This window comes from Mus musculus, chromosome 3 (assembly GCF_000001635.26).
Source record: "Mus musculus strain C57BL/6J chromosome 3, GRCm38.p6 C57BL/6J".
In the NCBI taxonomy this organism is placed as follows: Eukaryota; Metazoa; Chordata; class Mammalia; order Rodentia; family Muridae; genus Mus; species Mus musculus.
In genome coordinates, this window is record NC_000069.6 from 96,791,748 (window position 1) to 96,913,340 (window position 121,593).

Consider the following 121,593-nt stretch of genomic DNA (forward strand, 5'->3'; position numbering starts at 1 on the left):
CGTGTAAACATGTGCACATGCATGCATGCACGCAATTTAAATACTTTAAAGAAAATGAAAAATGTGTTCTCATGTCCTCTCGTGCTATGCCTTCATAGGGGTGTTTATTTGGATGATGTGACCTGTTTATTATGGTTAGACTACAAAATACAGTCTGAAAATACACAGTGGCTTTGGGTTGGGAGGAGAATGTGGGTAAATGAGAATTCTGTTACGATTATTTGATCATTCACCTGGATTAAACTGCACTGAAGTTGTAGTTTTTGAGTAAAATATTATCAGTTATCTCAGAAAAGATTTTGTTAGCTCAGGAAAGTCCATCTTCTCACTGTGACCTGAGATGTCAAGACGGACAGTTGTGTTTTCAGTTACAATCGAAAGAGCCAGAAGTAGAAATTAATTTTACACAATATGGAAACAAAGTAGTAAGCAGGGATCTCTCTTTCTGATGCACGGTGTAACACACAGACCATGTTACTTTAGTCTCTAAGCGGGCAGGTGGCTGTTTTGCTGTTTCCCAGGCTTGACCTACTCAAATTTTAATGTTCTGTAACAGGAGGCACCTCAGACTTCCAGGTTATTTTATGCTAAGGAATTGGCATACTTCAGGCAGACAGAACCAGTTGGATCATGTAGAAAGAGACCTGAAATGAGACACTGGCCTGTGCATTGGTGATGGCTAAGCAGCCCCAGGCTCTTCAGTGTGAAATCTAGGAGAACCCTGAGTGTAGTTCTAGTCCCAAGGGGAGCTGATGGTTTAGTTCCAACCCAACAGACAAGAAAGACAGGTATCCAACTTAGACATTTGGGTAACAGGAGCTAAGGCACCCCAGACTTGAGAGAGAACAGCCTTTGTGCTCAATTCATGCCCTCATTTGTTTGGGCTTCAGAGTAATGCTGCTTTCAGCCAACTGAAAGTGTTAATTTCATTTTAAAACGCCTTCTCATAGGCCCTATGAATAATGTTTGAGTATCTGAGCCTCCTGCAACCTATCCAAATTGCCACATAAACTTGACCACAAGGAGGGAACATAGTGACATGATTTTCATGCCACGTGAGCAGAGCTTAATTTTTGGTAAATAAGTGTCTAGGTTGGCTTAGAGACTGCAGTGGGATGGCATATAGTATGTGCTTAACTTCTCTTTACCTTGGCACAGTTTAACCTGGAAGTAAGAGATGTTGCCCATTGTAGGAGAGAATGGCAGAAACATTTTTATATTCTTTGGTCTAACACCAGAATGTGATCTGGGGCTAAAAGCTTATTTTTATAATGCTTTCCCTTAAATTTGGAATAGTTTAGATATGGTGCCTGTGTCAGCATCTTAGTTTCGTGCCTGTTGCTGTGATGGCAAAAATAAACTTAGCAGAGGGAAGGTCTGTTTGCCCTGTGCATTCCAGGTTCAGTCATGGTTGTGGGGAAGTCGCATGCTTAGTTGAGCAGAGGGAGGATGTAAACATGTATGTCTACCTGCCCAGTTCACTCCACCACACTTCATCCTTACAGTTCAGGGCCCAGCCCACGAAATGTGCCGTTCCTGGCCAGGGTGGCTCTTCTCACCTCAGTTCACATTCCTTACAGGACTGTCCACAGGCCAACTTGATCTAGGCAATCCCTCATTGAGATTCTCTTCTCAGATGATTCTTGGCTGTGAAAAGTTGACAGTTCAGAATGAAGTGTCATGAGACCTTTATATTAATATTAATGCCCTACCCTATGAGGGCAGAGCTCAGGAGATTTTCCTACTCCAATTTTGCTTGCTGTATATGGATAGAAATGAATGCTTCTGTATTTGTACAGATATAGCCATTCTTATCTGCTAATCTGAATCAGTTATTTGTACATTCAGAGTATGATAGACTTGAGAGCAGGGAGCTTTGCTACCTTTCCAGGGATTAAGTGCCCTTCACATTTTCCAGACAGCATAGTCAAATCCATTTTTATATTGATTAGTGTTTTATTGCCTTGATAAATTGCAATGCCCAAGGCAACATATAAAAGCAAGCATTTAATTTGGAGCTCATGGTTCCAGAGAGTTAATGTCCATCATGGTGGGGGTCATGGCAGCAAGGAGCAGATACGGCACTCGAGCAGCAGCTGAGAGCTTATATCCTTGTTCACAAATGGGAGGGAGAGAGCTAGCTGCAAACAGCTGGACTTTTGACATGTCAAAGCCCATTGTTAGTGACACTCCTTCAACAAGGCCATACTTCTAATCCTTCCTGAAAGTGCGACCAACCGAGGACCAAGCATTCAAATTTATGAGCCTATGAGGGGTGTTCTCATTCAAAAAACATTTGGCACATGGAATTGGGGAGAAATGAACACATGGACTTATCTTCCACATCTTTAAAGTATGAGGACTGAGTTGCTGTAAGGAAAGAAAGGGAATGATATGGTTTTTACAATTAAGTTTTCCAAGAGTTCCTATTTCCAATTCTGTGAAATGTTGAGAAGCCTGAAGACTCCAGGATGACCATGCCTCTGTTGTGATATGTAACTCTTTGACCCTTTGTAGTGGGTTGACCTGATGCTGTTTGTTTGTGTGTATGTGTGTGTGTGTATGTATGTATGTATGTATGTATGTATGTATGTATGTATGTATGTGTATATATGTATATATATACATATTTTTTTTCTTCCAAGACAGGGTTTCTCTGTGTAGCCCTGGCTGTCCTGGAACTCACTCTGTAGACCAGGCTGGCCTCAAACTCAGAAATCTGCTTGCCTCTATCTAGGCACATAGCTTATAATTAAAATGAGCTTATTAGGGTTGAAAATTCCAACAACAACCCTTTACTTACAATATGGTTTAATTTATCAGAAAAAGTAGCTCCTGGGCTGGAGAGATGACTTAGTGACTAAAACGTCATATGGTCTGGCACCTATGTAATCATGGCATTTTTAAATATATTTTAAAAATATATTCTATATTTTTAAGCATGCACACACACACACACAGAACCACCACCAGCAACAACAGAAAACAGGGATCAGCAATCATTAGTTTTTAATATTTCTCAATATCAATTGTCTCAATTCCCCAATAAAAAGACACAGACTGCCGGGCGTGGTGGCGCACGCCTTTAATCCCAGCACTTGGGAGGCAGAGGCAGGTGGATTTCTGAGTTCGAGGCCAGCTTGATCTACAGAGTGAGTTCCAGGACAGAGAAACCCTGTCTCGGGGGAAAAAAAAAAAAGACACAGACTAACAGAAAGAATTTGAAAATTCCATCCTGCTGCTGCATCCAAGAAACATACTTCATCATCAAAGATAGGCATTACCTTAGGGTAAAAGGTTAAAAGAAATATTCCAAGCAAATGGACCTAAGAAGCAAGCTGGTATAGCCAATTTAATATCTTAACAAAATAGAATTCTAAACAAAGCTAATCAAAAGAAGAAGGGTCCGACATACTTATCAAAGAAAAAATCCACCAAGGTGACATTTCAGTTCTTAACATCTATGTCCCAAACACAAGGGAACCCAAAGTTTATAAAAGAAATGCTACTACAGCTTAAATCACTTAATGACCCTCACACACTTGATAGTGGGAGACTTCAATACCTGACTCTCACCAATGGACAGTGTGGTGGTTTGAATGTACTTGGTCCATAGCAAGTAGCACTATTAGGAGGTATGGCCTTGTTGGAATCAGTATGGCCTTGTTGGAGGGAGTGTGTCATTGTGTAGGTGGACTTCTGGGCTCAAGCTCTGCCCAATGTGGAAGAGATCCTGGCTGTCTGCAGAAGATAGTCTTCTTCTGACTGCCTTTATATCAAGATATAGAACTCTCAGCTCCTTCTCCAGTTCCATGTCTGCTTGGATGCTGCCATGCTTCCTACCATGATAATGGACTGAATCTCTGAACCTGACTTAAACCAGCCCCACTTAAATGTTTGCCTTTATGAGTTACACTGATCATGCTGTCCTCCAGAGCCATGGAACCCCAACTAAGACAGGCCATCCAGACAAACACGGAACAGAGAAATATAACAGACATTATAAACCAAATTCACCTAACATATCTATAGAACTTTTCTTTCTTTTTTTTTTTTCTTCGAGACAGGGTTTCTCTGTGTAGCCCTGGCTGTCCTGGAACTCACTCTGTAGACCAGGCTGGTCTCGAACTCAGAAATCCACCTGCCTCTGCCTCCTGAGTGCTGGGATTAAAGGCGTGCGCCACTACGCCCGGCTCTATAGAACATTTCACCCAAAGACAAAAGAATATACCTTCTTCTCTGCACCTCATGAACTTTCTCCAGAACTGACCACATCCTCAGACACAAAAATAAGTCTATAAAGATAAAGAACTTTGAAACAACGCCCTGCATCCTGCCAGACCACCATGCATTAAAGCTAGATATCAACAGGAAAAAAGCAAAAAACAAGTTTACAAACTTATGGAAACTGAGCAACTCTACTGGATGAAAAAGAATGGGTCAAGACAGAAATAAAGAAAATACTTTCTAGAATTCAATGAAAATGAATACACAACATACCCAAACTTACCACAATGAAAGTGATGTTAAGAGGAAAGTTTATAGCATTAAATGCATACATAAAAAAATTGAAGCAATCTCATACTAGCATCATATCTGAAAGCTCTAGAACAACAACAAAAAAAGTAAGCACAAACTGAGGGCTGAGATCAATAAAAGAACAAAGAATCAGTGAAACAAAAAGTTGGTTCTTTGACAAATTGATAAAATCACAGATGAAAAAAACGGGGGCTATAACAACAGATAGAGGAAATCCAGAGAATCATAAAGACATACTTTAAAAACCTGTAGTCCAGCCGGGCGTGGTGGCGCACGCCTTTAATCCTAGCACTTGGGAGGCAGAGGCAGGCGGATTTCTGAGTTCGAGGCCAGCCTGGTCTACAAAGTGAGTTCCAGGACAGCCAGGCTATACAGAGAAACCCTGTCTCGAAAAAAACCAAAAAAAAAAAAAAAAAAAAAAACCTGTAGTCCATCAAATTGGAAAATCTAAAAGAAAAGGATAATTTTCTTAATAGATACCACTAACCAAAGTTAAATCAAAATCAGATAAGCAATTTAAACAGACCTATAACTCCTAAGGAAATAGAAGCAGTCATTAAAAGTTTCCCAACTAAAAAAAGCCCACGGCCAGATGGGTTTAGTGCAGAATTCTACCAAGCTCCCAAAGAAGAGTTAATCAAATACTCAAGTTATCCTATAAAGTAGGAACAGAAGGAACAGTGCCCAGTTCATTTTATGAGGCTACAGTTAGCCTGATACCTGAACCATAGACTCAACAAAGAAAAGGAACTTCAGACCAATTCCTTTATAAACATAGATTAAAAAACCAACCAAACAAACAAAAAACCCCCTCAATATAATAGTTGCAAACTGAATCTAAGAATACATTAAAAAGATCATCTGCAGTGATCAAGTAGGCTTCATTCCAGAGATGCGGGGATGATTCAACATCTATAAATCAGTAAATTTATACAAACTGAAAGAAAAAAAACTCATAATTAGATGTAGAAAAAGCCTTTGACAAAATTCCAGTCCAGCACCCCTTCATGATAAAAGTCCTGGGGAAGCCCAGCATGGACGTGTATGCCTTTAATCCCAGCACTCAGGAAGCAGAAGCAGGAAGGTCTCTGGGTTCACTTAGAAGTGAGGGATGCTATAGAATTGGTTGCTAAAGCTGATGGACAAGCCCGACATCAGTGGAGGAAAACAGATTTTGGAAGAGGCGGTGTTTGTGTTCAATAGATACTTGAACATTAACGGTTTTCCCTCAGTGGTAGAGAAATGGGAAGGTAAAAGTGCTTGTGATGTCTTGGTTGCCACCCTGATTACAGCTGGAAGGAACTAAAACCCACACTGGGTGTGCCTGGGTTACACCTTCCAGGTTGATATGAGCTCCACCTTCCCGTGGCAGCCTGTGTAAGAACTTGGAAGAAGGAAGCTGGCTCTTTGTCGGCTTGCCCTTGCTCTTGCTGGAAAGTCCTCACTTCAGTGGCACAGAAGCCTGCTTCTTCAGGATTCCAGCGTGTACTGAAGACAGCCGAGACCTCCTGCCTCATGGACTGAACAACTAGTGGATTCTTGGTAAACATTGTTGGATTAGCTGGCTGTAGCCTGTAAGCCACTCTAATAAATAATATGTATACTACATTAATATCCATATGAGTTATATACTGTTTATGTGAATAGATAAATACGCATTAATATACATATATGAGTATGTATAGAGGATCAGCTCTGCTCCTCTAGAAAATTCTGACTAATACAGTGCAGTTTGTGAGATGACTAGAGATGTGAAATTCAGATGCTCACATTTGAATGTCCTAAGGCCTGCATAGGGAGTTGGGGAAAGATTTAACGGAGTGGTGTCGTTCCTGTGGGAGGAAATTCTGGCTGGCACTAATGCCCCTGACTGGGCACACAGACTGGGCACCTCAGGGTTGCCCCACAGGTTTGTAATGGCAATGAGAGCATTGTGCATGAGCAGGCATGTGCGGCTTTCACCGGAGCTAGGAAACACCGGGGGACTTGGTTCTTTCTTACCTGTCCCAGATGAAAGGAACATAGGCATTAAAGTTTAGTTTTTGGTGTTTTTTTTTTTAACATGTCAATTTTGTTTTGCTGATCAATTAGGTGGTCCACAGAAATGAAGTCTTTGTTGTAGCTCTTTTTAAATTATTATTTTCACTAAGAGCCTCAGGTCTGTCATGGCTGGGTGCTTGTGGTGCTCGCTCTCCCTAACCAGGAGCATAGTTCTTAAGACTGCAGATGCACTAGAGATCCTCCCACAAGAAGAGAAATAGCTATGTGTCTAGCAACTTTTGATGAGTGAATAACAAAAAGCTGCTGTGACTTCTATATGTATTTAAATCAGTTTGTCTTTATCAGATATATCCAGCTACACACACACACATACACTAATTATATATATATATATGTATATATATATATATATGCACAGAACCTACATATATATGTAACTGGTTATAACTATATACATATGACACACACATATATAACATATGTAAAATATTTATTTGAACAGAAGGAAATGGGTTTGTAGGTTCTTTGTAATAGCTCAGTGGCTTCACAAATTGTGAATTATTCATATAGATTTTGGGCTTCATACACGAAAGTTCACGGGCTTATTTAAAATTGAAATTGATTGTATCAACACATTTTAAACCCAAGACAGTATTTCCCATTTCTGCTTAACTGAATCTTGAAATGAGCATTAGAAACAAGATTGTTTTAGACCTTTGCTTTATGGTTGCTTATTTATTCTGCTTAGTTCAGTGCCTGTGAATGTCTTGTTAAACGAGCAGAGATCATATGTCTTGTGTGTAGATTTGTGTGTGCACTTCAGTTAATACAATATGCTATATGGAACCTTCCCTGTATTTGGATGTGGTGTTGAGATGACTGTGGTCTGAGTAATTCCAGAAGATTCTCTGAAGAGTAAAAGGCAAATGACTTCTCTGTTCATGTGAGCTTAACATTTACTTAAAGTTACAAACGGGTAGAAAAGATTATAGAGGATGTAATATAGTGGAGAAAGTTTCGGAGACTTTGGAGTCAAAATTCAGATATCTCTTTTGGTTCCGAATATAGGGTCTTATTTGATTCTTAGAAAAACACTGTGGGTGACGTCTCCTTTACACTGATGTAACTGCAGTTCCAGGGGATCTGATGCCCTTGTCTGGGCACCAGGTATTCATGTGGTGCACACATGTGCAGGCATACACTCAACACATAAAATAAAAGTAAGTTTCACTTACCTAAAGATATTTTTGTTTTCCTTGCAAGCCAGTCACTACACCTGATTCTCTTGCTCTCTTTCTTCCCCATATTTGCTCATTTTATATTTTTTACAGTATTAAATAAACAGTTCTTTTTAAGAATGGCATTTTCCTTTTTAAAGATTTATTTAGTGTGTGTGTGTGTGTCGGGGGATGCGAGTGAGTGCGTGAGTGCAGATGCATGTGCTCATAGAGGCCTGAAGAGGGTGTTGGGTTTCCTCTTGTTCTCTACCTACTCCTTTGAGTAGGGTCTCACATTTTTCTCCACTACACTGGAAGCTAGCGAGCCCCAGCAATCCTGTCTCTGGCCCTTTGAAGCTGAGGCTTATGGGAACTGTTGGCTTGTTACATGGGTGCTGAGATGCAAACACCAGTGTTATGACTGCACGCTCCCTCTAAGCCATCTCTTCAGCTCCTTTCCTCTTATCTTTTAAAAACGTGCTTATTTGGGGCTGGCGAGACAGCTCAGCAGCTGAAAGCACTTGCACAAGCCAGGACGCCTAAGTTTGATCTCCAGACCCCATGGTAGAAGAGAGCTAACTCCCAAGAGTTTCCTCTGACCTCCGTGTGTGTGCAGTGCTCTCACAAATGCCTCATGCACACACATACAATTAAAACTTGCTTATTTTATTGTGTGGAGGGGAAACATTATTCTGTGGTATAAAACATACCTGGCATTCAAGGACTATACATCAGCAACATTTGCAAAACGTTTTCTTTATTGGCACCGAGGTGGGAGAAGCCAACCTCGCTCTGGCAGTCAGGAAGGAGATCCAGAGGTATACCAACTGTTCTGCTAGATTCTTGGGATTTTTTTGTTGCCTGGGGTGGAGGCACGGCACCCAGTGGAGATCAGAGGACAGCCTGTGGGAGTCAGTTCTCTCCCTCCACCATGTGGGTGCACGGGTTGGACCTGCAATGTGGCAGGCAAACACCTTTACCCTTGACCGTCTGGCCGGCCCCAGTGTTCAGAGTATATCCGTTTTATGGACCCGGCTTCTCTGCGCATTGTCAGATTTACCTCGCTGTACCTTCCTCTGAAGTCTTTTTTTCTCTCTGTCACAAGGTATATAGAGCTGTAGAAAGAAAATAAAAGGTTGTGTTATTACCTCACAACTTAGGCTAGCTGTGAAAGAACACCTGATGTGAGAAGACTCACGTGTCCTGAGATGTGTGTTTTGTAGGATTTCATGACTGGAGGGGGGATGGGGGAAATATATGAACATAATATATGTGTTGCATGGGAGGAGCAGAGGGAGGCACAGGGCTCCAGGAAACTCCATCTTTTTCCTCACATGGAAGGAAGCATTATAAGTTGGACTTCATGATATTGCTACGGTCCAGGAAAATATGTGTGTCTTTTTCTGCTGAACACTGCCTCTTCCATAATTCTACTAAGCCCGAGTTTCAGAGAGATGAAGAAAAGGAAAAACTAGACATGGCTGTTGACAGCTGCAGTCCCAGTGCTTGTAGGTCAGTGTAGGCTGCACTGGGAGACCATGTCTCAGTTTCTCTCACACACAGCTTCATGACATAAGAAGTATGATTCAGCTTTGGGGTGTTTGTTTGTTTTTGTTTTGTATGTTTAAAACTTCTTGAATACAGGAGAAAACAAATAATGAAATTTAAGGTTTTGTTCTTGACTAGCAAAGGGAACCATGAGCAGAGACTTTGATGTTCTAGGATGGGTTTGGAGTCAAAGGTAGTGGTGATAGTGCAAGGCTGGACTCAGTTTCCCCTTTGAGTTTGTACTGTGCCTAAAGAAATAACATTAACAAGAATATAGCTTATCCTGCTAAGGAAACCTATATTCAGTGAACTGTGAATAAAGGGTCAGACCACTTGATCCCCAGAGCCCCTGTGTGAAAGCTGTCCCAGTTTTAGCATGTCCTCGCCGTGGGTGGCAGGCTCTCCCCGTCTACACTTGCTTATGATTGTCTCTGGTCCTGTTTCTGGGTATATGAGGAGGCAGTGTGCAAGTGCAGAAGGCTGTAGTGGGGATAGAAGTGCTTTTCTTGTTATGGGGCGCTATGTCCAGTTCCAAGGATCTCTACTAGGTCTGTGAGGGGTGAGCTTCATTCTCCATTAAATAATAGGGATATTTGCTTGGAGGTGTTGTCTGAGGTTAGATTCACCAATCCATCATACAGTTTACAAGAGAGATCTTTGCATGTGTAGAGCTCACATTATGGTATCATTCAAACTAGTAGTGATTACTTTGAGCAAAGCTTAATTAATTCCAAGGACAGGTGAAACTTGCATCAGTTACTTGTTATTCAAAAGCCTAGTGACAAATTATTAAATGTCTCAATCTTTTAATACTCAGTAAGGCCATCAGCTTTGGGGAGGAGCTGTGCTGGAACCCATCTGAGACAGCCCCATCTCCTGCTTTGTTCTTCTTTGTGTAATAACTAGAAGTATGTTGCTTGAACTTGCAGTACTGTGTTCAGTGAGAGAGTGGAGGTAGCTGTGTTTACTGTCTCCCACAGGCCTCTCCTAAAAGGTCTGACCTCTTACCCAGTGGAAAGTCCTATCCATCTGTCTCCATGTAGATACAGAACTATGAGGACTTTAATACCGTAAAACCAGTGTCACCCACATACTGGTTAGCATGCTTGGGGAACATTTTTCCCTGCCTTAGAGCTTCCTTTCTGAACTTTCCCTCCTAGGAAATAGTTAAGCTGACAATGCTACAGACTCAGCTTGGAGAGCTGAAATCTCTTCTGGACATACCTTGAAGGGCCACCAGGCTGGTGACCAACATCCCCCAAGCCTTTACTTGCAGGAAGCCTGAACTGAGAGTGCCGTTGATATGGCTGAAGTCAGGGTGTGACCTTTGTCTCTGTCTTATCTCTGTGTGGTTCCCTGTTCCAGGTTAAAAAGAGAATCAAGGATCAAAAGAGGGTTCCAGAAGGCATATCTTCCTTTTGTAGCATTTCCTGAGTAACCTCAAAGAAGGCCAGGCAGCTTAATTTATTTTACTTTCTGAACAAATATTTTTGATATCTGTGAGCTATGATATTTATAGTTAAATGTAGTAAATTAACACAGAATCTAGCATTCACCAGAGACAGAGATGCAAGTAGGCCTCCAGGAGCTCTAGAGTTTTGACAGAAAGGTAAAACAGATTACCCTGGACTTTGGGAACTTCATTATAAACAGTCTTCTGGAATGGATCAAGTCATTTAGTATAAGTTAAAATCTCAGGTGCGGGCTGGTGAGATGGCTCAGGGATTAAGAGCACCGACTGCTCTTCCAAAGGTCCTGAGTTCAAATCCCAGCAACCACATGGTGGCTCACAACCATCTGTAACGAAATTGGATGCCTCTTCTGGAGTGTCTAAGACAGCTACAGTGTACTTACATATAATAAATAAATAAATATTTAAAAAAATCTCAGGTGCTGGAGTAGAGCTGGGACTTCTGTCATCGTCTCTCTGTGTGAGCGTTGAGTATGAGTTGTCACAGGACAACAATCATACCCCCTGAGAGTCTGTAGGGAGTAACACAAACACAAGCCCTGGCACACGCTGAGTGCCCAGTACACGGTGGGCATTGTTTTAAATATCACCTGTTGCCTATCTGCTCCCACTTTCCAGAAGGAACCTTATTTCCACAGTTGATGCTTAAGTAGCCTGAGAGGCTATAGACATTCCTTGTTAAGGAAAAGTCAGCTCAAGCAGAAACACTCGGGCTGTATTAGGATCCTGTGAACACTAGGTTTTAAGGAGCAAGGACTGTTGCACCTGATTCTGCTGTGCAGCACTTGGCACTGTGCTCAGGATGCACAGTAAGGATTCATTCAATGATTGAAGAGGGGGCAGGGGAATGGCTACTCTTGCAGTTTAACTAGAGCAGAGTAGCCGCATGAATACAGTGAGATTGCCTAGAACAATGGCTTACTGATAACTACAATGAGATTGCCTAGAACAGTGGCTCTCACCCTTACTAATGCCATGGCTCTTTAATACAGTCCCGCATGTTGTGGTGACCCCCCTAACCGTAGTTATTTTGTTCCTACTTATAACTAATTTTGCTACTGTTATGAGTCATAATGTAAATGTCTGAAATGCAGTTCACAGATTGAGGACCACTGTCCTCGAGCCTCATACTAGGCTAACTTGATTGGGCATTGTAGACACTGAGAAGCCATTAATTCTTTGAGTGCCAACACAGCATATACAAGCTGACCTTCTAGATATGTCTGCTGGCAACCTAGAATGGATTGGGATAGTACTTAGAGTTGGTGGCCCATTTATTAAACAGTAAGTCTCGTAGAAAGGGGTAATCTCAAGGATCTCACTTGTTAAAGTCTAGAGAAAGACTTCAGTTGTGATTCAAGAGACTTGGAGAACATATTTGGAAAGAAAAGAATAAATGTAGGAAAAACTTGTAGTAACTTACTTGTGTAAAATGAGGAACCGGGAGTTTGACAGAAAGTCATGGACAGATGTAAGTCTCAGGAAGACAAGTTTGAGGAGATGCTGGAGCTGCCCAGAATTGGTTCAGCATTAGTGGGGTGCTTGGTTAAAACACATGAAGTAGAGCTTGAGAAGGTGATTTGTGGGTTACTTGCAAAGTGCAGGTTTAAGTCAGGGTAGATGCCATCTTGAGAGAGGGTAGAAAAGGCAGAATCAGTGAGGCCTTAGGTTTGATAGGTGGGAGGAGGAAATAAAGTCAGGACAGGAGAGTAATTAAACAAGTCAGAGAACACTCATGGAACCCAAGAGGGAGGATTTCAGTGGAATAAAGAGTAGCCTGCTGAGTACCAGGTAATATAGGCAGGCAGCAACAAGCAAGCAAGCAAGGAAGAAAATATAGGTCAATCTGGAGTGAAATGGGGCATTTGAATGATTAGTAACCATAGACGAGAATGGGAATGTTTACTAAAAGGCTTTTCCTCTCAGATTTTTATTTACTGTATGTAGAGAGCAGAAATAATATTTATTTGTTTACTGATGTGATCTAGCTATATATAGTCCAGGCCCCAAATTTATGATCAGTCTTGGTTTCCTGAATGCTGAGAACATAGATGTGTGCCACCATGCTGGGTTGATGGCTTCTTTAAAATTTTCATATGAGACTAGTATATGGTTTAGTGGTAAAGTACTGGCTTAGCATGCTCTAGGTCCTGGGTTCAATCTGTGGCATTGAGAAAAGTTCATACAGACAGCAAGCTTTTTTAAAGCCACTGTATAATCTGACAGTGCCTCTCTTCTCACATGTTGGTTGGTAGTTTGGCTGGGTATAGAATTATAGGTAGAGGATACGCCCCCCCCCCGAATTTTTGAAGGTTTGCTGTCACATGGGCCCTTTATAAAGCTTGACTAGGGTTGTTACACTTATTGTATTGTTGTGGTAATGAAGCACATGATATTGTTCTATTGAGGTGGCATGCCCACTATGAAGGACATAGTCAGTGCTATCTTGGTGAGCTCAAGACCCAGAGTGACAGTTCAGGATCCTGTCAACTTTCTGACTTCTGATTCTAGAAAACTGAACTCATGGGGACAATCCACACCTTTGCTTTATTTTTGCTTTTTAATCCGGTAGTTTGAGTGGATTCCTGTTTCTTAGAGCTGAATGCTTCTTTGGGCAATCACTCATTTCAAACCCATCTCTGTCTATTTGAGGAAATACAGCTTCATCTCTGGGAGAAGTCCAGAGTAAGCATCAAAAGGCCTAGGTTTTAGACCTGTATTTTTACTAGCCCAGTCAATGAGTGCCATTAAATAATTTTCTCCACCTCCTAGTGACTCAGTCTTATAATGAGAATGAAAGGCATTCTATAAAGACGTAATTACCTTTGTATATACACTTTGTAGAAAGGTGTAAGATAAGGTATATCTGCCAATTGGGGTGTCAGCAGAGGACTGGGCAATAGGAAGGATTCTCAAGGGAACTGCTATCTAGGACCTCAGATAGCTACTTGAAAGTCCCACTGTCTGCCCTGCTCACTGCTCCTCTGATGGCATTAGGGATATTAGGGACTCACCTGTGACTAGAACGGAGAGAAAGTGGCCATGAATGTAGATTTCTGGTTTCTGGCTTCTGGCACAGCACTGGTAGGTCCCACTGTCTGATGGTGTAGCTTGTTCTATGGTGAACACCAACTGAGATGACTTTTCAGTGATGCCATCTGTCTCAGGATCCCTTTTAACCCTAAGCTGTTCTAAGTTGGTCTCAGGGGAACAGTTCCAAGGATTGTCTTTGCACCAGAAGAGTATTAGCCCCTCAGCTTCGTCTTTCTTGTGCCACAAAGTACAGGTGAGGTCCAGTCGCCCTCCTTTCTGGGATGCTGAGCTGGTGACATGAATACATCCTGGAACGGAATGCAGAAGTTACCTGTGGGAGGTCAGGGATCCTCAAGCCCACTTAGCTGGTCCCCGTCACTAGGATACAGTCTGACACTGGCAGATGCGAAACACAACTTTCTTTGCTTCTATGACAGTAAGGACACTGCCTGCCTCTTCTCCTGGGAAGTGAGAGTTAAGGGACCAGGTATGTACCGGTGGGGCCATGACAAATAAAACACGAGCACCATCTCAGTCATTTTTCAATGGCTGTGACAAAACACCATGATCAAGGCAACTTAGAGAAGAAAGTGCTTTTTCTGGGAGGGTTAGAGTCCATGATGTCAGAGCAGAAGCATGGTGGCATGAGCAGCTGAGAACTCACATCTCAAAGTGTGAGCAGGAGACAGCACAGTGAGAGTGGACAGAAGATTTTGATCCCTCAAGCCTGCACCCAGTGACACATCTCCAACAGAGTCATATGGCTCAATCCTTCCCAAGCAGCCACTACTGGGGAACAAGGATTCAATGCCCAAGATTTACTAGGACATTGCATTCACACCATCACAGCTCTGCTCTCAAATATGCAGCCCAGAGTAGAATTGGCAAAGTACTGCACTTTGTTCTATGGTGAACACTGAGATTTCAAGTCATGGTTCCTTGATAGAGGTGGAGGCAGAAGCAGTGTCCCAGGCCTGGAGGTGGTTGGGCGGGTGGGTGGGTAGGGGGAAGCCCTACACAGTGGGGAGAATGTGTTTGCCAGACCAAGGTTTGTTCCTGTGTGAACGGATGCAAACAGGTGCTCTGGAATGGCTTCCTACTTCAAGGAGAAAAACTGGTTGTACATCAGAAAGTCAAGATGGGAGAGAGAAGGGATGGGGGTAAGGGGGCAACGTTAGTGTTAGACTACTTCCTGTTAGACTACTTCCTGTTAGACTACTTCTTGTTGATTAGGGCTGTTGAGATCCTTGGGGCAAGTTTGCTCTTCCCGGGCAGGATATCTAATTTCTTCTTGTTTCTTCTTTGCACACTAATACTACTACTTAATAAACTGTGGTCATCAGGCAACAACCCACTCCATCTCTCGAGGCTCTAGCATTTATGTACCCTCTGTAAAGTCCCAGAATTCCAAATGTCACACAATCACAGAAACTATCTGCAGCTGGAAAAATCATGCCCTTGCTTGAGCATGAGGCAAATCATAGTCAGCTGCTGCAGACAGTCCGAAGCAGCCTCGTGTTCCACACCTGGGATTTAAATGAAAGCATATTCTTGTAATATTTTTTTTATTTTTATTTTTTTGTTTTTCGACACAGGGTTTCTCTGGGTAGCCTTGGCTGTCCTGGAACTCACTCTGTAGACCAGGTTGGCCTCAAACTTAGGAACTCGCCTGCCTCTGTCTCCAGAATGCTGGGATTAAAGGCATGCACCACCACGCCCGGCTTATATTCTTGTAATATTTCTGTGTTTTTCAAAGAAGCCAAAATTCTCACTACAGGAAGGCTGTATTGGAATCTACAGGAAGTAAGGACAGAAAAGAAATGGCGTGAGCGGGGGATGATGCTCCAGGAAGGTGGAACAGGGATCAGACATGACAGGAGAGGTCCTCAAGCAGCTTTTCAAGCCAAAGATCAGAAGCAGTAAAGAGTTGCCTTGGTCATGGTGTCTGTTCACAGCAGAAAAACCCTAACTGAGACAACAATAGGTTTCCAAAGATAGATTTGAAAACATACACATTCTCAGAAAATTTATATTCTAATTATTTTGTCCAGGAGTCAGATGTTTTTATTTCCCATTCACGTTGTCAGAGTTGGCACAGATTGTAGAGGAAGGAGTCAGTCATGGGAGTGCCCCAGTCTCTGCCCATAAAAGCTTAAACCCCTCCTACACCAAGGTCAAAAACAGGTTGGTTGTGAGGAGCACTGCCTGGATGACTCCAAGCTCTGTCCTTACACCATGACAGATACACACCAAAGACTATATATTCTTAAAGATTTCTCAGGAAGCTGGCCTGCCTGCCTGCCTGCCTTCCTTCTTTCCTTCCTTCCTTCCTTCCTTCCTTCCTTCCTTCCTTCCTTCCTTCCTTCCTTCCTTCCTCCCTCCCTCCCTCCCTCCCTCCCTCCCTGCCTCCCTGCCTGCCTGCCTTCCTTCCTTCCTTCCTTCCTTCCTTCCTTCCTTCCTTCCTTCCTTCCTTTTTTTGAAGTTTACAGGCCCCATGACCTGAAGGCACAGATGGGTCTAACTCTCTTCTCTCACAGGCTGTACTTCCCAGACACTGTAGAGTGTCAGGGTAAGGCAGGCAGAGAGTGCAGCATTCCTGACACACTGAGCTTATTTAAATGTAGATCTGTGAGACCCTCAAGGCTCCAGGGTAGCTCCTGCCCCCAGACATCTCTAGTGGCTGCAATTGCCATTTCCAGCCCATCAAGACAGGTGAATGGCCAGGCCCCGCCCTACAGGGAAAAAAAAAAAGCCCACAATCAGGCTACAAAATCCCACCAATCCCTGAGCTTGCCCCAAGATCAGGCCACAGAATCCCACCAATGTCGGGGCACCCTGGAAAGCTCCCCCTCTCCCAAGAAACCCTACATGAAGCCTGCCTCCTGCTTAGTTCTTTGCTGCTTCTTTCTCCAGCAGAGGGACACCATAAACTCTCCCAACGAAACTCTTGTGTGAGGTGTGTTGTGTGGTGTGACTTTGTGAAATGCCTTGGCTCCCGACTGCCAGGGTACCTTCCCCCTCACAACTGTAACACTTACAAATCTTATCTATAACCACAAAATTAAACAATTACTATCAAATTATACCGTTACTATAATCTAGAGAGCTTAGGGGTTCCTTCACATGTCTGGAAGAATCAGGGATCTTCACAGATAAATGAAAACATGCGTGGGGAACATCCTTCCCCTGAGCCCAGGGTTCTCCATGGCTCTCTGCCCCGGGATCTGTCCTCACCACCATGTTGGAAGTTCACAATTGCCAGCAGGATGGCCAGGGCACAGCAGCTTTGGCCAGGGGCCATCAGGATTCTTTGCATGCTGTTGTCAGCCCCAGGAATTTCACGGAAATGTTGACTTTGCTGGTCTGTGGCTGCACACTCCTGAAAAGCACAGGAGAAACTCATTAGGTGAAGGCTTCCAGGCCTCTGTGGCCAGCTCCCTGTTTTAGGTACTTGTTGGGTTTGCTCAAAGTGTGGTGGAGATGAAGAGAACTTCAGGGTAAAGCTGAAGGGAGACATAGAAAAAGATCTAGCAAAGCAGAAGTGGAGAGAAGAATCAGGGGCTGGGGGCTGGGCAGAGAGACTTTGCCTATTTTTCCTGGGCTCCTTTGGTGAATAGCCCGTGTTATATACATATGTGTGTATATATGTGTGTATATACATACATTTATGCATATATATATATATATATATATATGAATACGCATGTAAATACATGTGGCAAAGTATAATATGTAGAAAGGAGAACAGGAAAACAATTAGGGGAAGGACTGAATTCAGGTGAAGGGCACTTGTATCATGAAAGAAGATATGAAGCTAATTTTGTTCTAGTTTCAACTCTATAGTGGATATCTCGGTGATTCCTAAGAACTAAAAACCATATTGGATAGTGAAGGAGTAAAATCTGACATGCAGTCTCACAGCTTCAGAATGGCTGTCCTGGCTGTATAGAAGTTTACTGCGATAAATAGACTTTGAGTTGGGCTAGTTTTAGTGTGTGATTTTTTTTTCCTATTTGCAAAGTCTTTACGATGAAGTTTTAATTTAAAAAAGTTGCTTAGTTTCCGATTTTGTTTCCATAAGGTTTCCCTCAGGCTGAGCTTATTCTCTCCTAATATTTATATTACTGTTATTTATATTTTTATATTCTAGTCTCTGTTATGCAAAATTATGTCCACACTTTAAAAAGCATTCAAACAAAAGAAACAAAACAACAGGACACCGATTTGATACATTTGATCCATTCATAGAAGAGGATATTACTCAGGCATGTGCCTTATACCAACATTTCAGTCAGTGAGAGGCTGCCTGTGTATCAGTGGTACCAAGAGATTTTAATGAAATGGGGACAGAAATGAGTGACTGGAGGGATAAGAGGAAAAAAAACAGAGGAAAGGAAAATGGGGGAAAAAGGAAAGAGAAAAATAGGGCAAAGGAGAAGAAAATATCAGAACTCCAAGAAAACCCAAGGGAAGGGGTCCAAAGCCTTTGCAGACCTTAGCAAGCTTGGAAAAAGAGGACAAGCTTACAGAAGAGTGTGTACAGGTCCTCACTGGTAGCACACACGAATCCCAGTGCTCTGGAGGCAGAGGCCGGCCTGGTCTACAGAGTGAGTTCTGAGACACCCAGCACTACACTGAAAAACTCTGACTCAGAAAACCTGTTTGCCTTTTACCTCAGTTTACCCAACTGTGATTACAGGGATGGCCCTCCAAACTGGCAAGTTTATGTTTTAAACTAAATTTAAAAATTAAGAAGGCTGTTAAGTAAAAATGTTATAGTGAGTGAAGTAAGGTTTTTTTTTGGGGGGGGGGGGGCGTTGCTGAAGATCCAGCCCGGATTTGGAGCACAGTGTAGGTGGAGTGGCTGCTGTGCAGAGTTCAGCAGAGCTCAGCCATTCCCCAGCCTCTTTCCATTCCCCATTCACTCAGTCATCGGAAGAGATTCCCAGTCCCGCAGGCTCCGCCACATGAAGTGCTTTATCCAGGTGTTCCATTTCTACGGTTGGACCATAGACTGTCTACATTCATAACTGCTTACTGCTGTGTTACTGTTGCCCGAAGTATTCTGCATAGTAAAAAGCTGTGCCAGGGAGCAAAAGATTGTACCATGTGGCCACGGTAGGCACAGGCTATGCCATTTGGGTTTCTATGCCTATATTCTATGATTGTGCAGCCATGAAATCATCTAGTGATGCATCTCTTCATGCAGCAGCACCATTAGTGATGCACAGTATGAATTATCATGAAAACTTCCCACGGTTCTACGATGTGGCAAATGCTAGTGCCACACACTTGGACTTTTCCATACGAAGCATGAGCCAAATCACCTCTATTATTTATTCAAAACCTGAACTGTGTTAGTTTTATAAGGGCTTAAATTGTGACTAGCATAAGTTAGCATGTCAAAAAAGGGCACATGTGTAGGTTATACATATAAAATAAGCACCTTTTTACTGCACGCTGTAGCTAGATACATAAATACTTGCTGTTGTGTTACAGTTGCCTGCAGTATTTAATATGGTAACATGCTGTACAGCTGTGTAAGTGGTACCATATGGCCAAGGTATGCAGAGCCTATGCCGTCTGAGTTTGTACACATACACTCTATGCTTTTAAGAACCTTCTGTAGGTTTATATATAAATTATATACATTTTAAATTATATATTTATAAATGTATATTTAAATACATCTAGTCCATAACTTCTTGAATAGGTGTACTCAGGGTTTGTGGTCACTTGTTCACTGGTGTGACACAGTAGCTTCCTGGAGCAACTTCAGGGAGGAAAGGTCTTGGCTATGGCTTCAGAGGGAGTCAGTCTATTCTGGCAGGGAAGGCTTGGGAGGGTGGCTCTGAGATAGAGGAAGCTTGTAGCTCAGGCTTAGTCACATGGCAGCAAGCAGGACACAGAGAACTAGGCCAGAAGAGGCTCGTAGGCTCCCCATATCTCAAGCTTCTGAAACCTCCTACAGCAGCACGTGAACTGGGGACCAAGTACTTAATAGACGCTGTTGGTATATGTCACAGACCTAAGCTTCAACATTTGAAGAAGTCTTTCTGTCAAACCACTGCAACACACATATTCTAAGCAAACTCAAAAATGTAAAACTTGATAGTGTGTTTAGTCAAGAGGGCAAGTATCAGACACTTGGTATCGGAAGTCCAAATTCTGTTTTAGTACAATTAGCTGTCAAAAACAATCAAGGTACATCTTAAAAACTAGTTTCTGGGGCACCATCACATTTTTTAGGCTTCTGTGGCAGATCCGAGGTAAAACCCTTGAAAAGTGAAAACAGGTGACTAGCACATGTCAGGTACATGGGGACAGACAGGTCATCAAAACAAGAGTTTGTGTGCCTGAAAAACCTCCTCTTAGAGCACCAGTTCTTAACCTGCGGGTCGCGACCCACAGTCATCTCAGATATTCTGCGTATCAGATATTTACATTACAATTCATAACCCTTACAAAATTACAGTTTTGAAGTAGCAACAAAATAATCTAATGAGAGCGGGGTGTGGTGGTGCATGCCTTTAATTCCAGCACTCGGGAGGCAGAGGCAGGCAGATTTCTGAGTTTGAGGCCAGCCTGGTCTACAAAGTGAGTTCCAGGACAGCCAGGGCTATACAGAGAAACCCTGTCTCGAACTCTGTCCCCCAAATCTATTGATTGGGCTCACCGCAACATGAGGAACTGTATTTAAAGGGTCGCAGCATTAGGGAGGTTGAGAACCGCTGCTCAAGAGTCAGGTTAGATTTGAAACCTGCCTTGTTAATTACTAGTTGTCCAATGTTGGAAAAGTTTCTTAATCTCTATGAAAACAAGTTTATTGATGGATAAAATGATGGTAGGGGGTTAATATGGCAGCTTAGATAGTGTGCGCTTGGCGTAGCACAGCTGCTCAATAAAATGCTAGTCGTTATCATTATTCTGGCTGCACAGCTGGCTGCAGTTCACATCCACACCCATGGTTGTATTTAGTTCTTATAAAACTCTGAGCATCATTAATCACGTGTTCTGTGCAGACCTCTCGGAGAAGTCGCGTGACTCGCTTAAAGTTGCAGAGAGTGGGTGGAGAAGCCAGACTCCTAACCGTTTGGAGGAACCCTTTGGTTCCTCTTACAGCCACCTCTCTTCTCTCAGACACTAAAGAACAGAATTGAGGATGCAGGTTACAGAGGGTTAGAAAGGGAGAAATTCAGGCCCGGGGGACTACTGGGATAAGGACTCTCTTGGCAGAAATCACCTTGATGCCAGGAGCAAGCACCTTATGTGTAGCAGACGGGCAGTGCCCGGAGTTCTATCCGCTAGAGGGCGCTGTCTCTTTAGAAGCTAGGGTTGAGTGCCGGCGCCCGCGGTGTCTTACCAGGGTCTGTGACTCCAGTTTGAGAGCACCCACCACTGTCCTAAGCCTTCTTGCTGGCTTAACCATGGTCAGTATGAACACCAGGCTAACGTGTGGTGCGTGTGTGTATAGGCAAAACATTCATAACATATGAAATTAAAAAAAAAAAAAAAGAGCCTAAAATCACTAAAGCAAAAGGTATAGGATAAGCAAGGAAACAAATTCTATAAAGACAGAGTTACAGAATATACAAGAGAAGAATATCTATCTTTAGGATCTAGTGTCCATCCTATATCTATCAGAATTTCTCCTTTTAAATTTCAATATTTTATTTTGCGGGTAGGGCTGTTTTGCCTGCATGCATGTCTGTGATCACTTGTGTGCCTGGTGCCTGTGGAGACCAGAAGAGGGCATCGGATCCCCTGGAACTGGAGTTCTAGAGGTTTTGAGCCTCCACGTGGGTGTTCTCTGCAGGAACAACCCCTGTCTAGTTTAATGAAGTGGCGACAGCTATGACAGCTGCCGGCAGCTTTGACGATAACCCATGCTTTCTACCAGTGGCAGAGTCTACCGTGGAAGCAATTGGCCGCTCCCTAGTCGAGACTGACACAGGCGGAGATGCGTTTTATCCCCAGATTCACAAATCCCATTTGCGAGCTGAACTTGCAGAGGGTCACACATCCCCTTGGTTAACAACCACCTCTGATTCACAGGCAGAAGGTGTGTTCCCCCCCCCCTCCCCCAAGGAAGTGGCCGGGACTGAACTTAGGGAGAATTGTCCATTTCTTATAAACCCAGGAATGAATTGGCTGGCTTCCTCTGCCCAAATCATGCCGTGGCTAAAGGCTGCCCTTGCTCTGTCGTCTCCAGTGTGTGACCTCTGGGACATGAACACCCTTCAGAGACGCTCCATGAAGGTAGTTCACAGCCCAGGCTGGGCCTGAGGGCTTTAGCGCAGGCTTGGCAACCTTTGGTTGCTTTCTTGCAGTGATCTTTATCTCCTTGATATTTATGAAAAGGGATGACTCTCACCTACTGTCTTCTCACGAACACAGAACTAAAGAGAGCAGCCTGTAGGACTCAGCACAGCATGTGTGAGCTAAGCTGCCCAGGCTTAACTCTAAAGTGCTCTCTGAGACTTTGAGACTTCCCTCTTAGGAATGTGGTGTGGCCCTCTGCCATTTAAGGCGTGTCTGAACCAGCCAAGGACCTGAAGCCCATGAGAAGGATGAGCATACCAACCATCTGACATGAGTAGTCTCTCTCTGTCTGTCTCTATGCCCCCCCTTCTAGATCTCCCCCCCCCCAGCCCCCACCATCCAGGGGTTTCTCTGCTGTGTAGCCCTGGCTGTCCTGGAACTCCCTCTGTAGAGCAGGCTAGCCTCAAACTCCACTTGCCTCTGCTTCCTGAGTGCTGGGATTAAAGGCGTGTGCCACCAGCTTCTGCCTTAGTTTTGCCTTTGAGAAGCAAGCTTCTCACTGGCTTAACTGAGAGCTTGCCCTGTGTGAACAGTTCTGCTAAGCATTCCATCTCTCCTCCCAGAGCCCAGGTTCCCAGCAGGCCTCTTTACCTCAGGACAGATGTTCTTCCTTGCTCTCAAGCTGGGGGCTCACGCTGAGTGTGTTCTGGGTTCCCACACGGGGCCTTTTGCTCTTGTTAAAAACCCTATCTCCCCACTTCCGTCACAGCTCGGCCTTTCACCATTGATCTTTGAAAAACCACAGAATGGGTTTTTAGCAGCGAGGGGGTCTTCCTGTCTTTCTTTCCCCCGCCCCTGTAGTTTTTACTCTCTCCTGTTGCTCCATCACACCCCCTGACTTCTCTCTCTCTTTTGAAATGCACTAAGGTTCAAAGAAGACTGAGAAAAAATGACTCCTTAAAATAGATTTCTTTACCTTTGGAAATGAAGGCGTGAGAAGGAGGACACTGGTAACAGAATGACCAGAAGACATGCTCTCGGGGATAAAGGTGCTGCATCTTTTCCGTGAATACCTTTTGATTTGAAGTAGGGCTTTGTTAAGTTAATTCATCCCAAAAAGGCTTTTATCTTTTAGTCTTAAGATGTCAGTCTGAAACTATGGTGGGCAAGGAATGGCTATTTGGGGGGCACTAAAAATAGACCAGACCTGTAGCCCTAGGACTGGAGGAAGATCAGAAGTTTAAGGCCAGTCTAGGCTAGAGACTCTGCCTCACAACAACAACAATAACAACAACAACAAGACATCATAGTTGGCCTGGTGTTAGATTCATTCCTATGGCTAATCAGCCCACACTCGCCTGAAGTCTCACAGCCACCAAGAGCATGTCTCTGAGAGCTGGTTGTAGCCTTTACCCAGAGGATGCGATGTTCAGAGCACAACCCATCTGTTATAATGTTGATTCTGGGCTCCCTGCTGCTACAGGGAGACAGTCACCTTACAGAAGACCCTATCTGTGAGTCAGCAAACACACTCCCTGACATCATGCTAACGCACCCACTCACCTGTATAATGGGTACACTTCAATTAGAGTAGCCCTCCCCCACACGTCTTCCACAACCTGGGAGTTACACATCCCTTCCCTGGAATTTCCTTCTCTAGCCCGACCACAGGCTCATGCTATGGAATCTTCCTCCACTGAGACTCATAGAAAAAGAGACTCACTCTGCCTCCCCGGCCTGAGCTTCCATTAGAGGCCTGCCAGGCTCTCTGTCTATCCGTGATGCTGAGGACTAAACTCTCCTCACACCCCAGACTATGCTGGTCTTTGCCTGTTTGTATGTCCAAGGCATTAAAAACTCACCGAATCAACTTCTTAACCAAAAGGACAGTCTGCCTCACTGTGCCCCGTGACACATACACGCGGCCCTGCTCAGCCATCGCAGCTTCAAAGCTTTGGGTGGACAAAGCAGTTGCTGCTCTTCTGTTTGCAGCAGCTCCTACTGTACTGGGTCTGCCAGAAATGAGACGCTGTTTCTTCAGTTGACTATCAGACCATTGAGAGAATGGAGTCAAAGAAGTAGAAATGTCCCCAAGAGTCTTCTGCCGGGAGAAGGAAAAGTCTGCGGCCTGAGGTGGGGATTTGTCCCTCAGCAAGATTCTCTAAAAACCCGTGAGGTCTCTTGATGGGATGAGAGCAAAGCCCAGACAAAGATGGACAGAACCACACCCTGATGGGGACTGCTCAGCTGTGCATATCTTTGGCCTTCTATTTAGATTATATTTCTAAAGGTTTATTTATTTTGTGTATATGTATAGTTTTTGTTCTTGTGTTTGTGCTTGTGTCTGGTGCCCACTGCAGGCCAGAAGAAAGCATAAAGATTCCCTGAAACTGGAGTTATATATCTTCAGGAGTTACCTGGGGATTCTATAAGAAAGCAAGTGCTTTTTAACCATGGAGCTTCAGTCTCTGAGCCCTCCTTAAAACCTAGTGAGTTCCAGGACAGCCAGGGCTATACAGAGAAACCCTGTCTCGAAAAACCAAAACCAAACCAACCAAACAAACAAAAATACCTAGCTCTCACTTCAGGACCCCAAAGATGGACTTGAAAGGCTTACTTGATCTCTTTGTCCTTCATCCCAATGTGGCCACATTGAATAAAACTGTATTTTTTTAAATTTAACTATTAATTTGGCTGTTTTAACTGGCTTCTTGAGGGTGCAGCTGTGACCCTAAGTTTGGTAACACTATTGTTATGATACTTGCAGTTTCCTTCCTTCCTTCCCTCCTCCCCCTCTTCCCCCCCCCCCCAATTTTAAAAACAGGATCTCAGTGTGCAGCCTTGGCTGGCCTTGAACTCACAGAGACCCACCCGCCTCACCCTCCTGAGAACTGAGATTAATGGCGTGCACCATCACTGACTCCTTATCCTGTCATATCTTTGCTTCAATCCCTCCAGTGGTGCATTGCTCGCGACCCCAAAAACTACTCATCCGTTTTTCTTTTTTTTTAATTAAATTTTTTCTTCAAACAATATATTTTGATCATCATGTTTCCTCCTCACTCCTAGATTCTCCCCCACCTCGCTACCTGCATATTTTTTGTTCTCTCTCAAAAAACAATCAAAATAAGAAAGAATGAGAAAACAAACTGAATGAGAAACAAACCCCCCACAGAATGAAAATTAAACAAGCAAAAGTCTAATAAGATAAAAAACAAACAAACAAACCAAGCAAAGAAGTCAACCAAAATGCCACTGGCTCTGATTTGCGTTGGCTAGCTTCTCCTGGGCATGGGGCCAGCCCTGAAGATGGTTGACGTACCCAGTAAGACTCCATTAGAGAAAACTGATTTTCCCTTTGCTGGTGGGTATCAACTGCAGATAGTTCTTGTTAGGGGTGGGACTTGTGTCCACTCTCCCCCTCTCAGTGCTGGGACCTTCTCTTGCTTGAATCTGTGCAGGTCTTGTGTGCACTGCCACATTCTTATTGTGTCTGGAATACACTGTTTTCTTGGTGTCATCTGTCTCCTCTGGCTCTCACAACCTTTCTGCCTCCTCTTCTGCATAGCTCCCTGAGTCCTGAGCAGAGGGGTTTGATGAAGACATCACATTTAGGACTGACTGCTCCAAAGTCTCTCACTCTCTGCACTCTGCCCAGCTGTGAATCTCTGTGTTAAGCCCCGCCTATAGCAAAAAGTAGCTTCTCTGATGTAAGGCACAGATCCATGGGGCTAACAGTAGCCTGCAGGAGTCATGGCGGATCCTTGAGTCTAACAGTAGCCTGCAGGAGTCAGGGTATTGCTAAGTTCCTTTAGCAGAACAGCAGTAGCAGTAGGTTCTCTCTGAGGTCCCAGGATCCGGGCCACGTCTCATGGCATGGTTCTAAGGCCATTTTTTAAAAAAGGGGGTTGGCTACTCCCATGACATTTGTGCCACTATTGCCCCAGTACACCCTGCCCGTAGGTCACTGTTGGAGGTTGCAGATTTTACAGCTGGGCGCTGTTGCTAATTTCCTTTCCCTCCAGTAGTGTGCACGTTTCTTCTCAGTGCCTTGAGTGCTGCCCAGTAAGGGGTGAAGCTTCTAGCTAGACTCCAGCTTGACTTCTCCATGATCAGACTGTGGAGAACAACTGGTGGCCTTGGCAATAGCCTGTGATGTTTGGGGCTTTCCATGTGGCCCTTTGGCCAACAACTCAGCAACACGTAACCTATTCCTACTGTTGGAGGTTTTCCTTGGTGGCATAAGATGTCTGGTTGTGGCATTCTTTCCTCTGTTTATTGGTGACTGCAGTAAGATTCTTCTCATATGTCCTTTTAGGACACATCTACGGTAGTAGATTTCCCCATGGCTTTTCAAACGGTCTTCTCCATATTCCATCCTTAGTCCCACCTATCCCTCACCCTATTTAATTCTCTCATTCTAGTTTCCCCTTGTCTCACCATAGGCTTTGTTCTATTTCCTCTTCCTTGGGAGATTCTCTCCTCCTCTCTGGTCCCTTCCTAACCTCTGGTTATTCAGCACATATTAAAGACTTAAAAGCTAACATCTACACATAAGAGAAAACTTAACAATATTTGTCCTCTTTGGTCTGGGTTACTTCAATCAGGATTATTTTTCCAGTTCCATCTATCTTCAAATTTCATTTTTTCTAACAGCTGAATAATAGCCATTGTGTAAATGTACTACATTTTCAGTGTGTATTCATCAGCTGATAGGTGTTAGGCTGTTTGCCATTTCTGAGAACTCTGAGTAGAGAAGCTGTAACTGGGATGGGCAAGTGCCTCTATACTCACCTGACATCATTATTGAAAACCCCTTCCTCAAATTGCCTTCAGATCTCCCTTAGATTTCTGAACACAGGTCCAAATTTAGCTCATGGGTCAAGGGTCAAGTGTCATGGGTTGTACTGGCTAGTTTTCAACTTGACACAGGCTGGAGTTATCACAGAGAAAGGGGCTTCAGTTGGGGAAGTGCCTCTATGAACTCCAGCTCTGGGGCATTTTCTCAATTAGTGATCAAGGCGGGGAGGGTCCATTGTGGGTGGTACCATCTCTGGACTGGTAGTCTTGGTTCTATAAGAGAGCAAGCCAGGGGAAGCAGGCCAGTAAGTAACACCCCTCCATGGCTTCTGCATCAGCTCCTGCTTTCTGACCTGCTTAAGTTCCAGTCCTGACATCCTTTGGTGATGAACAGCCATGTGGAAGTGTAAGCCAAATAAACCCTTTCCTCCCCAACTTGCTTCTTGGTCATGATGTTTGTGCAGGAATAGAAACCCTGACTAAGACATGGGTCAAGGGTTATAGGTCATGTCTGTGCTTGGTGACCCCAAGTTCAAGGGTCAGACGGTCTGGGTTTATGTCCTGCCTCTTCCACTTTACTGTATGATGTGGGGCAGGTCATCCAGGTTCTCTGAATTTTCTTCACCTTTAAAATGGGGATAGTCATCGATATTTAGATAAATTGAGGCATAGCACATGGAACAGTGAGCCTGGGCCTCCACAGGCTAAGTCCTCTGGGTATTGGTTATCATGATTACTTTATTTCATTGTCTATTTTGGAATCTTTCAAATCCCTGAAGAAAGTTAATTCACCTCAGCCTAGACATTTTAGCACACGCCTGTTATCCTAGCACCAGGGTGCTAAGATAGATTCAGGAGGAGCTTCGGTAGAAGGGAGACAAACCAGAACAAACAGAGTAAGAACTTACTTATTCTCTCTGATGGTTTTCCTTTGGAGGTTAAATATCTCTAGTTCTTTAGATTATTTCATTTTCTTTCTTTCTTTCTTTCTTTCTTTCTTTCTTTCTTTCTTTTCTTTCTTTCTTTCTTTCTTTCTTTCTTTCTTTCTTTCTTTCTTCCTTCCTTCCTGTCTGTCTGTCTGTCTGTCTTTCTTTCTTTCTTTCTTTCTTTCTTTCTTTCTTTCTTTCTTTCTTTCTTTCTTTCTTCCTTCCTTCCTTCCTTCCTTCCTTTCTTCCTTCCTTCCTTCCTTCCTTCCTTCCTTTCTTCCTTCCTTCCTTTCTTTTTTTCAGTGCTGGGGACTGAACCTTGGGTTTCATGCATGCTAGGAGAGTATTTACCATTGAGTCACATGTACACCCAATAGCATGATTTCAGTGTCTCCTCTCCCCTGTGGACAAGGTCCAGCCTACCCTGCTCCCTTATTAATTGCAGGAGCTCAGTCTGCCTCCTGTCTTCTTTGGTCACCGATCCCAAGGATTCCAGAGTTAATCTCCGAACTTCATTGGGCCACAGCAGACTTGCAGACAGTGAAGGTGCTAGAGCCTACCCAGCCTGCATGTCCAGAGTAAATGCTGCTGTTGGGCCTTGTTTGCCTTTGTAGCTCCATTGCCTGACTCCGTGAGACTCTCGGTGTGTATTTGTGAGGAGTTGGCCTGATTAGGGATCCCACCGATTTGTGCCAAACAGTCCTGGTAAATGAGGAAGCATGTGGGCCTAGACTGGACAGAGGGGGCAGAAGTTTCATTTCCTGGCTTCTGGGGACTGTTAGGAGACTGGCTTTTTCCCTAGAGAAGGGTGACCTGCTATTCCAGCACAGCCCATAGCTTTCTGGAAGGAACCCAGTCCTGGGGCCAGAGGGCACTTACACCAAAGCACTGTGGGTGGTTTATCCTCTCCCAACCCCTGTCTCTGTTGGCCTTTAATCCAGAGTCCTTGGTAATATAAGACAAGAAGGGAGCCAGGGCTGTGTTAATTGTGGAGGCTGGCACCCTCAGGGGTGTGAGTAACAGGCTGACAGAGCAGGCCTTGAGAAGACAGTCTCAGCCTCGGTACTAAACAGTTCACCAAGGATTTTGACTTCTACGTCTGTCCTTTTAAGCTAGAAGGCAGAGCATCTGCCCAGTCCTGTGGTGGCCTAAGCAGTCTGTGCTTTCCTCCTGGACCACAGAGGGCACCACACCCTGTCCCAGTTAGGCCTCCCACCGAAGAGAGACCAGGCATGAGGAGACTGCTGGCTCAGCAGCTCAGCCACTGTCCCCTGCTCCACACACTCAAGGTCACTTGAGTTTCTCCATTCAGCCTGGTGGCAAAAATGACCACAGCCAAAGCTCTGCCTGACCAGTAGACTCTGCAGCCCTCACTCTTACAAAGTCAGATTCTGCAACAAGGATAGAGATGCACTTTCTCCAGTGCAGGGCCACACTGTTTCCTCATACCAAAGTGAGAGCATGTAAGAGCATCCACCCACGACTGCTTGTTGCAAATCCACTGTAGTCCTCTCTCAGGTGTCTTCCAAACTCTGACCTTGAAGAAGTTGGGGAAACTGGCATGCTTTGTGGATCCACCTGTTCTCCACCTTCTCACAAACCCAGAGTCCCAAGCCTTCGAGATGCAGAATGCCTGAATTTGGGTTTTATTATCTTGTGGCATTTCTAGTGTGATCATGTGAAAGGAAAGTTATTATTCAAGCTAGGGCATAATTTTAATTTTTTAAAACCTTATTTTTAATGTTGGTTCTTAAACGCTTTAATCTCCCTTTTAGCCCACCACACACCAGAGATAGTGGAAAAGAAAGGATACAGGGGAAGTGGACCTGTTTAGAAAGGTTCTTTGGAGCAACTCCCATCTGTTTTGTCATCAGTTTAGTTCACAGGAGTCAGCAGCAGCAGCTCGATCCACTCACATACACTTCATGGATCCACCAGCAGTCCTGTTCAGTAGAGTCAGGATCGCAAACACAGTCCAGCAGCGGTGGCACTACCTAGCAGAGACATCTAGGCCTCTGCTTTGGCATAAGTCAACAGGAGGGACCAGGGAGGAGTGCCAGGAGAAGTTCCCAGCTGTGCCTCTCTCAGCAAAGTGAGGATCACTAAAAGCGTACAGCTAGCTAGCTCTGTAAGTAATCTCAGCCTCCATCACTGTCAAGTCCTTTTGATATTCCCTTCAAACATCACCAGCTGACACTACTCTGTCAATCAGCCAGAGTCCGAAGAAGCAGCAGGAAACTGCAGCACCCCACCAGAAGCTTTTTGGTGCATTTCTCTCTGTGGAGTCCTGACAAATGCAGCTCAACTACACAATGTAAGGTAGACCAAGACACACTTATCGTTAGTGAAGAATCCTTTATCATGTGTCCTTTCATGTGCTTGTTTTAGCAGAACATCCTCTCTCCTATGTCTGCTTTAGTCAAATGTTCCTTCACGAGTCTGCCTTAGTCTTTTACCTGTGCCTACTTCAAGAAAACACTCCTTCAAGTGTTGTCCCAACACCATCCAACACAACTGACTCTCCGAAGAATCCTAAGTTTCCACTTCACAAGGGTACACTGTGAGGGTGAGGCAGAACCCCCTGCAGCTGGTACAGAGGCTGCACCCCACCCTCCTCACATGCTATGCAAGTGTTTGCCGTACTGCTCAACTGTACTCCCAGCACTTTGATCAACTGATTAGAAACAAGGTTTCCCTATGTTGGCCAGGTTTGCCTTAACCAGGCTACCTCTGATCTGGAAATCCTGCCTCCAGTTCCTGAGTAGCAGAGGCTCCAGGGGTGGGTCATCACATTCTACTCTGGCATGTTGGGATTCTAAGCCCACAAAAAGGGAGCAGGCTCAGTTAGTTCTCCGCAATGCCAGGGGTGCTTGGGTCCTTCCTGGAGGCCGTACTCTGAGGGAAGACATCTTTGAAGTCATGGCACAGGTGGGTTACTTGTTCCTGTTCTTTCTCAAAGACCCTTTGCCTGTGTGTGGACTGCTCCCAGTCTCTGCACTTTTCTCGCTGTCCTCTTGATCCCTAGGCTATCCCTTTACAGCAGTGGTTATCAGCCTGTGTGTCATGACCCCTTTGAGTGTCAAATGACCCTTTCACAGGGGTCACCTAAGACCATCAGAAAACACAAACATTTACAATTCACAACAGAAACAAAATTACAGCTGTGAAGTAGCAACAACAATAATTTTGTGGTTAGGGGGTCACCACACACGAGGAGATGTATTAAAAGGTCGCTGCAGCATCAGGAAGGTTGGGACACTTTCTGGGCTCTTGGGAAGCTGGCTCTTTAAGATGCAATCCAGGACACTCATATTCCAGGGCACTCTGCATCCCTCAGAAAAGTAAGCAGAGTTCCTTAAAACCCACACTCCCGAAGTGTGACATTGCTACATTCAGGAGCCTAGAATACAGCTATACTCTTGCTCTCTACCATAATTTACCTGTGGTGGAAGCAGATTGTGTATTCTGACCTATCATTTGGAAAAAGGAGAGGGAATGTTTAAGTTAGGGTTTGATTGCTGTGAAGAGACACCAAGACCACAAGTCAACTCAGGAGAAAATATTTAATTGGGGTGACTTATAGTTTTAGAGGTTTAGCTCATTATTGTCAGGATGGGCAAACTTGGCAGCATGCAGGCAGACATGGCGCCGGAGAAGGAGCTACACCTTGATCCACAGGTAGTAGAAAGAGACTGTCACATTGGCCAGACTTGAGCTTATAAGACCTCAAAGCTCTTCCCAACAGTGACACTCTTCCTTCAACAAGGCCACACTTCCTAATAGTGCCACTCCCTATGGGCCCAGCATTCAAGCACAGGAGTCTATGGAGGCCAATTGTATTTAAACGACCATAGGGAATGACTATGCAAATATTCTTCATGGGCCTGAAGAGATGGCTCATCAACTCAGAGCACTGGTGGCTCTTCTAGAAGATCAGTGTTTGACTTTGAGCACCCACATGGTGGCTAACAACTGTCTATCCTCCAGTCCCGAGGGATCCAACCTTATCGTCTGACTTCTGGGAGCACCGCACAGACATGCATGCTGGTAAAACACCCACTGTATAAAATAAAAATAAAGAAAAAACCTTTTCTAGCCAACTCACAAATTGTCGCAACGTGTAGCACACCTGGGGCCCCCAGTCCTCCACTGGCCTGAAAGCCATTTGCTATAAGAACAAGAAAATTCTGATCATCAGCCACATGGGGGGGGGCTCAGTGTATACTACTGCAAAGAGGGGTGGCATTGTTCCACGAGCATTGTCCCACAAGCCACCCATCTGCTCGCACAGCTGTAAAACATTTATCTCAGTCCTGCATCTGGACCCTGGCCTAATAAATTCCTCCAAAGGTATGCAGTCCACATGGGTGGCTTCTCTAGATGGTGGCTGAGGGCAGTTACACAAAGAGGCAAAGGGAAGCAATCATAAAAGTTAGGTCAGGACAGCAACAGAGGACAGCAAGAGCTGAAATGTCAGGGCTGGAGTAAGTTAATGAGCTACTAACAATGCAAAGTCATGTGGGACAATGAAATGTTGAAGTTGAAATACGAATTGGGGGCTCTCAGGTCTCCCACAGCCAAGCTGACTTGTATCGTGGAAAGAGCATGGGATGCAGAAACAAAAGCACCCGCCATCAGCCACCAACCTCTGCCATGAACTTGAGAGATACCGTTGGAAAAGCCGCTTCATCTCTCTGAGTCTTTTGTGTCATAGTCAGGAAAAAACAAAACAAAACTGAGGCATCAAAACGTGAGTAGAAGGAATGGCTTTTTTAAAATGGGGGAGGGACCCAAGTAGATGGTTTTGTACAGCAGGTGTGTAAACGGCTAGTAAATATCCAATAAAAATCATATGAAAAAGTACTGCTTATCAGCCTTGATCATTAGGGAAATATGAATGCGATGTTACACTCATTAGGATAATGGCTGTTAAAATAGTAAACAAACAAAACAAACCAAGGTGTGTATGAGGATGTAGAGAAACTGGAACCTTTGTGGGCCACTGGTGAAAGAGCAAACCAGTGTGGTCATTATGGAATACAGCATGGCGTGGTATGGTGGCTCAGTGGGAGAACATGTGTGAGTCCTACAGCAGGACCCATAGAGGAGGGGACGAAAACTGACTCCCACACATGCTCACACACACATAAATACGTGCAAAAAATAATTAAAAGAAAACAGTATAATGGTTCTTTTAAAAGTTAATTATATGATCCGGTTATCCCACTTCTGGGCATGTACCCAAGAAAATGAACCGGGGCCAGTGATGGCTCAGCAGGTAAAGTTCGTGTAGCCACGGCTGAGGAGCTGAGCTGGCTGCATTGGACTCACTGACGGAGGAGAGACTGACCCCCAAGTGTTGTCCTCCGAGTGCATGGGCTGGCCCACATATGCGCACAACGAAGTAAAGCTGAGTAAATGCAATAATAGCTTTCCGAGGATGAGAATCAGGGCTGAGACAGATACCCGGAAGCAAGCTGCTCGCCGCTGAATGGGCGAGGAAAATTTGGTCCAGCCTTGACACTTCTACAAGAATGACATTAAATTACAAAAGGTCAGAGATACCCTATTCGGCTTCGAGGAGGAACCTAGAGCGGCCACAGATAAAGACAAAGACATATGTGGAGGGCTAGGGCAAGAGCAATGGGACCCGCAATGGGAGCTGGTGCTCAGAGGCACAGAGCTTCCATTTGGGGGAGAGAACTGCACCGTGGGAATGATTAGTGACCATGGCTGCCCAGCGGTGTGGAAGCACAGGATGACCCTGAACCGTGCACTCAAAGAGCATTGCATTTTGTATTATATTATTTAAAAAAATTAAAAATTGAGCTCAGGAAGTCAAAGGACCTTCTTACAGCACTCCTGTATGCCATGCACTCGCCACTGGGTCGCCAGCATAGGTCCTCTCCACGTTAAATGAAGCAACGCAGTGTCCTGATTGCCCCCCCCCCTCGCCCCCTGCGTGGCCACAGGAAGCCTGGGGAGCGGGCCTCTTACTCCAGTGCACTCATCTATAACACTTACAGCTTATTGGCTGCGACTGGAGAGAACCCTCAGAGGTTAAGAACTTGCACTATTCACCAGGCGTGGTGGTCTCAGAGGCAGGGGGTTTTCTGAGTCCCAGGCTAGCCTGATGAGAGAGAGAGAGACAGACAGAGACAGAGAATTTTGCAGGCTAAGTATACAAATCAGGTGGCTCACGACTCCCTATAATTCCAGCCCCAGGGGATCCATTGTTTGTTTCTGGCCCCTGAAACATCTTTACTCATAAACACAAACCTACACACACACACACACACACACACACACACACACACACATAGTTAAAAGTAACAAAATAAATCTTGGAAAAGAAAAAAACCTTGCCAGGCATAATGGCCCAAACCTTTTATTTTCTAGTGCCTTTGGCAACTGTCTTTCCTTTTCTTTTTTTTTTTAAACATTCTTTTTTATTGGATATTTTATTTATTTACATTTCAAATGTTATCTCCTTTCCCAATTTCCCCTCCAGAAATCCCCTATCCCATCCCTACTCCCCCTGCTTCTACGAGGGTGCTCCCCCATGACACAAACCCTTAATCTCAGCCCTCAGAAGGCAGAGGCAGGTAGATCGCTGAGTTCAAGGCCAACCTGTTCTGCACAGTGAGTTCTAGGACAGCTAAGATATACAGAAAGACCCTGTCTCAAAAAAAAACAAACAACCCCTGACTCCCAACTTCTTTCCTAACTTCATGGTCACCTACATATTCAGACAAGATAAGTAGCTAGACAGTCAGCCCCCAGGAAACGACCAAACACAGCGGGGAGCCTAAATGGCAGCCACATCCTGTAAATCACTGTAACCCCTGGACAGGCAGCCTGTAACACTCGGCGCTATATACAGACACTATCTAAATGGGCTTTCATAATAGTACTAAATATTAATATTAAAATGAACACAAAGCACACATATCGACACGGCTGAATCTCACAATTATTTGAAAGAAATAAAACACACCTTTTTTTTTTTTTGTAATGAATAAAGCCTAGCGTTTTTTGACTATGTTTTAGGTCACGAATTAACTCTCTGTAGTATATTTAGATTGGTTTTAGAGCTTACCCCATTGGCTCATTTGCCTATCTGGTCCCAAAGTCATCCGTAGTAAATGCTACCAGTGTATGGTTTTGATATCCAGACGTAGAAGAATTTAAAAACAATTTCACATCTGTGTGCGTGTGCACGCACGCGTGTGCACACAGGTGTGTGTCTGCTGTGGCAAGGGCGTGGAGGTCAGAGGGCTCGGCGGTGTTGGCGATGTTGGTTCTCTCCTCCCACCCTTTTCTGGGCGTCGGGAATTGAACTCAGGTTGTCAGGCTTGAATGGCAGCTGCTTTTGCTCGCTGAGCCTTCTGTCCGTTGGCCCCATCCTCATGCTCTATTTTAAAAACTAGCTCATCCAGGTCCTACTACAAATGAGGGAAATCTCACTGGAAATACCTATCTGTCCATCTGTCTGTCTGTCATCTATTGGGGAGAATTGACATCTTTACATTACTCATGGACTTTCAGCTCAATGATATTCTATAGTTTTCTAAGTATGCCAGCCTATCAGCGGCTCCAGCTTCTGAAGGGGCTGAGCAGAGTCAGGGCATCGGGGCTCAGGCAAGCTGCTGCCGACCTGCGAGGTTTCACCTGCCCACCATAGTGACCTGCACAACTAAACTATTACCAACTTCTGTGTGGGCCACAGTGAGGAAAGTACCAGGACATGGCAGAATTTCGCTGGCTGTTTCTGACAGTTGTATAGGATGCTGTGTCATCTCAGGCAGAGAGCCATCCAGTGCCCCAGCACCCCGAGGCCCCAACTCACTACCTTTACTTCTAGCTTGTTTATTTTCATACATGTTGGTATACTGTGTCCTTAGAAGAGCAGCTGAAGTGACCCTGGGGAGACCTAACCCCTGAGAACTGAGGCCCTGAGGTCACAGAGTCAGTGTGAGGGGATAAACCAGCCTTACTGGCAGGATTAATTTAGTGTTTCATTCACAGATCCCTGAAACATTAGTACGTGGTAGTTTTATATTCCAGGCATTTGAGACAAGGTGACAAAAATAAAAATCTTAGGAGCTGGAGAGACGGCTCAACAGTTAACAGTACTGACTGCTCTTCCAGAGGTCCCAGGTTTGATTCCCAGTGCCCACATGTCTGTAACTCCAGCTCCAGGGGACCTGGCGCCCTCTTCAGGACTCCCTGGGCACCATGTATGCATGTGGTACACACACACACACACACACACACACACACACACACACACAGGCAAAACACCCAGGCACATAAAAAAAAAAATTTAAAAGAAAACACAAACCCCTGTCCTTGAGGACTTAGTATTCTGGTAGGAGAGATAAAGGAGTCAGATGACACGCGAATGTGTTGGAACATGGTGAGTTCGTGGACAAAATGGATCATGGATAAAGGGATGGAGAAGGCAATGAGAAAATGTTCATTTTGGCCCAGATTCTGGGAAGAAAAAAATAAATTTCTCTAGCAAATCCCTAGTCACAGATTAACCTTGGACGACGGGTGGAGAGTGGAGGTGCTGGGGCTGGGGCATAGCTGTTGTGGATTCTCTCCTTAATGGAAATACCAAGTCAGGTAATTAACACAGACTGTAGGTTGTTAAGCATTTCTTTACCTTTCCAGGGTGTAGTCGGGCGCTGCCTGACCAAATAAAGCCTCGAACTTGAACAAACCGACCATCAAAAAGAAACCAGAAATGACATATTTAGGATTCAATGTCGAATCTTTTTGATGCCTAAGCCAGGGCTGGGCTGTGGCAGGCATGAGGGCATTAGCCTGGCATCGTAAGGCCTTCAGTTTCATGGCCAGCACCTTTTAGAAGCAAAACCACCCAATACGCCGTGCTACATCCCGTGCTCACACTTCATCTGCAGGACTCTACAGACAAGCCAGAGCTTACACTGCGCACTCCCAAGGGCAGGCTTCGTGCTCACCTTAAAACCCAGCACATTTAGGCTCATCACATCTCCGTGTTGGAAGTGGCCCAGAAAATCCCAACTCTGTCTCCCTAACAAAGGAGAACGGCTCATTATCGGCCCCTGTTCACAACTCCTGGCAAAGGAGAACACAGAAAGCGATTCCTGACAGCAGGAGGCCTTATCAAAGCTGTAAACGACTGATCTAAGACAGGGGCGGAGTTGGAGGCTGGCTCTCCCGTCCTCCTGGTCAAGTGATCCTGGGGAGGATTATTAAGCAGAGGATCTAAGCTTTCTTATTTCAAAGATGAAAACCATGTCACACGAAAAGGGCTAAAGAAAGGGATGATCCTATTAGACCTATATAATCAGTAGAGTATACCCTATAGGCTCCACATTAATCAGATCAGACTTAATTATAGGCACGATATTAACTTTTTATATTGTCATATAAAATGTTATAGTGTGTGTGTGTGTGGCACCCTGTGTCCCAGCCATAATGCTGTAAGAAAGATAATCAGCCCAGATCAAACATTGGAAACTGGAAGGGTCAGTTTCAACTCAGGTGTTCTGATCCTAAACCTAGAGCATCCCAGTCTACCCCCATGGCTTTGCAAGTTATATTAGAGGTTCAGAGAATATAGCCTAGAGACAGAAGGCAGCAGGAGATGATGAAGTGGCCCTGATGTCAATTTAAACTTCTTACCCACTGGCTTAGCTCACACCTGGGTTGAGGGCAAAGTCAAGACTCAGGGAAGACAAATGGCCAGCTCTTCATGAGTGGAGAAAAGACGAGGCCATCCAGCCCACAGCCTGGGGCCTGCCTGGTCTCACTGTTCTAAGATGTCTCCTGCTCTGAATTAGGAATGTGGGCTGAGAATCCAGGTGAGGATGGTTTGTGTGGGTGTGGTTGATAGAGATCAGCTGCTGCGGTGGCTGAGGCTAGCGGCCTGTTCAGCAACGCCAGGCCACGGGGGAACAGCTACTGCCCAGCTGCCTTCTTGAGAGACAGAGTGTGTGAAGAGGAAGACAGGTATCAATAGTTAGAGAACAGAGGCAGCCATCGGGAGAGGGGAGGGAGCCAGAAAGAAGCAAGGAGGCCCCTGAGTGAGCTAGGAGAGCTCTCCCCACAGTGGAGGTAGGACCCAGAAACAGGGCCTTTGCCTTCTCTGGGGCTTTGGCCTCTTGGTAGCTTTCCGGGTAGGAGTTGTAGTGTCTTGCTCTCAGGACAGCCTGAGTGTGGAAGATGGCTGGTGATTAGCCCCTACCTTGACCCTGGGCTAGGGACAGTGAGGTTCCTACTGGAATTGGGGATTGGTTGGGTGTGACCCAGTCTTCTGTTTATTAGATAGAACTGGAGAGGCCGAGGCACCCCCTCCCCACCTTTCTCTACTACCCTTCCCATTGTTAGGCTGGGGTGGGGGCGGGGCTTGATTTTACTGAGGCCTCTTGAGCATTTCAAGCTTAGGACCCTGCCAGCTGGCCGGGAGCAGGACAGAGGTCACTTGAACTCAGACCACACGTCCCTGTTAAATACATCAGCTTTTAAATCAATCTTTGTCCAAAGTCCAGTGAGTTCCAAGACTAGTAGTGTTCACAGCGGGGAGAATTTCCAGTGCGGAGCGGATCCTTCGCCACAGGTAAGAAGAGCGGTCTGCGACCTGCTGCCTGGGCTGGGGCCACTTATCCCTTCTCTTTTTGCTGGCAAGTGGCTGTGGGGGGGTTGAGGCCTCTGTGGTGGCAGGAGCACAGGTTAAGTGGGGGTGAGGATGGCCTTCCAGGGGTGTCACAGTTCTTTTTACTGGAGATGTGCAGGCTCTACTTCATGAAGGCATTGGTGGGCTGCTCGCTTCCCAGGGGTGTCGTATATATACGATGGGGTGGAAGAGGTGGGGGTGCTGTATGGAGATGCACAGCCAAGGGACAGAGACCACAGAAGTCCCAGGCCACGGGGAATTTTCTTCTGAGACTTTACTATCCAAGCATTTAGGGTATAAGGGAAGACTCTTCCAAAGGCAGCCAGCCCTTAAAACATACAGCCGAATCTAACTTCTACCGGTGCCTCTTCTGTTTCCCAAGACAGTGTTAGCCACGAGGAAAGCCACGGATTGCTGGGTTGACTGGGTGCAAATTCAAGTCTTCTAGTCTCCCTTTGGGAGAATCTCTCAATCTCTATCTTGTGTGAACCTGAAATGCCTTGAATTCTCCCAGATGCTTCTGTGTGTAGGCAAGCTTGGAAGGAACTCATTTCTCGTCATTGGGGCCTTTCCCTAAGGGTCCATCGGTTCTGGAGACTCCTGGGCTGGGTATGAAGACTCTCAGGTGGCCTTGGTGTAGAAGGCACCATCCTGTATCCGTAAGTCACAGGGCCCTTGCTGCCTCAGGTCACCATTGTCTAGTCACATAGAACCACAAGTTCTTTCATGTACAGACAACTCAGGGACGTTGAAGCTGTGGGTTATGGCCAAGCAAATTGTTCTCATCTTTGACTCTGGTAAGGTCTCTGCATATGGACTTGTTGATACTATCTTGTGTTCCTAGGCAGCTAGGGAGAGGGTACAGGTCTGGGAAACCAATGCCTAAGGAAGGTCTTGGTTCACTTATTAGATCTATGCCTCATCTCAATTTTGTTATACGTTGAAGGAAAGCCAAACACCATTTCCCAAAGGTTGTTCTAGAAATAGAATTATACATGTGAGTGTGTTTGAGGAGACTGAAAGTACAAATCTAAGCTGCTCACTCTTCAAATGATTAAATCCAAATGTGGCCTAGGGTAGCGGGAGGTGGCACCCATACATTTAGGAGACCCTGTGCTAGTCTTTTGGTGTCACTGAGCCTTTATTTTCTCACCAGCAACTAAAAGGAGTTGAGACATGATGTTCACTAAGGGCCTTCCATGTATAAGGTGGGTCTGTGCTTTGAAGGGTGTGCCCCTTGCGATTTGAGGACGAATTCGAATGTTTCCATCTGAGGAGGATTTCCTAGGTGGAGCCTCCCTCCATCTTGTCATGATGTCATAGCACTCCATAGCATCTGTCATCAGAAATCTTTGTCTTCTTTCCGTGTGTTAAGTTTCAAGAGTGTAGGGTTCTTGCCTCTGTTACTTGTTGTGTTCCCAAGTTTTTTAGGACAGATCCTGGTTCAAAATAGATGCTTAGATGTTTGGGGGGCGGGGGGAAGGAAGTTGGTGTGGAGGGAAAGGAGCTGGAACTCCTTGGGAGAGGAGGCTGAGGCACTTGGAATCTCTGTCAGGTTGTCTGAATGTGGAAACGGACCTCTCTGCTCACATCTTGGTTAAATGCTCTCATATTTCTGCATAGAAGATGGGTGAGAATAGTAAGATGGAGATAGACAGCCTCCCCTCAAGCCTCAGCAGCCCCTTCCCTTGGTTCCTCAGGAGACACCACCCAGCTCAACGCAATCTCCTTGCCTGGTAGGCACCCTGGATGAGCGGTTAAGAGCACTGGAAGCCTGTGATACTCTCTAAGTCCCTGTTTTTTCCTCACCTGAGTATGGTGGGACCTAGTTCTTGCTGTTGGGAAAGTTAAATGCTCCCACGTCTTAAAGGCTACGTCACAATGGTCTTTAGTTCCTTTGTGTGATGTATGGGATTCCAGAGAACTCGGGGATGCCTGGCAGAGGCCAGAGCTTTGCAATAGGAACGATGACACCTTGCCTACCTGATCGCTGCTGAAGATTGGCTCTAGGCTTGAATCATCTGCCGCCTGAACCTGGCTAGCAACAGATACTGTATTTGTGAAGCTGGGTGGAACCATGGGAACACAAAAGTAAAACGAGAAAGCAACAAAACCCCAAACAAACAAAAGACTCGAAAACCAAACCCGGAAGAGCTCATGGAATTCCCATCAGCTGTACAGACTGTGTGCATAGTGTGAAAATACCACAAGGAACTTTAGTGCCTCCTCGGCAGGCAGCTTATCTTGATGGGGACACTGATACAAACAACAAATGCCATCTGTAATCTTCAGGACTGAGTCCAAGGTGCTTTGTTGTCTAACCTGACCTGTTTCCTTTCTTTCATCCTGTATATGCATTGAGGTGATTCTGTCACACGAAGATATGTGTGCTCTTCTGCCCGGCGACGTCTTCCTCTTCCCATGCTACCTACATGATCCCCTCGAGGCTGGGGAGTAGAAGGACCCAGGCCTCACATTGGAATCTAGGCTCTGCATATCTGGCCAGGTGAAACCAACTTAGCCTTCTAGAACCTGTTTCCCCCACGTGAAATGCCTCACTAGTTTTTAATTCAGTATTCATAAATAGTATGTAGCCTAGAAAGGACTCAATGTGTAATTTAACAACAGCCCATTTAAACTATCCTAGCAGTGATTATCAGTACTAGTACAGTGTAACTCTCCTCTAGTGGATTTTGGGCTCTCTGAAGGCAAGGCATTGTTTTGCCTAATCTGGGTTGAGCCTGACACCTGCCTCATTGTAGGTGCTAAATATACCTCAGTGAACATAAGAAGGACGCTGAAAGATGGAGTGATAGGATCCCTACAGAGTGGGCTGGTCGTGCAAGGGTTTGAACCTTGGCTGGGTCCTGGGGAGGTTTCGAATGCATTCATATGGAAAACTTGTTTACTTAGTACCCTCTATGAATACCCAGTCAGCATCTGGGAAGGCAGAGCATGTGGCCTGTGCAAAGGGCAGGCGGGGGTGGGGGGGTGGGGGTGGGGGCTCATGCAGAGCACAGCACAGAGCACAGAGGAGCAGCAGAGGGTACCGAGGCAAACAGAACTTGGGGCTTCTGCAAGAGCAGTAAGTGCTCTATGCCTGAGCAGGAATTCATGCTCTTGTTGTTTGATGGGTGTTTTAGAGGCTGAGCAGTGAGAAAGCTGGCTGGGAAGTTTATCTAGAGGCAGGAGGACACTGCTAACAGACCACACACATGAAAAATGGAGGTGGGTAGAAATGCAAGTTCAGGGACTGGGTAGAGTACTGAGCCAGCCTTCACAAGCCCATAGGCCTGATCCCCTGGGCTCCATCGCTAGCGCCACAGAAACCAGGTGGTACATCCTGTGGGTTCTACTCGGGAGGTAGAAGCAAGAGAATCTCAAGTCAAAGGTAAGCTTTAAGCTTGGCCTACATGATTTTTTTCATGTTGTTGTTGTTGTTTTAGTGCATATGGGTGCTTTATCTATATATAGATAAATATCTTCATATATGCCTGCATGCCAGAAGAGAGCATCAGATTCCATTGCAGATGGTTGTGAACCACCATGTGGTTGCTGGGAATTGAACTCAGATCCTCTGGAAGAGCAGCCAGTGTGCTTAGCTACACAAAAGCCTGGGCTACACAAAATTCTGCATTAGAAAAAAAGAAAAAAGAAAAAAAAAGAACAGCAATATAAAACAAGGTGCTGATTTTGGAGGAACCCTTCATGGGGGCTTAGCTGTTTCGGGTACCAGTCCCATCAACAGTGCAAAGAAGTCCTCTCTCAACAAGTGTCTCCATTTTCTCAGTTTTTTACTCCATCTCTCTCACAGCTCCTGAAACTCTTAGGCAAGCAAAGTGTGGAGGGCATTGAACTCTCAGAGCAGAGTCCACCATATAGTATAAAATATCATTTGTGGAGTAGTGAGGATACTGGGTACCAGCAATCAAATGACCTTTGATATAAGAAATTCTATTCTTTATCATAAAAGAGAAATAAAAATTACTCACTGGACCTTGCCATCACTGCCCTGTAGATAATTCTCGGTGGAATGCACCTACGAATTCCCTGCATTTTAAATCCATCCCTGGCTAAGAACAAATAGCAGCTGTCACGATGGGAGGTACGGTTTGCAGATCTATATTCTAGGGCCTTGCTTTTCCTTATGCCTTGCTATTAGCCACTTAAATATACTTGACTGGTTGAGTTTCCACAGACGTTACTTTTCAAAGGATGAGCCCTAGTGGCCAAAGATCTGACACCTGTACCAAAACTCTAAGACGTGCTCTATGTAAATTATTTTTGAAGCATGAAGTCAAAGTGTGTTTGTGCCTTGCTTGCCAGAGATTCTATTGTCAGTATCAGCTGAGACACAGGCTTCCTTTTGTCCTTCTTTCTTTCCTTGCTTGCTCCCCTTCTTTTAAAGCTTATTTGTGGTGTGCATATGAGTGTTCTGCTGGCATATATGTGCCTGGTGCCCACAGGGTTCAGACGACATTAGTTCAATTACAGGGGGTTGTGAGCCATTGTGTGGGTGGTGAGACTGAACTCTGGTCCTCTGCAAGAGCTCTTAACTGCTGAGCCATCTCTCCAGCCGTACAACATGATTTCTTTAATGCCCTTAGCAGAAACAGCCTGTGCTAGGCTCTGACAGAGATGGATGTGCCTGTCTAGGTGGGAAGCCCTTTGTCAGGGTTGACTGAATAGGGAATTCACAGCCTGTCTACACTTTTGGACTTAACCTCCACATTCTCCTCCAATTATATATTTTTTCCTAATAGAAGTTTGCCAACTTCTGCTCTTTCGGGTCACATAGGTGGGCATAGATGCAAGAGGAGCCACCTTCTCAGGCACATGTGGGCAGATGCACCTGGCTAAACTTCCTGGGAGTGTTGCTCTCTTCTTGGTGATGTGCTTGGGTTGTATAACAAGCACGGAGGTTAGTGAAGGTGAGCCAGGTCCAGACTGAAGGCGGCCAGATAGACCCTGCTCCCCCCACCCCCACTTCTGCTTAATGAGACAGTTTGTTTCATTAAGTTTGTAACCATTACTTTATGGTTCTGTCCTGTGTTACATAATTGAGGACCGTTCCGTGGGCTCAGTAATGAGGTTAAACATTATTCATTTGCTGGTTTGTGAGCCTTTACCTTTCAGTAAAACTGTTTCCTGGAGCAGGTGTTTATATAGGTGCCCATGGGGAGAGGCTCTGCAATCCCTGTCATTCTGATATTACAATTAATTTCTAATTACTATTAGATACAATTGTGGTGAGAGTCTATGTACTTATGACTACCGGCAATAGATTACCATGAGTATATAAAAGTCTTACTACATCCAGACCATCACACAGGCAAAGATGGCAGTACTTGGACTGTCTTTCTGGAGGCCATTGCTAACCATAGATCACATTTCCCCACTATAGGTAGAGTCCTTGTTTCTCCTACTTCCTTTATCACATCCTTGGGAAATTTGGTGATGGTTTCTAGTTGAGTGGAGCCATCCCCTAAGTACTCCCTGGTGACCATGGTCTCCACATAGGTGAGCTATAAGCCTATAAGGCAGAGCTTTGCTTACTCCTGCTTCTCTGTCTCCACGTGCTCTCCAAGTCCCTTGGTCCGTCGGTGCTGGCTTCCACTCGGAGCGCATGCGCTATGGGCTGCACTACGCTGAGAACTTCAGCTCAGCTTTGTGGCTCTGTGAGAGCCCCTTAACTCACAGCATGTGGCTCTCCAGCTTTTGGACTGACGGGACGCTCCTGGGTCAGAGCGAGTCTCAGCATTATCTGAGCAGTTCACTGGCCGCAAAGGCATTAATTAATTCTTCCCAGTGGCTAAGATTAGCTTTACAGAGTGGATGGATGGAGGAGCCATGGCCTAGCGATTGTCTTCTCCCAGACGCCATTACCGACTTACCTGTTTGACCCCACTGTGTATTTTGGTGTGACGCTTTGTGTCTACATTGCCAAGGTTGCTAATTTTCTACATCTCCAGCTGTTATTCAGGAAGGACTGATGCGGACCTTGTTTTCCTCTGTACCCCACTTCCCCATTTCTCCCTGCTCGACTGGCTGAGGATTCTCTCATCCATGCTAACTCAACTTCCTGTGTTCTCCATCTAACTTGACATGCTGACGGTTTTGTTCAGGTTAAAAATGGGAGCATCTGGCCGAGTATGCTATTGCACGCCATTAATCCCAGGACGTGGGAGGCAGAGGCAAGAAGATCTTTGAATGGTCTACATAGCAAGTTCCAGGCTACTAGCCAAGGGTGCATAAAACATCTTAAAAAACAAACAAAACACCCCCCCCCCCTTCTGTTCCAGCCACTCCCAGATGTGTCTTCATTTGCTGCCTTTGTTCAGTATTCTGGACGTCTGTCCTCTCAGCTTGGTGGTGTTTCCTGGGTTTGTTCTCTCTTGGCACTGGTACAGTGTCTTATCTTGGGATTCTGCTCTGGATGGCGTTGTAAACTTGGGCTTTCTGCTGATGATTTTTTTTTCTAGGAATTCCCCAAGGCTGCATCCTGATCTCTCATCCTGTCACTTGGCCCATCCACACAGATTGCCCTGGGAAGAGACTCCCCTCCAATGTCATCAGAGCTACAGGAAAACTTCTGCTGTGTCCCTTAGTTTAAGCTGATCACAAACCGACTTTGTTGCCCCCTGCCTCAGTTGTATTGTATTTCTTTGAAACAAGGTCTTATGTAGTTCAGGCTGGCCTCAAACTCACACACCTCCTGATAAGCCTCCCGAATGTGGGGATTACAAGTGTCTGTCACCATGCCTATTGGAAGGGAGGCCCTACTGGTGTCCTTGAGTCCCGCCTCAGGCAGAAGGATGATAGGGCTGCTGTAATAGAATCCTACAGACTGGTAGAATCCCAGTGTCATTTCTTGTAGGTCTAGAGGCCAGAAGTACAAGATGGAGATGTCATTAAGATTGGACCTTCTCAGGCCTCCGTCCTTGGCTTTCATGATGACTACCTCCTCGTTCTGTCCTCCCATGGTGTTTTTTTTTTTTTCCTGTGTGGTGGCATCCACGGCATATCACTTTCTTTTAAAAATGGACGTCGGCCCTACTAGATTTGGTCTCATCCTCACGACTGAATTTTAGTTGCCACTTTTAAGATCCCATCTCTGAGGTCACACCGGAGATTATGGTCAGTGTTGTCATTCCGAGGCAGGGCTATCAGTCAGTTCATACAAGAAAAGGAGTCCCCAGCTGCGGGGTGGGAACAAATATCAGAGTTGCTTGGTAGCATAAACTGAGCAGGGTAGGGAATTCCAGGCAATGTATAAAAAACCAGACTTTGTGGCAAAGCAGACAGGGTAAGCAGATGGCTGGAGAGCCCTAGGGAAGGAAGAAGTGTGTGACGCCGATCCCCTGATACCATGCCCCATTCCTGCAGCTCCCCATGATGGCTGGTTCCAACAGTGACACTTGTAATGCTGCACTTCCTCTGTCCGATGCCATCTCCGCATGGAGAGAGCTGCAGGGACTGGTTGGACAGATACACTTGATTGCTTAGCATTCTGTAGATCCTCTGCCTGCCCCCTTCATTCTGGTGTCCGTTTCTAGGCCGAGCAGGCCCTCATCACCTGACAGATCGCTGCAATCGCCTCTTCCCTGGCCTGCCTTCAGCGTGTCTGTTCTAGTCCAGTACACCCATCCCTCCTGAGCCCAGCTCTGAACTTACTGTTCCTCTGTGTGAACACGCCAGTGGTCTCTGTGCACTGTTCAATCACAGCCAGACCTTGGTCTGGAAATGAAATTCTTTCATGTCTGCCGCCCACAGTCTTCCTTTGATTTGATTTTTATCTCTGCCTTAAGCATGCAGAAAGGACTTTCCCATTCTGTGCCCTGATAGCCATTCCCTGTCTAAAACAGTCACTCGCTGCCTCCGATGCAGGTGAAATCTCGCCCATCTGTTATCAAAGTCAACCCCTCACTCGTTAACTCGTTCCTTAATCTGTTCCATGGTGCAGATCTTACACACGTATGCTCTGTTCGCAGTGGTGGTTCCCACCCCCTCTTTTTTTAAATTTTGTTTTGCTTTGAGTGTATGGGTTTTTTGCCTGTGTGTGTAACTGTGTGTCACATGCATGCTTGGTGAACATGGGACACCAGGGGAGGGTATCACATGCATGCTTGGTGAACATGGGACACCGGAAGAGGGTATCACGTGCATGCTTGGTGAACATGGGACACCAGGGGAGGGTATCAGATTCCTTGGAAGTGGAGCTACAGGCAATTGTGAACCATCATGTGGGCTCTGGAAACTGAACCCGGCCCTCTGGCAGCATGGCCGGTGAGTGCTTTTAACTGCTGAGCCACTTCTCCAGGTCATGGGGAAGATCTATCAACCCTTTCCCTGACCTAATTGACTTGGAGGTCCCTTGAGAACTGTGTGCTTTGTCTATGAGGACTGGGTGGACATGGTTGGTGTGAACAGATGAACTGAGTGTGGGGTAAAAGCCCTCTTGATGTTTAGTGGAAAATTGAAGAAGTTGTTGTGTTTATGGTTCTAAACAGACTATTCCTGCTGAGTGAAGAGGCTGGCATGGAGTGAGAAGCTGGAGTAGGGCTATAGAACTGTTCTCCTCAGGGCTGGCTGGCTGGGTTTCTCAAACCTGAGTGCAGCTGGGTGATGAGGGAAGGGGTGTGACATTAGCTTTTTTAAAACACACACACACACACACACACACACACAGAGTCTTTTTTTTTTTTTAAGATTTATTTATTGATTATATGTAAGTACACTGTAGCTGTCTTCAGACACTCCAGAAGAGGGAGTCAGATCTCGTAAGGGATGGTTGTGAGCCACCATGTGGTTGCTGGGATTTGAACTCTGGACCTTTGGAAGAGCAGTCGGGTGCTCTTACCCACTGAGCCATCTCACCAGCCCATTCACAGAGTCTTAATATGTAGCCCAGACTGGCCTCCAACGTAGAGAGTTCTGCCTGCCTCTGCCCCCTGAAATCCAGGATTAAAGGTGTCCACTGCCAAGTCTGGCTAGCTTCAAAGGCAGTTAGTTTTGGGGCTGGCATCAGAGTTCTCTTAAAATCCATAGGTTAAAAGTATCTTTATCTGCTTGGCTCTATGTCTGCCTGGCTCACAGCTCTCAGAACTAGCGTACAGGGAGGAAGAGAACAGGCCTAGGCTTTATTAGGCTGCTGTGTATCCTGTACCCCCTCGTCAGGCACAGCTATAGGCACAGCTGGCTCCTGAGAACTGCACAGGGTGACCAAAGGGCTCTCCTAGACAGACTGTCGCCATGGCTTCTTAGGGGAGCAAAGGTGAAGCTCTGGGTGACAGTTAATAGTTCATCCAACCGTGGTGTACGTTCTTCTGTGACTCATGAGAGTTCTTCCTGAGGTGGGCTGATCTCAAAGATTAGTTTCTTTACTTAAGCCTGGAGAATCTGTGCCCAAAGATGAGACATGGGGACTCAGTGTGGCTTTATTTATTTATTTACTTATTTATTTTGTTGTTGTTTAATGGCTCTGTGCAGGTGATTCTGAGGGACAACTGGGATTGAGATCAAATTTGTGGGTGACCATGAACATGGAAATGATATTCCTTACCTGACACGGAGTTCATCCATTTATGTTTTAAATAAATAAATAAATAAATAAATATATATATATATACATATATATATATATGTATATATATATATGTATATATATATATATATATATATATATATATATATCCTGCCTGCCTGCGTGTGCACACATTTGGAGTGTGTGTGTGTGTACCACACGCATGCCTGGTTTCCATGGAGGCCAGAAGAGGACATCAGATTTCCTGGACCTGGAGTTACAGATGGTTGTGAGCTGCCATGTGTGTGCTGGAAACTAGACCCAGGTCTCCTGGGAGCGCACCAGTGCTTTTCACCACTGAGGCCTCTCTCCAGCCCCTATGCTCAAGTCTCACGTGCATGACTTACTGTTGCTAGTGTTGCCTGATGGTCACTGAGCGCATGTCGTGTGGAGCTCATATCTGCTCACATGGAGGGAAGCAGCTGGTGTAGTTGGGCTGCACAGCTCCCAGGGATGAGCAGAGGTTGCTGAATTCTCCATGGTCTTACTTCTCTAGGAACTGCTATTCATTTCCTTTCCTTGGAGGAAGGATTTGCCCGGAGCAAATGCCAGTGGTAGAACACAGGCCTTGGGTTTGAACCAGAACACTGCAAAAAACCCCAACAAACTCCAAACAAAACCAAAACAATAAGATCAAGTGGTGGTGCAAAACGTTAATCCCAGCACTAGGGAGGCAGGGGCAGAGGGGTCTCTGAGTTTGAAGCCAGCCTGGTCTTCAGAGTGAGTTTCCAGGAGAGCAGGGAGGACTACATAGAGAATCAATATCTCTCTCTCTCTCTCTCTCTCTCTCTCTCTCTGTATGTGTAAAAGCTCACAGAAGTTAGACAAAGACTAGGTGGTGGTTGTTGTGATGTGTGTGTCTGTGCACATGTATGTGGGTGTGCTTGTAGGGATGGGGTGTGATGTGTGTGTGCACATGTATGTAGGTGTGCTTGTAGGGATGGGGTGTGATGTGTGTGTCTGTGCACATGTATGTAGGTGTGCTTGTAGGGATGGGGCGTGATGTGTGTGTCTGTGCACATGTATGTGGGTGTGCTTGTAGGGATGGGGTGTGATGTGTGTGTCTGTGCACATGTATGTGGGTGTGCTTGTAGGAATGGGGCGTGATGTGTGTGTCTGTGCACATGTATGTGGGTGTGCTTGTAGGGATGGGGTGTGATGTGTGTGTCTGTGCACATGTATGTAGGTGTGCTTGTAGGGATGGGGCGTGATGTGTGTGTCTGTGCACATGTATGTGGGTGTGCTTGTAGGGATGGGGCGTGATGTGTGTGTCTGTGCACATGTATGTGGGTGTGCTTGTAGGGATGGGGTGTGATGTGTGTGTCTGTGCACATGTATGTGGGTGTGCTTGTAGGGATGGGGCGTGATGTGTGTGTCTGTGCACATGTATGTGGGTGTGCTTGTAGGGATGGGGCGTGATGTGTGTGTCTGTGCACATGTATGTGGGTGTGCTTGTAGGGATGGGGTGTGATGTGTGTGTCTGTGCACATGTATGTGGGTGTGCTTGTAGGGATGGGGTGTGATGTGTGTGTCTGTGCACATGTATGTGGGTGTGCTTGTAGGGATGGGGTGTGATGTGTGTGTCTGTGCACATGTATGTAGGTGTGCTTGTAGGGATGGGGCGTGATGTGTGTGTCTGTGCACATGTATGTGGGTGTGCTTGTAGGGATGGGGTGTGATGTGTGTGTCTGTGCACATGTATGTAGGTGTGCTTGTAGGGATGGGGCGTGATGTGTGTGTCTGTGCACATGTATGTGGGTGTGCTTGTAGGGATGGGGCGTGATGTGTGTGTCTGTGCACATGTATGTGGGTGTGCTTGTAGGGATGGGGTGTGATGTGTGTGTCTGTGCACATGTATGTAGGTGTGCTTGTAGGGATGGGGTGTGATGTGTGTGTCTGTGCACATGTATGTGGGTGTGCTTGTAGGGATGGGGTGTGATGTGTGTGTCTGTGCACATGTATGTAGGTGGCTTGTAGGGATGGGGCGTCACGTGTGTGTCTGTGCACATGTATGTGGGTGTGCTCGTAGGGATGGGGCGTTATGTGTGTGTCTGTGCACATGTATGTAGGTGTGCTTGTAGGGATGGGGCGTGATGTGTGTGTCTGTGCACATGTATGTGGGTGTGCTTGTAGGGATGGGGCGTGATGTGTGTGTCTGTGCACATGTATGTGGGTGTGCTTGTAGGGATGGGGCGTGATGTGTGTGTCTGTGCACATGTATGTGGGTGTGCTTGTAGGGATGGGGTGTGATGTGTGTGTCTGTGCACATGTATGTGGGTGTGCTTGTAGGGATGGGGTGTGATGTGTGTGTCTGTGCACATGTATGTGGGTGTGCTTGTAGGGATGGGGCGTGATGTGTGTGTCTGTGCACATGTATGTGGGTGTGCTTGTAGGGATGGGGTGTGATGTGTGTGTCTGTGCACATGTATGTGGGTGTGCTTGTAGGGATGGGGCGTGATGTGTGTGTCTGTGCACATGTATGTGGGTGTGCTTGTAGGGATGGGGCGTGATGTGTGTGTCTGTGCACATGTATGTGGGTGTGCTGTAGGGGATGGGGCGTGATGTGTGTGTCTGTGCACATGTATGTAGGTGTGCTTGTAGGGATGGGGCGTGATGTGTGTGTCTGTGCACATGTATGTGGGTGTGCTTGTAGGGATGGGGCGTGATGTGTGTGTCTGTGCACATGTATGTGGGTGTGCTTGTAGGGATGGGGCGTGATGTGTGTGTCTGTGCACATGTATGTGGGTGTGCTTGTAGGGATGGGGCGTGATGTGTGTGTCTGTGCACATGTATGTGGGTGTGCTTGTAGGGATGGGGTGTGATGTGTGTGTCTGTGCACATGTATGTGGGTGTGCTTGTAGGGATGGGGTGTGATGTGTGTGTCTGTGCACATGTATGTGGGTGTGCTTGTAGGGATGGGGCGTGATGTGTGTGTCTGTGCACATGTATGTGGGTGTGCTTGTAGGGATGGGGCGTGATGTGTGTGTCTGTGCACATGTATGTGGGTGTGCTTGTAGGGATGGGGCGTGATGTGTGTGTCTGTGCACATGTATGTGGGTGTGCTTGTAGGGATGGGGCGTGATGTGTGTGTCTGTGCACATGTATGTGGGTGTGCTTGTAGGGATGGGGTGTGATGTGTGTGTCTGTGCACATGTATGTGGGTGTGCTTGTAGGGATGGGGTGTGATGTGTGTGTCTGTGCACATGTATGTAGGTGTGCTTGTAGGGATGGGGCGTGATGTGTGTGTCTGTGCACATGTATGTGGGTGTGCTTGTAGGGATGGGGTGTGATGTGTGTGTCTGTGCACATGTATGTAGGTGTGCTTGTAGGGATGGGGCGTGATGTGTGTGTCTGTGCACATGTATGTGGGTGTGCTTGTAGGGATGGGGTGTGATGTGTGTGTCTGTGCACATGTATGTGGGTGTGCTTGTAGGGATGGGGTGTGATGTGTGTGTCTGTGCACATGTATGTGGGTGTGCTTGTAGGGATGGGGTGTGATGTGTGTGTCTGTGCACATGTATGTAGGTGTGCTTGTAGGGATGGGGTGTGATGTGTGTGTCTGTGCACATGTATGTGGGTGTGCTTGTAGGGATGGGGTGTGATGTGTGTGTCTGTGCACATGTATGTAGGTGTGCTTGTAGGGATGGGGCGTGATGTGTGTGTCTGTGCACATGTATGTGGGTGCGCTTGTAAGAATGGGGTGTGATGTGTGTGTCTGTGCACATGTATGTGGGTGTGCTTGTAGGGATGGGGTGTGATGTGTGTGTCTGTGCACATGTATGTAGGTGTGCTTGTAGGGATGGGGTGTGATGTGTGTGTCTGTGCACATGTATGTGGGTGTGCTTGTAGGGATAGAGTGTGATGTGTGTGTCTGTGCACATGTATGTGGGTGTGCTTGTAGGGATGGGGTGTGATGTGTGTGTCTGTGCACATGTATGTGGGTGTGCTTCTAGGGATGGGGCATGATGTGTGTGTCTGTGCACATGTATGTGGGTGTGCTTGTAGGCATGGGGTGTGACTGTGTGTGTCTGTGCACATGTATGTAGGTGTATCTTGTAGGGATGGGGTGTGATGTGTGTGTCTGTGCACATGTATGTAGGTGTGCTTGTAGGGATGGGGTTGTCATGTGTGTGTCTGTGCACATGTATGTTGGTGTGCTTGTAGGGATGGGGTGTGATGTGTGTGTCTGTGCACATGTATGTGGGTGTGCTTGTAGGGATGGGGTGTGATGTGTGTGTCTGTGCACATGTATGTGGGTGTGCTTGTAGGGATGGGGCGTGATGTGTGTGTCTGTGCACATGTATGTGGGTGTGCTTGTAGGGATGGGGCGTGATGTGTGTGTCTGTGCACATGTATGTGGGTGTGCTTGTAGGGATGGGGCGTGATGTGTGTGTCTGTGCACATGTATGTGGGTGTGCTTGTAGGGATGGGGTGTGATGTGTGTGTCTGTGCACATGTATGTGGGTGTGCTTGTAGGGATGGGGTGTGATGTGTGTGTCTGTGCACATGTATGTAGGTGTGCTTGTAGGGATGGGGCGTGATGTGTGTGTCTGTGCACATGTATGTGGGTGTGCTTGTAGGGATGGGGTGTGATGTGTGTGTCTGTGCACATGTATGTAGGTGTGCTTGTAGGGATGGGGCGTGATGTGTGTGTCTGTGCACATGTATGTGGGTGTGCTTGTAGGGATGGGGTGTGATGTGTGTGTCTGTGCACATGTATGTGGGTGTGCTTGTAGGGATGGGGTGTGATGTGTGTGTCTGTGCACATGTATGTGGGTGTGCTTGTAGGGATGGGGCGTGATGTGTGTGTCTGTGCACATGTATGTGGGTGTGCTTGTAGGGATGGGGCGTGATGTGTGTGTCTGTGCACATGTATGTGGGTGTGCTTGTAGGGATGGGGCGTGATGTGTGTGTCTGTGCACATGTATGTGGGTGTGCTTGTAGGGATGGGGTGTGATGTGTGTGTCTGTGCACATGTATGTGGGTGTGCTTGTAGGGATGGGGTGTGATGTGTGTGTCTGTGCACATGTATGTGGGTGTGCTTGTAGGGATGGGGTGTGATGTGTGTGTCTGTGCACATGTATGTGGGTGTGCTTGTAGGGATGGGGTGTGATGTGTGTGTCTGTGCACATGTATGTGGGTGTGCTTGTAGGGATGGGGTGTGATGTGTGTGTCTGTGCACATGTATGTGGGTGTGCTTGTAGGGATGGGGTGTGATGTGTGTGTCTGTGCACATGTATGTGGGTGTGCTTGTAGGGATGGGGTGTGATGTGTGTGTCTGTGCACATGTATGTGGGTGTGCTTGTAGGGATGGGGTGTGATGTGTGTGTCTGTGCACATGTATGTGGGTGTGCTTGTAGGGATGGGGTGTGATGTGTGTGTCTGTGCACATGTATGTGGGTGTGCTTGTAGGGATGGGCTCAAACCTCAGTGGTGGTTCTCAGATGCTACCCTTTTTTGTTTTTTTCTTTTTCGAGACAGGGCCTCTCACTAGCCTGGAGCAGGCTGGCTGGCCGATGAACCCCAGGCATCTACTTGTGTCCACCCTCCCAGCTCTGTGTTACAATTGTGTGCTACCATGCCGACTGTTTCTGAGATCAAACTCAGGTCCTCCTGCTTGTAAGCCAAGAGCCAACTCTCATATCTGACTCCCTACGTGGCCTGGTTCTTGCTGTGTAGGTTAGGCTGGCCTCGAACTCAGAGTTCCTCCTGCCTCTGCTTCCAAAGTGCTGGGATTAACGGTGTGCACCACCACACCTGGCTCCTGTTTTGAGCATGAAATGGTTCAGGGCTCCTAAGTTCATGTTTGGGTGTGGAGCACAGTTTAGGTTCTTGTCAGGTTCTTCTGATACCCAGATTTTCAAATCATATCAGGAGAGCATGAAGCTCATGCTTAAATGGCTTTGAACCCCTCTTCATCCCACTTCTGTCTGGGTTGGCTTATGAGCATTCAAGTCGGTGACATTTCTCACTAGGACATTTCCACCTACCTGAAACATTATCTTGGAACAGAGGCTTGGGATAGAGGTTTGCGTGGAGCAGGCTGACGGGACAGGCAGGCCCCCATCTAGCCGTGTGAGGAAAGCCCCGCAGCGTCCAGCCCCAGATACACAAACTGAAGCCAAAGTAAGACTTCCTTTTAGCCTTTGCCAACTAAGCTGGACCTGCTGGCTGTTTGGGCCTCAAGTGGCCTTGATCTCTGGAGGCGTGGCTTCCAGCTTTGGCTTCCAGTTTGCTTGTGCAGGAGCTAGTAAAGACGAGTGTTTACCTAAGGATCCGTGGTCATAGTGTGGACAGTGAGCGGAGAAGCCCTATTCTGTCTTGGGCTTAGAAGCCATCTTCTGGCCTCCATCTGCTATTTTTCTATGGGAAAAGCCTAGTAGTTTGAATCCTTTCTACTCTGACCCCTGGCAGGAGAGCCTCCTAATGCCTCTGTGTTCCTTGCCTAGCCTTCCAAACGTGCAGAATGCGCTAAGCTTTTCTTTTGGATCTAGGTTTATCATTCTTTCTTGGTAGCAAGAATCCAATTGGTTTTTTTGGGAAGAAAATGGAGTCTAAAGGTGAGAGTGACATTATGAACAAGAGTGATGGAACTCTTCTGGGAGCCTTCCCTGTCTGCCCCGCCAGGCCCTTTGTTCTTTTTTTTTTCCCACAGACAAGTATGTTTGCTGCCAAGAATTGACTTTTCCATGTTTGCTCAGACAGGGCTCATGAGTTCCTTTTCATCTCCAGTATGTTGATGAGTGGGAATAGAGCCACTCTGGGATGTTCTAGAAATCTCCACATTTTCTTTGATGGCCCACACACCCGTCATCGAGGCCTGGTCCTCGGATTTCCTCATCAGGAACCACACAGGCTGTGAGGGGGGCTGAAGAGAGAGGAACAGACCCCTAAGTAAGCGTCTGCTAGTTAGGCCGAAGCTCAGAGTCCAGACATCTCCTCCTGCAGCAGTGTTACAGGCATGCTAACCTGACAGACCATGTCTGATGTGGACATATGATCCACATAAAACCAGGATGTGGCATAGACAGAGTCAGGAGTGGAGGTAGCCTGGAGCAGGACCCCTGAGAAGCCAGCGTGAATTGTCTTTCCTTAATCCTGCAGCAGGAAGTCTTGGGCCCCAGGCGGCCCATGTAGGATCAGGCATCTGAAGTTTTGAGTGGCTTGCTTTGGGTGAGAGTATTTCCCATCTAATGTATATGTTGGTCTCGGACATGATGCATGGACCAGTGTTAGTCTGAGTGGCAGACGTGGCAGGACGTGGGCAGAGCTGGAGCATGGTGACGTTTCCGTTTTGCTGTTGCTGTGAGCTGGCTCCAACCCTGACTTCAACCACAGCTGTGGGAGGGAAGGAATGGTGACCTCGTGTACCTGAGTCTCTTCAAAGCCACGGGTGCAGGTCTCGCTGTTCTCAGTCTGGCCGTTTAGAAACTTTGAACAGAGCCACCCAAACAAGACACCACCTGAAAGTGTGCCAAGAAAGGCTAAACTCATGTCGTCTTGGCACGTCGGGCTTTTGGGATGTCTAGTGAGATGGGAGAACATTGCCTGGTATAGTCTTCTCTAGGGAGGAGATTGCACTTTTTATCTTTGGCTTGCAGAGGAAGAGAAGAGAGATCCAGTGGTGGTTGCCACAGAGGCGACCTGTGGCTCAGAGACAGCTGGGTTTTAAGGTGGGTGCCTTAAAGATGAATTTTCATCTGTTGACCCAAATCGGCCTCCTCTTTTGAAGAGCACCCAGTACCCAGCAGCCTTGGTTCTGGCTATAAAGGCACACTGGAATTGGAAGCATTTGTACGAGGTTGCCCCATGTTTACCAGAAGGAACTAGGAGTCTTTGATGGATCCCTTCAAGGTTTCTCAGGCCCCTGGAGTTGAGCAGGGGTCTAGAGCAGAGCTTGCATGTGGTGGGAAACATGTGCAGGCTGGGCAGAAAGAGCAGTTAAAGTTGGGACTGGTGCCTGCAAGTGAAGAGACCAGGCTGGAGACGGCTGCACTCAGCCCCTTCCTCCCCAGGGGCCCCTTCCGGGTCGTGCCTTTTGATGTGGGAGAGCTGCTGTGCTTTCCCAAGATGTAGGTGATGGCCACTGGTATCTGCGGCTTTGTTCTTCTCTCCTCCTCAAGCCTGATGGGGGTCTGTTTTCGTGCTTTTTTGACCACATGAATATTCACACCAAGATTTGCAGAGAGCATTTAAGGGGGCCAAGCCACAGGTGCTGGAGGTCTTCCTGCCTGCGTGTGCTGTCTGCCTCTGCAGGCACCAAGACCCAGTGGCATTTTGAATCACCACAGCAAGCCTCTAGGGAGCCTGCAGCATAGTGTTGCCTGTTCTTCGTTCTGTCCCCTCCATGTTTTATATAGTCACCTCTTCCCTGGCCCCCAAGTAGGAGCCGTGATGAGGGAAACACACATAGACAGCTTGCCCTGAGGATGATGGAGTGGGCTGTGGCCATCTTGGCCCTTTGCTTTCTATGTCAGCCTCTTGCTGGGCTGGACCTCACTCCCGCCATCCTGAGTGGGGAGCCCACTTTCCTTATCAGTAAAGATTCTACTGTCGTTCATGTGTTCCTGTTCTCTCCGCTTCCTGTAGTGGGGGAACAGGAGGGGCAGGAAAAGTGGAGACAGAAGTGGCCTTGGGTCGGAAGTCCTTACCTGCCATTGGAGTTCTTTCTGGGTTGGGCATCTTTACTTTGATCTGACTAGAAACTCCTGGGCCACCTACGGCCATTTTTCTCCCTTCCCACCTCATTTATTATTTCACAGTTTCGTGTGTGTGTGTGTGTGTGTGTGTGTGTGTGATGGATTTCGTCATACCTCCTGGTTATCCTCCTGTCCTCTACTGCTGAACCCCCTCTTCCGTAGACGGCCGCCCACGGTCACTGCTGTGTGCTCTGCTGCATTTGCTTAGGGTTGCTTGCATGAGCTGGGGACACTCATCTCTCCTATTACATCACCAGCTTAGCAGCTAGGCCTGAGGCCTGGATTAGCTTTTCTCCTCTCCTCTCCTCTCCTCTCCCCTCCGTTTCCCTCCCACCTCCCTTCCATTCCCCTCCCCTCCATTTCCCTCCCACCTCCCTTCCATTCCCCTCCCCTTCTCTCCCCTCCCCCCTCTCCTCCCCTCCCCTCTCTTCTCCTTCCTTCCTCTCCCCTCCCTTCTCCTCCCCTCCGCTCCCCTCCCCTTCCCTCCTCTCCCTCCCCCTCCTCTCCCTTCTCCTTCCCTTCCCTCTCTTCCCCACCCCTCCCCTCAGTTGTTTGAAGCCTGCCTTGCCCTGTCTTGCCTCACCTGCCTCCCAGAACCCTGTACTTCTTGGAAAGTCGTTTCTCCAGGGAGCCTGTCTTATTCCTCCCCAGCCTGGTCCTTCTTTCCAAAGACCCTTCTTGTGCCATCCTGCACCTCTCTCCTTCTTCCACAGCATGACACACATCACATCTTGTTTTAAAAATACAGTTATGAAAAACATTCTACCAAGTTTGAGAGTCAGAACTTGGCTCCTCTTATTCACAGGTCTATCCTTAACACTTAGAACCTGAGAGGCTCATCAGCTCTGAGTGCTGGTGCACTCCTTGGAGGTGGGTGTGGGCAGAGCACGGAGAGCTGGGAGGCTGAGTGTGTGTCAAAGTGCTTCTGTGCAAGCTTGAGGACAGGAATTTGGAGCCCCAGGAAGCCTGTAAAAAGCCAGGCAGGGTGTTGCAAGTCCTCACACTGAAGGGGTAGAGATGGAGGACTATGGACCTACTGGCCAGCTACTATCAGTGAGCTCTGGGTCCATTGAGAGAACCTGTTTCAATAAATAAGGTGGAGAAGGATTGAGAGACACCTGACGTCACCTTTGATTTCTAGGCACATGCACACACACACACACACACACACACACACACACACACACTCAGAGGCACATGCAAAGGCACACACACACACACACACACACACACACACACACACACGGGCACACAAATACATACATACACACACGTGCACACACATGCACATGCAACACACACACATAAACAGGCATGCACATCCACACCAGCACATGCCCAAATGAATCCCATTATTTAGAATGGTAATTAAAAGAAGGTAGATTTGGCTCCTTAAACTTTCTGGATCATTGTTTTTAGACTTAACCTTCTTTAGGACAGGGGACAAAGTTGAGTTTGGTTGGCATTAGAGGTGGAGCCTCTGTGTTAAGCATGCAATTGGATGCGTGGGTCTGACACTAGGTGAAAAGACCATTCTTGGGGAGTAGATTTGGAAATCATGAGCGTGCTCTGCACAAAGGCTCCCTGGGCCCCAGCATTGCTGTACTGCACGTGGAAGAATGGATCCCGACAAGCAGAGGCATAAGCGGTGTCTGGATGCTCTCAGGGCTTCATGCTTCAACTAGATTTCCTTGGATTGCCCATGGACTTATCCATTTGTTTTTAATCACAGAAATGGCCTCCACCTTCAACCCCAGAGAGTGTAAATTGTCCAAACAAGAGGGGCAGAACTATGGCTTCTTTCTCCGAATTGAGAAGGACACTGATGGTCACCTGATCCGGGTGATTGAGGAGGGGAGCCCAGCAGAGAAGGCGGGGCTCCTGGACGGTGACAGGGTGCTCAGGATCAATGGTGTCTTTGTCGACAAGGAGGAGCATGCGCAGGTGAGTGGACAGCTGGGGTTCTAGCATCTCTCCAGCCTCCATATCTCTGCCCGTTACGGTTTTGGGGACCAGAGGAGCTTGCTTCTTTTCTGCCTGCCACTGGCATGGATTTATTATCATATTTTATGTCAGACAGTCTAGTTGCTTATAATTAACTGAGAACTGTAAGAATTCTTATACTTCAGGGGCTGTCAATGTGGCTCAGTGGGTGAAGGTGCTTGCTGCCAAGCCTGGTGACCTGAGTTCAAATCCCTACTTGGTGGAAGAAGAGAACTGACTTCCACAAGTGTCCTCTGATTTCCACCTGCGTGTGCCATGGCATGTGCCCTGTTATAAAGCCAATCAATCAATACAGTAAAAAATGTTGTACTTTAATAGTATCAGGCTGAACATGCATTGCCCATTTGCTGTGAGCTAGACAATTTTATCTGAATAACCTGTTAGCCCCTCAGCACGAGCTGGCGATTGCACAGACGAGGCAGCCATATGTAGGTGACTTAGCCTGTTAACATTCACGTGGTGAGCATATGCGAGAGGCTGGCCTTGCCCCATCTCACTGTACCATGCTGCTCCTTCCTAGGCCTGAGAAGCCCCACTGTGCTCTCTAGCTCAGCCGTTCTCATTTTTCCTGATGCTGAGACCCTGTAACACAGTTCCTCATGCTATGGTGACCCTCAACCATAACATTATTTCTGTTGATACTTCATAACTGTAATTATGCTACTGTTATGAATCATAATGTAAATATCTGTTGTGCTGGATATCTGATAGGCGACAAAGGGGTTATGACACACAGGCTGAAAACAGCCGCTCTAGAGCACTCATCTCTGAGAAAGACCAGTCCTTGTAAGGGCTTCCTGGATTCCCACAATGCCAGGGACCCAGTCTAATCCTCCCCTAGGATGTAGTGGTGAAGGTGTCTGATACCCCTCTGCTTAGGGGTATGGGTATCAAGTCAGCCTTGCCATCTTTAGGGACACACGATGAGCATCTTCCTCCTGCAGTTGATGTGGGGAGGGTACCCTTTACCACTCTCCCCCTTTCTTCCTAGGTGGTGGAGCTGGTCAGAAAGAGTGGGAATTCAGTGACTCTGCTGGTCCTGGATGGAGACTCCTATGAGAAGGCTGTGAAAAATCAGGTGGATTTGAAAGAGCTGGATCAAAGCCAGAGGGAGGCCGCTCTGAATGATAAGAAACCGGGCCCTGGGATGAACGGAGCGGTGGAGCCGTGTGCCCAGCCACGGCTCTGCTACCTGGTGAAGGAGGGCAACAGCTTTGGCTTCTCTCTGAAAACTATCCAAGGTGAGCTTGGGGTGAGGACCAAACAATAGCCTTCTCGAAGACAGATGCTGGCTAAGGACAGCTTCGCTGCAGTTGCTACGTATGCGCAGGGTGGCGTCACTCTCTTCACTCTTTTCCAGTAGGAACCCTTTCTCTGCAGTTGTACAAAGAGAGATCAGGACTTTGGCCACATTGGACAGCAGCAAGGGCTGAGTGGGGTGCGGGCACTCTTCCCTAGTGTTTGTTAGGCTAGTCTTTCAATTCAAGGGCTGATGCCTCTTCATTGTTTGTGTGGTTTTTCGAGACAGGGTTTCTCTGGGTAGCCTTGGCTTTTCTGGAATTTACTCTGTAGACCTGGCTGATCTTGAACTCAGAGATGCACCTGCCTGAGTGAGGGGACTAAAGGCATGCACCACCACTACAGGGCTTCATTGTTCTTTTCTAGATCCTGTAGGGTGAAGGTGGAGGGGAAGCAAGGAGGAGTTTGTTTGTTTTTTTTTTGTGTGTGTGTGTGTGTGTGTGTGTGATAGTTACCATTGAGTAAGACTGATCATCTCTTTTCCTGGCCTAGAGAAGCCGCATGTTCATGTACTTATTCAGCACATTTTTGAGCATCTGTCATCATGTTATAACCCCATATTGTTGCTGAAGCTGGTATCTAAGCCCTAGCCTCCTGAGACATTATAGTACTCTCAGTTGAGGTCCAGTCTCAACTGTCCTAAGATGTCACTGGCCTATGCTTAGAGGAGCATACTTGAGAATCCCTGGTCCTAGAGGGTCCTGTTTCTGTGGTTTCAGAGGAACACACCATGCCACACTGTTGACCAGAGTTCTTGGTATTTCCCTGAGAAACTGGCTGGAATTGGGAGCCATGCTAGTTGGCTGGCTATATCTTTAATTGTTATACAGAGAGTAGAAGAGGTTTGTAGTTCAGAAAAGATGTTGACACGTAGATAACTGCCTTCCAGAAACGAGTTGTATTACAGGAAAGGGGCCATCGGGTGAGTGTTAATGCATCACCTGACACTAGTGATGTCCCCCGCCCATATTCTCTCTGCTGCTGGTGAGGGATGCTGGTGGCGCGCTGTTTGATGAGAGATAAAGATGGCTATTTGCCAATTGAAAATTCTCTCAAGAGGCAAGTGACCTCTAGCCAGAGATAGCCATTAACCATGAGAGGCAGTCCTTATATCTCTATTATTAACCACAGTGGTGGGTGCTGAGGGCCAAAGAACCTGGGTATTTCTTGGAAATCTATTAAGAGTAAAGCAGTGTTAAACAAAAGCAGAGGGCTGCTGAGCTGGCTCAGTGGGCAAAGGTGCTGGCTGTCAACCCTGATGGCCTGGATTTAATCCCCAGAGCCCTACTTGTTGGAAGGAGAGGCCCATCACTGACCTCCACATGCATGTTGTGGGGTGTGTGTGTGTGTATGCATGCATGCATGCATGCATAGAGCGAGCTGTTTGTTTCACATTATGAAGAGAATGTTTTTTTTTTCCTGTGACAAACTACAACAAGGTTACATTGAATATAAAAGAAACAAAGCAGCAATTGGCTTGGAGAAGAAATTAACACATACTTTACTTCAGGAATGAAGTTTATTAGAATTGGGGGTGGGTACTTAAAGCCATGTGGGGTCTTGGGGTGAAAGGGAGAGCATTAGACAACACAACATATAGCCAAGCCTGGTGGGGTCTTAAATGGAAGGGCAGGCATCCCTTTAAAGCCTGGAGGTGGGGGAGGGAAGATGAAGGAATGAATGAGTGAATGAATGATGCAAGGGTAGAGGAGCCTCTTCAGCGATCAGTGTCCAGAGCTATCTCCTAGTCCTAGAACAAAGGAGAAGTCTGGCTTTCTGTGACCTTCCAGGGGTGGTGAAATGCTTCACACTGTGGGATTTAGTTCAACACAGCGTATGTGAGGAGGAGCATGGGGGACTCAAGTATCATGAACCACGAGCTGGCAGGTCCTGTCACGGGTACTTCTTCACTGTTCCAGAGAGAGCTGCAGGGAGGTGGGATCTGATCCCTGGCCTGAAGGGGCCATCCTTGTGTTCTGATGGCTAATAGGAAGACTGTTCAGTGTTCAAGGAAGCAGAGCTAAAGGTCTTCTTACTCCTAACATGATGTATATGGCTGTAGAAAGCTATCCCTAGTCTAGATGGATGATCAGACTCTAGAAAGAATTATTACTAGCACTTCTTCAGGTTAACACCTGAACCACACCATTTACACATGTTCCCTTTCCCCCTTCCCCTCCTCCCCCTCCTCCTCCTCCTCCCCCTGTCCCTCCTCCTCCTCCCCCTCCCCCTCCTCCTCCCCCCTACCACAGTGGTGTTTATGGACGCTAGCAGTATGTGATGGTTGCGGAGAGAGTACTGTTTAAAGGGGGCAGATGACTTCTAAGTCTACAGATGCAAAGATAGAATGATGGGTTGTTGCAGTGCCGGTATGGATTAGTACTTTCTGGCTCAAGAGGCCCAAGCTAGATACTTATTTTTCAAATTTATAATGGTGTGTGTGTGTGTGTGTGTGTGTATGTGTGTATGTGTATGTGTATGTGTGTACATGCCTGCCATTCTGAATGTATGGGGGCCCAAGGACAACTTGCAGGAATCAGTTGTGTTCTGTTCCACCATGTGGACCTGAGAGTTGAACCCAGGTCATCAGACTTGGTATCCGGCACCATCACCCTCTGAGTTGTCTCACCAGCCTGTCACTGAGACTCTTGCCATTTGAGTCTGCTCTAAAGGTATTGACAGGGAATTCTTTCCTGCCAGTAGCATTTCTTTGCAGTAGTTCTCTCTTCTTCCAGGTAAAAAGGGTGTGTACTTGACTAATATAATGCCTCAGGGCGTGGCCATGAAAGCTGGTGTTCTGGCTGATGATCACTTGATTGAAGTGAATGGAGAAAATGTAGAGAACGCCAGCCATGAGGAAGTGGTTGAAAAGGTACGGCTTGACCTGGAAGGGGGCTTTTCTCACCTCCCTTCCCCTCAGTCTTTACTGGAAGTAGCAGCAGGTGGGCTGGCCTGGGATGAGCCTGTGATGGGAGACCAGTCATCTAGGTGAGATGACCCTCTTTGTGTCAAGGGTGCGTGGAATCTCTGGTAACATGGGCAAGTGCTAACAGGGCACTGGCTTCCCTCTTCCTTTGTTTCCATTTCCTTACTTTCAGTTACTTGTAGTGGAAAAATAGGTGGTTTGGGGGCTTCAGAGATGGGTCAGTGGTTAAGAGCACTGACTACTCTTCCAGAGGTCCTGAGTTTAATTCCCAACAACCACATGGTGGCTCACAACCATCTGTAATGAGATCTGATGTCCTCTTCTGCATGTCTGAAGACAGCTACAATATACTCATATACATTAAATAAATAATATAAGAAATAGGTGGTTCATTTGTTTAAATAACTATCACTACAATATATTGTCCATAATTAGTTTATTATTATTGTTTTTTGTTACTTACTGTGTCCAATTTGTAAGTTAAACTCTCACAGGTTTGTGTGCAGAGGAAAGAACAGTACAGATAGGGCTCAGTATCGTTTGCCATCTGTAGATGGCTGCTTCGTTCACTGATGGACAGGTGTAGTGCCCAAGGTTGGATGTGCTAGACAAGGATGGAGTGTGTGTGTGTGTGTGTGTGTGTGTGTGAAGGGATGAATTCCATCACTACTCAAAACAGTCTTCCGCCCAAAGCTTGAGTAATTTCTGGTCTCCATTTTGTACTCCCATACTGTGAATGGCCCTGGGTAACAGACTGTACCTGTCAGGTGCTAGAAGCCCCAGCATGAGCCAGGGCTCTCTTGTTGAAGTCACATGGAACCTTGAAAATGGACCAACCTCTTGTTTTAGTAGAATTATGTTCCAAAGCGGACCCTTATTTTCTTTTCTAGAATTCCATTCTGTCCCCACCTGCACACCTTTCTGGGCTCTGAGGACTCAGGCTCCCACTTGAGTTCAGTTACCTTTTGTGTGGTTGGATGTTTTCCCCAAGTACCAGTCAGGCTGGAGCAAGCAGCACAAACGCTCACGCTCAGGCCGCATGCCTCGAGCTTTCTGCTCTGCACGGCTACCTTCCTTCCAGTGTTTTTTTGTGAATGCCCTGCCCTTTTCATCTGTGTGTCTTGCTATAGGTGACAAAGTCAGGAAGCCGTATCATGTTCCTCCTTGTGGACAAAGAAACTGCCAGGTGCCATAGTGAACAGAAGACACAATTCAAGAGGGAGACAGCCAGTTTGAAACTGCTGCCCCACCAGCCCCGGGTGGTAGTGATCAAGAAGGGCAGCAATGGCTATGGCTTCTATCTGAGGGCGGGGCCTGAACAGAAAGGTGAGGCACTAGGGCAGGTGAGTCCCTCCTCCTAGTCTCTGGCTCACCAAGCTCCAGCTCTATCCCAGCTCTACCAGGGAACTGGAGGAGGAGGAGGAGGAGGAGGAGGAGGAGGAGGAGGAGGAGGAGGAGGAGGAGGGAGAGCTGTCCAGGTTGCCCCAGGTGACTGGATGCTGGAGTCCCCATTGCCATTGCAGAGTAGTCAGGCAGACTTTAGTATCTGGACAGATGTGTGAGACTAATTTAGCTCTTTCCTGAAAGAAATAACACATTTGGGGCATTTGCTGATTTCTGTGGTGTAAAGATCCCTACCATGTCTGGCTTCACATCATCTACATAATGGCCTTGAATGTAAGGTCGAGCAGGTTGTACAGAGTTAGCCCAGTGGAATTCCCCAGGAATCTCATGCTGGGAAAAGAGAAAGCCTAAATCTGGGGGTGTTGGGCACCCAGAAGGGATTCACAGCTTATCAGACCACCTTGCAGGAGAAGACAGAATGGGTTAGTGCTGGGTGGGACCTTAGCCTCACTTCAGGACCCTGAAGATAGACTTGAAGGTGTCGCTGGTTACCTTTATTGTTCTTACTAAGGTGGTATATTAAATGTCTTCGTTTTCTACTTTTCACTATTGCTTTGGCTGTTTTGATTAGTTTATGGAAGACTAGCAGTTGAACCTTGTTGTTGGGGCACAGGCCATTATCCTCAAATCTGGGCAGTGTTACTAAAATGCCAGCACAGCTTCGAAGGCTGGAAGCCTGTGTTATCTCCTTCCCTACCTTTTGCATTGTCAGGGTCTCACAGCATACAGACTGACCTTGAACTTGAGACCCCTCAGTTTCTACTTCCCTAGTACTGGCCCTGTCCCTTCTGTGCCATCCCTGCTGGGTAAGAGTTGTGGCTGTGACAATGCCTCACTGACTGCCTTGGAACTTGCTCAGCTGTCACTTTGTCAAAAATAAACTTCAGATACTTTTAGTAAATCCTGGGTTCTCAATCTTTTAAGAGCCTTTCACGTTAGATGCTAGGTGTGCTCCAGGAGAGGCTAGGGGCATGTTTGTAGCTCCTGGGATGTAGGGGTGTAGGTAGGGGGAGGAGTTGGCTTCAGGATGCCTTTATTCCGATAACTTTTCTTTGTGGGATGGTAGGTCAAATCATTAAGGACATAGAACCCGGGAGCCCAGCAGAGGCAGCTGGCTTGAAGAACAATGACTTGGTAGTTGCTGTCAATGGCAAGTCTGTGGAAGCTCTTGATCATGACGGTGTGGTGGAAATGATTAGAAAAGGTGGAGACCAGACTACTCTGTTGGTGCTGGACAAAGAGGCAGAGAGCATCTATAGCCTGGTAAGTAATTCCAGCAATGCAATACATTAAGGCTGGGTCTCTTCACTCATGCCCTCCAGCTTTGGGCTGAGTTACTTTGCTCCTCAACAAGGATGGGGCGTAACAATTATTAAGTCCAAACTGTGGCCCAATTGGCAGTGACGGGAGCATGTTAAATGAGTCATGAATTCCTGAACTGAAGACTTTGTGAATCAGTAGAAGAATGACCCTTGCTGATCCTGGGAGAAGCTATGAAGAACAGGAATCTGAAACTGGACAGAGGTGGCACAGACATAAATGAATTCAGTTGTAGATTCATTTTTATGAGTGAGTCTGCATGTGTGTTTGGGCATGTGCATGCAGGTGCTGAGGTCAGGAGAAGGTGTTAGTTCACCTGGAGTTGGAGGAGATTGTGAGCCACTCGTCATGAGTACTGGGAACTGAACTCAGGTCCTCTGCAAGAGTTGAGTGCTCTTAACCGCTGAGCCACTTCTTCAGCCCTAATAAATGTGATATTGTTGGTCAGCAAGCTTCATCAATGTTGAGTAAAGATCTGGAAAGGTATCTTAGTTTGCTGTTGTTGATAGAAAAACCACAGCTCTTACCTCAGAAGGAATAAGTTACTTTGGAGTTAAATTTAAGTGACCATCTTTTGAGAACAAAGACTCAGGTTACCCCAAGTCTACATTCCAACATGTAAGCAGTTTAATGGATTTTTAAAAATATATATAATTACAGAACAAAGAAAGGTATGAATCAAGGCTTAAAAAAATACATTTGTGGAAACATCAGAGAAGCAGGTTACTCAGGCAGAGGCCTCAGATGCTATGTGACATTTAGCCCTTTGATTGGCGAAGAATTATTCCGTTAAGTGAACACATTCCAACTTGTTTATCAGGATGCTAGAGGTGGGCAAGGAATTACTCTTTAGGCTAGAGATCACCTGGAGAAACTGTCACTGGGCTCTGGACCTGTAGTTCTAACCACCCCACATCACGGAAGCTTTAATCAGCGGAGACCCTGCTGTGGTGTGGAAATTCTCAATCACATTGTCCTTGGTAAATACAGTAGAAACCGGCTCACCAAGGGCAAGCTGATGAAGAGCCTTACTCCCTCCTAACTCTTATGACAGTGATTTGTGTGTTAAGGCTTTAAAAGGTTTATTTTGATTATCTTAAAATTGTGTGTGTGTGGTTATGTGTGGGTAAGTGTTCATGAGGGCGGGTTCCCACAGAGTCCAGACGAGGGTGTCGGGTCCCTTGGAGCTGGAGTGACAGGCATCTGTGAACTGATGTGGGAGCAGGAAACTGAACCTGGGTCCTTTGCAAGAGTGGCATGTACCTTAGCCACTCTCAACCACATTAAGGTTTTATATTTTATCATGAGAACTGGGGTTCAGTCCAGTTTAACAGATGTCTGGGTGACAAAGTGCCATCTGCCTTGCTGGATGTTGGACAGGGATGGACAGATGATAGTCTTCTATGCACTACAAAGTAACAGAGGCACCCCAGGGGCATGGTGGAGGGATCCAGAGTATGGGTGGTGACATCGGTCTCTTTTTAGAGTTTTGAGACCACACTTACACCCCAGACGACTTATGAAGGAACCCAGCTTAGCAGATACTCAAATCAGTATCCGAGCTCAAGTTCTCAGACTCGATTCATCTGACCATACAAGATGCTTTTGTAAACAATATTAAAGAATTAATTGGAAAGTAAACAATGTATTTGTTAGCTAGTTAAACAACCATGTCTAGAGAATCTTTGGTATTGGAATATTAACCTGAACAGGAGTCTCTAATCATACACACGGACACACACACTATTGTTCCTATCCTGGTTTATTACCTTGGAAAGGAGAAATGGTACACACATCTAATCTATTTTCAGAGGATTTAAAGGAATGATGAATAATTGACAGGACAATGCAATTAATATTCAAAATATCTAGCCAGGGCCTGGAATAACAGCTCAGGTGGTGGGGTGCTTGCCTTGTGTGAGGACTTGAGTTTGATCCCCAACACCTTTGTAACAAAGCCAGGAATGGTGGTGTGTGCTTGTAATCCTAGTGCTGGAGAGATGGGGACAGAAGGGTTCCTGGGCCCAGTGGCTGGCCAGGCTAGCCTAGTGTGTGGGGGATACCAGGCCAATGAGAGACCCTGTCACAGGAAAAGCAAAGATGGAAGGACACCTGAGGAATGACACCCAAGGCTGTCTTCTGCAGACATGTGTGTACCTGCACAACCACAACCACATATATACCCTCCTAATCAGGTTAGGAAGAATAAAACCAAAATGAAATATGGATGCTTTGAAAATACCATTCTAATTTGAAAATAAATAGGAATAGGAAATGCTGGGAGCATATTTGATAATTCAAAAGTTGTCCTGTCCCCACCTCCCCCAAGAAAAAAATGTAAAGTTATGTAACTGGCTCTGAGTTGGTCAGATCAGCCATGGAAGCACTGGTAATGAGGGGCGGGCAAGCTGTCCTGAGCCCCTACTCCCTTGGCTGTAAGGTAGCAGGAAGGGTAGTAGGCAGACTAAATTAACTATTTAGAGCATGTGGGTGTCCTACACATAAGTTCACTGAACTTATACTGTCCAGTCCTGAGAACCTGCTGTGACTAGTCCAGCAACCAAAGAGGTGATGTCAGAGGGGTTGGGAAGACAGCTGGGTGTTACCCTGAAGCAAGAAAGGCTTTAGAGGAGAGGGACAGCCTTGAGAATGTGGAAGGCTGGCAGGCAGCAAGGACTCATTAATGTGTAGCCTGAAAGCACCTGTTTGTTTTAAAAAACTAGAAAAACAATTGGAAAGGTTGTTCCCATGACTTAAGCCAGAGAGGGCTAATTTTGGCTTAAGAACAACTGTAGCTGTCAGAAATGGGCGGCTGACTTTTGCAAGCCAGTTTTGATGTTGTAAGCTGATGCTGGCATTGAGGGTTTTGTTGTAATTCCTGAAAATAAAATCTATGATAGAATAGTCCCAGAATGATGTAAGTATATTTTCCCTGTTTCAGTTAACACGAGAGGGTAGTCTGCCTCACTCTCCAAGGCTGGCGTGGGGGTGGGGTAGGGTGGATCTCTGAGATGCAGTAGCTAATAAGGCAGACACCTCTACAGTTCCTGGTGGGCTAGTTCATGACAGGCTAGACTGAGGACTCAGAAGGCTGGATAAAGCCATCCCGGGTCTTCTTTCGTGCTTGTGTGCTCTGATACCAGCAGCTCATCCCAGGCAGACACAGCTGCTAAGCCTGCTGGGAGTCAGGAGGACTGTGGGGAGGAATGACTTACTAGGTGGTTCCACAGTTGATTCCCCCAGGTGGAGCACTTGCAAAGACTTCACTGAGGGCTGCGTGGGGGCCTGGCTGCCGGCTGGCAGCTGTGGGCTGTTGAGAAGGCAGGCGGGCAGGTGGGCAGGCAGGAGAACCTCAGGTCTCATTTTTGCTAAGCTGCTATAGTGACAAAGTGGACCATGTTTCTCCCTTGTTACTGGATATCTTGTTTTCTAATAAATACCCTGGATACCTGTATCTAAATCTAGCCCCTAACTCAGGCAAAATCCTCAACAAGCTAACTGTATTAAAATAAAAAAATTAAGGATGGGGATTTATCCTAACTGAGGCAGGCACTTTGAGTCTGATCCCTGGTTGCGTGCTGAAATGCTGAGCACGGGCCACAGAACCGTAGTCTCAGCACTGGGGGGTGGGTGGGTGGGTGGGGGCACACTTTGCAGGCCAGGCTACACTACTGCATGAGCAAGCTTCAGGCCACACAGACCTGGTTCAAGAATGAGAAGATGTGTCTGAGGTAACTACTCAAGGGCAGTGGGGAACTGCTGGAGGACACCAGGACAGACAGACAGCAGTGGTGTGCAAGTACAGCATAAGAATAAAAAACAGAGCCGGGCGTGGTGGCGCACACCTTTAATCCCAGCACTCAGGAGGCAGAGGCAGGTAGATCTCTGAGTTCGAGGCCAGCCTGGTCTACAAAGTGAGTTCCAGGACAGCCAGGGCTATACAGAGAAACCCTGTCTCGAAAAACAAAAAAACAAAAAACAAACAAACAAAAAAAAAGAATAAAAAACAAACGACCTTCCCCGCCAGAGGAGAGGTGTTTGCCCAGGAGGGCTCTGCCGGAGCAGGTGGGGGAGCCATCTTGGGTCCCAGATCCCTCCAAGACTAGTCTGCGCAGGTTAGAGTGTGGACTACAGAAGCTACATAGCTTCTGGGACAGGCAGAAGTGACACAGCTTCTGGGACAGGCCCTGTTTCAGGCCTTCATCTTCAGCCAGGAGGCAGGTCTGAACACCAGATATCTGTGCACCTTCCCTGCAAGAGGAGTGCTTGCCTGCAGAGAGTACTCTGGCCACTGAGACTCAGGAGAGAACTAGACTCCCAGGTCTGCTGACAGAGGCTAACAGAATCACAGGAGGAACAAGCTCCAACCAGAGACAACTGTAACAACTAACTCCAGAGATTACCAGATGGCGAAAGGCAAACGTAAGAATCTTACTAATAGAAACCAAGACCACTCACCATCATCAGAACCCAGCACTCCCACCTCAGGTAGTCCTGGATACCCCAACATACCCGTAAAGCAAGACTTGGATTTAAAATCATATCTCTTGATGCTGGTAGAGGAAATCAAGAAGGGCTTTAATAACTCACTTAAAGAAATACAGGAGAACACTGCTAAAGAGGTAGAAGTCCTTAAAGAAATACAGGAAAACACAACCAAACAGGTGATGGAATTGAACAAAACCATTCCAAGACCTAAAAAGGGAAGTAGAAACAATAAAGAAAAGCCAAAGTGAGACAGCGCTGGAGATAGAAACCCTAGGAAAGAAATCTGGAACCACAGAGGCGAGCATCAGCAACAGAATACAAGAGATGGAAGAGAGAATCTCAGGTGCATAAGATTCCATAGAGAACATGGGCACAACAATCAAAGAAAATGCAAAATGCAAAAAGATCCTAACTCAAAACATCCAGGAAATCCAGGACACAATGAGAAAACCAAACCTACAAATAATAGGAATAGATGAGAATGATTTTCAACTTAAAGGGACAGCAAATATCTTCAACAAAATTATAGAAGAAAACTTCCCAAACCTAAAGAAAGAGATGCCCATGAACATACAAGAAGCCTACAGAACTCCAAATAGACTGGACCAGAAAAGAAATTCCTCCCGACACATAATAGTCAGAACAACAAATTCACTAAATAAAGATAGAATATTAAAAGCAGTAAGGGAAAAGGGTCAAGTAACATATAAAGACAGGCCTATTAGAATTACACCAGACTTCTCACCAGAGACTATGAAAGCCAGAAGATCCTGGACAGATGTTATGCAGACACTAAGAGAACACAAATTCCAGCCCAGGCTACTATACCCAGCAAAACTCTCAATTACCATAGATGAAGAAACCAAAGTATTCCATGATAAAACCAAATTCACAAAATATCTTTCCATGAATCCAGCCCTTCAAAGGATAATAAAGGGAAAACACCAACACAAGAATGGAAACTACACCCTAGAAAAAGCAAGAAAGTAATCCTTCAACAAACCTAAAAGAAGACAGCCGCAAGAACAGAATCCCAACTTTAACAACAAAAATAACAGGAAGCAACAATTACTTTTCTTTAATTTCTCTTAACATCAATGGACTTAATTCCCCAATAAAAAGACATAGACTAACAGACTGGCTACACATACAGAACCCAACATTTTGTTGCTTACAGGAAACCCACCTCAGGGAAAAGGACAGACACTACCTCTGAGTGAAAGGCTGGAAAACAATTTTCCAAGCAAATGGTCCGAAGAAACAAGCTGGAGTAGCCATTCTAATATCGAATAAAATTAACTTCCAACCCAAAGTTATCAAAAAAGACAAGGATGGGCACTTCATACTCATCAAAGGTAAAATCTACCAAGATGAACTCTCAATTCTGAATATCTATGCTCCAAATACAAGGGCAGCCACATTCATTAAAGAAACTTTAGTAAAGCTGGACTCCAGAAATTCAAACAACCCCAAAGCACACATTGTACCTCACACAATAATAGTGGGAGACTTCAACACCCCACTCTCATCAATGGACAGATCCTGGAAACAAACTAAACAGAGACACATGGACATTAACAGAAGTTATGAAAGAAATGGATTTAATTGATATCTACAGAACATTTTATCCTAAAACAAAAGGATATACCTTCTCAGAGCCACATGGTACCTCCTCCAAAATTGACCATATAATTGGTCACAAAACCGGCCTGAACAGATACAAAAATATTGAAATTATCCCATGCATCCTATCTGATCACCATAGACTAAGGCTGATCTTCAATAAAACTTAAATAATAGAAAGGCAACATTCACGTGGAAACTGAACAACACTCAATGATTCCTTGGTCAAGAATGAAATAAAGAAATTAAAGACTTTTTAGAGTTTAATGAAAATGAAGCCACAACATACCCAAACTTATGGGACACAATGAAGGCAGTACTAAGAGGAAAACTCATAGCCCTGAGTGCCTCCAGAAAGAAACTAGAGAGAGCACACACTAGCAGCCTGATAGCACACTTAGAAGCTCTAGAACTAAAGGAAGCAAATTCACCCAAGAAGAGTAGACGGCAGGAAATAATCAAACTCAGGGCTGAAATCAACCAAGTGGAAACAAAAAGAACTATTCAAAGAATCAACCAAACCAGGAGCTGTTTCTTTGAGAAAATCAACAAGATAGATAAACCCTTAGCCAGACTCACTAGAGGGCACAGGAACAGTATCCTAATTAACAAAATCAAAAATGAAAAAGGAGACATAACAACAGAACCTAAAGAAATCCAAAACATCATCAGATCCTACTACAAAAGGCTATACTCAACAAAACTAGAAAACCTGGATGAAATGGACAACTTCCTAGACAGATACCAGGTACCAAAGTTAAATCCGGATCAGATTAACAATCTAAACAGTCCCATTTCCCCAAAAGAAATAGAAGCAGTCATTAATAGTCTCCCAATCAAAAAAAGCCCCAGGACCAGATGGGTTTAATGAAGAGTTCTATCAGACCTTCAAAGAAGACCTAATTCCAACTCTTCTCAAAATATTCCACAAAATAGAAACAGAAGGTACTCTACCCAACTCATTCTATGAAGCCACAATTACTGATACCTAAACCACACAAAGATCCAACAAAGAAAGAGAACTTCAGACCAATTCCCCTTAATGAATATCGATGCAAAAATACTCAATAAAATCCTCACAAACCGAATCCAAGAACACATTAAAACGATCATCCATCATGACGAAGTAGGCTTCATCCCAGGGATGCAGGGATGGTTTAATATACGGAAATCCATCAACGTAATACACTATATAAAACTCAAAGACAAAAACCACATGATCATCTCGTTAGATGCCGAGAAAGCACTTGACAAAATCCAACACCCCTTCATGATAAAAGTCTTGGAAAGATCAGGAATTCAAGGCCCATACCTAAACATAATAAAAGCAATCTACAGCAAATCAGTAGCCAACATCAAAGTAAATGGGGAGAAGCTGGAAGCAATCCCACTAAAATCAGGGACTAGGCAAAGCTGCACACTTTCTCCCTACCTATTCAATATAGTACTCGAAGTTCTAGCCTGAGCAATTCGACAACAAAAGGACATCAAGGGGATACAAATTGGAAAGGAAGAAGTCAAAATATCACTATTTGCAGATGATATGATAGTATATATAAGTTACCCCAAAAATTCCACCAGAGAACTCCTAAACATGATAAAAAGCTTCAGTGCAGTAGCTGGATATAAAATTAACTCAAATAAATCAATGGCCTTTCTCTATACAAAGAATAAACAGGCTGAGAAAGAAATTAGGGAAACAACACCCTTCACAATAGTCACAAATAATATAAAATACCTTGGTGTGACTCTAACTAAGGAAGTGAAAGATCTGTATGATAAGAACTTCAAGTCTCTGAAGAAAGAAATTGGAGATTTCAGAAGATGGAAAGATCTCCCATGCTCATGGATTGGCAGGATTAATATTGTAAAAATGGCTAGCCTGCCAAAAGCAATCTACAGATTCAATGCAATCCCCATCAAAATTCCAACTCAATTCTTCACTGAGATAGAAAGGGCAATTTGCAAATTCATCTGGAAAAATGAAAAACCTAGGAAAGCAAAAACTATTCTCAACAATAAAAGAAACTCTGGTGGAATCACCATGCCTGACATTAAGCTGTACTACAGAGCAATTGTGATAAAAACTACTTGGTACTGGTACAGTGACAGACAGACAGATCAATGGAATAGAATTGAAAACCCAGAAATGAACCCACACACCTATGGTCACTTGTTCTTTGACAAGGGAACTAAAACCATCCAGTGGAAAAAAGCATTTTCAACAAATGGTGCTGGCACAACTGGTGGTTATCATCTAGAAGAATGCAAATTGATCCATTCTTATCTCCTTAACAAAGCTCAAGTCTAAGTGGATCAAAGACCTTCACATAAGACCAGAGACACTGAAATTAATAGAGCAGAAAGTGGGGAAAAGCCTCGAAGATATGGGCACAGGGGAAACATTCCTAAACAGAACAGCAATGGCTTGTGCTGTAAGATCAAGAATTGACAAATGGAACCTCATAAAATTGCAAAGCTTCTGTAAGGCAAGAGACACTGTCAATAAGACAAAAGGCCACCAACAGATTGGGAAAGAATTTTTACCAATCCTAAATCTGTTAGAGGACTAATATCCAATATATACAAAGAGCTCAAAAAGCTGGACTCCAGAAATTCAAACAACCCCATTAAAAAAATGGGTTCAGAGCTAAACAAAGAATTCTCAACTGAGGAATACCAAATGACTGAGAAGCACTGAAAAAATGTTCAGCATCCTTAACCATCAGGGAAATGCAAATCAAAACAACCTTGAGATTCCAGCTCACACCAGTCAGAATGGCTAAGATCAAAAATTCAGGTGTTGGCAGATGCTGGCGAGGATGTAGAGAAAGAGGAACACTCCTCCACTGCTGGTGGGATTGCAAGCTTGTACAACCACTCTGGAATTCAGTCTGGAGGTTTCTCAGAAAATTGGACATAATAATACCGGAAGATCCAGCAATACCTCTCCTGGGCATATACCTAGAAGAAGTTGCAACTGGTAATAAGAACACATGCTCCACTATGTTCATAGCAACCTTATTTATAATAGCCAGAAGCTGGAAAGAACCCAGATGTCCCTCAACAGAAGAATGGATACAGAAAATGTGGTACATTTACACAATGGAGTACTACTCAGCTATTAAAAACAATGGATTATGAAATTATTGGGCAAATGGATGTATCTGGAGGATATCATCCTTAGTGAGGTAACCCAATCACAAAAGAAGTCATTAGATATGTACTCACTGATAAGTGGATATTAGCCCAGAAACATAGAACACCCAAGATACAATTTGCAAAACACAAGAAAATCAAGAATAGGGAAGACCAATGGGTGGATACTTCGTTCCTCCTTAGAATAGGGAACAAAATACCCATGAAAGGTGTTACAGAGACAAAGTTTGGAGCTAAGAGGAAAGGATGGACTATCTAGAGAATACCCCACCCGGGGATACATCCCATAATCAGCCATTAAACCCAGACACTATTTGCATATGCCAGAAAGATTTTGCTGAAGGGACCTTGTTATAGCTGTTTCATATGAGGCTATGCCAGTGACTGGCAAATATAGAAGTGGATGCTCACAGTCATTTATAAGATGGAACACAGGAGGCTGTTGAGATGGCTCAGTGTGTAAGAGCAGTGACTGCTCTTCCAAAGGTCCTGAGTTCAAATTCCAGCAACCACATGGTGGCTCACAAACCCCGTAATAAGTTCTGATGCCCTCTTCTGGCGCGCCTGAAGACAGCTACAGTGTTCTTTATAATAATAAATAAATCTTATTAAAAAAAAAAAGATGGAACACAGGGCCCCCAATGGAGAAGCTAGAGAAAGTACCCAAGGAGCTGAAGAGGTCTGCAACCCTATAGGTGGAACAACAATATGAACTAACCAGTACCCCCAGAGCTCCTGTCTCTAGCTACATATGTAGCAGAAGATGGCCTAGTTGGCCATCACTGGGAAGAGAGGCCCCTTGGTATTGCAAATTTTATATGCCCCCGTACAGGGGAATGCCAGGGCCAAGAAGCGGGAGTGGGTGTAGGGGAGCAGGGCAGGTGGAGGGTATAGGGAACTTTTGGGATAGCATTTAAAATATATATAAAGAAAATATCTAATAAAAATACAAAATATATATATATAAAAAGAATAAAAAACAAACGAGTTAAGCTTGGCGTTCTGTCTCTGTCACGGCCGCCATTGCTTCCTACACGGCCTTGGCTGTGAAAATGAGAGGACCAAGCATACTTACAGACAGGGGGAAGCCCGCCACGAGAGGTGCCAAGATCATTAAACAGCAGCCCTGGGAGACGGAAGCTGGGGGATGGGATTCACTTGTGCCACCGTATGGGCACCTCTCTCATTATCAGTGTGTAGAGCTGGTTCTCACAAAACTCATCACAAAAATGTTTTGTCCTTTAGTACTGAAGGGCAGGGAGAACAGGGCCTTGGGGTAGTCCCTCAAAGGTGTCTCCCAAAGGGGAGTGTAGACAGTGCGCAGTGTCCTGCCTGCCTTTGTGGGGAAAAGCTTGTAACACCATGAGACAGCTCTGGGGTCTGGTGCAGAACTGTGCACTGTTTCTGTTATGCACATGTATGTGTCTGTGCACGTTTCTACCTTCTCTGGCAGTAGGAAAGAAACTTTAGACTCTCCCCTCCTCCTGTTGAGGAGGAGCATACATGTGAGACACCCTGTGTATTAAGCCATGACATTCAGTGACGTGTAATTGCTCAGATGTATATTTTTTCCCCTTTATTTTCCAAAGGCTCGGTTCTCTCCACTTCTTTACTGCCAAAGTCAAGAACTGCCTAATGGTTCTGTCAAGGAAGGCCCAGCTCCGATCCCTGCTCCTCTGGAGGCCACAGGCTCAGAGCCCACAGAGGACGCGGAGGGTCACAAGCCCAAGCTCTGCAGGCTGCTTAAAGAGGACGATAGCTACGGCTTTCACCTGAATGCCATTCGGGGTCAGCCTGGCTCCTTTGTCAAAGAGGTATGGTGACTAGTTCTGACAGCTCAGCAAACAGCCAATTAGGATGGGATTTTTTTTTCAGTGCAAGCCACAAGTCTCCGTGACACTAACAGTGGTCACACTTGGAAGTCCGCCTCTGAGAGTGCTCCTTGCCCACTGCTGTGGATGTGCACGGTGCCTGAACCCTGTAGGGGAGAGCAATGAGACCACCCTGTAGCTTCCAAGTTGGGATCCTAAGATGGGGGCGTGATGCCTTCAGCCCAGCACATGTTCAGTGCAGTGCTTTGCCAGTGTGGCTGAGCCCAGTGGAGTTCAGGGTGTATAGGCCATAAAGGAGCGCAGTTAACAAGTGTTGAGGCTGTTCAGGAGGGAAGCTGCCCGGCACGCCTTCTTCCATGCTTGGAACCGACTCAGAACCTCTGTTCACAGGTACAGCAGGGTGGCCCTGCTGACAAGGCTGGGCTGGAGAATGAGGACGTCATCATCGAAGTGAACGGGGAGAACGTGCAAGAGGAACCCTACGACAGAGTGGTGGAGAGAATCAAGAGCAGCGGGAAGCACGTCACTCTGTTGGTCTGTGGAAAGATGGCCTACAGCTACTTCCAAGCTAAGAAAATCCCCATCGTTTCCTCCATGGCCGAGCCCCTGGTGGCTGGCCCTGATGAAAAAGGAGAGACGTCTGCGGAGTCCGAGCATGACGCCCACCCAGCAAAAGACCGAGTGAGTGGTGGCCCTGCTTCCCTGGGGTAGTCCCCAGCCAGTGCCTCATGCCTATGCTTCCCAGTGACACAGGGTGGCCAACCTGCCAGGGTTTTGTGACAAAGGAGGCATTATGAGGACAAATTTATTGTCTTCTTAGAAATGTGGCCTCACTGTGGAGCCCAGGCTGGTGTAGAACTTGCAATCCTCTTGTCTTAGCCTCCTGAGTGCCAGGCTTGTGGTGTGTCATTATTTTTTTAGCATGCAGTTGGCAGTTAGTAAGTGAAATCAGTTTATCAAAATCATGGAGACCACCGAAGAACCTGACCTGATTACGCAGGACCAGTTCCTGGCTCTGTGCTCCAGATTTCCGACTTATAAAACATGGACAATGTGTACAGTTGTTTTCAGAAGTGTTTAAACTGTGCCTGGCTCACAGTAAGTAAAAACAGAGAGAGAGGCTTAGACTCCATGTTTAGTAAGTGTCAGGAATTACAATTATTTTTGTCAGAAGAATTTTTTTCTGGTCAATTTTCTCTTCATGGATAAATTTGAGTTTCAAAAGTAAACTGACATCCAAATTCATAGAAGGAGATTTATAGGAATCAGGCCTCCTATGAAAAGTCACTATAGTTTTCTACTGTATTTAATACTGCTGATAGGTCATGCCAATTATAGTACTAATCTGGCCTTATAGAAAACTGATGGTCTATGTGTATGTTGGTATATACACAGACAATGAGAAACTTGTTTGTGTTAAACAGTAATCTGGAAGCAAGTCAAGTGAAGATTCGGATTACATCTAGAGGTGCCTGGCTCTCTGACTTAAGGCATGCCAGCTCTAGATCAGCCTTGCTCTTTCCTGCTGCAGTAAACCCTTGTCTTTTTCCTTTGCACAGACTCTCAGCACAGCCTCGCACTCTTCGTCTAACTCTGAAGACACGGAGATGTGAAGAGAACAAATGATGCTTCCTCTTGAGGGCCCAGGAACTGCCTCTCCGAGGAATGAGCCCTGCCGACCCCGTCAGACCTCCTCTGGACCATCTGTCCCCCAGACTGTCTGTTGTTGTAAGGGCTGCTACTGCAGGTTGCTTATTTAAGCTCAACTTAGCCAGAGGAGGGACCAGGTTCAGGGTCTTTCTATGTGGTATCTTCCAAAGTGCAACTTTTCACTTCTGTTGATGAGACCTCTTCCTTCTGCAGGCTTGAGCACCTGGGATGATTCACTGTCCATGTGAGCGCTGCTAATTAAAGAATCAAGCAGATGCCTGTTATAGAAGTGTGCTTTTGTAGCAATGCTGTGGCTGAGCAGCATTGCTAAGTGCTTCTGAGTTGTTTGCAACTTCCCTGTTGGCTAATAGAATCCGAATAGTGTCTTTGTTCCATACAAACATTTCATGCTTTCTCATTTGCTTCCAGAAGCCCAAAACATGCAAAATACACACTGTGGTCTTAGTAATAAAGGGAGGCTTCCAGGAAATATACTTCAGCATTTTCTTATGTTACATTTGAGTATTAAAAAAAAACCTCAACACCTTCCTTTTACTGTCGGAGGGCTTATGTTTCAGAACAGGAAAGGGCTTGTTCCAGTTAACGTCTACCTCCAGCGCTGAGGCAGAGGGAAAGCCAACCCGAGCCAGCCACTGCTGGATTAGCACGGAACATTCACTCTTCTCTAATTTAAGAGGAAATAAAGATTGGTATACCTAAAATCTATTTGGTAAAATCTATCTGTTGCCTATCACCCCTTTCTCAGAAAAGAAGAAACAACCTTTTGGTTATTTTTACGGGGTAAAGTTGGGTGAGGGGAGAGATGCATTTCACGTCAGACCACAATAGCATAACACCAAGCTGTGCTGGACAAGTGACCCCAAGGCCAGAGTGTTACAAACTGACTTTACTAGCATTTTCGAGGGAAGCCGTGTAGTCAGGATTTCCGGGGTATCCTCATGCTCTGGCCCTCTCCTCCTCACTGCACAGCCTCAGATCCATGCGGCTCCCTGCTGAATGCTGCGGGTTTTCTTCTTGTGCCTCAGTCGAAGTGACTCCAGTATCTCAGGAGGAAGTAGGCGTGTGCCTGAGGCAGAACAGAACTCGCAGCTCTGCCTGTGTAAAGAGCTGTAGGCTCTGGTCTCCCCACTGTGTCTCCTTTCCTGAAGTTGGCAGGGAGTCTGAGTTCAGGGGGCCATATGCTTCTCTGGTGCCTGTTTGTGAGCCAGATAGAGGAACAATATGCTGGAGAGGGCACTGACCAGGAAGATGACATCAAACCAACGGTGATAGAAGTTGAACTGAAGCTCCCCGAGGACCTCTGTGATTATGGTGCGGTACTCCGGGGGCATGCTCATTCGGATCAGCAGTACAGAGGACACGAAGTACATACCCTGCAAAGTCGAGCCAAGTAATTCAGAAGTTACTCTGTTTTGAGGGGCAAGCCAGTGCAAACTTTAAGTTATTTATTGGGGCTGGAAAGAGAGCACAGTAGTTAAGGCTGACTACGTTTTCATCATGGGCTTGATTCCTAGCAGCCCATGGTGGCTCACACCACCTGTACCTCTAGTCCCAGGGGTCTAACACCCTCTTCCAGCCTCTATGGCATCAGGCACACACCTGGTTTATATACATACAAGTAAGCAAAACACCGATACACATAACATTTCTTAAATTATTTGTGCACATAGGTGTATTGGCGTGCATCTTCTTCAGTGTGTGTGTAGTCAGAGGTTAATTTGCCAGGGTTGGTTCACTCCTCTACCATGTGGGTCTGGGTACTGAACACAGGTCATCAGGCCTGGAGGCTACCACCTTTAGCAGCCACAGAGCAAGCCATTGTATGGGCCCAACTTAAACCATTTAATTTTTTTTCCTGGGCTGGAGAACTGGCTCAGTAGTTACATGTGCACGTACTGTTTTTGTAGATAACCCAACTTTGGTTCCCAGAACATTCATTGGGATCAGATACCCTCTTTGAGAGTCAATGGGCAACTGGATTCACATGTATACACATAAACACATAACCCCTCTCTTTCCCCAAAGAAAACAAAAACCAAACCCCAAGCATTTCTAAGCTGTATGTAGTGGTGCATGCATGCTTGAAGTCTCAGCACTTCAGAGACAGATCAGGAGTTCAAGGCCACCCTTCTTTACATAGATTATTTGAAGCCAATATGGACCACGTAGACTTTGTTTTAACAAAAACCCTCCCCAACAAAATCACATTTTGGGCACTCAACAACTGTAGACACAAAGGCAGTCAATAAACTTACCATTATCTGCGCTAACAGCAGGACGATGACGTTGGAGGACTTGCTGCTGGAGATGGCATAAAAGAACTGTGGAGGAAGGGAGAGAGATGAGCGCAGTGGTGCAGTAGGCTCTGCTCATGACAATGTGCTGCAGCCACCCTCTTTCGTGGCACAAAAAGTACAGCAGGCTCGGGAGGCAAGGCTACAGAGAGGGCCTTCAAATACAACACAAACCAGTTTCCCCAGATAGTTGGTGGTTTCATCTGACTCAACAAGGGAACCTTGGCTGTTGAGTTTCAGAAGCTGTAACGCCCCGCCCGGCATCACCACAACACTGACCAGCAATCTGGGAGCACTCCAGGCACCTGCAGCTGTCAAGGGGTCCGAGTTCTTCCCTCCCTATCTCTTTCCTTTCAGTGTCTGGATCACAAGGGAGGACCCACTTTTCATCACCACATGACCTGGTTTATGCTGCAAAGAAAGAGCTGCATGCTCTGTCCTCCACTTCCATTGTCTTCCTCTCTGTGGTTTACAATCACTGGAACCTTGAATGTCCATCTCAGTCATTTTTTTCTTTCTTTTTTTGTTTTTTGTTTTTTCAAGACAGGGTTTTTTCTGTGTAGCCCTGGCTGTCCTGGAACTCACGCTGTAGACCAGGCTGGCCTCGAACTCAGAAATCCGCCTGCCTCTGCCTCCCAAGTGCTGGGATTAAAGGTGTGTGCCACCACACCCGGCTTCATTTTTTTCCTATGTACCTGCTGAATCCCCTGTGACAAGCTTGGTTATAGATGATCCGACAGATCAATGAACAGAATGGACCCTTCATTACCTTTGGAATGGATCTGTGGCTGGTAGATATTGTCATACGTTACCCACGACTTACAGAAAGGTCTTTTTCTTTGGTGTGTGTGTGTGTCGCCTGAGTTGTTCAGACTGTTGCTGAGGATCTAACTCAGAAGTCATGCAATTAAATAACGGCCTTTAAACTGGGTGACACGACATACCTTGGTGAGTGTGATCAGCAGTCCTCTGATGGATGTGACAATGATTATTCCAACCAGAATGAAGGAGATGTGCTGAGACCAGAACTTCACCTGCCATGAGAACAGAAGGAGAGGCTATTATACTTCCGGGCAGCGTGGGAGCTGATGTGAACTGTGGTGACTTACAAGACAGAGTCTATCAGTCCTCCTGGCTGCTTCTGAAGCAAACACCTACAGGTGGTAGATACCCATGGGAAGACTGTACTGGATCCCTAGTCAGCTGACTCAATCAAGTCTTAAGGGTCAGCCAGCCAGTGGAGAGAGGTGGGCGGAAAACACTCATCACCAGAAGCCCATAGCTGATGACATGCTCCTCCTGGAGAAGCGAGAGGACGGGGTGAGGACAGAACTGAGCAGCACCTGACTGCTCTCAGTGCTATGGAGAAAGGATCACTGACTACAGCACTGCCAGGAGTAAAGACCAAGGAAATCACAGGAAGATTGCACAAGGATTCTTGGGACTCTCACTTGAGGCACACATTGGAGTTCTCTTCTGCTGCACTGCTTGACAGGGAGAAGCAGTTTTGGGAACCTGTGCTTGCCTGTTCTCAGGCATGTGAGGCCAGGGCTGCATCAACATCTAAAAAGCTCGTTATTCTGAGAATGGCCATGGAAGAAGTACATGTGTCATGGGTGGACCAGATACATAGGAGCAGTGACAGAGTGCTCACCTCTAAAAGTGTAGCCCAGTAAAAAAAAAAAAATTATAGCCAGGCATGGTGGTGCACTCCTTTAATCCCAGTACTTGGGAGGCAGAGGCTGGTGGATTTCTGAGTTTGAGGCCAGCCTGGTTTACAAAGTGAGTTCTAGGATAGCCAGGGCTACACAGAGAAACCCTGTCTCGAAAAAACCAAAAAAAAAAAAAAAAAAAACCCAAGAAAACGTGAGATTTATCTGAGATTACCTGCCTCTGCCTCCCTAGTGCCTCACTCCCAGTGAGCCCAGCAAGCCCGGAGATATTTAAATGAGAAAAATCACACAGGCATCAATAATAAAGTTCATGGACCACTGGACGTGTGGATGACCTGAAGGATCAGATGCCACAATGGCACACGCAGAAAGAATATGTTGCTGAGTTAGCATTAAAATTGAGTCCTTTAAGGCTGGGGTGAGAGGGATTGCTGTAAAAGCAGGAAGACTTGAGCTGACACTCTAAGCACTCACATAAAGGTTGGGCATGGCCACATGCACCTGTGACACCAGCGTCGGGAGCTAGGGACAGGCAGATTCTGGGAATGTTGGCTGGTGCTGCTAAAATGTCAATTTCAGTGAGAGATCCTTATTAAAAGTTTAGGTGGAGAGAAGCTACCCACAGCTGTGTCCTTGCCTCCACCCTGAGGCCTGTGAATCTGAGGCCATCCTCAAAGGGCTAAAGCATCCTTGGCGGTGTGTCTTCAGGGCTGCAGCCCAGTTTGCTGCCTTTCAGATGGAGGACACGCTATGCTGAGATGGGGTCCAAGGGCAGTACACACCCCTCAGCTCAGCTCAGAGTAAGCTAAACAGTCCACACCGGGACAAAGAAATGTGACACCCGTCCTACTATTAACAGTTCATCAGCCTGAATGATGTCATCTGGAAATACATCATACTCTGAATACACACACTGACCTCGAGATCAGCTGTGTTTATGAAATAGGAAGAAGTGTTCTTAAAAATAAACAAACAAACTCTATTTTATACATAGCTAACAAATCAACTTTGGTCCAAGGTCCACCTTACATGACTGATAAAGATTGTTTCTTTATCATTTCTGTTCTACTTCAGAACACTAATTAGTTGTTAATTTTCTACCAGGAGATCAAAGGTGAGCTGTGAGTTTGCAGAGCTTGTTGAATATCACAGAGAAAGAGCTGGGTACTTGGCAGGAGAAACTGGCTGAGTGGTAGTGGCTGTGGGCAGGCCAAGGGGAACCTGTAGCTACAGGAAGTACCCATGAAGATCAGAACCAGTCTCGGCTTACAGTTTTACAATAAGAAAGCTAAACTTGGTTATTTACAAATGTGCTGTGTAAGCTGTCAACACTTATAGAGGACAAATGGTCCCAAAGTTCAGGAGTTAAAGCCAGAGCGTCAGGCTATGGCGGGATGGAGCAGAAGAAAACTTAAACCAGGATCTAGCATGGCTCTTACGTCAAACTGGATTCCCAGATAATTCACAGTGATCTCGATGCCTCTGGTGACAGGGTCAGTTTTCCCAACTCGATCAAGAACAATATTGATGGTAGCCTGCAAGACAGAACTTACATTAGAACACCTTCCATTACCGACTCCAAGAGTGACACCCGCCCTGTTGTCTCAGGGAGCAAAGGCACTTGCCACCAAGCCTGGCAACCTGAATCCAATCCCTGGGACCCACATGGTGGAAGGAAAGAAATAGCCCCTATAAACTGTCCTCTGACTGCCACACATGCCCTGTGTCACATGTGCCTGAACACATACTAAACACACAAAATAAACAATTAAAAAATTAATTTAAAAAACCAACATGATTCCACATGAATTAATGAACATATCTTACACGATGATGTTTCCCAAAATACAATTAAATTTACTTCCAATCTAAAGCACGAACAGGAAATCTATTTTGTTTACTCACAAAGGCAAATGAGTCCATGTCTCCTATTTATTTTCTATGAAGAGTCGAGGGCAATAAAGCAAATGCACTTGTGATTCAGAGGTCAGAAGGTTACATTCTGGTGAATGAAGTCAGAGTAAGAGCCAACAAATGGGGCTGGAGAGATGGCTCAATGGTTAAGAGCACTGGTTGTTCTTCCTAAAGGACCCAGTTCAATTCCCAGCACCCACATGGCAGCTCACAACTATCTGTAACTTCAGCTCCAGGGGTCCTGACCCCCTCACACCAATGCACATAAAATAAAATAAAATAAAATAAAATAAAATAAAATAAAATAAAATAAAATAAAATATTTAAAAACAAGAGCCAACAAATGCCAAGGTCATTTCCGGTGCTAGTTCTGTGACTGCTCTAAGCAAAGTCAGAGCAGTATGGCTGTCAAGCTAACAAATGAGATCACTTGGGATGAAAGACACCCCATTCATCCCAGTGGAGGCAGCTTAAAAACTAGGAGGGCAAGAAGAGGGTTGACAAATGCCAAGCCAACAGCCACATGGGAGCTTTAAATCTGGCCATCAACAGCAACACTAAATGTAGAGTCTAAATCACAGGTCAGCAAACTCAGCATCTATCGTGTGACAGCAGCCGTGGCAATGAAGGGACAGGCTTAGCTCTGTGCCCACAAAACCTTATTCACACAGGCAAAGCGGTCCTGGGTTTGCCTGTGAAATGGCAGACTGTCAAACAAATAGAAACAAACAAACAAACAAAAAAATCAAAACCTGACCGCTGTATATGTTGTCTACAAGAAACTCACTTTAACTATGAAGATATCAATAGGTTACAAGTAAAAGGGTGGAATAGGATCTATTACACCAGCAGCATTCATCCACAAAGGTGAAGTGTCTCTGTTAATCAATAAGTAGTCACAGCAGAAACACTGTCAGTGTGGAGTTAGAATTTTATAAACACAAAGGATGTATAGGTTCTATATGTTCTATAGTTCATAAATATCTTCAGACTGTTACAGTGAAACCCATTATTTCATACATTAACGAAAAATTAACAACATTAAAAAGTAATGCATTATACATCTCAGAATGTCTCAAAGAGAGGACTCAAGATGGAAGAACTGCCGCCGAGGGGGATGGCGCAGAGGGGGACGGCACCTCGCCTGGAACTGATCATTACTCAGAGCATCACACTGCACCTCATATAGTCTGCAAGTATATGCCAATCAAAAGTGACAAAAAACATGGGAGCTGAGTGTGGTGGCACATGTCTGCAATCCCAGCACTTGGAAGCCAGAGACAGGTGAGTCTCTATGAGTTCAAGGCCAACCTGGTCTACACAGTGAGTTCCAGGTTAGCCAAGGCTATATAGTGAAACCCTGTCTCAAAACAAACAAAATCCAAAAAGTGTAGGTCAAAAGATAAAGAACAAAGCTTCACAGTGGACGGAGCACACTTCTAGGTACACTGAGACAACAAATGAAGAGAGAAATAGGAAGCCATTTGGGACTGACATATACATCGGGGTGACATGCTGTTAAAATAAGACATTTACAGCAAAGAACAGCTTTCTTGGCAAAGTCTCCGATCAAAGACCTTAGTCATCACTGTAAGATCTGATTCAAAACAAGTATGAGGGAGGAATGAAGGGCCGCACACAAACTGGTGAAACAGGAAGCAGGAAAAGTTATCACACTTCCAACCAGTTCTCTAAAAAGTTCAATAAAAATCAATAAAACTCTATGAAGAAAAGAAAGAAAGAGGGAGGGAGGGAGGGAGGGAGGGAGAGAGAGAGAGAGAGAGAGAAAGAGAGAGAGAGAGAGAGAGAAGAGAAAAGAGAAGACAAGACTACAAGTTACCAATATCAGGAATGAGAGTGACTGCCTCACAGCCATTAAGAGAGCTATGACAAAAGACAATGCCAGCGAGATGGCTCAGCTGTAAAACCACATAGCTGTACAAGCCTGACCACCTGAATTCAAACCCTAGAACCATGAAAAGCTGGATACAGTGGTATCTGGTGGATATAACCGTAATTCCAACACTCCTACTGCAAGATGGGAGGCAGAGGGAGAATCGCTTGAAAGCCCATAGGCCAGCAAGCCTGGGTATGTACATCAGCAGAGACAAGAGACTGTCAATACAAGGGAACAGACTCACGAAAGTCCTCTGCACTGTGCAAAGGCATCAGTAAGAAACTCAGAGTCTCAACCCAGAGAGAGCCTGAGCTTGAACTCTCCACTTCTTCCGTCTCTCTGTAGCTTCTGGCTTCTGGCCTGCCTGTAATCTGTCTGTGAGTCTGAATCTGTGCCTGCCTGTCTGCTGGCTTTTCTGGGGCTTTGTTCTCCATCTGTCAACTAGCACGGAAAGCATCGCAAGGGGATACGATACAGGAACCTTGGACAGAGTTTTATAAGGGACTGCACTTTACTGACTGTAGCGGCCCCAACTGACCAGACACAGGGATGTGACTGGGCAGTGTCTGTACTCATTTTATAAGGCTGCTTTCCAACCTATTTGTTGCTTTCAACAGCTATCACAGCACACATACAAGCACACATTGCTCTCTGGGTCAGGGGCATGGAAGAGAACCGTTCTCTTCAGAGCTGGTCAAACAGTAACATTAGTCTGAAGTGACCTCAGGGTGTATGATAGCTGGGCTGTAATGAACTAAGTTACAGCGACAGGAAAGAGACCAGCTGCCACCTCAGGATTGGAGATTTGAGGGAGGCGTTCTAAGGGGCACGCAGAAACTTGGCCATGATGGGTTTTCTCTATCTGAACTGGGTAACAGCTGTGGCATAGGTGTGCAGTGTCAAAACTTACCAAGATGTACTTAAAATACATGCAGATTACTGCACGTCAACTGCAGCTTTTAACAGGGGACCCGCTACCGAGAGGCTGCAGCCTAGGAAAGATGGGAGTGCAGCACCTTCCTTCATCCCCTCTCAAGGAAGGAATCCTATTTAAAATGTCATGAGTGCTACTGATGTCAGCCCCATTGATTCAAAGCCCCCATCGATACTTATCAAAATTAGCTAAGGAGCTGACAAAGCTGTTCTTTGTGCAAACAGCCCCAGCAGGAAACTCACCCAACTATAACATCAAATTGGCCTTTCCCACAACCACAGGGCCATGGACACCCATAGTTGAGTCAGAACCAGAGAAATAAATGCACTTAAAATACATGAGGAATAAATCATTGGGGGAGAATCAGAGAGGCTAGAGCAGAAACGAGTATTGTGCACACAAGTACATTTTAGAACTTATTTTGGAGTTAAGTTTTAGTGTGCACATCATCAAAAATATGCTTCTATTCTGAGTTGCAAGTTGGAGTTGAGGTGAAATAGTCAGGTGCTCACAGCAACTATGGAAACAGTGAACAACAAGAATCGTATGCAGACCCCTCCCTAAGTCCTCCAAAGCACAGGGGAAAAGAGAAGATGCTTGTGTGATGGCTCATGTTCTCTGCTGACTCGGCCCAATGTGGAACTGGGCCCACTGTATCAGTCAAGCCCCTCTAAACGGCTGCCACTCCCAGAAAAAGTCACCCAACTCTGGACATTAAAAACACGGTTGCTGGGAAGACAGTTTAATGGGGGAAAGTGGTAGCCACTTGCGAGCTGCAGGACCCAAGTCTCATCCCCAGAATGTGACCCCACGCAACGCTGGATGCAATAGCCTGACTCTGCAGTTCTTGCATTCCTCTGCCTAGATAGGTGGTAGGTTCAGAGAACCGCCTGAAGCTTGTGGGCCAGCCAGCCCTGCAGTACTCAGCTTGTTAGGGACGGACCTTGCCCAACACAGTGGAGGGAGAGAACTGACTCCCCAGAGTTGTCCTCTGGTCTCACGTGAACCTGCACCCTCACAGAACTTTATTATTACTAGTAGACACTAACAAACAATAATAATAGAAATATATAGTAAATGCTAATATGACCAATAAAATAATAATAACAATAATAAACAAAAATTCTATAACATACGTACCATAAAAATTTTCCAGACACAGTAAATAGAGAAAAAATAACCCAGGAAATTAAAATACTTTCCCTTGAATGTTTTCGAGTATTCAATTCTTTCCTAAAGAAAACCAAACACAAAACATGGTTTTTAGTAAAAGGCAGACATTTTCTATAAAAGCATTCCCATGCCTGTGGCTGAGTCAATACAGCATACATGATAACATTAAGAGAGGCTACTAGGGGCCAACCTGCACGGAGTGCTGACTTTCAGTCAGAGTACTGCACTACCCTTATGAAATATGCTGTAGAACCTTCACCTTCCAGATGGGAGACTGAGTCTCAGAGGTTAAACAACTCGGAAAAGGTTAGGGTAGTCTGCATTTAAACCATACTGCATTCTAGGTGTGGTTGGCATTCACACTCAGGAGTGACTTCATAAACAGTAAGCCTCTTTTCTAACGCCACTTGGCTTACACAGAAGCACTGCCTGCTCGCAGAGGACTGCCAGCCCATGAGGTCTCATTCTCTCTTCAACCGTGTTGGTAAAGCAGAGCTGTCTCCTCACTCTGTACCTTTGTAGCATACAGATCAGCTGTTTCCAGAAAAAGCTGCCTGCTCAGTTCTTCCAAAGCATCCACTTCCTGTTGGATAAGAGTCAGATCTGGCAAAAAGTGGGCATCAAGGTTTAAATCACAGAAAAGTGTCAGTAAGCAGTGGGAAGAAAGGTTGGATTTGCTCAGCTTTGTAGGGAAGAAGCTGGGAATTGCCTGCATCTTTTATTCCCACCTCAGCACTGCTTCAGGGCAGTGTTCCCAGGCTGACACAGGGTGAAGGGGCACCCCACATGCATCTGCCAGCTGCTGCTCAGACATATGATCTCACGGCTAGTGTTCTGCTTTATTTTTTTAATATCAAATTCAGTCCTCAAATGGTGTATACGCCATGACCCACAATTCAGCAGTTTCATGCTACCTGACTGATAGATACTGTGCCAGGAAACAGCACACACAGCACTGTGGTCAGAGCCTCACCGGGCTGGGCTTTAGGCAATGCCTTCTTTCTATCTTATTTTATGCTCCCACAATCCCATGAGACAGCTGTAACCCATTTCTCAGACAAGGAAAGAGGCTCAGAATGTTAAACAACTTGCTCCATGTCATCTCATCCTGCATCTAATAGGCGTGCATAGTGCTGTCTGCCTACACAAGGCCCCGTCTTTTCCACTGCCAGATACTAGCCAAGTTTCCATACCTCAGTCAGAAGTGTCAGTATTTCCTCACTAAAGAAGCAGGAGCTCAGAGAGCTAAAAACTCCATACTTTGTTGATACCAACCTACACTTGGGTTTTTAAGAATTTTAAAGTAATAAAGATAGTAAGATAGATAGTCCCAGTAATTCAAATCTTCCTCCCTTTGTGAAATTAGCAAGTACCCTTCAGGTCCTCCCCTCAACAGTGGCTACCAGCCAGGCCGAGCTGCTCTTGAGAGGTTATGCTTCCAGTCCTGTCACTTAGACTCTTCCTGGAAACAGGAGACAGAGCACTGCTGCAGGGTACTTGTTTTCTCTAAAGAGAGGGTGGATTTTGCTGTTAATTGTCTGTATGTGTGGGGGCGCATATGCAGACGAGTGTGGGAGCCCTCAGAAGGCAGCTCCCTAGGACTGGGGCACCTATGAGTCACCTGATACATGTGCAAGAGCAGGCCCCTCTCCGAGCCTCTGAGCCGTCTCTCCAGCCCCCATGACTCCTTTTCCTTTCTCTGCCACAGTCACCTGGCTTTCTCTGTCTGATTCTTATCTATAGCCACGTCAGAATGGTGTCCGGATCCATCACAATAGCCTGCATCCTTCTCCAACTGACTTAACTGGTGACAGAGACAGAAGAACATCTCAGCCCTGACAGCCTGTGGGAGGGGACGGGAGAAGAGGGAGAAACACACAGGCTTGGTTTTCTCTATGTGGAACTAGTCAGCCTCCAAACCAGCAGGGCCAGGAACAATCCAGTAACCAGGTTGCCCTGTTTTATTTATTTTTTTTAAGGGGGGGGGGGGTGGAGCTGCTTGAAATCTGTGTGGCATTAACTGGGTTAGGAATGGAACCTTGCCACCACACTGTTGTAGGGAGTCACTGTGCTTTGTGGTCTTGCATCTGTGGGTGACAGAACAGCACAGCGGAACAAGTTATGAAGCTGAGGCCATAGTTCTGTTCCTACACTTGCCACAAACCACCGTGTGACTTCACCTCTCTGGGTCTATTTTCTCATCTGTGAAATGGAAAGAATGATCTGATAGGTTCGCTCCAGCTCAGAGACAACGCTTCTGCAGTTAGGTACAAGTGTAGGGAAGATGACGTGCCCACTGGACCTCCTAGCCCAGTGCTGGCTGGCCCTGATGCAGCCAGGCACCCTAGAGGGGACTGACTCAGCCCCTGGTGCAGAGTGGAGGAGAAGAGCCAAGAAGAAGGTAAAGGATACTTTCACTTCCCGGGGCTGAGGCAGTAACGCTCTTCAGCATGCCCCAGAGTCCCGACGGCTTGTTCTGCACATCCCCTCTCTGGAACATGGTTCTCCGTGCCACGGCCATTCTGCAATACAGAACACAGAAGCCTGAGCAAAGAACTGGGACTTGCAGCCTCATCTCCCACCGTCCTGAGTCACAGCTATGTCTCCACTGGTTCAGAAGTTACACAGAAGACAACATTTCCAGAGGCTGCGTGGCCTGGCCCGGGGAACAGAATATAGAGTAGGCAATACATCTGAGGTCTGGCTCTGCCACCTGGAAGCTGAGAGACCCACAGTTTACTTTCTCACTCTGGGTGGTTGTAAAGAATAAGGAAATACCACTGTCATCCATCCTTGCCATATGCTAATATCATTTAGAGAACAAAGTGGCTAACAATTCTATAAAGAACCAGGCACAGAGGAGGGACACAAGGAAAAGCAGACCACAGAAAGGAAACAGGAAGTTCACACAGACAGGGCCTTAACTCACTGCAGTCCACCTCTTGCCATGACTGTCATGGCGCTACTGCTGGACAGGGTGCATCTGTGGGTGCTCCTCCTATCTGTGGAGCACTCAGGGGCATCGTGACAGCTGATGGCAAGTTCTAGTCTGCCCAGAGTATTAAGAGCAAGGTCCTTGTGAGCTTAGAAGACACACATGATTACTTGAAGAGTGCAATGGGCCTAAAACCAACCAGGACAAATCTAGCACAGGTAGGAGAGCAAGCTACAGAGAAATTCATGGTGGACATTTTTGGGTGACAAGAGACAAAAATGGGGATGAGGAAGCAGCAGCATTGGCATCATGTCTGCAACAAATGGTACCAGGTGACAAGGGCCAGATGGCATTTCTGTGGGCTAAATTCTTAAAGCATCAGTTAAAAGGTCACTCGTAACAAAGAGTGTTAGGCATATTCATTTTGGTGACGGAAACAGTTCCCTTTTCAGTGAGCGCTGCCTGGATAAGGTACAAATCAAACAGCCACAAGCTTGTGCTGCCTTCCCTGACACGGTCCCTCCAACTCGGCATTTTGGGAAGTCGTGAAAAAAGAACCAAGGAAAGGCTCCGAGCCACGACTCCGTCAGTTTCTAAGGGGAACTTGGGACGAGCATGTGAGGGGGTTCTGGGCTGTGCAGTTCTTGGCTCAACACCTGGGATTACCAGCAAAGCAGCTCAAAGGGGAGCACGGAAGCCACTTCTATCCTCCTAGCCAATACTAAAGGCTGCGGTGTGGCGCTGGCTGCCTATGTGAAGGCGTGAGGTATCATGCTCTCTCTCAGCAGATAGACAAATGGAGTAACCAGAGTGAAAGTTGGCTGGACACACACAAATTACCCCGGTTTTAGACAATTTACTTTCACTTTTGATTTTAATCACCTAATTTTAAGCCAGTTTTGCTTTTGGCAAATAAGCTGCAGACAAAAATAGACATGCGCTTAAGTAGAAAAGATGAGCAGCAGCTAACTTTCTGCGATGCACTTTTACAACACACTCAAACACACACACACAAGGGCAGGAGCCACTTTCACCTTCAATTTCCCCATTGCTTCTTCCTAAGATCATCTTGTAACAAGAAAAGAGCTATGTGCTGTGGGCTGGGTGTCATTTAAAAATTCCTAATACAGCTGGGTGATGGTGGCACACACCTTTAATCCCAGCACTTGGGAGGTAGAGGCAGGCAGAGCTCCCGAGTTCTGGAACTATCATTAGTTTGGGGCTTCTATGAATAAAGCTGATAAAAACAGTTCTGGAACCAACTTCCTATGAATATAAAAATTGTATTTTGCTGCATAAACACCCAGTATAATTTCTGGTTGGATACTGGCATATTTAGTTTTTAAGGAGAGCTAGATTGTATTCTAGTTATTCTACCATCCTACATCTGCATCTTTACCAACCAGCACTTCACGTCATCATCATTAAAAGGCTGTGTGTGTGTGTGCACGTAGGTGTCTGTGGGGTCCAGAAGAGGGTGTCAGATTCCTTGGAGCTGAAGTACAGGGGTTATGTGCTGTCTGACATGAGTGACAGGAAGTAAGCACAGGCCCTATGCAATCACAACACGTGCTTGTAGCTGTTGAGCCCTGTCTCCAGCATCCCTTCCTCGCCCGTCACTGATTTTGAGGCATCCCGACTGTACAGTAACCTTATGGTGGTCGATACTGTTGACATACAATTTCCATCTGTATGAACCCCTGTGTTTCCATAATCCCAATGCCTTCCAATCCCCCTCCCCACATACATTCTGATTGTACTGTTATTTTCATGTGAGTTTTGGAAGTTTTTCCTTTTTCCAGGTCTATTTAGCAATCTCTTCTCAAACACTCCCTCCTTTTCTACAGCTTGTCTTTCCTCATTCTTTACACACTCCTCTGCAAACAAGTCTTAATTTTGATGACGTCCAGTGTATTCATATTTTGTTGTCTGAACTGTATTTTGGGGATTCTATTTTTTGCCTAGCTCTAGATCTCAAAGATTCTTTCCCTAAAGGTTCTGTAGTTTTACCCTTTATATCTAAGTTCAAGGTCTGTTTTGAATTCATCTTTCTACATGACACTTATAATTGTTTTTTTTTATTATTATTTTTGGAGGAGGAAAAGTCTATGGATTTACCATTTCAGGATCATTTAGTAAAATACCCTTTTCCACGGAACTTTTTAAAGTTTGCCTGGCCTAGTAGAAGGCCAGTTCTATAGAACACAGAACTGGTACCTAGCATGGGGCAGATATCTGGCTGGTATGTCATAAACATTTCAGGATACACTAGATGGCAAACACTGTGTAAAAGTCTGTGGAGGGGTGAGTAGGCTGAGCAGCTCTGAGGAGGTTTCAGTCAGAGATCTACTTTTTCAGCCCCGCTCAAGGCCAGGATGGAACCATCTGAGGTTTGAATCTTCTCAGGACAGGGCTGGTCTGGACAAGACTTCTCAGAGCTAGTTCCATGTGAATCCTTTCTATTGCCTGGGAATCAGCTGAAGAGCCAGAAACCTGGATGAAAACTACCCAGGAATTCACAGCACTGAGAGCAACGGCCCTGGATAGACTATGCCTTTGAAGAAATATGCATGGATCTACTCAAACCAGCATCGTCAAGGTAAAGGACATAACTATAGTCTGGCCATGGGGTTCCGGCATTGTCTCAGGAGGAACCTAATCTGGCTAAAGTTTATTTTTTCCTTTTGCTCTTTTCTATTTAACTTTTTATTCTTTGTGAATTTCATATCATGTACCCCAATCCTACTCATCTCCCCAGCTCTCTGTACCTGCCCTCTGCCCTTGCAACCTCCCTCCCAAAAGGAAAAAAAATCTCATTGTGGGAGCGGTGGTGTGTCACAGTGTGTCCCACAGTACACCCTTTTGTCCACACTTCTTTACTTGCAAATATTCACTGTAATGAGTTACTGGTCTGGTTAGAGGCCTCTTGCAACTGCTACACTATCAATACTGGATCTTCACCAGGACTCTTCTGAGATATCCTACTGTTGCCCTGTGTCACTGAGATTCTGCAGCTTTGGATCTGCAGGATTGGCCCTTCACATGCTCCAGCAGTTCATAGATGGGGCAGAGGTTGGGGTGGGCCAGCTGAGAGCCCTGGATCTGGACCTGGGTGGTAGCTGAGCTAGTCAACCTGCACCCATACCACCAGGGCAAGATCTCCAGCACTGTTCCGGCTAGCTCACCCAATGCCACAGCTGGCAAGGGGCAGGGCCAACTCTCCTACTCTCATGCCCTTGGGAACAGCTCACACCCCCTTCCCTGACCCCACTACTACCAGTGTCAGCTCTACTGCGCTGCCCAGGTGAGGTACAGGGTCCACTCTCTCCAGTGCTGCACTGGCTAAAGTTTTGTCATCTGGACCCATTTGGAGTTAGTTTCTTTCTTTTTTTCTTTTTTAGTTTTCTGAGACAAGGCTTCTCTATGTAGCCTTGACTGTCCTGGAAACTCACTTTGTAGAACAGGCTGACCTTGAACTCAGAGATCAGATACCTGCCCCTGCCTCCTAAGGGCTGGGATTATAGGTGTTCATTGCCACCATCTGGTGGTTGGAGTTACTTTCTATTGCCTGATTTGTATGCTGAAATGCTCAGCTTCATTGTTTCACAGCCAAGTTAGGGTTTGGGTGGACAGGTATGTGTGACTGTGGAATCCTCTTCTCAGAGTACTGTACAGTCTCCCTACAAGATGCCCAGCTCACCTGCAGCAGCCACCTCTGCACAGGTCCACCTCTGAGCTCCTTTAGCTGGCTGCCCTAAGGCCTCCTAGAGCCTCCATGAAATCAGTGCTTAAATAAGGACATCATCACCTGATTCTGTAGCCACACTTCAGGACTCACTCGCTGGCGTTACTCTCCTTATGGGAGCTCTCCTAAACTTCTGATCCCTGCACCACTCCTGAGTTCTACCTTCTGACAGCTCCTGTCACAAGTGTGTGGCCAGCATGCACAACCTGGGGCAGTCACTCAAAGGCAGAGGGAACCTGGAAACCCAAGCAGCATGTGCCAATCAGTCTTAACAAGCATCTCGGGCTCTTTGGTGCTTCTGTGTGTACATTCTGCTGTGTGGCGAGGTGAGATCTGCTTGGAACTGACATTTAAATTGTGGATCTTGGCCCTCTAGCATCCTGGGATTTCAACACCTCACCCTTGATTCCCAGGTATTCTGCTAATCTGAACGCCATGGAACAACTTATGACAATCCAGAAACTTCTAGCAGTTACTTCATATATATATATTTTTACCTGCTTCTGCTCATTTTCCAGTGACTCCAAATGCTCATCTTTAAGATCCTCTGCAGAAGCAATTGCTCAACTCTCACTGACAGCCCCCCAATTTTCCTCCATGGCTGATTGGAAGCTCGAGGGCTGGTTCTTAAATTTCACTCAGAATGCATTGTCCCCATCTGGATCAGTTTAAAGGACCGCTTAACTGCACCTGACTGGAGGTAGAAGTTAAGCCTTTTCCTCCCAGGTTCCGTGTATATTCCACCCTGCCCATCCTGTCCACAACAGATACTGTTCTTGCAGGCCACTGTGCTGAAATCTAAAATGGGTTCTGGTCACCACTCCTCCCAGCTATGGACACTTGCCAAAAGGTTATTCTACCCTGTGCTAACTGGGAGGGCTCCGTGTGTGAGCTGTTTGTATGTCCCGTTAGCCCCACTAGAAGAGGCCGTGCTGATCAAGTCCAGCTGGGAGACCAATTCCTCTGAGAGCCTAGCTAGTCAAGTGACTCGCAGAGGGACCCAACCACCCTTGATTCTGACAGACAAGAACTGGTGGGTGATGTGCCTGAGTCAGAGCCAATTCCTAACCATAGCTAGTATAAGATGGGCAAGAGGGTCCATCTACAACAGCCTCAGGTCTGATTCTACCTCAAATGTCAGGTGTGTCTTTTCATTTATAGAAGAAATATCACAAAAGCAAGAACAACCTTGGGGACAAAAATAATATAATTCTCTCTCTCTCTCTCTCTCTCACACACACACACACACACGTGTATGTGTGTGTGTATCACTATTGAATATTTTTATTTTTTTTTTAAATATTTATTTATTTATTTATTTATTTATTTATTTATTTAATGTATGTGAGCACACTGTAGCTGTCTTCAGACACACCAGAAGAGGGCATCAGATCCCATTACAGATGGTTGTGAGCCACCATGTGGTTGCTGGGAATTGAACTCAGGACCTCTGGAAGAGCAGTCAGTGCTCTTAACCACTGAGCCATCTCTCCAGCCCCCAGTCTTTTTATTTTTTAAAAACCTTACATTTCTATAGAAAGTACAGAATATAAGTAACATATTTGCAAGCAAAATAAATGTACAGCCACATGTCCACCTTTCACATTTAGTACAGACATGTAAATAACTGTTCAGCCACATGTTCACCTTTCACACTTAGTACAGACACGTACAAACTGAGACAAATACTGCTCAGTAACTTGGAGCCTTCATTGTTATTCTGTGTCTATGATGTCTCTTCCATTAAGGCTGCTCTGACTTGATTATGGAGCAAACTATACAAGCGTGTTGGAGGAGAAAATATGAAATGTGAAACCACTCAAGTCAAAACTACTACCACTCATATGTGGATAATAACTTTGATGAAGACAGCAGACAATAAGCTTCATGAACATGTGTTATAATATTGAGCAGAGACTATTTCATAAAGTTAAAGGCAAATGGGCTTATGGAAACTAAGTTATTATCACAGATTATTGATAATGTCAGTACTTGTCTTTGCTAGGTATCACTCGCTGTTCTTAGCGGCTGCACGGGTCTCAATGCATTAACAGTTCCCTTTTGTCATGTGACAGGCTCCTTCCATGTAGCCAGGTCACTAACATGTACCATGTACCCTAGGCAGGCTCTGAACTCCTGATCCCCCTGCCCGTGCCTCACAAGTACAAGCTTACAGCCATGTGCCAACCCACGTGGCTTATTTCATTTTTTTACACATAAGGAAACAGAGGCACAAAGACACAATGCCTAGTTCAAGGATGCATTGTAGGGTGTAGACAAAGATTCTAATACAAATAATGTGATGTCAGATGGCTTTGTAGGCTTACTGTGACACAGATTCTATAAAAATGCCACTTTGAAAATATAGATTAAAAATACCTTTTGGATGACTTTTACATTGCACTTTTTTTTTTGACTGAAACATTTCATTGTAGAAGAGTCTCAAGGAGTTTATGAAATTCAGGAGATTTAAGACTCAAAGAAGTCCCTCCTATATACAGTTTACAGAAGTGCTGAGCAACTGTTGGAGGAAGGAGAGAGGGAGGGAGACGGGGAGGGAGGGAGGGAGGGAGAGAGAGAGAGAGCATCCATCTCCATGGATGTTCTTCAGTACAGAGCTGCCTCAAAGCTGCAGGGTTGGGGCTCCAGTACTAGAGCCTGCAAGAGGTGTCACCCACACTGTGGGCTTTCAGTGATGTAACTGCCCGGGTCACTCACATGATCCTATGAGTAATCTCACGAAAGTCACAGGATCACCAAGCTGAACTTGGATGGAATCCTCTCTTTGCTCTGTCACTGCCCTGTCTATCTGGGTAGAGAGGAAAACACCGTCTAGAAGACTTAAAGGAGCTTAGGTAGCTGGAGAAAAAGAAGTTGGAACAGTCTTAGAGTAAAGGATGATAGCCTTGTCCTCTGCACAGTGACGTTAAATATGTACATAACCTCCAAATAGTAAACATTATTCCAACAATTTAAAGAGAAGTGCTGAAATTCAGAGGGTAGAACTTAAGAATTTTCTTCCTCTGAGGTGAGAGTAGAGCTTCGTGGTTCAGTACCCTACATACAACAAGTAAGAAAGCGTCCCACCAGCTCTTTACAGGGACACAGGGTGCCAGCCTCACCTTTTCTTTTTGCTTATGATCATGTCCATGGTCTGCAGCAGTCGCCGTTCCAGGGCAAGAATATCTGTGTCAGTCACGTTCCTGCAATGAGCAAGAAATGAGTGATGTCTGGGATCCCATGCTTGGGCATCATAAACTCCGTAGAGCTATTTTTCTGTTGTCCTAGTGCGGCAGTGGGTGCCCTGTGCTCAGCCTTCCTTAGCTTTGACCTAGACACATTTGAAATAAATGCTTATTGGCTAGATCATATATTCAATCTGTGGGTCGTGACCCTCAGGCAATTGTCTATCTCCAAATATGTTTACACTACTATTTAAAACAATGGCAAAGTTACAGTTATGAAGTAGCAATGAAAATAATTTAATGGTTGAAGCTCCTCACCACAAGATGAGGAGCTGTCAGGAAAGTGGAGAACCACTGGGCTAGAGAGAAGGCTTGGGGTTAAGAGTACTGGCCACTGCTGGAGAGGACCTGGCTTCCCAGTACCTGGAAGTGGCTCACAGATGTCTCCAACTCCAGTTCTAGAGCATCTGATGTTTTTGTGGGTACCAGGCATACACACAATGCACATACATACATAGACAAACACTCATAGGCGTAAAAATTAAAAAAGATGCTTAAGTTGGCATGGTCTCCTACTATTTGATGTCAAGGAGGAACTAATTTCCTGTAGTTGGGAGAAGCTCACACTGTTGTCCACTGGAAAGATGTATTTAAAGAGTGTATGCAAAGGGACATAAAATTCGCCACTTAGAAAATAAATGAGCCAGATGTGGTGGCACATGCCTGTAATCCCAGTGTTCAGGGGGTTAAGATAAGAGAATCTAAATTAAAATCAACTAAGGGTACATATTCAGTAACAGTGAAAAAGGAAGGAGATAAAGTATGTGTTACCTGAGGAAGTAGGACATGTATGTGTACGGACAGTTGACAGCACCAAATCCGGAAAGCAGAGCCATGAGCGTCACCCCGATTACGCCTACCCGGCTGATGAGCTGCTCTATGGACAAGATCCCTGAAAACACCGATGCACGTTAATACTGGGCACTACACACAGAGCGGCTTCCATCTGTGTCACGGAAGCAAACACTGCTTACAACATCAACCGGTATCTTATACAAGCCCATTACAACGTTTGTTTTATGTTTATTTGTTATGTGTATGAGCATTCTGCCTACATGTGTGCTGGTACCTGTGGAGGTCAGAAGAGAGCGTGAATTCCCTGGAACTGGAGTTACAGATGGTTGTGAACCATCACACGAGTGCTGGGAACCTGCCTAGGTCCTCTGCAAGAACACCAAGTGCTTTTAACCACCATCTCACCAGCCAACAAGCTTATTTTTAAATATTGGCAGGCTGCTGATCTTTGCCTTTGTTTATTATATGAAATGCTGAAACAGATACTGCTATTTCATTTTAAGTAAATTAATTATGATACATATGCTTTCTTTAAAATTGTTTTTAATACTTGTACTAGCTGGTTTGGTGTGCCAACTTGATATAAGCTGGAGTTATCACAGAGAAAGGAGCCTCTTTTGAGGAAATGCCTCCATGAGATCTAGCTGTAAGGCCTTTTCTCAATTACTGATCAAGTGGGGAGGGCCCACTGTGGACAGTGTCATCCCAGGGCTGGTAGTCTTGGGTTCTATAAGAGAGCAGGCTGAGCAAGCCAGGGGAAGCAAGCCAGTAAAGAACATCCCTCCATGGCCTCTGCATCAGCTCCTGCTCCCTGACGTGCCTGAGTTCCACTCCTAACTTCCTTTGGTGATGAACAGCAGTGTGGAAGTATAAGCCGAATAAACCCTTTCCTCCCCAACTTGCTTCTTAGTCATGGTGTTTTATGCAGGAATACAAGCCCTGACTAAGACAATGCTTTATTAATTTACTTCTTTGCCTGCATGTGTTCATATCACAGCGCACATGTGCTTAGAGGACAACATGTAGGAGACAGTGTTCTCCTTCCACCGTGAGGATCCCAGAGGGGAACTCAGCTCATCAGGCTGGGCAGCAGATGCCTGTGCCCACTGAGCCATCTCACAGAATGGCTATGTGCTTTTAAAAACTACATGTTTCCTCTGACCCATATGAAAGAGCTTTCCTCCCCAAATCCAAGCTACCATGTGGAAGGTGTTGGAAGGTGAGGCAGACTGCAGACGATGGGTCACTCAGTTCATTCCCATCTTTTTTTAGCTTTCCCCCTGTACTACAGGATCTGGGAAGCACAGAGCTCTTTTATTCCCAGATTTTCTTGAAACTACAACTACAACTCTTGAAACTCAGTAAGTTTCACTGACTGACATGCCCATGTGAACTGCGAGCAGTGGCTGCCATGGGCAGCCAGGCAGAGGCTCTGTGCAGTAAGTAAGAGCACTGGCTGCCAGGCCTAACAGGCTAAGCTTCATCCCTGGGATCCACATGGTAGAGGCAGAGAACTGACCTTACAAGATGTCCTCTGACCTCCACATGACCACCTAGGCATCTGCACACCCACCCAGGAGTGTCAGAGGAGAAAAAGGATAGGGCCTGTCAGGGAAGCCCGCTCTGGGAGAGAACAGTGGCAGCCAGCCCCGCCCCTTCCTTTTCTGCATTCCTTGGCTGTGTCCTTGGCCATCCACTCTCACTATAACACACTGCCTTGCAACAGACCCAAGCAACATGCCAGTTGACCACTGATTGAAACCTCTAAAACTGGGAGCTAAAATAAATCTTTCTGCCTTTTAACCGATTAACTCTTGTTACAATAACAGAGTTGACCAGCATTCAATATGCCCTGTAAATCTTATGTGACTAAACTAACATTTGGTACCCTCAGAAAGAAGGAAACATTTTGTTTCAAAGTCAAATACTTCTGAGAGAAATAACTTGCTCTATTTCCCCCAATCAAAAGTTTAAAAAGTTATTATGATTTTTCTAATTAGAAAACTAAAACCCCCTCTTCCCACTTCCGCTCTCCTCACCGTGCTTTGGGCTGAGTATGGGGAATGGGTCTCCCAGCTTCCAGAAGAAGTACATAAAGGTCAGCCATAAGAGACAGGAAAAGAGCAGGCGCTGTTTGTGCACTGAGATAGGAAAACGAGACTGTTAGTGGGACAGCTACTACACAGCTTGCTTATTACAAACATGAGGGTAATTAATATGAAAATGCTGTAACTACATAATTTTTGGCAAAAGCATTCTTACCACCATTAGGAAACCTTTCTTATGTGTAAGCAGAACATTTCATATTTTAGTTAGGAATTTCCTCTCTTATTCAGTCTTTAAAAATATTGTTTTCATTTACTCTTTGAAAACTTCACACAATAGATTTATCATATTCTTTTTCCTCCCCCAACAGCTCCCAGATCCTTCCTCATCATTAGAAAAGTGTTGCTAAAATTACAGTGTGGACTGAGTTCAAGGAGATGGTAGGGTGGAAGCCGAAATAAATCTGGCAGGCGACACAATCTACTTTCAGACAGAACTCATTTGATGACTGCTTTAAGATGCTGTGGCCCCCAGATACTGAAATAGAGAAACGAAGCCGTCTATAACCCATCCTAACAGCATGCTTCCCAACCTGCGTGCTGACGTGAGAAGACGCAATACTCACACAGCTGGATGTTACTCACGATAAAGTAACCAATGTAGAAGGGCACCATGAAAACCAGGATGAGCAGAATCACACACAGGTTCAGTTTCCAATGGAAGTAACGGGAGCTGAAATTAACAGCAAAGGTTTGCAGGGAAGCGGCGACTCTCATGCTTTTAGTATTCCTAAGGTCTCTAGTTCTTGGAGCCTATGCTGAATACGACCCATGGAATCAGCCAACTAGGCTGTTACTTTGCTGGGCACCTTTAATCCAACCAAGCACTCCAGAGGCAAGAGAACCTTTGTGAGTTTGGAGCCAGCCTGGTCTAAATAGTGAGTTCTAGGACAGCTAGGACTAGAAAGAGATACCCTGTCTTAATATATGTGTGTGTGCGCGCGCACCTATGGTGGCTCATACTTATAATCCCAGTAATTTAGGAAAAGGACATAGGATTTTGAACTCAAGGCTAGCTTAGATGACATCATTGAAACCTTGTCTCACAAAAGAAAAGCAAAACCAGCATTTTATATATGAGTTTCTGAATAGTACATAAGCACCTTGATCTGAGATTGTCATTAAAAAAAAGACTGTTAGTGTTTCAGCCATGCTCACAGGCAGTATGGATAACATACACATACTCTAAAAGTAATAGTAACAACAACAACAACAACAACAGAATTTAAGGAAAGTTTAACCCAACGACAACAATAATAACAATAATAATAGGATTAAAGGCAAGTTTAGTCCTGCACACCTATATTTCTAGGACTTGGCGGTAGAGTCATGAGTATTACAGGGACAGCCTTTGTCACATACTAAGCATGAGGCCATCCTGGGCTACATGACATCTTGTCTCAAAACCAAAGCAAAACAGGGCTTGTGAGATGGTTCGGTGTAAGGTCACTTGCTGCCAAGCCTGATGACATAAATCCTGGGACCTGCATGATGGAAGGAGAGAAGTGACTTCTGAAAGTTGTCCTCTTACCTCCATTCATGCAGGGACCTCTATGTGCCTCTCCCCAATAAATAAATAAATGTAATAAAAATTAAAATAAAAAAGAATCAAAGGAAAACAAATGTTAATAGCAATTCTGAGCAATAAAGACTCGGAAACTCATTTGTAGCTTGATCTTAACATCTGACATGCACAACTTTCACTAACATTTATAAAATACATCTTTTTCTGTTAAACTTTATACAGGGCAAAGTGACACATAGCTTTAATCCCAGTATCCAGGAAGCAGAGGCAGGTAGATCTCTCTGAGTTTGAGGCCAGCCTAGTTTATACAATAAGTCCCAAGCCAGCCAGGGCTACATAGTGAGACGCTATCTCAATAAGTAAATAAGTAAAAAAAAAACCCACAAAAATTAAAAAATGTAGCACTTTTGCTTTTTGGAGAAACAATTGATCCATATGAAGTGTATAATCCAATGGTCTTTCATTATTTTAGGCATTTTCAAGACCCCATAGAGACTCTGTACCCACTACCAGTCACTTTCCATTGTTCCCCATCTCCCCAGTCCAAGGAAACCACCTAAGTCAATAACTGAAGTACTTCTGTGTCTGTGGACTTGCATCTCTGGACAGTTCCTATGAATGGAGCGCTATCTTGAGTGGCCTACGGTTGTGATTAGCTGTTTTCACTTAGCATAGGGCTTGCAAGGTTCATCCATGTTACAGTTTCTATCCATAGTCCATCCTTTTATGGTTGAGTAACATCACCCCATTATTCATCGATTCAGCAGCCAATACACATTTGGTTGTTTCAACCGTAAACTATTATAAATAGTGTATAAGCAATGATGCTATGAACAGCTGTGTCGTGTGACATCATCTGTGTCGTGTAACATGGCCATGCTTTACTTCTCCTCACAGAGACGGGATGGAATGGCCGAGTCTGTATTTTTCCCTGTGCGCTGCCTCTGTGTGCTGCACACTGCCCCAGCAGTATGTGAGAGTCCAGCATTATTTGGCTCTAACACCACTTGCTGCTTTCTGGCTTTTGGTTATCACCATGGTGGAAATACCATGGCACTGTGGTTTCGACTGGTGCTTCTTTGATGGTTAGTGACAGTGACCATCTTTTCATGTTCTTATTGGCTACCTGTCTATCATCTTTGGACAAATGCTCAGTCAGACCGGCTATCTACTTTTTATCCTTTGTTCTCCTCTTTCCCTTTAGTGGAACTCGGGACTGAACCTAGAGCCTCAAGCATGTTACTCTAAAGGGAACTGTATTTTATGACCTTTGTACACTTTTTAACTGTGTTGTTTTTACCACTGAATTGTAAGATTTCTTTGTATGTCTCAGAAAGAAATTCCTTATTAGATAGGTGGTTTGAAATAATCTCCTGCTCCTGGGAGAGCTATTCATATCCAATAGTGTCCTTGCAAGTTACTGAATTTAAACTCAGGCCTTGTTACATAAAAAAATAGATAAATGGTTGGGTGGCCTATGAGGATGTAGAAAATACAGGATAAGCAACTAAACTTAGGAAATAAGGAAAAAGAATGATACTGGTAAGAGGCAGATAGTCCTCATGATGGCTAGGCTAGTCCTGATGGTTGTTATAAAACAGGAGTTCTGGACACTTGCTATGGATGGGAAGCAAATTTAGCTCTAAATTATCTAATAATCTATTTTAAATGGATGATTTGATCACACAGATAAATCATAGTGTCTGTAAAAAAAAAGGGTCAAATTGGTCATAATTACAAAAATTTATTACTCAGATAATGAATTCCCCCCCCCCCCAAAGAGTTATAGGATTCACTTAACGATGTCCTGGATGATAATATCCTTCCCCCCAAAACCTGTATGGGTTACAGAGGACCGTCCTCACTGTTCCCTTATTACAGATGGACAAAGAACTCATAAGTAACAATGAGCCTCTAGGGGGCCAAAATCACTAAGTAGAGATGTTTGTTTGCGTTGGCAGCTTTTGCTCTCTGATCAACCCAGTCAGAACATCTAGAAGGCAAAGGATCCGCACACAGTCTTTAGCCGGCTTCCCGAACACGCTTGGAGGCAATAGGTCTGACCCAAGTATACTTGTACTGACAATAAAAGATCAGTCACAGGCTGGAGAGATGCTCAGTGGCTACGAGCATTTATTGCTCTTACAGAGGACCCTGTTCTATTTCCAGCACCCACCTGGCAGCTCACAAATGTCTGTGACTCCAGTGTCATAGGATCTGATGCCCTCTTCTGGCTAACTTGGTAACAGGACACTTACAAGCATGCAGGTAGAACACTTACACATGTAAGAAAAGCTGATCACATGTTTGAGCCGAACTTTTGAGCTGAAGATAAAGTGATGTTCTCTTGGGAAAAAAAAAGGCATCCAAACAATACCCCGCATCTGAATCGAATACTATATACTTTACTACTAAGGACTACTCATATTCAGAACCAAGTTTCTCTTTTGAAAACTATTTTGAAACCCAGTCACAAAAGAACACACATGATATGCACTCACTGATAAGTGGATATTAACCCAGAAGCTTGGAATACCCAAGATACAATTCACAAACCACATGAAACTCAAGAAAAAGGAAGACCATAGTGTGGTCTTTGAGCCATCTTAGAAGGGGAAACAAAGCACCCATGGAAGGAGTTACAGAGACAAAGTGTGGAGCAGAGACTGAAGAAATGACCATCCAGAGACTGCCCGACCTGGGGATCCATCCCATATACAATCACCAAACCCAGACACTGTTGTGGATACCAACAAGTGCTTGCTGACAGGAGCCTGATAGCTGTCTCCTGAGAGGCTCTGCCAGTGCCTGACCTCTCCAGTGTCAATGAGAAGCAGCACACACACTTCCCGGAATGATGCAGGACTTGCACTTACCTGCTGTTCAGAACTCCCAAGATCTCAAAGATGATAAGCTCAAACATGGTGCATGAAAATGCAAAGGTCACGGAGAAGATCACCTGCACCACATACTGACGCACCTGTTAAAGCCACATGCACAAGTCAGTCACGGCATTGCTAGAAATCCTTAACTGAGAATCTTCTTTTGATAAGTCAGAAAACCTGTGTTGACCTCCCCAGTCTTTGAAGAGGAACTTGGGTTAAATTATGGAAGTGGGCAGCACTTTCGAATCATGGCTGCCTCTTTCCTGAATCTTCTTGTGGTTGGGGAATTTAAAGCACAAGAGGATGAAATGACAGGGCCATATGTAGCACTAAATTCCCGATGTCAGGGATTAAAAGACAACAGATCTGTATGCATGCTTAATGTTAAAAGGAGTTCTTCAACACTGCAGAGCTTGCATCAGCTCTGGAACTTTCCTGAGATGCCTAACAGTATTGAGCAGAACAGAATCTCTATCTATAATTGTGGGCTCTTCCAGACAGCTCTCCAAACTCCTAGGGAGGTTTACTGTAGAACATCTTAGAAACGCCCCAAAGTGCCTGGTAACTAAACAGTGAAAATTATATTAGAAAATGTCCAGTATAAGATATGGTTCTGTTCTAAATCCAAGACTTTAAATAAGAACCAGACTAGCTTTCGGATTTGGGTATTAACTTAAATTTGAAGGCTGGCAATTGTGATTGAAATGGACACTTCTGAAGCATTAGAAATTAAATTTCATCCTGCAATTGGTGAATGGTCCCAACACGACTAAGGAATGGCCTTCCTTGCTCTTAGCCATGTGATTGCTTTTAAGTCACCTAAACTAGTATGGCCTGGTGGTACGTGCCTATAACGCCATCACTTGGGAGGTTGTAGCAGGAGGACTGCTATGAGTTAGTGGCCAGCCTGAGCTATATAGCAAGTTCCAGGCCAGCCTGAGTTACACAGCAAGATCTTGTCTCAAAAATCCATGCTAGTAGTTAGTAACAGACAGAGAAATCAGCCTACTAGTGAACCCTGAACACCATGTGCAGTTTCATGACTGCACACCCTTGACTGGTGCAGGTTTTCTATGTGAGAAAGTGAACACATTTTTTTTTTTAAAACGAAACCATTTTTCTTATTCCATTCTAAATGGTTTCTTCTCACCTCATAGTCCTTAAACAACTGGCGCATGAAGAAAAGCCATCCGAATCCAAAAAACAGTATCTAGGGTAGAAGAAAGATAAAATGTCAAGATACATCTTCTTTTGACAAATGCCTTATAGAAACTTTTATGATAAAATGTCTGCTAACTAGACAGCTATTTTTAGAGATTAAAAATGAGATCCACTTTTATCATTGGAAAAAGACGCTTACACGCTCTTAGAATTTTTAAATTATGCATTACATAGAATGAGTTTTAAGGCAGACAAAAAATGGAAATACATATATTTTCCCATAATGTTATGAAGCCAGTTTATAGTTGTTTGTGGTTCCAAATAAATTTTAAAACAGTGTTTTAGTATTTCTGTGAAGAATGAGATGGGGACTTTTGATTGGGATGGCACGAATCTCTCAATAGCTTCTGGCAGAATTGCCATTTTCACAGTGTTAATTCTACCGATCTGCCTTTCTATTTTCTGGTGTCTTTGTCAATGTCTTTCTTCAGAGACTTAAGGCTGTTGTTGCAGAGGGCTTTCACTTCCTTGGTTAGATATTCCTGGGTACCGTATCTTCTTTAAAAGCTACTGTGAGTGCAAGGCTGTCTGTGCCCTCTCTCAGGGCATCTGCTGTTCATATATAGAGAAGTTATTGATTTGTACAAGTTGGTTTTATATCTTGCTGCTGTGCTGAAATATTAATAATTTCTAGAGTTCTCTGGTGGACTTTCTTAAGTATAATATGTTCTCTGCAGATAGAAATAGTTTGACTTCTTCTTTTCCTAATTGTATCCCTTTAATTTTCTTCTCTTGCCTTATTGCTCCAACTAATACTTCTAGAACTATATCGAAAAGAGTGGGGATGGTGGGCAGTCCTATCTCCCTCCTGATTTTTAGTGGGACTGCTTCACATTTTTCTCCATTCAAAGTGAAGGGGACGATTGTCAAAAATGGGCTTTAGTTGGGAAGAGGTCAACACAGGAGAGGGAGGGAAGAGGGATAAACTGCACTAGGGATGTTTGACAAAGCCCTAAGGAAACACTATCTGATAATTACCTAATATTACATAGAACACATATAAGTGTATCCATCTACCCACTCATGCATCCACCCATCTATCCATGCATCCATCTACCCATCCATTTATGTAAAATGTAGTTATGGCACTTTGGCTAACAATATTCCCCACAAGAGCCATAGACCATCTAACAAACCTAGTAGCAGGCATGAGAAACCTTTTTTAAGCTGCAGGTCAGGAAAGCCCAGAAGACTCCCAAAATAATTCAGGCTATCGTTGTTGCCCTTGATAACCTCCCTCAGAGGCTGGAGGTAAATCTACATTACTGAAGAACCATGTACTTTGGAGGCAGGACTTGGAAGATCTGAGCTGGATCTGATCTGAAAACTTCATCTCTGAGGTAACTTTTATAGTACCATAAGTACTACATAAACTGCCAAGGGAGAAAAGCAATCAATAGTCCTACCCAGCTGAGATGCCTATGAACTGCAACAATGACCAACATGGCAAGATATCCCTAAAGTACAATAGTGGCACTCATATCTTGATGGTAAGCAACAGCTGTCTGATTGGACTGGAGCCTCCTACTCAAGAGGAGGGAAATCAAGGCTGGTATGGTAAGCCCAGCCAACCACCTGGGGCTAGTAACTCATGATCTTAGAGGAAACCCTGCTACCAGCACTTTACTAGACCAATAAAATTAATTCCTAACTGCACTCTAAAAACGTATTATCCCCACAGATCAGCACAGCTCTCTTCCACGCGAAAAGAAGCTCCTCTTTAAAGAAGATGGAGAGCATCACAGAAAACCACGCCTGGTCAATACAGACCACACTGATGGGCGCCTGGCCCTGCTGGATGCACTAGTGTTTTTCATGTCAGCTTTCTTAACTTCTCCATTTTTCAGCCTAGTCTATAGAAAGCAGTTGCCATCTTGCTGCAAAGACAAGATCAAAGGCTATTACATTTGACAGCTTCTATACAAGCTGGTGTCAGAGACAAGCCCATTCCAGCTGACAACATGGCTTTTTCAAAAGGATATACCTCCCCCTCCCTCTCTCTCCTTCCTGTATTGTCTAGGGTATTTATAAATAAAATCTTTTTGTGCCCTCCCTAGTGACTGTAACAGGTCAGCACTAACTACCCACTTGTGCCCTTCCTGCCAACCAAACATTTACTTAAGACACAACCTCTCTGGTTCTGCAGACACATGTTCTTTCATACTGAATTGCCTGTGGCCCTTGACAGAACTTCTCTCAAGTCCTCTCCCCTAATAGCTCCACAGATCTTAATGCATGCATTGCTCCCTCTGGAAGCCTTTCTCTAACCCCCTTCCCTCCCCCGCCAACCCCCCCCTAAAGATAAGGCGTTCTTTTTGTATAATCCCATTCTCCTTTCCTTCTCCAAGGCACTGATCACAGAGTTCTGAAATGCCTAATGAAATACAAGCTGTCAAGATAAAGACCTTGTTTGGTTGGTCACTCTTTGTAAATACTCCCTGTAAAAATGTCTGTAGTATCTCCATGTGTGATACTAGCCACTAGAAAATTCAAAGATGAGTAAGACAGTCATCACCCCCAAAGAGCTTACAGTACAGTGGTGAAGACACTAAATAAATAATGTAATCTCGATGAGCAATGGAGGGACATGAGCCTGATACTGTAAGACATATGATGGAGATCAAATCCATCTCTATAGGGCTGCCAGGATTTCTGGAGATGATACCTAAGATGCATTTTTCTACAGAGATTCCAAAGGTTTTAACCATTAAAATATCAAAGTTCTCTTAAAGAATGAATAAAAGTCAGATAAGTAAAAGGCAAAGGTGGTGGGGACAGGAGAGTGGGGCTCTCGAGACAGCAAAGAACAGGAAGAAAGGCAGGTGGATAAGGTGTTGGCACACACTGGCAATTGCATAGCTGGGCGGTCCAGAAGACACTGTTTATTAAGGAGAGTTTGAAAGCAAGAACAGGGAGGAGAAGCAGTAACCAGTTACCCAGAGCCCAGCCACCACCCAAGGAGCTTTAACTATTCTGGAAAAATGAGGGTCACTGAGGCCGGAAATGACACAGTGAGATCTGTTTCATATAACAACTACAGTGGCTTGTGGGGCTATAGGAGGTCTTTGGAGGAACTCACGTGAGGATGACAAAACCCTGAGTTAACTGGTACAGAACTCTGAGTAACTCCTACAGAAGAGGAGGCCACAGGTAACTGTTTTAGAAGGTAAAATCAGCAGATGTCAAGGATGACAAGATCCAACAAAAATGGGACCTTAGGCAAGAGAAACAAACAGGAATTGCGTTTGTATGATGAGATAGAGAATGGGAGGAGAAAGAGAGAGAGAGAAAGAGAGAGAGAGAGAGAGCGTGAGAGCGAGCAAGCAGCTTTAATGTGTTATCAGGTACTCATGACTGGCAGCCATGAAGAAAGGTGTCAAGTTGGGCACTTAGGAATGGGAGAGGTATGTATGGTCAGATGTGTAACTTAATGAAAATCAATACCCAAACAAAACAAAAAAACAATCAAGATAAAAAGGATGGAATCTCAGACAAGAAATAAGAAGTTTGGATGATGATATAGATATAGAATGGGGACACAGGGGCAGATATATAGCTTTAATGAGTTCTCACATGCTCCACTGACAAAGCCTGAAAGGGCTTTTAAATCCTGCGCAGATGAACAAGCAAGTACAGTTGGTGTGGTTATCTGAGCCAGCAGTGGGGCTGCTCAGGAGGCAAAGCAGGAGGGTCCCGAGCCCAGAAATCTGAGGTCAGCTTTGAGCAACATACTGAGACCTTCTCTTAAAAAATAAAAGAAAGGAAGGAAGAAAGGAAGAAATTGGAGTATTTATTATATCAGGATAAATATGAACTCTTGCAACACTATAAAGGAAAAAGCAACTTCAAAATCTTTTCAAATATACTGGAACCTGCATGACTTTTTTTTTTTTTTTTTTTTTTTTTTTTAAAGTGAACAGTTTTACAACTGTGCAGAGCAGACCCTTGACCTTGCGCTCAGTGTACTGCGGGGACTTATGAGTGGACTCTGGAACTGATAAAACGTAACAGCTGAACACAGCTCAGCACAGGTGGATGACAGTTGCTTTTATGAAATGACTTCAAGGTTGGAAGGGTAGATTAAAAAAAAAAGACAATGGTTGGCAGAACAGTTAGCAAGAATTAACTGGGAAAGACACCTCTCTTGGGATTTACTCATGCTTCTATCCATTAGCCAATACTTCTTAGTGATTACTGTGTGCCAAGTGCTGGAGGTAGATTGGTGACTGCTGCTCTCAAAGGGCAGATAACTTATGAAAGAGATAACGAGTAACTATAAGACAGTATGGCAGCCCAGAAGGGACATGAGTGAAGGGCATTATGGTGACATGAAGAGAAACACTGGTCTAACTTGGTTCAGAAGTATTTGGATATCCAAGCTGAAATGTGAAGGCTGAACAGCAATCAGCTGGCCAGGAGGGAGAGGGGCAGGTATGAGGGGGAGAATTCCATAAAAAGACACTGTGGAAATCTGGAGGCACGATGGCACAGCCAGGTTAAGAAACTAAAAGAAGTTTAGGAAGTCTATACAGTATAAAAAACAAAATGAGAACATGGTGAGTGAGACACAAGGCTAAATAGCCAAAAGTCAGGGTCCTATCGTAAGCCGCTATATATGACATGTTAAGGACTTTGTGCTTTATTCTGTGGCATGAACAAAAATGTCAGAGGTAATAAGTTTTATAAAGTTTAATTTCTTTTATTATTTGTGTGCTTGCACATGCGCTTGCAAGTAGAAGGCAGGGGTCAATTTTTGGGAGTTAGTTCTCTCCTTCCATTCTGAGCACCAAGATCTAACTCAGGTTTCAGGCTTGGGCAGCAAGTGCCTTTATCCGCTCAGTCATCTCATTGGCCTGAGGTGAGAGTCTCTGATATGAAGTTTCTGATTTCATACCACATAAACCTTCCAGTTCATATGGAACAGGAAAAATGGTGCATGCATTGCTTTCCTGTTAACCACATTTCCCTAAGGCCTTACTTGGCCTCCACTCTGCCACCAAATGGGTCAGATGCTAGGGAATACAAGAGAGAGTAAGAAAGATACTATCTTGGATTTCATGGGGAAGGAAAATAAAACATACATGAGAAAGAAAGTGGCTGGAATGAAAGGCCCCTTTGGTTATTGATAGGGGACAAGTTACGCCTCCCTGTGGTGACATTTTCATTTAATTAACACCTCAATGATGGCAAAGTAGCCCCAAAACATATAAAGACAGGGAACATTTGACGCAAAGGATTGTTTGGGTTTTAGATTTCAGCACTTTGGTTGGTTAAATTTAATATTTCATGTGGATATATTTGTAAAAGTTAAAGATTATAAATTTAAGGCATAAAAGTTTAGAAAGCCATATTCTTGGGAACTTTTGAATTATGTTCATGTTAATCTCACAGGTGAAAGTGCATGGAAATTTTCTAATTATACTCTTATTTTTGTACTCTTTAACAAGCTGGGAATGGACATTTATATTTACCTGTGGGGGGAAAAACTCTTAAAACTTAAATGTTTTTTTTTTTCTTGAATTGGTAGTAAGGCTGAAAGCCACTCTGTGTCATTATCAAGGACAACAGGGGAGGCGCAGAGAGATTTGAAGCAGAAGGCAGAGTGTCCAGAGTTTTGTGTATTTACAGATTTGAACACTATGCTAGCAACAAAAGCAGTCAAATGTACTTGAAAGGTATTAATTTTGAAAAGGGAAAAATGGTTACTGTATTAGAGTGGTGAAATGGGTTGGCTTTTTCTTGTTTTACATTTTCTTAAGTGTTGTTACCGACGTTTTCAAGAGGTGAGGGCAATGCTCTGCTGAGGGAAGCATTGGGATGCAGCTGCACAAACCCTAAATTCAAGGATGTACCTCACTTACGTCCCTCAGGGGAACTGTTTCTTTCCCTTGCCATTTGGATGCGATGAAGAGAAAAAAAAATCTTTTACTGGAAAGATGCGGGGTGAGAGCGATAATGCAAGCAAAGAAGCGTCTGCAGTTGCTTAGTGAGTGCTTGCATTTGAAAGTGGGTACATGGCTATGCACATAAATACATACATGATATCAGGGCTATCATAAACACTTGGGGTGGGGTGGGAGGAAACCCTGGAGAGACACGACTGATGGGAAAAGCAAGAGGCTCACTAGACGAAGCGAGCAGAACTTGCCAGTGGTTTATACTTCTTCGGTTTTGTTTAACGGTAGATAGAGGTGGCCAAGTGAGAAGAAAACGTGGGTCGACCGCGACCCGCAAAGAGTGAACAGCAACCAGAGAACGAAAGATGAGGTGTCACTGCACAAAGGAAAGCTCAGACTTGGACCTCGCGGAGGCAAACGTGTCAGCACCCGGATCCTGCAAAGCCCATACCCGTCCCGGTCCTCAGCCCTGGTAGGCACGCTGCCGTGGGCCTCCCGCCGGGAGCCAAGCTTCTCCAGGCTCCGTGGTCCGCGGAGCTGCCCGGAAGCCTCGGGGCGCCGTGGGTACTGACCCCCGCATGGCACCGGCTCAGCGCTGGGGCCAGCCAGGCCCTCCCCAGAGTCTGGGGACGCACGCTAGGTGAGTGACAGCACCACACGTCAGCCTTCGCCACCCGGGCAAGGGAGCGGGCTGAGCAAATCCAGGTTCTCCCAAGGCTCACCTGGGAGGTGATCATGATGCTGGAGTCGATCAGGAAGCTCATGGCGAAGCCTCGGGAGGCCCATGCCCAGCTGTCTACCCCTCAGAGAAGCCGCGGCTTAAGACCTGTCCACCTGCTGTGGTAGGCGGCCTGGCCTGGCGCGTGCTTACGTCATCAAGATGCGCCCTAGCCAGCCAATCAGCGGCCGCATTCTCCGTTTGCCTGGAAGGTGAGGGTGGGCAGGGCTGGAAGCCGCTGGGTAGACTCAAAGCAGATGTGTTTCTTCTTAGTAGGCACAAGGAGGTGAGGAGAGGTAACATTTGCTTTAAGTGGCACTGCCATTAAATATAATGAAATTATTTTTATATTTTTCATAGCTAGAAACACTGGGGTGAGAGTTGTGCGAGGTCCTCAGTGACATTCCCAACACGGCAGAAAGTAAAAATAAGTTAACATAGCGAGTGAGGCTTTAAGTCAAGTAGTGTGTTGCAGATGTTACAGATTTTACTTGGTTTAAAAAGCAGTGTGACATCTATAAGCGAAAGGATGGTGGACAGGAACGTAAGAGTCTTCTCAAACATAGCTAAGTAAATTTCTGATATGATAACGTCAAAAGCACACGGCTTATAAGAGTGTGCACTCATTGGACTCTAATGAGACCGCCATTATAGTTGGCGCTTTAGGGTGTGGAGTATTAGGCCAAAGGACGAGAAATTACATGAAGACAGATTTTAATTCAAAATAATAATTACGTAGGAGTCTTAAAGGTGGGCTATGTTAGAAAGTAGTTTCCCCCTTCCCAACACAGTCTGAGTGGCTGTGGCTCAACTACAAAGTGAATTATAATTCCTTCCATTAGATACTCCATTTATGAAGGCTTAATATACTACAATGGGACTTAGACTTTTCCCACTAGAACCCTAGCTAGTCTTATTGTAAAGACTAGTTACAGTCAAGGCTTGTAAGGGTGCAAGTGTATGTTGCAGGGGATGCTGGTATCTAGAAAGTGAGTGCTCAGATTATAATATAAATAAACAAGAACATTCCCCCAGGTTGCCACACATAAAGAAAGACCCCTGTTCCTTTGATCTGAAGCCTGTCTTACCAAGCAGCCTGTCCTAGTTAGGGCTACTATTGCTGTGTTGAAACACCATGACCGAAAACAAGTTGGGGAGAAAAGGGTTTATTTCAGCCTACACTTTCACACTGTAGTTCCCTTTTGAGGGAAGTCATGACAGGAACTCAAACAGGGCAGGGATCCTGAGGCAGGAGCTGATGCAGAGGCAATGGGTGTGTGTGTGTGTGTGTGTGTGTGTGTGTGTGTGTGTGTGTTGCTTACTGGCTTACTTGTGGCTTGCTCAGCCTGCTTCATATGTGTATAACTCAGACATGGCAACACCCACAATAGACTGGGCCTTCTATCACCAATCACTAATTAAGAAAATGCTCTACAATTTTGCTTCCAGTCCAATCTTATGGAGGCATTTTTCTCAATTGAGTTTCCTTCTTCTTAGATAACTTTAGGTTGTGTCAAATTGACATAAAACCAGATAGCACACAGCACAAACTACATATCAAATACCAAATACCTGTACCAGAGTGCCAGGGAGCTGTGGAGGCTGCCTTACCATGAGAGTCTCTTAAATCACAGAACTCTGTGTTCCTGGTCCCATCTCTCAGGGAAGCAGATAGCTGCCTACAATGTGGCACTCAACTGTCATTCAAAGCTGTGGGATAGTGGAGGACACTGGGAAATTGTACTTGTATAATTATTATGCCTAACTAATTTGATCTATAGGATTTGTGAACTTAAGTAAGCACACACAGAGATGAAATTTAAAATTGAATATGTAAGTTGGGATTGATACGTGAAAGCAACACTAGGGATTGTTCTGAACCTCTGGTCACCTATCCTCTGTGCCTGCGTGGAACAGAAAGTGCTTCTTGCTCTAAGACTAACCACCTTTCTAGGAAGGTGGATGTCGGCTTGGCATTCACTCATTTTAGATAAGTACCTACCTTATCGTGGCGTGGGATTTAACATCACGACTTTGGCTAGACAGTCAGACAGGAGTGCAATACTGGTGTATTTTGAAGTCTGAGATACTCGGTATTGGGTATCCTGATATGTATCCACATATGTATGTGTGCTCACATGTTCATGTAGAGACCACAGGTGAACACTGAGTGCCTTCCTGCACCTTCCTTCAATGTCCTTTGTCTTATGCTTTGACAGCATCTTCTAGTGAACCTGGAGTTTGCTGATTTGGATAGACTCGCTGCCCAGCAAGTCCCAGAGATCCTTCTGTCTCCATTTCTTTAGCATTGGGATTACAGTTATGTGCGGCCCTGCTTGGCATTCTTACCAGAATTCAGGGGACCTGAACCCTATTTTGCATGCTGTCATGGCAAGTAGTTTATTGCCCAGTCATCTGCCTAGTTTCTAGATGTACATAGTTGATTTTTTAATGGTTTTTCTATCAGACAGTATATCATACACTTACATGATAAAAGAATTTCTTTTTATTGTTAATGCATGTCTGTGCATATATGCACATGTATGTGCACTTGTATGTGTATAGAAAATGTTTCTCATTGGCCTGGAGCTTACCAATTAGACTAGACTGGCAGGCTAGTGAGCCTGGGGGAATCTTCCTGTCTCACATCTCAGCACTGAGATTACAGGTGTGCCTCAGCAAGGCAGGACCTCTCCAACTCTGTATAGTAAAGAAGATGAACCACAAGTAATATTTATCCAAACTTTCAACTTTCTCTAAGCAAGGGACTTTTAATGTATGTGTTCCAAAATCCTGGACACACACTAAGCTCCTTCAGCTAGCTTCTCTGACAGTTGGGTTGAGGCTGGTGAACTGTCGGGGAGAAGCCAGCCATTTATCCTGACAGTTGATTCCCGGAAAATCTAATGCCGCTTTTGAGGGGACTTGGGGAGAGCAGCAGTTTCTTCTGCTGACTCTCCTCTTTCAATTAAATTCTCTCTTGGTCTTCAGTAACCTGGAGTGCTTGGTAAACTGAGTTCCCAGGCTATTCGAGGACCATTTAAAGAAAAGAAAAGAATAGAAAGGAAAAGAAAAGGAAAGAAAGAAAAAAGGAAAGTAAGTTTGAAGTGTTTGTGCTCTTGAAAAGCTGTAGCTGTGGAGGATCAGAGTCCTTAGATTTTGTGGCTTGGTCTGAAAGTCCAAGAATTAAAACGTTGACTTAATATTTCACCACATTTTCATTAATTTAAATCTGTAAGTAATATTCATGTTTTCTGTGTGTTTTTTCTGAGGGAGTGTGATAAAATTTCTTAGAGCTACTGCTTTTCTGTTCATATTTCTGAAGGCTTCCTAATTTGATCCCATGTTTTTAAAAGTGCAAATGATGCATACTATCTTTACATCAGTGACGATTAGCCTTTGTTGTTATGGTCCTGGCCTATTATTTTGTGTCTTTTGTTTATTTGGTATTCAGATTCTGGGTCTTGATTTTCATTTCCCCTTAGATCTTTAGAAGGCACAGTATTTGCTTTAAAGTAGCACGTGAGAAGGAGACGGGGTCCTTCTGCTTTCTCATGTTTGCCCTTCCCATTAATTCCTCCAGTCACAGTTCCTAAGTCTATGTTCATATAATCAAGGACTTTAAACCTTTAAAAGTATGTATTAAGAATTAGCATATAAGCCAGGTGGTGGTGGTGCACGCCTTTAATCCCAGCACTCGGGAGGCAGAGGCAGGCGGATTTCTGAGTTTGAGGCCAGCCTGGTCTACAAAGTGAGTTCCAGGACAGCCAGGGCTATACAGAGAAACCCTGTCTTGAAAAACAAACAAACAAACAAGCAAACAAACAAACAAACAAAGAACTAGCGTATAAGGGGCTGAAGAGATGGCTCAGTGGGTAAAAGCACTGACTGCTCTTCTGAAGGTCCTGAGTTCAAATTCCAGCAACCACGTGGTGGCTCACAACCACCCGTAATGAGATCTGATGCCCTCTACTGGTGCATCTGAAGTCAGCTACAGTGTACTTATGTATAATAAATAAATCTTTGGGCCAGAGCAAGCAGGGACTGGGTGAACAGAGTTCACTGAAGTGAGCAGGACTGACCGAAGTGAGCAGAGGTCTTAAAAATTAAATTCCTAACAACCACATGAAGGTTCACAACCATCTGTACAGCTACAGTGTACTCACATACATAAAATAAATAAATAAATCTTTAAAAAAAAAAGAATTAATATATAAGCTGGGCAGTGGTGGAACATGCCTTTAATCCCAGCATGCAAGAGGCAGAGACAGGCCAGGACAGCCAGGGATCCACAAACAAACCCTATCTCAAAAAACAAAACAAACAAACAAAAAAACCCCAACAACAACAAAAAGAAACAGCAACAAAAAAGAATTAATATAGAAGTTGTAGCTTGTAACTAGACTTACAATGATTACATTTAATTCATCATATGCTTAAATGTATTTAGTATTAATGGCTTCTTGCACATGTTGCCTCTGTGAATGTTTTCATATTTCCTTTATCTTTTAGCCTGAGTAAATAATGAAGTCATGTTTTTCCTTTGGAGATGGCTTTGCAGTTATTTCATTGTTTTGTACAGTAGAGGGTGCCTTTTATTTATGTATTTATTCCTTAAATTCATTTGTCCATTTGTTTTGTATGTACATATGTGTGTGTCAGTGCCATGTGTGTGCCTGTGGCAGTCAGAGGACAACTTGCAGGAATCAGTTGTCTCTTTCCCCCACGTGGGTCTGGGGTTTGAACTCAGGTTATCAAACTTAGTGGCAAATGGCTTTACCCACTGAGCCACCTCACTAGCTAGAGAATGCCTTCTAATTGCATTGACTCCTGAGTGAAATTTTACCTGTTTGGAGTTCTTAAGTTTTATTTTCATTCTCAGTGTCTTAGAAGCATCCCATTAGTTCTTAAAATTTAATATTATCATGAAGAAGTCATGCAGATATTTCCTCCTTTCCTGCCTTTTAATCCTGTTATTTCTAGTTTATTCTGCTCCCCTGGCATTTGGAGCAGTCAGAGGGAAATGACCAGTAGAACATGGCAGAGGAGATGCTATATGACTTCCAAGGTTAGCTCACAAAAGATGTTGAAGATCCCTCCTTGATCTCTTGGGTTACTTGCTGCAGGGTAATCAGTCACCAGGCCATTAGGACACTCAAGTATCCTCATGGAGAGGCCAAAGTGGAGGGGAACCAATTTGCCAGCGTCAAGTTACTTCTCAGGTGGTCACTTGAGTGAGGGTGGTGGTGGATTCCACTGTAGCCGTCAAGTCTTTGAGAACCCCAGATCTCATCAATACTGGATTGTAACCTCATTAGACATCTCCAGGCTGCTCCAGAGCTGACCTACAGGACTTTTTTGAAGCCACTATATTTTAGAGTGATTATTATGCAGTAATATATATCTAATATATGTTGTCACAAGTAATATTTTTAGTGCATATTTGTGTGGGATTATCTGGGAATCTATTACATAGCCTTGATTTTTGTTCCTTTACTACTCTAAAACAAATACTATGTTTTTAAAAATTGTGTTACAGACATACTTAACTTCAATGTGTCAGTCTCCCCCCACAGCCTGAAATCAGGCTAAGATGGCTGAGCAGGCTTGACTGTTATCACTAGGAGATCACCAGGGGTAGAGCCTGCCACCCTATTGTTCTGTCACTCCCGCTGCTGCTACCTGCCGCCTAGCTGTTCTAGAGCCTAGGACTCCATTTGGAGGGAATGCCCCCCCCCCACTTCTTTATAAGCCCGTGTTCCTGGATATTAAAATTGAGCTTTGATCAGAATCTTGACTTAGCTCCATCCTTTCTCACGCCACCTAGATTCCCTCTTTTCTTCCAGATTCCAAGATGCCTTCCAGGCTCGAACCTGGACATGTGAGCCGCTGGCCGGCCTCAACATGTAAACAAATCGTGATAGCTACTGTAACATAAATCTTGAGTCGTGGATTTATACAAGAAAGGTTTAGCTTTTGTTTCAGGCAAAGTCCAGAAGTTCAGATAAGGAGGTTTGTAGACATGGAAAGCCCTCTCATCTCCAGTCATACAAAGATGATATCTTCCTAAGATGGCTTCCAAAGTTACATTGGTGACATAATCTTTAATATGATGGCTTTTATCTTCAATATGTGGCCACCAAGGTTTGTGTGATGACACTCAGGAATTTATACTTATTTGTGACAAAGGAAACCTGCTTGCTTTCAAGCCTGAAAAGCTGGGACCTTTTGGGAACCTCTCTCGCAGATATATCCTTAGGTAGTGCCAACCTGCTCTGTTGCTGTGGAGAGCTTTGCCAGTTATCTCATAATTCATTCATTTATTCATAAAAAGTAATTATGTTCCAAGTACTGAATATGCAGATATATATGATAAAATGTCTGCCCCAGTAAATTAAAACAATTTTTAAAAATTGACACATACTTATTTAGTATGGGTGTATATTCTCTCTGTGTGTCTCTCTGTCCCGGTCTCTGTCTCTGTCTCTCTCTCTGTGCATATATAGGCACACTCTGCACTCAACAGCACTGGCTCCTCTTCTAGAGAACCTGGATTAGATTCTCAGTGCTCACCTGGAGGCTCTCCATCCCAGGGGATCTGATGACCTCTTCTGCCCTCCTCAGACATGGTGCACAGACATACATGCAGGCAAAATGCCCATACACATACAACAAAGGAGAAAAAAAGAATGTATGCGCCAAGTCTACATCCAACTATGGACAAATTGAGCTGTTATAAAAGAAGGGGATATCAGCAGGTAAAAGGAGACATTGTTTAAGTGAGTAGGCACAGTCCATAAAGGGCTTTGTCAATGATGGTACGGAATGAAGAATTACTAAAGAGTTTTGAGTGGAGAGAAGGCATGATAAATCCTAGGCAGAAGCTTATGACTAACTTAGCCTGAGTATAAGTTTGTTTTCATACTTAACAAGCTGATTTATCTCTTAAGTCCTCAAGGGCAAACATGAGAACACATGCGACTCTTCTGCTCCTTTCCATGGGCTAGCCAGATGTGCCTTTTGTTTTCCCCCAGGTCTGCTAGAGTAGGAGAGGAAACATAGTGAGCAAATCTCTGCTGACCGGGAGAGTGTGCTCTGCCTGAATCATAGTCTCCCTTGTTTTTCCTAGAAGTATCCTTGACCTGTCGAGCAGGTCATTTGCTGAGTTTTAAAGGACTTTGTAAGCCAGTTCCTCAGTTCATTCACTATTAACAACTAGGTTGGATAAACCTAAAAATGGACCAGAGGGTTACAAATACTTAAAGCTTATCGTTTCCTATTTTGCTATTAGTTTTTAGTACACAAGTCAGCTTTTTAATCACTGTAACAAAATACTGGACACAGGCTATGAGGAAAGAAAAGTTGTGCTGTATGTTAGCTATGTGTAGCTTGGCCTTCATTCAGGTCCCCAAACAACTGGAGCAGGGGCTTACCCTGACTCTGTTGCCTGCCTGTGGATCCTGTTCCCCTAATTGGGCTGCCTTGTGTTTGGCCTCAGTAGGAGAGGATGTGCCTAGTTCTGCAGTGACTTGTGGTGCCAGGGTGGGTTGGTAACTGGGGAGGGAAGGAGTGGAGGGGGGACCTCCCCCTTCTCAGAGGTGAAGGGGACAGATGATGGGGGAGGGGCTGAGTAAGTGGGGTTGGTTGCGATTGGGATGTAAAGTGAATACATGAATGAATGAATGAATGAATGGTAAGAAAAAAAGTTTAGCTTGCAGTTTGGGAGGTCTGATGGCAAAGCACTTGTGTCTTCTCAACTCTGGTGAGGGCTCTGTGGTAGATGGTGGACAGTAAAAACAGGTGTTGCTGTGAGCAGTCATTTCTCAAGCCAGGGAATAGAGCTATCTAGGAGGGGCCACAGACAATCCTTATGTAACCACTCTCATGGAAGAACTATCAGGAGGTCACATTAGAACAGTGAAGGAGTCATGTGAGAGTGACCTTATGCTACCAGTGAGCTGAGGACCTTCCACTAGTCCCTACCTCTTAAAGGTTCCACCAGTGCTAATATCATCCCCTCGGGGACCAAGCCTCCCTTATCATGGACTGTTGGGGACATTCAAACCATAGCCCCAAGGTTACTTATATCTACTGTACATTGCATGTATATTTTATGGTAGGGAAACTTGATAATGTGCTACTGGACATCTCATAACTCTGCCA

At 45.2% G+C, this 121,593-nt stretch overlaps 3 protein-coding genes and 1 long non-coding RNA gene across 12 annotated transcripts; 1 reads left to right on the plus strand and 3 right to left on the minus strand.

Moving 5' to 3' along the window:
* Positions 1-7,015: 7,015 nt before the first annotated feature.
* Cd160 (CD160 antigen) lies at positions 7,016-37,604 on the minus strand. Of its 3 annotated transcripts, none has more exons than NM_001163496.1 (5): positions 37,476-37,604; positions 17,044-17,188; positions 13,791-14,117; positions 10,530-10,661; positions 7,016-8,872 (listed from the first exon to the last, which is right to left on the minus strand). In NM_001163496.1, the coding sequence occupies exons 2-5, from the start codon at positions 17,123-17,125 to the stop codon at positions 8,856-8,858; spliced, it is 558 nt and encodes a 185-aa protein (NP_001156968.1). In that variant the 5' UTR covers positions 17,126-17,188; positions 37,476-37,604; the 3' UTR covers positions 7,016-8,855. The 3 variants fall into 3 exon arrangements, with proteins under 3 accessions (NP_001156968.1, NP_061237.3, NP_001156969.1); NM_018767.3 differs by lacking the exon at positions 37,476-37,604 and adding an exon at positions 22,723-22,774; NM_001163497.1 differs by lacking the exon at positions 10,530-10,661.
* A 104-nt stretch (positions 37,605-37,708) lies between these two features.
* Pdzk1 (PDZ domain containing 1) lies at positions 37,709-79,179 on the plus strand. Of its 5 annotated transcripts, XM_017319675.2 has the most exons (10): positions 37,709-37,802; positions 38,337-38,409; positions 58,481-58,692; positions 59,744-59,993; positions 62,787-62,923; positions 64,108-64,303; positions 65,448-65,644; positions 76,561-76,785; positions 77,194-77,484; positions 78,363-79,175. In XM_017319675.2, the coding sequence occupies exons 3-10, from the start codon at positions 58,483-58,485 to the stop codon at positions 78,414-78,416; spliced, it is 1,560 nt and encodes a 519-aa protein (XP_017175164.1). In that variant the 5' UTR covers positions 37,709-37,802; positions 38,337-38,409; positions 58,481-58,482; the 3' UTR covers positions 78,417-79,175. The 5 variants fall into 5 exon arrangements, with proteins under 5 accessions (XP_017175164.1, NP_067492.2, NP_001342639.1 ...); NM_021517.3 differs by lacking the exon at positions 37,709-37,802 and having other exon boundaries at positions 38,318-38,409; positions 78,363-79,179; NM_001355710.1 differs by lacking the exons at positions 37,709-37,802; positions 38,337-38,409 and adding an exon at positions 40,424-40,771 and having other exon boundaries at positions 78,363-79,179.
* On the minus strand, positions 38,079-40,323 carry 4930442L01Rik (RIKEN cDNA 4930442L01 gene). The gene is made up of 2 exons (NR_015596.1): positions 40,276-40,323; positions 38,079-40,081 (listed from the first exon to the last, which is right to left on the minus strand). It is a non-coding gene; the product is annotated as an RIKEN cDNA 4930442L01 gene (long non-coding RNA).
* On the minus strand, positions 76,551-113,599 carry Gpr89 (G protein-coupled receptor 89). 3 transcript variants are annotated; one of them, XR_375569.4, is made up of 14 exons: positions 113,435-113,599; positions 106,745-106,804; positions 105,586-105,689; positions 101,751-101,857; positions 101,119-101,220; positions 99,056-99,176; positions 98,162-98,242; positions 90,772-90,881; positions 88,776-88,962; positions 88,327-88,419; positions 83,881-83,976; positions 81,713-81,802; positions 80,730-80,795; positions 76,551-79,847 (listed from the first exon to the last, which is right to left on the minus strand). XR_375569.4 is itself a non-coding variant. In XM_017319696.2 (14 exons), exons 5-14 carry the CDS (start codon positions 101,171-101,173, stop codon positions 79,641-79,643), a joined length of 1,008 nt encoding a protein of 335 aa, XP_017175185.1. In that variant the 5' UTR covers positions 101,174-101,220; positions 101,770-101,857; positions 105,586-105,689; positions 106,745-106,804; positions 113,435-113,586; the 3' UTR covers positions 76,551-79,640. The 3 variants fall into 3 exon arrangements, 2 of the variants coding, with proteins under 2 accessions (XP_017175185.1, NP_080505.1); XM_017319696.2 differs by having other exon boundaries at positions 88,874-88,962; positions 101,770-101,857; positions 113,435-113,586; NM_026229.4 differs by having other exon boundaries at positions 79,319-79,847; positions 88,874-88,962; positions 113,435-113,551.
* Between the last annotated feature and the right edge of the window lie 7,994 nt (positions 113,600-121,593).

Coding starts and splice junctions, on each gene's coding strand:
- Cd160 (NM_001163496.1), bottom strand. CDS start 17,125: ATGCAAAGAATCCTGATGGCCCCTGGCCAAAGCTGCTGTGCCCTGGCC. Junction 14,118..17,043: donor TGTGAACTTCCAACATGGTG/GTGAGGACAGAT, acceptor ATTCCGTTCCAG/GATGTATTCATGTCACCAGC. Junction 10,662..13,790: donor TCTCTCCGTTCTAGTCACAG/GTGAGTCCCTAA, acceptor AACCTGGAACAG/GGAACCACACAGAGATAAGA.
- Pdzk1 (XM_017319675.2), top strand. CDS start 58,483: ATGGCCTCCACCTTCAACCCCAGAGAGTGTAAATTGTCCAAACAAGAG. Junction 59,994..62,786: donor CTCTCTGAAAACTATCCAAG/GTGAGCTTGGGG, acceptor CTCTTCTTCCAG/GTAAAAAGGGTGTGTACTTG. Junction 76,786..77,193: donor CTGGCTCCTTTGTCAAAGAG/GTATGGTGACTA, acceptor CTCTGTTCACAG/GTACAGCAGGGTGGCCCTGC.
- Gpr89 (NM_026229.4), bottom strand. CDS start 113,476: ATGAGCTTCCTGATCGACTCCAGCATCATGATCACCTCCCAG. Junction 88,420..88,873: donor CTGATCTGTATGCTACAAAG/GTACAGAGTGAG, acceptor GGTTTTCTTTAG/GAAAGAATTGAATACTCGAA. Junction 79,848..80,729: donor TGCTGTTAGCGCAGATAATG/GTAAGTTTATTG, acceptor TCGACTTTGCAG/GGTATGTACTTCGTGTCCTC.